Raw genomic sequence first — 144,179 nt, 5'->3', positions numbered from 1 at the left:
ACTGTAACTCTGACCATGTAACTGTAGCCTAACTGTGACTGACCATGTAACTGTAACTGACCATGTAACTGTAACCTAACTGTAACTGACCATGTAACTGTAACCTAACTGTGACTGACCATGTAACTGTAACCTAACTGTGACTGACCATGTAACTGTAACCTAACTGTAACTAACCATGTAACTGTAACCTAACTGTAACTGACCATGTAACTGTAACTGACCATGTAACTGTAACCTAACTGTAACTGACCATGTAACTGTAACCTAACTGTGACTGACCATGTAACTGTAACTGACCTTGTAACTGGAACCTAACTGTAACTGACCATGTAACTGTAACCTAACTGTAACTGACCATGTAACTGTAACTGACCATGTAACTGTAACCTAACTGTGACTGACCATGTAACTGTAACCTAACTGTAACTGACCATGTAACTGTAACCTAACTGTGACTGACCATGTAACTGTAACTGACCATGTAACTGTAACCTAACTGTAACTGACCATGTAACTGTAACCTAACTGTGTCTGACCATGTAACTGTAACTGACCTTGTAACTGGAACCTAACTGTAACTGACTATGTAACTGGAACCTAACTGTAACTGACCATGTAACTGTAACCTAACTGTGACTGACCATGTAACTGTAACCTAACTGTAACTGACCATGTAACTGTAACCTAACTGTGTCTGACCATGTAACTGTAACTGACCTTGTAACTGGAACCTAACTGTAACTGACTATGTAACTGTAACCTAACTGTAACTGACCATGTAACTGTAACTGACCATGTAACTGTAACCTAACTGAGACTGACCATGTAACTGTAACCTAACTGTAACTGACCATGTAACTGTAACCTAACTGTAACTTACCATGTAACTGTAACCTAACTGTAACTGACCATGTAACTGTAACCTAACTGTAACTGACCATGTAACTGTAACTGACCTTGTAACTGTAACCTAACTGTAACTGACCATGTAACTGTAACTGACCATGTAACTGTAACCTAACTGTGACTGACCATGTAACTGTAACTGACCTTGTAACTGTAACCTAACTGTAACTGACCATGTAACTGTAACCTAACTGTAACTGACCATGTAACTGTAACTGACCATGTAACTGTAACCTAACTGTAACTGGCCATGTAACTGTAACCTAACTGTGACTGACCATGTAACTGTAACTGACCTTGTAACTGTAACCTAACTGTAACTGACCATGTAACTGTAACTGACCATGTAACTGTAACCTAACTGTGACTGACCATGTAACTGTAACTGACCATGTAACTGTAACCTAACTGTGACTGACCATGTAACTGTAACCTAACTGTGACTGACCATGTAACTGTAACCTAACTGTAACTAACCATGTAACTGTAACCTAACTGTGACTGACCTTGTAACTGTAACCTAACTGTAACTGACCATGTAACTGTAACCTAACTGTAACTGACCATGTAACTGTAACCTAACTGTAACTGTAACCTAACTGTAACTGACTATGTAACTGTAACCTAACTGTAACTGACCATGTAACTGTAACCTAACTGAAACTGTAACATAACTGTAACTGACCATGTAACTGTAACCTAACTGTGACTGAACATGTAACAGTAACTGACCATGTAACTGTAACTTAAATGTAACTGACCATGTAACTGTAACCTAACTGTGACTGACCATGTAACTGTAACCTAACTGTGACTGACCATGTAACTGTAACCTAACTGTAACTGACCTTGTAACTGTAACCTAACTGTAACTGACCATGTAACTGTAACTGACCATGTAACTGTAACCTAACTGTAACTGACCATGTAACTGTAACCTAACTGTGTCTGACCATGTAACTGTAACTGACCTTGTAACTGGAACCTAACTGTAACTGACTATGTAACTGTAACCTAACTGTAACTGACCATGTAACTGTAACTGACCATGTAACTGTAACCTAACTGTGACTGACCATGTAACTGTAACCTAACTGTAACTGACCATGTAACTGTAACCTAACTGTGACTGACCATGTAACTGTAACTGACCATGTAACTGTAACCTAACTGTAACTGACCATGTAACTGTAACCTAACTGTGTCTGACCATGTAACTGTAACTGACCTTGTAACTGGAACCTAACTGTAACTGACTATGTAACTGTAACCTAACTGTAACTGACCATGTAACTGTAACCTAACTGTGACTGACCATGTAACTGTAACCTAACTGTAACTGACCATGTAACTGTAACCTAACTGTGTCTGACCATGTAACTGTAACTGACCTTGTAACTGGAACCTAACTGTAACTGACTATGTAACTGTAACCTAACTGTAACTGACCATGTAACTGTAACTGACCATGTAACTGTAACCTAACTGTGACTGACCATGTAACTGTAACCTAACTGTAACTGACCATGTAACTGTAACCTAACTGTGACTGACCATGTAACTGTAACTGACCATGTAACTGTAACCTATCTGTAACTGACCATGTAACTGTAACCTAACTGTAACCTAACTGTAACTGACCATGTAACTGTAACCTAACTGACCTCGTAACTGTAACCTAACTGTAACTGACCATGTAACTATAACCTAACTGTAACTGACCATGTAACTGTAACCTAATTGTAACTGACCATGTAACTGTAACTGACCTTGTAACTGTAACCTATCTGTAACTGACCATGTAACTGTAACCTAACTGTAACCTAACTGTAACTGACCATGTAACTGTAACCTAACTGACCTCGTAACTGTAACCTAACTGTAACTGACCATGTAACTGTAACCTAACTGTAACTGACCATGTAACTGTAACCTAATAGTAACTGACCATGTAACAGTAACTGACCTTGTAACTGTAACCTAACTGTGACTGACCATGTAACTGTAACTGACCATGTAACTGTAACCTAACTGTAACTGACCATGTAACTGTAACCTAACTGTGACTGACCATATAACTGTAACTGACCATGTAACTGTAACCTAACTGTAACTGACCATGTAACTGTAACCTAACTGTAACTGACCTTGTAACTGTAACCAAACTGTAACTGACCATGTAACTGTAACCTAACTGTGACTGACCTTGTAACTGTAACCTAACTGTAACTGACCTTGTAACTGTAACCTAACTGTAACTGACCATGTAACTGTAACTGACCATGTAACTGTAACCTAACTGTGACTGACCATGTAACTGTAACTGACCATGTAACTGTAACCTAACTGTAACTGACCATGTAACTGTAACCTAACTGTGACTGACCATATAACTGTAACTGACCATGTAACTGTAACCTAACTGTAACTGATCATGTAACTGTAACCCTAACTGTAACTGACCTTGTAACTGTAACCAAACTGTAACTGACCATGTAACTGTAACCTAACTGTGACTGACCTTGTAACTGTAACCTAACTGTAACTGACCATGTAACTGTAACCTAACTGTAACTGACCATGTAACTGTAACTGACCTTGTAACTGTAACCTAACTGTAACTGACCATGTAACTGTAACTGACCATGTAACTGTAACCTAACTGTAACTGACCATGTAACTGTAACCTAACTGTAACTGACCATGTAACTGTAACCTAACTGTGACTGACCATGTAACTGTAACCTAACTGTAACTGACCTTGTAACTGTAACCTAACTGTAACTGACCATGTAACTGTAACTGACCATGTAACTGTAACCTAACTGTAACTGACCATGTAACTGTAACCTAACTGTGTCTGACCATGTAACTGTAACTGACCTTCGAACTGGAACCTAACTGTAACTGACTATGTAACTGTAACCTAACTGTAACTGACCATGTAACTGTAACTGACCATGTAACTGTAACCTAACTGTGACTGACCATGTAACTGTAACCTAACTGTAACTGACCATGTAACTGTAACCTAACTGTGACTGACCATGTAACTGTAACTGACCATGTAACTGTAACCTAACTGTAACTGACCATGTAACTGTAACCTAACTGTGTCTGACCATGTAACTGTAACTGACCTTGTAACTGGAACCTAACTGTAACTGACTATGTAACTGTAACCTAACTGTAACTGACCATGTAACTGTAACCTAACTGTGACTGACCATGTAACTGTAACCTAACTGTAACTGACCATGTAACTGTAACCTAACTGTGTCTGACCATGTAACTGCAACTGACCTTGTAACTGGAACCTAACTGTAACTGACTATGTAACTGTAACCTAACTGTAACTGACCATGTAACTGTAACTGACCATGTAACTGTAACCTAACTGTGACTGACCATGTAACTGTAACCTAACTGTAACTGACCATGTAACTGTAACCTAACTGTGACTGACCATGTAACTGTAACTGACCATGTAACTGTAACCTATCTGTAACTGACCATGTAACTGTAACCTAACTGTAACCTAACTGTAACTGACCATGTAACTGTAACCTAACTGACCTCGTAACTGTAACCTAACTGTAACTGACCATGTAACTATAACCTAACTGTAACTGACCATGTAACTGTAACCTAATTGTAACTGACCATGTAACTGTAACTGACCTTGTAACTGTAACCTATCTGTAACTGACCATGTAACTGTAACCTAACTGTAACCTAACTGTAACTGACCATGTAACTGTAACCTAACTGACCTCGTAACTGTAACCTAACTGTAACTGACCATGTAACTGTAACCTAACTGTAACTGACCATGTAACTGTAACCTAATAGTAACTGACCATGTAACTGTAACTGACCTTGTAACTGTAACCTAACTGTGACTGACCATGTAACTGTAACTGACCATGTAACTGTAACCTAACTGTAACTGACCATGTAACTGTAACCTAACTGTGACTGACCATATAACTGTAACTGACCATGTAACTGTAACCTAACTGTAACTGACCATGTAACTGTAACCTAACTGTAACTGACCTTGTAACTGTAACCAAACTGTAACTGACCATGTAACTGTAACCTAAATGTGACTGACCTTGTAACTGTAACCTAACTGTAACTGACCTTGTAACTGTAACCTAACTGTAACTGACCATGTAACTGTAACTGACCATGTAACTGTAACCTAACTGTGACTGACCATGTAACTGTAACTGACCATGTAACTGTAACCTAACTGTAACTGACCATGTAACTGTAACCTAACTGTGACTGACCATATAACTGTAACTGACCATGTAACTGTAACCTAACTGTAACTGATCATGTAACTGTAACCTAACTGTAACTGACCTTGTAACTGTAACCAAACTGTAACTGACCATGTAACTGTAACCTAACTGTGACTGACCTTGTAACTGTAACCTAACTGTAACTGACCATGTAACTGTAACCTAACTGTAACTGACCATGTAACTGTAACTGACCTTGTAACTGTAACCTAACTGTAACTGACCATGTAACTGTAACTGACCATGTAACTGTAACCTAACTGTAACTGACCATGTAACTGTAACCTAACTGTAACTGACCATGTAACTGTAACCTAACTGTAACTGACCTTGTAACTGTAACCAAACTGTAACTGACCATGTAACTGTAACCTAACTGTGACTGACCTTGTAACTGTAACCTAACTGTAACTGGCCATGTAACTGTAACCTAACTGTAACTGACCATGTAACTGTAAACTAACTGTAAATGTATCTGTAACCTAACTGTGACTGACCATGTAACTGTAACTGACCGTGTAACTGTAACCTAACTGTAACTGACTATGTAACTGTAACCTAACTATAACTGACCATGTAACTGTAACCTAACTGTGACTGAACATGTAACTGTAACTGACCATGTAACTGTAACCTAAATGTAACTGACCATGTAACTGTAACCTAACTGTGACTGACCATGTAACTGTAACCTAACTGTAACTGACCTTGTAACTGTAACCTAACTGTAACTGACCATGTAACTGTAATCTAACTGTAACTGACCATGTAACTGTAACTGACCATGTAACTGTAACCTAACTGTGACTGACCATGTAACTGTAACTGACCTTGTAACTGTAACCTAACTGTAACTGACCATGTAACTGTAACTGACCATGTAACTGTAACCTAACTGTGACTGACCATGTAACTGTAACCTAACTGTAACTGACCTTGTCACTGTAACATAACTGTAACTGACCTTGTAACTGTAACCTAACTGTGACTGACCATGTAACTGTAACCTAACTCTGACTGACCATGTAACTGTAACCTAAATGTGACTGACCATGTAACTGTAACTGACCATGTAACTGTAACCTAACTGTAACTGACCATGTAACTGTAACCTAACTGTAACTGACCATGTAACTGTAACCTAACTGTGACTGAACATGTAACAGTAACTGACCATGTAACTGTAACTTAAATGTAACTGACCATGTAACTGTAACCTAACTGTGACTGACCATGTAACTGTAACTGACCGTGTAACTGTAACCTAACTGTAACTGACCATGTAACTGTAACCTAACTGTGACTGAACATGTAACAGTAACTGACCATGTAACTGTAACTTAAATGTAACTGACCATGTAACTGTAACCTAACTGTGACTGACCATGTAACTGTAACTGACCGTGTAACTGTAACCTAACTGTAACTGACTATGTAACTGTAACCTAACTATAACTGACCATGTAACTGTAACCTAACTGTAACTGTAACCTAACTGTAACTGAACATGTAACTGTAACCTAACTGTGACTGAACATGTAACTGTAACTGACCATGTAACTGTAACCTAAATGTAACTGACCATGTAACTGTAACCTAACTGTAACTGACCATGTAACTGTAACCTAACTGTAACTGACCATGTAACTGTAACCTAACTGTAACTGACCATGTAACTGTAACTGACCTTGTAACTGTAACCTAACTATAACTGACCATGTAACTGTAACTGACCATGTAACTGTAACCTAACTGTGACTGACCATGTAACTGTAACTGACCATGTAACTGTAACCTAACTGTAACTGACCATGTAACTGTAACCTAACTGTGACTGACCATATAACTGTAACTGACCATGTAACTGTAACCTAACTGTAACTGACCATGTAACTGTAACCTAACTGTGACTGACCATGTAACTGTAACCTAACTGTAACTGACCTTGTAACTGTAACCAAACTGTAACTGACCATGTAACTGTAACCTAACTGTGACTGACCTTGTAACTGTAACCTAACTGTAACTGACCATGTAACTGTAACCTAACTGTAACTGACCATGTAACTGTAACCTAACTGTAAATGACCATGTAACTGTAACCTAACTGTGACTGACCATGTAACTGTAACTGACCGTGTAACTGTAACCTAACTGTAACTGACTATGTAACTGTAACCTAACTATAACTGACCATGTAACTGTAACCTAACTGTAACTGTAACCTAACTGTAACTGAACATGTAACTGTAACCTAACTGTGACTGAACATGTAACTGTAACTGACCATGTAACTGTAACCTAAATGTAACTGACCATGTAACTGTAACCTAACTGTGACTGACCTTGTAACTGTAACCTAACTGTAACTGACCATGTAACTGTAACCTAACTGTAACTGACCATGTAACTGTAACCTAACTGTAACTGACCATGTAACTGTAACCTAACTGTGACTGACCATGTCACTGTAACTGACCTTGTAACTGTAACCTAACTGTAACTGACCATGTAACTGTAACTGACCATGTAACTGTAACCTAACTGTGACTGACCATGTAACTGTAACCTTGCTGTGACTGACCATGTAACTGTAACCTAACTGTGACTGACCATGTAACTGTAACCTAACTGTGACTGACCATGTAACTGTAACTGACCATGTAACTGTAACCTAACTGTGACTGACCATGTAACTGTAACCTAACTGTAACTGACCATGTAACTGTAACCTAACTGTGACTGACCATGTAACTGTAATCTAACTGTGACTGACCATGTAACTGTAACCTAACAGTAACTGACCATGTAACTGTAACCTAACTGTGACTGACCATTTATCAGTTATGTAGAAGTGTTTAGATTGCCTAATATTGTTCCATGTCATTTTCTAGCATAGATGACCCCTCGCCTTAGTTGACCTGACACAGTCACGTAAGTGTTAATAGATAGTCTGACAGTGTTCCATGATATATCATAGCATTTACAATGCTAGCCTGTCCTTGAATAACCCCACACAGTCACAGTCATCCTTGTTCTTGGTATACTGTACATCAGGGGTGGATATCATAGGGCCCCCCAGGTCAGATCCTTCCCGCAAGTCCATGCATTTTTTTTTTTACCTCCAGGCCACTCTTGAACGTCTAAAACTAGATAGAAAGTATGTAGAAATTATAATTGACCTATACGTTTTCTAATAACTGCCCTTTTTCTGGCCCGCTAATTGCTTTAGACAAACAAATCGCTCTGGAAAACAATATGTGCAGCCCTCCGCTGAAAATCCAGATAAAAAATTATTGCCCACCCCTGCTGTACATAGTATACAGCACATGTTTAGATTGTCTAACACTGTTCCAAGGCATTCCATTCCTAGAACCTGACCCCATACAGTCATTCAGGCAGGCAGTCACTGACACACTCAGTTAGTGAGACTGAATGTGCCAGTGAAGCACAGTCAAGCAATCAGTCAATGAGTGGAAAACAGTCAGTCAGTGAGACTAACTGGGACACAGTCAGGTAGACACTCAGTGAGGGAAAAATAGTCAGTAAGTAACTGGACCAGTGATTGGTAAACAGTCAGTAAATGAGCCAGTCTGTAGTAAACAGTCAGTAAATGGGCCAGTTAGTAAATAAGCCAGTCAGTAGTAAACAGTCAGTAAATAAGCCAGTCAGTGTTGGATATAGCTACTGACCTTTTTAATCTGGCTTTTGGCAGGAGCGAATTCGGCCTGTAGTTTAAGACAGCGGTGGAACTGGATCAGGGCTTCAGACTGACGGCCCATCTCCATTAACACATTACCTTTACGGAAGAAACCCTGGAGAGAAGAGACAAGAGAAGGAGAATAAATAAAGCGAGAGATAGAGAGAGAGAGAGAGAGAGGTAGAGAGAAAGAGAGAAAGAAGTAGAGAAAGAGAGATAGAGGCAGAGAGAGGTAGAGAGAGAGCGTTAGAGAGAGAGAGAGAGGTAGAGAGAGAGAGGTAGAGAGAGAGGTAGAGAGCGAGAGAGAGGTGGAGAGAGAGAGCGGTAGAGAGAGAGAGGTAGAGAGAGAGAGAAAGGTAGAGAGCGAGAGAGAGGTAGAGAGAGAAAGAGAGAGAGAGAGAGAGAGAGAGAGAGCGCTCACAGTCAGACCACAGACACCCCTATGAAACCACAGCAAAATCACAGTCTACTTGAACAGAGCAATACTCAATCATGAGGCATCAAAGCCAAAGGAACTGCATAATATTAAGAAATGCTATAGATGGAAGGAAAGTAATGTCGAAACCTACCAAAAAACAATTAGGCAACAACAAATTAAATCCCTTTTAGACAACTTAACGGACAAAACGTTCCACTGTAATAGTGAAGGTGTAAACTTGGCAGTAGAAAACCTAAACAGTATATTTGACCTCTCAGCTTCCCTATCAAATCTATAACCGAAAACCGAAGAAAAGTAGCAACAATTACAAAATGGTTTGATGAAAAATGCAAAAACGTAAGAAGGAAATTGAGAAACCTATCCAACCCAAAACATAGAGACCCAGAAAACCTGAGCCTACACCTTCACTATGGTGAATCACTAACACAATACAGAAATATACTACGGAAAAAGAAGGAACAGCATGTCAGAAATCAGCTCAATGTAATTGAAGAATCCATAGACTCTAACCACTTCTGGGAAAATCGGAAAACACTAAACAAACAACAACACGAAGAGCTATCTATCCAAAACGGAGATGCATGGGTAAACCACTTCTCCAATAATTTTGGCTCTGTAACATTGAACAAACAGCAAAAAAATATACGATCAAATGCAAATATTAGAATCAACTATTAAAGTCTACCAGAACCCACTGGATTCTCCAATTACTGTCACGATCGTTAGAGAGAGTAGACCAAGGTGCAGCGTGAGATTTGTACATCTTATTTAATTAAGTGCACACACAATAAACAAAACAACAAACGATACGTGAAGTCCACGGTACAAACACAAAACCAACAGGAACAAGATCCCACAACTATTGTGGGAAAACAGCCTCTATAAATATGGCTCCCAATCAGAGACAACCAGCAACAGCTGACACTCGTTGCCTCTGATTGGGAACCACTCTGGCCAACACAGAAATACAATACATAGAATCCCGACATAGACCAACAACACATAGAATATACACACCCTGGCTCAACATATAGAGTCCCAGAGCCAGGGTGTGACAATTACATTGAATGAACTACAGGACAAAATACAAACCCTCCAACCCAAAAAGGCCTGTGGTGTTGATGGTATCCTCAATGAAATGATAAAATATACAGACCACAAATTCCAATTGGCTATATTTAAACTCTTTAACATCATCCTTAGCTCTGGCATCTTCCCCAATATTTGGAACCTAGGACTGATCACCCCAATCCACAAAAGTGGAGACAAATTTGACCCCAATAACTACCGTGGGATATGCGTCAACAGCAACCTTGGGAAAATCCTCTGCATTATCATTAACAGCAGACTAGTTCATTTCCTCAGTGAAAACAATGTACTGAGCAAATTTCAAATTGGCTTTTTACCAAATTACCATACGACAGACCATGTATTCACCCTGCACACCCTAATTGACAAACAAACAAACCAAAACAAAGGCAAAGTCTTCTCATGCTTTGTTGATTTCAAAAAAGCTTTTGACTCAATTTGGCATGAGGGTCTGCTATACAAATTGATGGAAAGTGGTGTTTGGGGAAAACATAGAACATTATAAAATCCATGTACACAAACAACAAGTGTATAGTTAAAATTGGCAAAAACACACACATTTCTTTCCACAGGGCCGTGGGGTGAGACAGGGATGCAGTTTAAGCCCCACCCTCTTCAACATATATATCAACGAATTGGCTAGGGCACTAGAACAGTCTGCAGCACCTGGCCTCACCCTACTAGAATCTGAAGTCAATTGTCTACTGTTTGCTGACGATCTGGTGCTTCTGTCACCAACCAAGGAGGGCCTATAGCAGTACCTAGATCTTCTGCACAGATTCTGTCAGACCTGGGCCCTGACAATAAATCTCAGTAAGACGAAAATAATGGTGTTCCAAAAAAAGGTCCAGTTGCCAGTACCACAAATACAAATTACATCTAGACACCGTTGCCCTAGAGCTCACAAAAGGCCTAAACATCAGCGCCACAGGTAAATTCCACAAAGCTGTGAACCATCTGAGAGACAAGGCAAGAAGGGCCTTCTATGCCATCAAAAGGAACATAAAATTCGACATACCAATTAGGATCTGGCTTAAAATACTTGAATCAGTTACAGTGAGGGAAAAAAGTATTTGATCCCCTGCTGATTTTGTACGTTTACCCACTGACAAAGAAATGATCAATCTATAATTTTAATGGTAGGTTTATTTGAACAGTGAGAGACAGAATAACAGCAAAAAAATCCAGAAAAACTCATGTCAAAAATGTTAGAAATTGATTTGCATTTTAATGAGGGAAATAAGTATTTGACCCCTCTGCAAAACATGACTTAGTACTTGGTGGCAAAACCCTTGTTGACAATCACAGAGGTCAGACGTTTCTTGTAGTTGGCCACCAGGTTTGCACACATCTCAGGAGGAATTTTGTCCCACTCCTCTTTGCAGATCTTCTCCAAGTCATTAAGGTTTTGAGGCTGACGTTTGGCAACTCGAACCTTCAGCTCCCTCCACAGATTTTCTGTGGGATTAAGGTCTGGAGACTGGAGCCACTCCTTTGTTGCCTTGGCCGTGTGTTTTGGGTCATTGTCATGCTGGAATACCCATCCACGACCCATTTTCAATGCCCTGGCTGAGGGAAGGAGGTTCTCACCCAAGATTTGACGGTACATGGCCCTGTCCATCGTCCCTTTGATGCGGTGAAATTGTCCTGTCCCCTTAGCAGAAAAAACCAAAGCATAATGTTTCCACCTCCATGTTTGACGGTGGGGATGGTGTTCTTGGGGTCATAGGCAGCATTCCTCCTCCTCCAAACACGGCGAGTTGAGTTGATGCCAAAGAGCTCAATTTTGGTCTCATCTGACCACAACACTTTCACCCAGTTCTCCTCTGAATCATTCAGATGTTCATTGGCAAACTTCAGACGGGCATGTATATGTGCTTTCTTGAGCAGGGGGACCTTGCGGGCGCTGCAGGATTTCAGTCCTTCACAGCGTAGTGTGTTACCAATTGTTTTCTTGGTGACTATGGTCCCAGCTGCCTTGAGATCATTGACAAGATCTTCCCGTGTAGTTCTGGGCTGATTCCTCACCGTTCCCATGATCATTGTAACTCCACGAGGTGAGATCTTGCATGGAGCCCCAGGCCGAGGGAGATTGACAGTTATTTTTTGTTTCTTCCATTTGCGAATAATCGCACCAACTGTTGTCACCTCCTCACCAAGCTGCTTGGTGATGGTCTTGTAGCCCATTCCAGCCTTGTGTAGATCTACAATCTTGTCCCTGACATCCTTGGATAGCTCTTTGGTCTTGGCCATGGTGGAGAGTTTGGAATCTGATTGATTGCTTCTGTGGACAGGTGTCTTTTATACAGGTAACAAGCTGAGATTAGGAGCACTCCCTTTAAGTTTGTGCTCCTAATCTCAGCTCGTTACCTGTATAAAAGACACCTGGGAGCCAGAAATCTTTCTGATTGAGAGGGGGTCAAATACTTATTTCCCTCATTAAAATGCAAATCAATTTATAACATTTTTGACATGCGTTTTTCTGGATTTTTTTTTTGTTATTCTGTCTCACACTGTTCAAATAAACCTACCATTAAAATTATAGACTGATCATTTCTTTGTCAGTGGGCAAACGTACAAAATCAGCAGGGGATCAAATACTTTTTTCCCTCACTGTATAGAACCCATTGACCTTTATGGTTGTGAGGTCTGGGGTCCGCTCACCAACCAATAATTCACAAAATGGGACAAACACCAAATTGAGACTCTGCATGCAGAACTCTTCAAAAATATCCTCAGTGTACAACGAAAAACACCAAATAATATATGCAGAGCAGAATTAGGCCGATGCCCGCAAATAATCAAAATCCAGAAAAGAGCCGTTAAATTCTATAACCACTTAAAAGGAAGTGATTCCCAAACATTCCATAACAAAACCATCACCTACAGAGAGATGAACTTGGAGAAGAGTCCCCTAAGTAAGCTGGTCCTGGGGCTCTGTTCACAAACACAAACAGACCCCACAGTGCCCCAGGACAACAACACAATTAGACCCAAGCAAATCATGAGAAAAGAAAAACAGAATTACTTGACACATTGGAAAGAATTAACAAAAAAACAGAGCAAACTAGAATGCTATCTGGCCCAGACAGAGAGTACACAGTGGCAGAATACCTGACCACTGTGACTGACCCAAGCTTAAGGAAAGTTTTGAATATGTACAGACTCTAGAATATGCCGTAGGCAGACCTGGCTCTCAAGAGAAGACAGGCTATGTGCACACTGCCCACAAAATGAGGTGGAAACTGAGCTGCACTTCCTAACCTCCTGCCAAATGTATGACCATATTAGAGACACATATTTCCCTCAGATTACAGAGATCCACAAAGAATTTGAAAACAAACCCAATTTTGATAAACTCCCTTATCTACTGGGTGAAATACCACAGTGTGCCATCACAGCAGCAAGATTTGTGACCTGTTGCCACAAGAAAAGGGCAACCAGTGAAGAACAAACACCATTGTAAATACAACCCATATTTATGTTTATTTATTTTCCCATTTGGACTTTAACTATTTGCACATTGTTACAACACTGTATATATACATAATATGACATTTGAAATGTCTTTATTCTTGTGGAACTTCTGAGTGTAATGTTTACTGTTAACATTTATTGTTTATTTCACTTTGGTTTACTATCTACTTCCTTGGTTTGGCAATGGTAACATATGTTTCCCATGCCAATAAAGCCCTTAAATTGAATTGAATTGAGAGAGGTAGAGAGAGGTAGAGAGAGAGAGAGAGAGAGAGAGAGAGAGAGAGAGAGAGAGAGAGAGAGAGAGAGAGAGAGAGAGAGAGCGGTAGAGAGAGAGAGGTAGAGAGAGAGGTAGAGAGGTAGAGAGAGAAAGAGAGAGGTAGAGAGGTTAGAGAGAGGTAGAGAGAGAAAGAGAGAGAGAGGTAGAGAGAGAAAGAGAGAGAGAGCACCTACCTGGAGGTGACAGCATTCCCTCCCCCATATGCCCCCCTAGGCACAACTACGACAACATAACCAACAAAAACGGGTCACGACTCCTGCAGCTCTGTCGCACACTGGGTATGTACATAGTCAATGGTAGGCTTCGAGGGGACTCCTATGGTAGGTACACCTATAGCTCATCTCTTGGCAGTAGTACTGTAGACTACTTTATCACTGACCTCAACCCAGAGTCTCTCAGAGCGTTCACAGTCAGCCCACTGACACCCCTATCAGACCACAGCAAAATCACAGTCTACTTGAACAGAGCAATACTCAATCATGAGGCATCAAAGCCAAAGGAACTGAATAATATTAAGAAATGCTATAGATGGAAGGAAAGTAGTGTTGAAACCTACCAAAAAACAATTAAGAAACAACAAATTCAATCCATTCTAGACAACTTCCTGGACAAAACGTTCCACTGTAATAGTGAAGGTGTAAACTTGGCAGTAGAAAACCTAAACAGTATATTTGACCTCTCAGCTTCCCTATCAAATCTAAAAATCTCTAACAGAAAACCAAAGAAAAGTAATAACAGTGATAAATGGTTTGATGAAGAATGCAAAAACCGAAGAAAGAAATTGAGAAACCTATCCAATCAAAAACATAGAGACCCAGAAAACCTGAGCCTACGCCTTCACTATGGTGAATCACTAAAACAATACAGAAATACACTACGGAAAAAGAAGGAACAGCATGTCAGAAATCAGCTCAATGTAATTGAAGAATCCATAGACTCTAACCACTTCTGGGAAAATTGGAAAACACTAAACAAACAACAACACGAAGAGCTATCTATCCAAAACGGAGATGTATGGGTAAACCACTTCTCCAATCTTTTTGGCCCTATAACAGAGAATAAACAGCAAAAAAATATACATGATCAAATGCAAATCTTAGAATCAACTATTAAAGACTACCAGAACCCACTGGATTCTCCAATTACATTGAATGAACTACAGGACAAAATACAAACCCTCCAACCCAAAAAGTCCTGTGGTGTTGATGGTATCCTCAATGAAATGATAAAATATACAGACCACAAATTTCAATTAGCTATACTTAAACTCTTTAACATCATCCTTAGCTCTGGCATCTTCCCCAATATTTGGAACCAAGGACTGATCACCCCAATCCACAAAAAGTGGAGACAAATTTGACCCCAATAACTACCGTGGGATATGCGTCAACAGCAACCTTGGGAAAATCCTCTGCATTATCATTAACAGCAGACTAGTTCATTTCCTCAGTGAAAACAATGTACTGAGCAAATGTCAAATTGGCTTTTTACCAAATTACCGCATCGACAGACCACGTATTCACCCTGCACACCCTAATTGACAAACAAACAAACCAAAACAAAGGCAAAGTCTTCTCATGCTTTGTTGATTTCAAAAAAGCTTTTGACTCAATTTGGCATGAGGGTCTGCTATACAAATTGATGGAAAGTGGGGTTGGGGGAAAAACATACGACATTCTAAAATCCATGTACACAAACAACAAGTGTGCGGTTAAAATTGGCAAAAAAACACACACATTTCTTTCCACAGGGCCGTGGGGTGAGACAGGGATGCAGTTTAAGCCCCACCCTCTTCAACATATATCAACGAATTGGCGAGGGCACTAGAACAGTCTGCAGCACCCGGCCTCACCCTACTAGAATCTGAAGTCAAATGTCTTCTGTTTGCTGATGATCTGGTGCTTCTGTCACCAACCAAGGAGGGCCTTCAGCAGCACCTAGATCTTCTGCACAGATTCTGTCAGACCTGGGCCCTGACAGTAAATCTCAGTAAGACAAAAATAATTGTGTTCCAAAAAAGGTCCAGTTGCCAGGACCACAAATACAAATTCCATCTAGACACCGTTGCCCTAGAGCACACAAAAAACTATACATACCTCGGCCTAAACATCAGCGCCACAGGTAACTTCCACAAAGCTGTGAAAGATCTGAGAGAAAAGGCAAGGGCCTTCTATGCCATCAAAAGGAACATACAATTTGACATACCAATTAGGATCTGGCTAAAAATACTTGAATCAGTTATATAACCCATTGCCCTTTATGGTTCTGAGGTCTGGGGTCCGCTCACCAACCAAGAATTCACAAAATGGGACAAACACCAAATTGAGACTGCATGCAGAATTCTGCAAAAACATCCTCCGTGTACAACGTAAAACACCAAATAATGCATGCAGAGCAGAATTAGGCCAATACCCGCTAATTATCAAAATCCAGAAAAGAGCCGTTAAATTCTATAACCACTTAAAAGGAAGCGATTCCCAAACCTTCCATAACAAAGCCATCACCTACAGAGAGATGAACTTGGAGAAGAGTCCCCTAAGTAAGCTTGTCCTGGGCCTCTGTTCACAAACACAAACAGACCCCACACAGCCCCAGGACAACAACAACAACAAAAACAACACAATTAGACCCAACCAAATCATGAGAAAACAAAAAGAGAATTACTTGACACATTTGAAAGAACAAACAAAAAAACAGAGCAAACTAGAATGCTATTTGGCCCTAAACAGAGAGTACACAGTGGCAGAATACCTGACCACTGTGACTGACCCAAACTTAAGGAAAGCTTTGACTATGTACAGACTCAGTGAGCATAGCCTTGCTATTGAGAAAGGCCGCCGTAGGCAGACCTGGCTCTCAAGAGAAGACAGGCTATGTGCACACTGCCCACAAAATGAGGTGGAAACTGAGCTGCACTTCCTAACCTCCTGCCAAATGTATGACCATATTAGAGACACATATTTCCCTCAGATTACAGCGATCCACAAAGAATTCGAAAACAAACCCAATTTTGATAAACTCCCTTATCTACTGGGTGAAAAACCACAGTGTGCCATCACAGCTGCAAGATTTGTGACCTGTTGCCACAAGAAAAGGGCAACCAGTGAAGAACAAACACCATTGTAAATACAACCCATATTTATGTTTATTTATTTTCCCATTTGTACTTTAACTATTTGCACATTGTTACAACACTGTATATATACATAATATGACATTTGAAATGTCTTTATTCTTTTGAAACTTCTGAGTGTAATGTTTACTGTTAATATTTATTGTTTATTTCACTTTTGTTTACTATCTACTTCACTTGCTTTGGCAATGTTAACACACGTTTCCCATGCCAATAAAGCCCTTAAATTGAATTGAAATTGAAATTGAGAGAGAGTTAGGTAGAGAGAGGTAGAGAGAGAGAGAGAGAGAGAGTTAGAAGAGAGAGGTAGAGAGAGAGGTAGAGAGAGAGAGAGAGAGGTAGAGCTAGAGAGAGAGAGGCAGAGAGAGAGGAAGAGAGAGAGAGGCAGAGAGAGGAAGAGAGCGAGAGGTAGAGAGAGAGGTAGAGAGAGAGAGCGAGAGAGAGAGAAAGAGAGAGAGAGAGGTAGAGAGAGAGAGAGATAGGTAGAGAGAGAGAAAGATAGGTAGAGAGAGAAAGAGAGAGGTAGAGAAAGAGAGAGGTAGAGTTAGAGAGAGGTAGAGAGAGAAAGAGAGAGAGAGAGAGAGAGAGATGGGGTAGATAGAGAGAGTTAGGTAGAGAGGTAGAGAGAGAGAGGGAGAGAGAGAGAGAAAGAGTTAGAAGAGAGAGGAAGAGAGAGAGGTAGAGAGAGAGAGAGAGAGAGAGGTAGAGAGAAAGAGAGAGGTAGAGAGGTAGAGAGAGAGAGAGAGGTAGAGAGAGAGCGAGAGAGAGAGGCAGAGAGAGAGGAAGAGAGAGAGAGGCAGAGAGAGAGAGAGAGGCAGAGAGAGGAAGAGAGCGAGAGGTAGAGAGAGAGAGAGAGAGAGAGAGAGAGAGGTAGAGAGAGAGTGAGAGAGAGAGAGAGAGGTAGAGAGAGAGAGAAAGAAAGTGAAAACAATGTACTGAGCAAATGTCAAATTGGCTTTTTACCAAATTACCGTACGACAGACCACGTATTCACCCTGCACACCCTAATTGACAAACAAACAAACCAAAACAAAGGCAAAGTCTTCTCATGCTTTGTTGATTTCAAAAAAGCTTTTGACTCAATTTGGCATGAGGGTCTGCTATACAAATTGATGGAAAGTGGGGTTGGGGGAAAAACATACGACATTATAAAATCCATGTACACAAACAACAAGTGTGCGGTTAAAATTGGCAAAAAACACACACATTTCTTTCCACAGGGCCATGGGGTGAGACAGGGATGCAGTTTAAGCCCCACCCTCTTCAACATATATATCAATGAATTGGCGAGGGCACTAGAACAGTCTGCAGCACCCGGCCTCACCCTACTAGAATCTGAAGTCAAATGTCTTCTGTTTGCTGATGATCTGGTGCTTCTTTCACCAACCAAGGAGGGCCTACAGCAGCACCTAGATCTTCTGCACAGATTCTGTCAGACCTGGGCCCTGACAGTAAATCTCAGTAAGACAAAAATAATGGTGTTCCAAAAAAGGTCCAGTTGCCAGGACCACAAATACAAATTCCATCTAGACACCGTTGCCCTAGAGCACACAAAAAACTATACATACCTCGGCCTAAACATCAGCGCCACAGGTAACCACAAAGCTGTGAACGATCTGAGAGACAAGGCAAGAAGGGCCTTCTATGCCATCAAAAGGAACATAAAATTTGACATACCAATTAGGATCTGGCTAAAAATACTTGAATCAGTTATAGAACCCATTGCCCTTTATGGTTCTGAGGTCTGGGGTCCGCTCACCAACCAAGAATTCACAAAATGGGACAAACACCAAATTGAGACTCTGCATGCAGAATTCTGCAAAAACATCCTCCGTGTACAACGTAAAACACCAAATAATGCATGCAGAGCAGAATTAGGCCAATACCCGCTAATTATCAAAATCCAGAAAAGAGCCGTTAAATTCTATAACCACTTAAAAGGAAGCGATTCCCAAACCTTCCATAACAAAGCCATCACCTACAGAGAGATGAACTTGGAGAAGAGTCCCCTAAGTAAGCTTGTCCTGGGCCTATGTTCACAAACACAAACAGACCCCACACAGCCCCAGGACAACAACAACAACAACAGCAACACAATTAGACCCAACCAAATCATGAGAAAACAAAAAGAGAATTACTTGACACATTGGAAAGAACAAACAAAAAAACAGAGCAAACTAGAATGCTATTTGGCCCTAAACAGAGAGTACACAGTGGCAGAATACCTGACCACCGTGACTGACCCAAACTTAAGGAAAGCTTTGACTATGTACAGACTCAGTGAGCATAGCCTTGCTATTGAGAAAGGCCGCCGTAGGCAGACCTGGCTCTCAAGAGAAGACAGGCTATGTGCACACTGCCCACAAAATGAGGTGGAAACTGAGCTGCACTTCCTAACCTCCTGCCAAATGTATGACCATATTAGAGACACATATTTCCCTCAGATTACAGCGATCCACAAAGAATTTGAAAACAAACCCAATTTTGATAAACTCCCTTATCTACTGGGTGAAAAACCACAGTGTGCCATCACAGCTGCAAGATTTGTGACCTGTTGCCACAAGAAAAGGGCAACCAGTGAAGAACAAACACCATTGTAAATACAACCCATATATATGTTTATTTATTTTCCCATTTGTACTTTAACTATTTGCACATTGTTACAACACTGTATATATACATAATATGACATTTGAAATGTCTTTATTCTTTTAAAACTTCTGAGTGTAATGTTTACTGTTAATATTTATTGTTTATTTCACTTTTGTTTACTATCTACTTCCCTTGCTTTGGCAATGTTAACACACGTTTCCCATGCCAATAAAGCCCTTAAATTCAATTGAAATTGAATTGAAAGAGAGAGAGAGAGAAGTTTGGGAAACCCTGGATTAGCGGATTTAGGTGAGAGTGCAGGGCTGGAACAAAAACCTGAAAACAAAGCAGACCTCCAGCACCAGAAGTGAATAGCACTGACCTATATTTGGGCTTGTTTCTACACATAGATGTTATGGTCAAAAGGGGTAATCCTACACAACAGTCTTACTTCCATGACATAACAACAATGTGTAGCTGTTATAGTACTCACCCACTAGTGTCCATGATTCAGTTACGTTATGCCATAAGTATCCGTTTGCATAATGTGCCCCAAATCACATAACATACTGTACATTTTTACAGACACACTCCATCAGCAGCAGCCACAGAGAAAACAACCATGACACACAAAACTAGAATGGTGTCCAAAATGCCTAATTAGTGCAGTATTTTCAATTAGGGCCCATAGAGTGAACTATAAAGACAATATTAGGGTACCATTTGGGATGCACTCTAGGAAACTGAAAATCTGCCATCAAATCTAATCAATCTGATTTGATACAACTCGTTATAAGTTTACGTGGTGGTGACTTATTACGACAGCAACTGATCTGACAACACAGTAGACTATTGAGATGCACCCATAGATGACGGATCAGTAAAGGGGAATAAACAGTGATAGTGTTATAGGAAAACAAAGAGGATGCAGCACACGTATAGACAACTAGGCAGGCCCCGATTCAGTTCCACCAGGCGATACTCCTCTCTCCTGGTATGGTCTGACATAGCAATTAGTCTCTCTCTCTAATAACATGGTGTTTCTTACCTCTGTCCAGTTGGGGCGAAAGCAGCAGAGCTCTTCCAGGTCCTTCAGGGCATCAGGGAATAGTCTCAGTCCCATATTGGCTTCCGCTCTCCACACCTTCAGACTTACATCACCAGGAGCTGGGAGGGGGGTGTAATTAGATATAATTAACATTGATCACTATCAGTGATCGTAGTATGACAGCTTCCCAGTCAGAATTGGGTTAGTTCGATTTGCCCTTGCACCTGCAGTGCATAGGGAATATTAGACAACACTGGACATCTCCCAAAAGCCTGAAGGGACAATATGAACTCAACCCATCTCCATTCTTGCTAGAAGTTGCACAATCATCTGATCTCACACCCTCACCTTCACTCCTCCCCCAAGACCAGGATGCTCCGGGTGTGGCTACCTACTAGTTTTACAGCAAAGCCTGCAGAGTATTAATAGAATATGATTATGTGTATCAAAACAATGACACAGCAGGGTTGCATTAAAACCAGAACTGCTATGCATAGTCCTGTGTGGTGCATAGAAACAGTTATTTATGCCAAGTGTTTGGTGCACTGACACCCTCAGTATGACAACCTAGACAGAAAAGCAGTTAAACTACTGGTGGGTGGAGGAGAAAGATTCAGTCAGAGTCATCACAGACTTACTTTCATAGGAAGTTGTTTTATTCTCTGTTGCTCTACACTGAGTGTAACGAGAAAGACAAGGAAACTGTGAATATCACCTTACACTCCTCAGCTCAACAACTCAGAAGTAACCCAGGTCACTTCCCTAAACACTGCTGTGCTTCTCTGGGGGAGTGGCACGTGTGAGGACTACTGGCATTACTGTCTAGCCATAGCAAAGAGGAACAGTAACGAAGACTCACTAACACAGCCATTTTGTCATTGTTGTTACTTTTCTTCGGTTTTCGGTTATAGATTTTTAGATTTGATAGGGATGCTGAGAGGTCAAATATACTGTTTAGGTTTTCTACTGCCAAGTTTACACCTTCACTATTACAGTGGAACTTTTTGTCCGTTAAGTTGTCTAAAAGGGATTTAATTTGTTGTTGCCTAATTGTTTTTTGGTAGGTTTCGACATTACTTTCCTTCCATCTATAGCATTTCTTAATATTATGCAGTTCCTTTGGCTTTGATGCCTCATGATTGAGTATTGCTCTGTTCAAGTAGACTGTGATTTTGCTGTGGTTTCATAGGGGTGTCAGTGGTCTGACTGTGAGCTCGCTCTCTCTCTCTCTCTCTCTCTCTCTCTCTCTCTCTCTCTCTCTCTCTCTCTCTCTCTCTCTCTCCCTCTCCCTCCTCTCTCTCTCTCTCTCTCTCTCTCTCTCTCTCTCTCTCTCTCTCTCTCTCTCTCTCTCTCTCTCTCTCTCTCTCTCATATACTGAGTGTACAAAACATTAGGAACAGCATCAAGGGATGCTGGTCCATGTTGACTCCAATGCTTCCCACAGTTGTGTCAAGTTAGCTGGATGTCCTTTGGGTGGTGGACCATTCTTGATACACACAGGAAACTGTTGAGTGTGAAAAACCCAGCAGCGTTGCGGTTCTTGAAACACTAAAACCGGTGCGCCTGGCACCTACTACCATACCCCGTTCAAAGGCACTTACATCTTTTGTCTTGCCCATTCACCCTCTGAATGGCATACATACACAATCCATGTCTCAATTGTCTCAAGGCTTAAAAATCCTTCTTTAACCTGTCTCCTCCCCTTTATCTACACTGATTAAAGTGGATTTAACAAGTGACATTAATAAGGGATCATAGCTTTCACCTGGTCAGTCTACAGTATGTCATGGAAAGAGAAGGTGTTCTTAATGTTTTAAATACTCAGTGTATATCAATGAATTGGCGAGGGCACTAGAACTGTATGCAGCACCCGGCCTCACCCTACTGGACTAGGAAATTAAATGTCTACTGTTTGTAGATGATCTAGTGCTTCTGTCCACAACCAAGGAGGGCCTAAAGCAGCACCTAGATCTTCTGCACAGCTTCTGTCAGGCTTGGGCCCTGAAAGGTAACCCATAAGAGTCTAAGCCCTATCTTAGGGGGGGTTCTACTAAGCTATATGGAATTGTTTTAAGAAGGTCATACCAAGGATATTTTAGCTATTTGATTTGGAATTTTAAGACCCCTTGAAGTATAAAAAAATATATAAAAACATTACTTGATGAAGAAAAAAAATCTGGCCTTACTGCTATTAGCCGATACAAACGCATTGAATAACAGATTCACTACATGGAACAAGAGATAGTCCCCAAAAAAATATCAAAAGGAAGTTTGTTCTGAAGTGTCTGTCCTACAGTGAGGGAAAAAAGTATTTCATCCCCTGCTGATTTTGTAAGTTTGCCCACTGACAAAGAAATGATCAGTCTATAAATTTAATGGTAGGTTTATTTGAACAGTGAGAGACAGAATAACAACAACAAAATCCAGAAAAACACATGTCAAAAATGTTATAAATTGATTTGCATTTTAATGAGGGAAATAAGTATTTGACTCCCTCTCAATCAAAAAGATTTCTGGCTCCCAGGTGTCTTTTATACAGGTAACGAGCTGAGATTAGGAGCACACTCTTAAAGGGAGTGCTCCTAATCTCAGCTTGTTACCTGTATAAAAGACACCTGTCCACAGAAGCAATCAATCAGATTCCAAACTCTCCACCATGGCCAAGACCAAAGAGCTCTCCAAGGATGTCAGGGACAAGATTGTAGACCTACACAAGGCTGGTATAGGCTACAAGACCATCGCCAAGCAGCTTGGTGAGAAGGTGACAACAGTTGGTGCGATTATTCGCAAATGGAAGAAACACAAAATAACTGTCAATCTGCCTCGGTCTGGGGCTCCATGCAAGATCTCACCTCGTGGAGTTGCAATGATCATGAGAACGGTGAGGAATTAGCCCAGAACTACACGGGAGGATCTTGTCAATGATCTCAAGGCAGCTGGGACCATAGTCACCAAGAAAACAATTGGTAACACACTACGCCGTGAAGGACTGAAATCCTGCAGCGCCCGCAAGGTCCCCCTGCTCAAGATAGCACATATACAGGCCCGTCTGAAGTTTGCCAATGAACATCTGAATGATTCAGAGGAGAACTGGGTGAAAGTGTTGTGGTCAGATGAGACCAAAATCGAGCTCTTTGGCATCAACTCAACTCGCCGTGTTTGGAGGAGGAGGAATGCTGCCTATGACCCCAAGAACACCATCCCCACCGTCAAACATGGAGGTGGGAACATGCTTTGGGGGTGTTTTTCTGCTAAGGGGACAGGACAACTTCACTGCATCAAAGGGACGATGGATGGGGCCATGTACCGTCAAATCTTGGGTGAGAACCTCCTTCCCTCAGCCAGGGCATTGAAAATGGGTCGTGGATGGGTATTCCGGCATTACAATGACCCAAAACACACGGCCAAGGCAACAAAGGAGTGGCTCAAGAAGAAGCACATTAAGGTCCTGGAGTGGCCTAGCCAGTCTCCAGACCTTAATCCCATAGAAAATCTGAGGAGGGAGCTGAAGGTTTGAGTTGCCAAACGTCAGCCTCGAAACCTTAATGACTTGGAGAAGATCTGCAAAGAGGAGTGGGACAAATTCCCTCCTGAGATGTGTGCAAACCTGGTGGCCAACTACAAGAAACGTCTGACCTCTGTGATTGCCAACAAGGGTTTTGCCACCAAGTACTACAGTGGGGAAAAAAAGTATTTAGTCAGCCACCAATTGTGCAAGTTCTCCCACTTAAAAAGATGAGAGAGGCCTGTAATTTTCATCATAGGTACACGTCAACTATGACAGACAAAATTAGGAAAAAAATCCAGAAAATCACATTGTAGGATTTTTAAGGAATTTATTTGCAAATTATGGTGGAAAATAAGTATTTGGTCAATAACAAAAGTTTCTCAATACTTTGTTATATACCCTTTGTTGGCAATGACACAGGTCAAACGTTTTCTGTAAGTCTTCACAAGGTTTTCACACACTGTTGCTGGTATTTTGGCCCATTCCACCATGCAGATCTTCTCTAGAGCAGTGATGTTTTGGGGCTGTCGCTGGGCAACACAGACTTTCAACTCCCTCCAAAGATGTTCTATGGGGTTGAGATCTGGAGACTGGTTAGGCCACTCCAGGACCTTGAAATGCTTCTTACGAAGCCACTCCTTCGTTGCCTGGGCGGTGTGTTTGGGATCATTGTCATGCTGAAAGACCCAGCCATGTTTCATCTTCAATCCCCTTGCTGATGGAAGGAGGTTTTCACTCAAAATCTCACGATACATGGCCCCATTCATTCTTTCCTTTACATGGATCAGTCGTCCTGGTCCCTTTGCAGAAAAACAGCCCCAAAGCATGATGTTTCCACCCCCATGCTTCACATTAGGTATGGTGTTCTTTGGATGCAACTCAGCATTCTTTGTCCTCCAAACACGACGAGTTGAGTTTTTACCAAAAAGTTCTATTTTGGTTTCATCTTCAGACGGGCCTGGACATGTACTGGCTTAAGCAGGGGGACACGTCTGGCACTGCAGGATTTGAGTCCCTGGCGGCGTAGTGTGTTACTGATGGTAGGCTTTGTTACTTTGGTCCCAGCTCTCTGCAGGTCATTCACTAGGTCCCCCTGTGTGGTTCTGGGATTTTTGCTCACCGTTTTTGTGATCATTTTGACCCCACGGGGTGAGATCTTGCGTGGAGCCCCAGATCGAGGGAGATTATCAGTGGTCTTGTATGTCTTCCATTTCCTAATAATTGCTCCCACAGTTGATTTCTTCAAACCAAGCTGCTTACCTATTGCAGATTCAGTCTTCCCAGCCTGGTGCAGGTCTACAATTTTGTTTCTGGTGTCCTTTGACAGCTCTTTGGTCTTGGCCATAGTGGAGTTTGGAGTGTGACTGTTTGAGGTTGTGGACAGGTGTCTTTTATACTGATAACAAGTTCAAACAGGTGCCATTAATACAGGTAACGAGTGGAGGACAGAGGAGCCTCTTAAAGAAGAAGTTACACGTCTGTGAGAGCCAGAAATCTTGCTTGTTTGTAGGTGACCAAATACTTATTTTCCACCATAATTTTTTTCTCAATTTGTCTGTCATAGTTGACGTGTACCTATGATGAAAATTACAGGCCTCTCTCATCTTTTTAAGTGGGAGAACTTGCACAATTGGTGGCTGACTAAATACTTTTTTTCCCCACTGTAAGTCATGTTTTGCAGAGGGGTCAAATACTTATTTCCCTCATTAAAATTCAAATCAATTTATAACATTTTTGACATGCGTTTTTCTGGATTTTTTTTGTTGTTATTCTGTCTCTCACTGTTCAAATAAACCTACCATTAAAATTACAGACTGATCATTTCTTTGTCAGTGGGCAAACGTATCAAATACTTTTTTCCCTCACTGTATATCTGAGAGATATAAGAAAGATCAGGATTTAACCCCTTAGTTTTGGCACTAAACAGTCTCCATATATACTTCCATAAATTTTTTCAACTGGTACCGGGGGCCTATAGACGAATCTTGTGAGGCCTGTGGGCGTCCTAGAGCAAAACAACCATGTACGTGTTCGTGAGAGTCTCATCTTTCCATAGAGGGGTGGAAATAGTTTCTAGGTCAAACAGTTTGGATGCTACAGATGACTTTGTGAGAAGACCGATTTTCGAGATGTCTCATGGTCTGACAAACACCGCTCTAGCTCTATCACCTTTCACCGCAGATGTGGAAGTGTTAAATCGGTGGATGCAGTGGATTGAGATGCATCCAATGCAAACAAAAGATATCTCTAGCTTAAACTGACAGATATTTATGGGGATTTTTAAAATATGCTCATTACATTTCCACGGGGGCACGTACATCAACTCTAGGGGGTTAATCTAAGACAAAAATAATGGTGCTCCAAAAAAGATCCAGTAGCCAGGACAAGAAATACAAATTCTATCTAGACACTGTTGCCATAGAGCACACAAAGAACTATACCTACCTTGGCCTAAACATCAATACCACAGGTAACTTCCACAAAGCTGTGAACGATCTACGAGACAAGGCAAGAAGAGCCTTCTACGCCATCAAAAGGAACATAAAATTGGACATCCCACTTAGGATCTGGCTAAAAATACTTCATTCAGTTATAAAACCCATTGCCCTCTAAGGTTGCGACTGAGGTCTGGGGTCCACTCACCAACCAATAATTCACAAAATGGGACAAACAGCCCAATTGACTCTGCATGCAGAATTCTGCACAAATATACTTTGTGTACAACGCAAAACCCCAAACAATTAATGCAGAGCAGAATTAGGACTATACCCGCTAGTTATCAAAATCCAGAAAAGGGAGGATCACGTGACCCTTGAACGAGATGAACTAGGAGCTCCGCACAAGTAGTTTCCAATTCCTAATCTTACCTCCACTTCAAGTTTAAACTCATTTAGCTTTAGTCAAAAAGTCATGGCGGCTTCAAAAGGCAACACTACAGGTGACATTTTTACCCGGACTCGAGTACTAGCGACGGAAAAAGCCTCCAAGAAGCAGCTAGCTTCAGAAAAAGCTAGCGCCATTAGCCAGGAGAAAGAGGACCCGTCCCCCCGAGGCCCAACGAATGCCAACCTCGCACTCTGTCGAAGACATCTTTTCTGAGCTGAGATCCCAACGTACAGAACTCAACACTAAACTAGATGCCATTAACGCTCAGCTCAGTGCGATAGGGGGCAAGGTGACAATCCTGGAAAATGCCTTGCCTGACATAAACAACAAGATAACCATAAACGCGGGGCGCCTGGACGAGGCAGAGGGGCGAATCCTATCCACGGAAAACTTATTGACAGACGCCATGGAAACAATAGCATATGCTAAAAAAAAATAGAGCAGCTGGAAGAGAAAACAGAGGACCTGGAAAACAGGGGGCGAAGGAATAATTGTGTTCTATTAAATCTGGGCGAAAAAGAAGAGGGAAACATGCCACTGATCCGCTACCTGCAAGACAAACTTCCCGAGTGGCTCCACCTGTCCACCGACAGGCCCATAGAACTCGAGAGAGCTCACCGAGCACTGAGGCCCCCACCAGCAGCCAGACAACCACCGCGCCCAATCACCATACGTTTCCTGAGATTCACCGACAAGGAACGAGTCCTACAGGCGGCGAAAACCAACACCATTACAGTGGGAAACGCCAAACTCACCTTACTCCAGGACCTGTCAGCTGGAATACGCCGAAAGCGCCGAGAGTTTGACGAGGTGAAGAAATGCTCCATTGACCGAGGCATCTTTAGGGGATTCAAATACCCAAACGAGCTCAGGATTCTTCACCAAGGAGCCCTGCGACACTTCAAAACTCCCGAAGAGGCAAAACGCTTTTTTGAAAGACAACCCCGGTCAATGAGAAATGGACCATTGACTAAATGCGATTAATGCGATTACTGTTATTACTAAAGGAGGTAAGACAACATATAGCCGATATCCAAAGACCCACCGCCCTGCTAAATTTCATTATAGCCGTCCAATCTATATTTATGTTCCTTTAGCTGAGAGGGATAGGCCCCATATTATAACTTAGGCCTACTGTATGTAGGCTGGGCTATTGATTTTATTTTCTCCCTTTCTTAATGTGGTCTGGACGGGGCTACGTTGTCAGTTACTCAATGCGGGCGGAGAGGATGAGGCATTTCTTTGGTGGGGAGGGGGAGACGTTGTGCGTTGCTAACTGTTCCCGGTCTTTTTTTTTGTTGGAACACAGAATTGTGACTGAGCGGGGAGGTAATAGATCCAACGGGATATGTCGAGTTGTTTGGGAACTCGGCTGGGGTGTTCAGAGATTGTTATTTTATGTAAACCATTTATTTTCCTTTTATGTGAACGCAGCTGTAACTACGATCCACCTTTACCCAGAGATGACTTGCACTAAAGTTCGATTACTGTTCGATGACGATGACTAGTACCTTAAATCTATTGACATGGAACTGCCACGGTCTAGGCCATGCAATAAAACGGAAAAAGATACTATGTGCTCTAAAAAAGGAAAAAGCAGACATCGCGCTATTGCAAGAGACACACCTCTGTGATGCTGAACATGCCAAACTCCGCAGAGCTTGGGTGGGACAGGTGTATTTCTCATCTTTCAAATCCAACAGTAGAGGTACAGCAATACTTATCCATAAGAATGTTCCATTCATAATTGACAAAAACATATCTGATCCGGAGGGGAGATTTATCTTGATAACTGGGTCACTGTATGGGCAACCAATTACTATCTTAAACATATACGCCCTAACACAGATACTCCTGCTTTTATGTCGAAAATGATAACTCTGTTCAATGAGCATTGTGTTTCCTTTGGAGTGTTGGCCGGAGATTTTAATTGTACCCTGAACCCAACCCTAGACAAATCATCTCAAATCACCACCACAAATCCTAGATCTGCAAAGATGTTGAACTCTCTTACTAAAGAGATGGGACTGATAGATATCTGGAGAGAGACTAATAGCTCAGCTATGGACTATACATACTACTCTAATGTCCATAACACCTACTCCCGTATAGATTACATTTTTATCCCAAAGAGTTTCATAAATTCAGCCACGTGTACAATCGGACCCATAGCGCTTTCGGATCACGCCTTTGTCCACCTCCGCTTTGACCTCTGCAAAAACATCCCGAGATCAAAGAGCTGGAAATTCAACACCTCCATGCTATCAAACGAAGCATTCCATACATTGGTAACCACATGGATAGACAACTACACACAAGACAACAAAGATTCTCCTGTTTCTCCGGCCACAATGTGGGACGCTGCTAAAGCCACACTAAGAGGTCATCTAATTGCATATGCTTCCTCTAAGAAAAAAGCAATGGAAGCACACAGGCTAGATCTGGAGAGGGAGCTGGAACGCTGTGAAAAAGTACATAAACAATCCCCAGACAGCACTTCCTGGAGTCAACTTAAAGCAGCCAAAGCCAAACTGAATTTGGACTATACTCGGGAGATTAAAAAAAAGTTTTCTTTACTAAACAGAAATACCATGAGTATAGCAATAGGCCTAGTAGATTGCTTGCTTATCAATTAAAAAAAGAGCAGTCAGAGCGTACAATTATGGCTATCCGAACAGCAGAGGATGAGGTCACATATGATCCAAAAAGATCAATTTAACTTTTCATGATTTTTACTGCAAACTATATACCTCTGAGAGAAAACACACGGAGGCAGAACTCCACTCCTTCCTAGAGGGAATCTCGCTACCTAAACTATCAGAGACCGACCAAGAAGATCTCAACTCCCCCTTCACTCCTGAGGAGATCCTGGAGGCAATTACCTCCATGCCACCTAACAAGTCCCCAGGCCCAGATGGATTCCCCAGAGAGTTCTACAAAGCTTTTTGGCCCCAGCTTAGCCCTATTTTCATGCCAATGCTGGAGGATTTTTGCAAAAACTGAGTTCTCCCAGACTCAATGCACACAGCTCGCATTACAGTGTTGCTCAAAAAAGACAAGGATCCCCTATCCTGCTCCTCCTTCCGGCCCATAAGCTTGTTGGATTTCGACTACAAAATAATCACCAAATTGCTCGCCAAAAGACTAAACACTCTTCTTCCCAAAATAATAAAAGCGGACCAGACGGGATTTATTAGAGACAGATACTCTTCTGATAACATTCGCCGTCTTTTTGATATTATTGATCAAGTAAACGCACAGAAGACCCCTGTCCTGCTGGCTTCACTGGATGCTGAGAAGGCGTTCGACAGGATGGAGTGGAGCTTTCTGTTCTCAGTCTTAGAGAAGTTCAACATGGGCCCAAACTTTATTAAATGGATCAAATCACTATACTCTCATCCAAATGCCATGGTGACTACTAACGGACTGAACTCTGACAGATTCCCTTTGGGACGGGGCACAAGACAAGGGTGCTCGCTGTCCCCCTGCTCTACTTGTTGGGGCGGAGCCTCTGGCAGAGTTGATAAGGAGCAATCCAAGTATTATGGGTGTTCCTGCAGGCGGCCTGCAGCACAAGATTTCGCTTTACGCGGATGATGTCTTGCTCTACATATCCAACCCTGAGAAATCCCTTCCTCCCATCTTAGATACAATTGCTCAGTATGGCACGTTTTCAGGTTATAAGATTAATTTTAACAAATCCACTGTCTGCCCTCTCAATATTATACTCACCAGTTCTACGAAGACACTATGCCCATTCCAATGGAAGACACAGGGGTTTCAATACCTTGGGATATTCATAACACCAGATCTGAATAGGCTTTTCAAAGAGAATTATCTTCCACTCCTGGATCAAATCAAGAACAACCTCCAAACCTGGATCTCCCTCCCAATTAGCTTAGTAGGAAGAATTAATGTAATCCGTATGAACATCCTCCCTAGACTGAACTATTTATTTCAGATGCTCCCATGCTATCTCCCAGCTTCCTTTTTCAAAACAATTAACCAAAGCATCACCAAATTTATATGGGGCAATAAAAAACCTAGGATCAAGCTTTCCACTCTATCGAAACCTGAATCTAAGGGTGGTCTTGCCCTTCCCTCCCTTCAATTGTACTACTGGTCTGCCCAAATCCGCAACATGCTAACATGGATCACAAACAGACAAGAGTCAACGTGGAGCCAGATAGAAGCCCAATCTTGTGGTTCATTGCCACTAAGCTCAACTATATTCATTGATAACTTTAGTGAAGTGGGCAACATAGCCAAAACATTTGTGATTTACAGTACCCTACGAGCGTGGAGGGACTGTAAGAAATACTCTGGGCATCTCCTCCCAAATATGTTCTCACTCGCCTATAGTAGGCAACCCAGACTTGCCAAAAGCCCTGAGAGATGCCAACTTTAATCTTTGGCATACTCTAGGAATCAGGACCTTTTCAGACCTATTTCATCAGAAGACCACTACACTGAAATCCTTTCAAGAGCTCTGCAATGAATTCAATGTGCCAAGATCCCATTTTTTTAAATATCTACAAATTAGACATGTCATCTCCTCATTTACTTCCAAGAGGAGGTTTAGAACTCAGTTGAATGAAGTTGAAACCCTTCTTGTCACAGCACAATCCATTAAAGGCAAAATATCCTATATCTATAGACTCCTTTCTGAGAAAGGAGGATCCTCCTTTACTCCTTTGAAAATAATATGGGAAAAGGACCTTGGTCTGACTATCAGTGATGAGTTATGGGCGGAGGTTTGCGACAGGGTATACTGCTCCTCTACTAATGTAAAAATGAAAGAATCTAATTACAAATTTTTGTACAAATTTTATTACACTCCCCTGAGACTCCATAAAATGAAAACAGACATTTCTCCTAATTGTAATAGATGTACCTCTGAAAGTGGAACCTATATGCATGTATTTTGGAGCTGCAGAGAGATTGCCAGATTTTGGCAATCTATACATACTGCTGCACAGAAAATACTAGATGTACAGTTTGATATGACCCCGTGTCTCTATCTTCTTAATGCCCAGCAGGACTTTGTTCTTGATCCTGACAGAGAAAATTTGCTCATGACCATTACATACTTTGCTAAGAAATGTATTCTTCTATTGTGGGCCTCTAATACTTCTCCTACATTTAAAATGTGGATTGACCAGATTGTTGACTTTCTCCCTCTTGAAAAGCTCACTTATGACCTCCACAAGAGACAGCCCAAGTTTGATAGACTCTGGTCTCCACTACTCAACTATATTTCAAATTGGACAGAGTGAATGGGGGAATCAGGGAGATGGGCAGATGCGTGTTGTGTAAGGTGCTGTAAAACCTAAAAACTAATTATTGGCTCGTCATCTCAGCTAAGGCTGGAAATAGCTAATAAGAACCTTGATAGTGCTGCTGCAAGTTCTATAATTTAAATTTTGTTATAATTATTATTTGTGTGTGTATGTATGTATGTATGTATGTATGTATGTATGTATATATATATACATATATAAAACAATTTTTTATTATTATTATTATTTTTATTTTTATTATTTTTTTTTATTCACATCTGTGAATGTGGAATGTGTTTGGTTGGTTGATTGAAAACTTAATAAAACTTTAAATTGAAGAAAAAAAAAATCCAGAAAAGAGCTGTTAAATTCTACAACCACCTAAAAGGAAGTGATGCCCACACATTCCACCACAAAGCCCTCACCTACAGAGATTAACCTAGAGAAGAGTCCCTTCAGCAAGCTGGTTCTCTGTTCACAAACACAAACAGAAAGGGTTGGTTGCCCCTTGCCAGTCCCCTCAGCCTGAAGCAATCCTAGAAGTCCAGTCTTCAAAACAATGACCTCACAGCTGGTGTCACTGTCTGATGACCTAGTGACAGCAGCATCTGTGTGTGTTGCCGCTTTACGTGCTAGTCGGAATTAGGAAACTCAGAAATGTCGGACTTGCTAACTGGTTGAACGCAGCACGTGTGTATGTGTGTGTATCACCCCATGGTACACATTTAGAGCCTCAGTGGTAACCAATGATGTATAGAAACTCTGGATTTCTGATGCTATGTAGTGGCCAATGAGAGGCTTTGAAGCCACCGGACAGCCATATTGGCACTCCTCAGAAAAGTAGTCCTCCAAAAGGAATTATTGGAATTCTATGGTGTTTCATTGCAAATGTTTCAAGGACAAAATTACATGCATTTAAGTATTGTTGTAGCGGGGACAGTAACATTAGTACTTTAAAAATGTTTGTATATTATTATATATATATTTTTTTATGTTTAGCTCACATAATATAATTTAAAAGTATGCATGAAGGTGTCTGTAATAGAATAACCGGGGCAAAAACAAATGTAGACATTTCTAAATGCATTTCTATACCTTCCAAAATATTTTTTTTTTTTTACAATGGTGGGGGATTGCCAAGATGAAGGCGCGGTGGCTTCAAAACAGCGCCACCTGTCAGTCATCTAGTGTGTATATATATATATATATATATATATATATATATAAATTAAATACAGTGTAGATAACAAGCATGTGAATGTGTAAAAGGTTATTTATTGCCATGTTATATGCCGTGCACAAACACAATAAATGTTATCGATTATTTTTTTTATTTTTTTTATTTCACCTTTATTTAACCAGGTAAGCCAGTTGAGAACAGGTTCTCATTTACAACTGCGACCTGGCCGATAATAACATGTAATATTTGATCTGTCCACGACCATGTAACTTGTTGCCTATGAACATGTGTAGAACTGCATTCTATCACAGCCTTATAAAGAGAACTGCATTCAATAAGGCCAATTCTTAAAACTGTGATATCTGGTGTATGTTATTACCCATCTTAAGATTAGTTCAGTGGCCGTGTGTGTACTCATCACTGACCCATATCTTCACACACTTCCAATAATCATCAGGCTTATACAGTGAATACTAGGAACACGGTAGTTCCGGATATAACTTAATATAGACCTCCAGCTAAGATACACTATATATACAAAAGTATGCGGACACCCCTTCAAATTAGTGGATTCGGCTATTTCTGCCACACCCGTTGCTGACAGGTGGCCCCGTGTAGCTCAGTTGGTAGAGCATGGCGTTTGCAACGCCAGGGTTGTGGGTTCGATTCCCACGGGGGGCCAGTATGAAAATGTATGCACTCACTAACTGTAAGTCGCTCTGGATAAGAGCGTCTGCTAAATGACTAAAATGTAAAATACGAGCACACAGCCATGCAATCTCCGTAGACAAACATTGGCAGTAGAATGGTCTTCCTGAAGAGCTCAGTGACTTTCAACGTGGCACCATCATAGGATGCCACCTTGCCAACAAGTCAGCTCATCAACTTTCTGCCCTGCTAGAGCTGTCCCGGTCAACTGTAAGTGCTGTTATTGTGAATTGGAAACGTCTAGTAGGCCACACAAGCTGACAGAACGGGACCGCCGAGTGCTGAAGCGCGTAAAAACAGTCTGTCCTCAGTTGCAACGTCAGCACAAGAACTGTTCGTCGGGAGCTTCATCAAATGGGTTTCCATGTCCGAGCAGCCACCCACAAGCATAAGATCACCATGCGCAATGCCAAGCGATGGCTGGAGTGGTATAAAGCTTGCCGCCATTGGACTCTGGAGCAGTGGAAACGCGTTCTCTGGAGTGCTTCCAACTTTGTGGCAACAGTTTGGGGAAGGCCCTTTCCTGTTTCAGCATGACAATGCCCCCGTGCACAAAGCGACGTCCATACAGAAGTGGTGTGATCGGTATGGAAGAACTTGACTGGCCTGCACAGAGCCCTGACCTCAACCCCATCTAACACCTTTGGGATGAATTAGAACGCCGACTGCGAGCCAGGCCTAATCGCCCAACATCAGTGCCCGATGTCACTAATGCTCTTGTGGCTGAATGGAAGCAAGTCCCCGCAGAAATGTTCCAACATCTAGTGGAAAGCCTTCCCAGAAGAGTGGAGGCTGTTATAGCAGCAAAGGGGGGACCAACTCCATATTAGCACCCATGATTTTGGAATGAGATGTTCGACGAGCAGGTGTCCACATACTTTTGGTCATGTAGTGTATCTAAGCTCAGGGGGACAACCTCAGTTTCTTTCTTTAGGTTATATGTTGTACCACTGTGACTGCAGTACTGCCTCCCACCATGTGGCTCTTATGTGACCAGGCTACTGGCTACAAGAGGGAGTGAATGCCAGGCAGTGAAGATTTTAGCATGTAAATCTTGGTGGGGCAAACTCAACAACAACAAAAATGTTGATGCATGCCAGCAAAGCCACTACACAACACAACACTAAACAATACATTAATTGCACTAGAACGGTGACAAACGGTGCCAACAAACTGTTAGGGCCTACATAACGCTGTCTCAATGTAACAGTGTTGCTTCCGTCCCTCTCCTCGCACTGCTAACTAGCTAGCCATTTCACACCGGTTACACTCACCCCCCTTTTGACCTCCTGCTTTTCCGCAGCAACCAGTGATCCGGGTCAACAGCATCAATGTAACAGTTTTGCTTCCGTCCCTCTCCTCGCCCCTACCTGGGCTCGAACCAGGGACCCTCTGCACACATTGACAACAGTCACCCTCGAAGCACCGTTACCCGTCGCTCCACAAAAGCCGCGGCCCTTGCAGAGCAAGGGAAACAACTACTTCAAGGTCTCAGAGCGAGTGACGTCACCAATTGAAATGCTACTAGCGCGCACCGCTAACTTGCTAGCCATTTCACACCGGTTACATCAACAGCAGATCTTTCTTTTCAGCACCACGGAGTGAATCCTTACCACTGCTACACCTGGCTATCAGCGGAGCCTTCTCTGGCAGCGAAACAGTTCATTCAGAATATTTTACTGCCTTTTAAAAAAAACATAGCTGATATGGCTGAGTTGCTTAAACAAATGTGGTTTCTACTGACAATTGAGATGTACAAACTATGGCATAAGGGGACGACGAGCGAATAAGAGGCAATCCGTCATTTCGATTAAGACATTAATGAGCGAGCTAGGACGGACGTAGTCAATATAACTATTTGTTCAGCACTTTTGAAATGTACAGCCACAGAATTCAGAACATGGGCCGTTCTTACAGTATTCTCCCTATACACCAAGTCAGAACCGTAGGATAAATAAAGGGGGCATATAAGCAGCCAATGAAAGTTCTTACAATATTCAATGATTACATTTCTCTAAAACAGGCTATAGGCTACATGTGCACAACCAATTCAGAACAGTAGGCTAAGTTATGAGGTTGAAAGGGACCAAATGATTAGGGTGAGGCACATGGGCTACTAACAGCTTACTACACAACATACACTTAGTATCACTTTCTTAGCTACAGTATACATACAGTATCTCCCTGGCATATTACATAATTTATGCAGTATTCAACCTTTTCTAGCCCATGGTGTTGAATGTTAATCTTTTTAAGCTTGGAAAAGAGACCCTTAAACCCAGACTTGGACCACACACCCACTCCACTGAATAGCAGGCTAGTGATTGCTTTGCAACACTTGCAATTAGCCAGATTCCTTCCAAACCACTCATTGTTGAATTTGCGATTTCCAACTTGTTGTATAATGTTTATGTCCAATGGCCGATGAGCACCGATACGTTTTATCTATAATTTCTCTTCATACGACAAGGATTTAAAAGGATTTGCCAGTAGATTGTCAACGTGATTCATGATGATGACTGCTTGTCTAGCTTGCTAGCTAAGATTTTGAAAGTATTATGTTGACATGATCAGTCCAATCAAAGCTACTCTAGATATAAAGTGATTTGACGTCATTTTATCTATGGCCAATGACCTTGAGCCTTCTTGGATGGGCACTTCTAATGTAACTCTATGGCAGCACCCAGGGGACCTGAATTTCCCGAGCTCTCCCCATAGATTTTGTGGCGATGTAGTGTCCCCATGAGTGACAGAACACTGAGCCAATCACGGCGCAACTAGAGAACATTACCAACCCATATGCTCTGTATTTTCCACTTGCTGCCCCACCACCACCACAGAAAGCACTGAACTAGGCTGAAACACCTGCATTTTGGAGCTGCCTTACTCAAGAAAGCAAAAAAAGAGACCATGTTTGTATGCGGCTTTATTAACTCAATGATTTTTTAAATTTATTTTTTACATTGTTTGCAAACTGATATTTGACAGGTATTGATGCCAAAATAACATGCAAAAAACGTTGTGTAAAATAAACATTTTGACTCTCGGTGCTGGTGATCAATAAAGGTAGGTCACAGGCAGACAAATAAGACCTCCTCATGATCTGTGGAGTCCCGGCTTTCGGTGTGTATCGATATATTCCGTGTTTACTTCGTTTATGCTTCACAACGCTAACCGGAATGTAGGTAGCAGCCATCTTCAAATTAGGTCATTGGCTGGGCCTGCCCTTATACATTCGTATGCAAATATATGGTAGTAAGTCACACCAAAGATTTTAAGGCACAGATCAATAGCCAAGATACTCAGCTTTCCGCAAATATGGGGACTTTACATTTAAGAGGTTAACACTATGACTTATTTGTTGTTGTTTTTTACATTGTTTGCAAACTGATTTTTTTAAATGTTTATGTATAGCTAAACAGGTGGGGCTCAATGCCCTGAATAACGGGTCGCCACTGATGCCAGGTCACTACACCACTATTATATTATAGCAGTTTCAACAGTATTTTATTTAACCTGTATTAACCAGGAAAAGACCGTTGAGGTTTGAAGCCTCTTTTGCAAGGGGGGCCAGATTGTGTAGGCTATATTGCACTTAAGACAAAATAATTTAAACTAAGCACATTAATCTATAGGAATGAACTTCAAGTGTGTGTGTTTTTATGTGTCAGCATTTTATTTCCTACGTCTTAGCTGGAGTTTTTTCGGGCAAACAACTGTTGGATGTACATTTACGTAATTAGGGTCGTGTGGGGCTTTTATAAGTGGCTTGATTCCATTTTACACAACGTATATACACATTTTATCATAGGCCTGTCCTGCAGCCTACTCGAGGGTTGCATAAGGAAATGTATTCCCCAAACGTACTCAAGTTCACACATTCTTTTTAGGAACCTACCTAGTCGGATTCCTTCATCCGCGATGCGTAAAGCTTCTGTGTACTCGCTGGTTTTGAGTTTCTCCAGAATATGGCACTTCATCCTCGTCTCTTCTGGGCAGCACTTCTCAATGACACTGAAGAGCAGGATGTTGTTCTTGATGTTTTTGCCGTCTCTCTGTTTAAATCTTTCCTTGCAGGCTGGGCACCTGGATGGCAAGTAGTTTCCCAGGCAGCTCCGGCAGAACGAGTGACCACAGGACATGGTGGCTGGTTCACACATGAGGAACAGGCAGATTGGGCACTCAAGTAGATCCATGGTGGCACCGTTGCGGGGTGATGTCACCACAGCCGGTCCGTACACCCTCCGGCCAGGGGCGAGTTGAGAGGCCCCGCTCCCTAGATGCTTTCTCTCTCAGGTTAAATTATTATCGACGCGGACGCTTCTGTCACACGCGACATGGTTTCAGTGGTTGGGTTAAGTAACATGCGCAGCTTATGAGTCCCTATCTAATCACCATCTAAACAAGGACACACACTCCTCTCCGATTCACATGACCTGACTGCTGGACTCTTTCTGATCTAGTAAACAAAGGCTCTCTGAACCCAAGATCCAACCGTAAACCCCTTATAGTGTAATTACAACTGACAAAACCCTTCCGAATCATTCACAGCCGTGTTCCATTGTCAAGCATAAAGTATTTGGTTTGGAACAACACCACGTAACGTCTTCTCTTTCCTGGCATCATGATGAATAGAAAGTCCGATCGCCTCTGTCCTTCTCGTCTGGTTGTCTTCAACTCCAAACTCCATCAACACTAGACCAATATTGGGTCAGAATTTTAACAACGATTCATCGAATGTTTCGGCCCCAGGCTTACTGTAAAAACACAGCCGGGAGTAGTCAGCTTGTCCCTCTGTTACGCATAGTACGGATGGAGCTCGAAAAAGCCGAAGTGACACCATTACCTTACATAAATAAAGATCACGTGACGGGAAAGCTGGGTATGCTATTGGTCGAAAGACCGGCGTCCCACCCTGTTGTGAAACCGATTTATGCAGAGTTTCATAACACGCTTTTTCTCGGACTGGAGGAGAACTGGGAGGACCCGACAGACAGTGGCTTTTTATATTGTTCAAAATCATAAGAAGCGCACCGACAAGCACCGACAAGTTAACAAGTTACTAATCTCCACACTCTATTATAATGACCTGGGCTGTTCTAGTCATCTAAATACAGAGAATCCGCCGCCTGCAGAAACATGATGTGACAGAAAAACGTGAACGTTTTTTGTTCTGCAAATAGACACTTTTCTAACAGATGCGAAGCTATACTGTGCAACGCAATATGCTACTTTCTTTGTCTAATGATCAGTGGCGATTTTAACATGTCAATCTTGGTGAGGCAAACTCCCCAAAAATGTTTTAGATGCATGCCAGCAAAGCCACTACACAACACAAAACAATACATGAATTGCACTATAACGGTGACAAGCGGTGCCCACAAACTGTTAGGGCCTACATAAAGCTGTCCCAACAGCAGAGCTTTCTTTTCACCACCATGGAGTGAATCCTTACCACTGCTATACCTGGCTATCAGCGGAGCCTTCTTTGGCAGCGAAACAATTCATTCAGACTCATTTACTGCCTTTAAAAAAAACATAGCTGATATGGCTGACTTGCTTAAACAAATTTGGTTTCTACTGACAATTGAGATGTACAAACTATGGCATAAGGGGATGATGAGCGAATAAGAGGCAATCCGTAATTTCGATTAAGACTAATGAGCGAGCTAGGACGGATGTAGTCAATATTACTATTTGTTCAGCACTTTTGAAATGTACAGCGACAGAATACAGAACATGGGCCGTTCTTACAGTATTCTCCCTGTACACCAAGTCAGAACCGTAGGATAAATAAAGGGGGCAGATAAGCAGACAATGAAACCTACAGTATACATATCTCCTTGGCATATTACATCATTTATGCAGCAGCCTACAATACATTTTTGGACTCGCCTTGCTGTGCTGTGCTCACTTGAACAGGAAGGTGACGCGGTGGTCCTTCTTGTTATCAAAGTCTGGCATTCTCTGGATTTATGGTGCTTTCATGATGGATTGACATTATGGCCAACGTATTCAACCTTTTCTGGCCCATGGTGTTAAATATTTATCCTTTTAAGATTGGAAAAGAGACCCTTAAACCCAGACTTGGACCACACACCCACTCCACTGAATAGCAGGCTATTAATTGCTTTCCAATGCTTGCAGTTAGCCACTGATTCCTTCCAAACCACTCATTATTGAATTTGCGATTTCCAACTTGTTGTGTAGTGTTTATGTCCAATGGACGATGAGCACACGTTTTATCTATAATTTTTCTTCATATGACAAGGATTGAAAATGATTTGCAAGTAGATTGTTGACTTGATTCATGATGATGACTGCTTGACTAGCTTGCTTTCTAAAATTTTGAAAGTATGATGTTGACATGATCAGTCCAATCAAAGCTACGGTAGGTATAACGGGATTTTACGTCATTTTATCTATGGCCAATGACCTTGAGCCTTCTTGGATGGGCACTTCTAATGTAACTCTATGGCAGCACCCAAGGGGCTTGAATTTTCTAGCTTTCACCGTAGATTTTGTGGCGATGTGGTGTCCCCATGAGTGACAGAACACTAAGCCAATCACGGCGCAACTAGAGAACATTACCAACCCCCATGCTCCGTATTCTCCCCTGGCTGCCCCACCACCAGAGAAAGCACTGAACTAGGCTGAAACACCTGCATTTTGGAGCTGCCTTACTCAAGAAAGCAAAAAAGAGACCATGTTTGTATGCGGCTTTATTAACTCCATTCTAATTTTTTTTTACATTGTTTGAAAACTGATATTTGACAGGTGTTAATGCCAAAATAACATGCAAAACAGGGAAAACAAATATAATAATAATAAAAAAGACATATACATACAGTTGAAGTCGGAGGTTTACAGACACCTTAGCCAAATACATTTAAACTCAGTTTTTCACAATTCTTGCCATTTAATCCTCGTAAAAAATTCCCTGTCTTAGGTCAGTTATGATCACCACTTTATTTTAAGAATGTGTAATATCAGAATACAGTGGGGGAAAAAAGTATTTAGTCAGCCACCAATTGTGCAAGTTCTCCTACTTAAAAAGATGAGAGAGGCCTGTAATTTTCATCATAGGTACACGTCAACTATGACAGACAAAATGAGGAAAAAAAATCCAGAAAATCACATTGTAAGATTTTTAATGAATTTATTTGCAAATTATGGTGGAAAATAAGTATTTGGTCAATAACAAAAGTTTCTCAATACTTTGTTATATACCCTTTGTTGGCAATTACACAGGTCAAACGTTTTCTGTAATTCTTCACAATGTTTTCACACACTGTTGCTGGTATTTTGGCCCATTCCTCCATGCAGATCTCCTCTAGAGCAGTGATGTTTTGGGGCTGTCGCTGGGCAACACGGACTTTCAACTCCCCTCCAAAGATTTTCTATGGGGTTGAGATCTGGAGACTGGCTAGGCCACTCCAGGACCTTGAAATGCTTCTTACGAAGCCACTCCTTCGTTGCCCGGGCGGTGTGTTTGGGATCATTGTCATGCTGAAAGACCCAGCCACGTTTCATCTTCAATGCCCTTGCTGATGGAAGGAGGTTTTCACTCAAAATCTCACGATACATGGCCCCATTCATTCTTTCCTTTACACGGATCAGTCGTCCTGGTCCCTTTGCAGAAAAACAGCCCCAAAGCATGATGTTTCCACCCCCATGCTTCACAGTAGGTATGGTGTTCTTTGGATGCAACTCAGCATTCTTTGTCCTCCAAACACGACGAGTTGAGTTTTTACCAAAAAGTTCTATTTTGGTTTCATCTGACCATATGACATTCTCCCAATCCTCTTCTGGATCATCCAAATGCACTCTAGCAAACTTCAGATGGGCCTGGACATGTACTGGCTTAAGCAGGGGGACACGTCTTGCACTGCAGGATTTGAGTCCCTGGCGGCGTAGTGTGTTACTGATGGTAGGCTTTGTTACTTTGGTCCCAGCTCTCTGCAGGTCATTCACTAGGTCCCCCTGTGTGGTTCTGGGATTTTTGCTCACTGAGCCCCAGATCGAGGGAGATTATCAGTGGTCTTGTATGTCTTCCATTTCCTAATAATTGCTCCCACAGTTGATTCCTTCAAACCAAGCTGCTTACCTATTGCAGATTCAGTCTTCCCAGCCTGGTGCAGGTCTACAATTTTGTTTCTGGTGTCCTTTGACAGCTCTTTGGTCTTGGCCATAGTGGAGTTTGGAGTGTGACTGTTTGAGGTTGTGGACAGGTGTCTTTTATACTGATAACAAGTTCAAACAGGTGCCATTAATACAGGTAACGAGTGGAGGACAGAGGAGCATCTTAAAGAAGAAGTTACAGGTCTGTGAGAGCCAAAAATCTTGCTTGTTTGTAGGTGACCAAATACTTATTTTCCACCATAATTTGCAAATAAATTCATTAAAAATCCTACAATGTGATTTTCTGGAGAAAAAACATCTCAATTTGTCTGTCATAGTTGACGTGTACCTATGATGAAAATCAGGCCTCTCTCATCTTTTTAAGTGGGAGAACTTGCACAATTGGTGGCTGACTAAATACTTTTTTTCCCCACTGTATCTCAAGGTCATCAGACTGTTAAATAGCCATCACTCGGCGGCTTCCACTCGGTTACGTAACCCTGCACCTTAGAGGCTGCTGCCCTATATACATAGACTTGGAATCACTGGCCACTTTAATAATGGAACACTAGTCACTTTAATAATGTTTACATATTTTTGCTTTACTCCTCTCATATGTATATACTGTATTCTATTCTATTCTACTGTATTTTAGTCTATGTCACTCCGACATTGCTCGTCCTAATATTTATACAGTTCTTAATTCCACTCTTTTACTTTTAGATTTGTGTGTATTGTGTGTATTGTTGTGAATTGTTAGATATTACTGCACTGTTGGAGATAGAAACACAAGCATTTCACTACACCTGCAATAACATCTGCTAAATATGTGTATGTGACCAATAAAACTTTATTTGATTTATGTTATACTCCATCCATTGCCCAATTGGATTCCTATCGCCTCCTTTCTCCAATATCTATGAGCTTGTCGGTATGTGCTATCTGGGATCCGTAGGATGTAAGGGTTAAGGTTAGGATTAAGGTAAGGGTAGGTGTTAGGGTTACCCACTGGGCACACACTGGTTGAATCAACGTTGTTTCCATGTCTTTTCAATGATATTATGTTGAATAAACGTGGAATAGACATTGAATTGACATCTGTGCCCAGTAGGTAGGGTAGGGACGTCCCAAAGCTCATTTTAGTTTTCATGAATTTTTACGATATAGCCCATTTTGACTTTTGGCTGTGGTAACTAGTGGAAATTCCCATCTTCTTCCACTGCCGGCCACTGGGCTTCCTCTCATCACCATATTTGGTGGTGAGTGGAAATGCCAACCCGATGCTTCAGATTTATACATCTGGTGGATCATATGGCTCATTGTTCTATCTGTGTTAACAAGGTAACACTCCATCTTAACTCCTCCACATTTGCTGGATTGGTTGAACAGTGCAGAAGAGAACCTCCCCTGAGAGGTTTTTTTCTTCTCTTCAAGACCTCTGTGCCAGGGTTTGTCACTAGTTACCACATCCACAAAGTCAAAATTGGGCTATTGTAAAAAGTAATGAAAACAAAAATTACATTTTGGTCTTAATTTAAGGTTACGGTTAGTAATAAGGTTAGCAGTGTGGTTAAGGTTAGGGTTAAGGTTAGGTTGAAAACAATAGATGCTGCTGAGGGGAGGACTGCTCATACTAATGGCCATGTTTGATGTATTTGATACCAATCCACTGATATCCTCCCCAATTAAGGTGTCACCAACCTCCTGTGGTTTAAAATCACATTTAAGAAGATCAATTGTAGAAATAGGCAGGGTTTATAACTTTGCGGGTGTGATAACTAGTGACAACCCGATGGCCTGTGCGGTTGCCAGGGAATCTTTTGTTTCTTTCACGCCTGCTACGTTAGGTTAGTTCAAGCACCGCCTTCACCCAATCTTGAGTCGTCCAAATAATGAATGATGAAAATCCAAAACCAGGAACTACTGCTGCTTGTAATCACATAATTCTACGTGAGCCTTGACATATTCTCACCGTTTCATCTGTCCATGACAGATTGCGCAACAGAAAATGTATTAGATGATTATTACAGCCTACTTGGCATTCCTTTAATCACAACAAAGAGAAGTGTTTTCTAACAGCAGGACAGGCTAAATTGGCACTCATCCCCATATAACCATGTAAACAGTTCTTCAGCCAGCTCCCCCTCCCTGTCCAACAGTAGTCTAAATAAAGCTGTAAACGCTCTGACCTTTCCCCCTTTGCTCTCTATGGCACAGGTAACACACAGTATGTATGTCAGGGTTAGTCTAATTAGGGTTTAATCCCTGGTCCATCACAACACCTTTTCAGTTTTTGGGTCAATCACTGTGCATGTGTCTCTGGTCAAGATAAGGGTTGTGTTTTAAATGGCACCCTATTCCCTATATAGTGCACTACTTTTGACCAGGGCTCTGCACTATGTAGGGAATATGGGCTCTGGTCAAAAGTAGTGCACTATGCCATTTGGGATACAGAAAAGGGATTGGAGCCATCCCTACAACATACAGTGAGCCAGTCCTTCTATAGCTCCCCCCACCAGCCTCCTCTGACTCAACCCTTCTCTTACACAACCCAGGCCTGCCTGCAGTATTAGCTCATCCCATGTTGTATAAGGCTTCAATTTCCCTGTCTGTCACCAACTATCTTGCTTCTAATTGGAGCTAAACACAGCCAATGAGCAATCCCACGTTACTGCACGTTTTAGTAGTTACATAGTACAGACCACACCCATACAACACTGATTACACTGTCAGTATGTTGGTAATTGTGAGAGAGAGCAGACCGAACCAAGCTGTCTGTCCGGGTGTAGGGTGAAGTCACCCCGGCCATTTCCCCCACTAGTGGTTAAGGTTAGGATTGGGGAAGCTGATACTACATCTGTTGCTAGGGGAAACTTCAGAAAAATAAATAGTTGCACACTGTGTAAATGCTCCAAACAATTGAATGGGTAAATCACAATTTCGGCAACCGTGCCTTCTTCAGGGTACAGGGCATTGTGTTGCCGAAAAGTTGGTGATTTCCCCATTAAATTGTTGGGAGCATTTACATAGTGTGCGACAATTTTTATACAGTTTACTCTGCGTTAGTCAGCTCCTTTACTAAATGTTTTGGGTGTGTGCCAGCTCATGCTTTTTACTAGCTAGGGGAAACTCCCTCCCCCCCCCCAGAATGTGTCTGTATGTAACTACACACTGACCTTTCCAGCCAAACAGTGACAGACAGAGACTGAGGCAGTGTAGGGCGTCTCTGACTGGGACATTAGCTCACATTGCTACCAGTATATAAGCATAACATAGCATTACATAAGCTCACATTGCTACCAGTATATAAGCATAACATAGCATTACATAAGCTCACATTGCTACCAGTATATAAGCATAACATAGCATTACATAAGCTGCTGCACAAGAAGCTTCACGGACTAAGCCCCTCCCCCAACAACAACAGACTGTTGCAGTGGCTGTGTCACTGTGACACTGACATTCAATCACATATTAGGTTATGACGTGTGAATAGGGTTCAGGTTTGATCATAGGATGTGCAAGATCTTTTGAGCATTCTTGGACTACATAGTATAATGCAGTGGTTCAGCTCCTAAAAATCTATATTTTGTTTGTTCGTTCACACAGGGACTCATCTAAGGTATGAAATACAACGTTAAGTAGAAAACAGTGGTTTTTAGCCAGGACCCAGTTTTAAGTGGCATAATACAACCATTCTTAGATTAAAACAGAAAAAAGGTGGTAGGCCTAATTGTTTCTCAAGTTCAACAGTCAACCCCAACCATGATAGTGAAAATGAATCCTAATATAACAAATTCTCAATAATATAATCAATTATGTTACAGGACTTGGAAATTGCTTTATTAACTTCTTTATCAAATTATGAATGTTAGGAGCATCCAAACCTCAATGATATTCCAAATGTCTCAAGTCAAGGAAGGTGTGTGTCTTCATAGTCCATGACATATCATTTCAGTAAAGCTTTGACTTAAGAAAAATACTATACAACTGCAGACAGCGTATGTGATCATAACTACATTAAGCATACAAAACCGAGACCAATAACACCAATGAAACAAACAGGAGAAACCTATATTCAGCAAGGTGAATCGTTTTGAATCTGAACGTTGCATATAGAAATATAATGAATAGAGTGGACTCGATTCACAACAGACAATCATATGTTCTACAGAACACATTCCTATCTGAACATTCATCATTGCACCCTGCTGTAGAGACCCCAGCCCTAAATACAAAACTCATGCAATCTCGTCGATAATACTACACATGGCTGCATCCTTGTCCCACACTCTGTCCTTCTTAGCAGCACCACCTGTGCTTTTGTCCTGTTGTGGCCCAACAGCCATACAGCTAGCCCCAGCCTCCTCCACATCCATAGGTTCAGTCTTTAGCCTGGCGGCCAACCCCAACGCCCCTCCAGCCCCAGCTCCACCACCTCTCGCCCCATCCCCAGCCCCACTCGAGCCCTCAGTCTGGGGAAGGTCATCGGGCAGGGAGGCCAGGCACCCCTGGATCATCTCCATCACCCTCTCCAGATGTTTCTGGAACCTCTCTGCCGTCTCCAGGCGCTGTCTCTTCTGCACTTCCATCATCACCCTCAGGGTCTCTCTGGCCTGGTGCGGACGGTACTCATTGATCAGATGGTGCATGTGGACAAACAACAGCTTGAGGTCCTCCAGCTTCTCCTCTCTCTTTATACTGCCAGGGCTCTTGATCAGGATGTCCAGGAGATCCAGGAAATTCACCAGGATGGACATGTTGAGCTTCTTGAGCTCCCGTTTGTGGTGGAACTGCATGGGGTGGAGCCGCTCGATGCCCTGGCTCTCCAGTGGTCGGATGATCAGGTCGTCACACTGGAACTGGTTGCCGAACATCATGTAGGTGTCTCGGATGGGAGGAGGGGGTTTGGGGGCGAGCCCCTTGCGGATGTTCTCGTCCGTGTACTCCTTGATGTACTGCATGGGAGGGGGAGGCAGGGCACTCACCTGCTGTGGTTCACCCATGGTGGAGGCCTGGATAGAGGAAGATGAGATGACATTTATTATAGCCTACCACATTACTTCATCATCCCACTTTGCCTTTTCAGCTGTAGTGTCATTGATAAAAAATAAGCTGGGGAAAGAACCTGATGGCTATTATTCTGCTGATTTACAAAGAGGATGGCTGACCTCTATATAGTCTGTATAATCAAATATACTTATTACTAGGATAATTTATAGGGTTTCCCCTATTAATCTGGTAATAGTAGCTAGCTATGTGAGATTCTTACCTAGCAGTCACGCATGCGCGTCTGGCTGGCTAGCTAATTAGCGTAGCTAGAAGTGTGTAACGTTATGTTGTCTAAAGCTAACCTGCTGGGCAAGTGGCACTAATGCGCTAGCTAGAAGCCTACAAATGGTTTTTGTTTGAAACATAAGCGAACAATCTAGCTAGCTACACTCAATGACGATGTTTTATATTTTCAGTTGATTCAGTATCTAGCGAGCGCGAGAACTTGGAAGTCATTTCACGACAAGGAATGAGACAAAGGAAAAACATACCTTTCTATCGAGTCATCAAGGACTGTATTTAAAATAGACTGAATTTGCCACCACAATTATTGCTTTTCACAAGAAATGCGTTTGCGCGACTTCTCTTCTCGTTTCCCATTCAGCCCCTGTCATCCCATCCTATTGGTTGGATTTTTGTTTGACATGAATTGTTGGCAGTGCGGATTGGTCAGTTTTTCGTCAGTAATGCACGATTTAATTGGTTATCACAGACTGGGGTTGATGTATGTTTTCATCCAACACACTAGTACAATGTAACATTTTGTAACAGAGTGGCGTAAGAGAGGTCAAAAGTGCGACATTTAATCTAACATAAATTAATGTCTCATTGTGATGGTCAACATACAGGTAACTGCCATAATAAAGGAAACACCAGCATAAAGTGTCTTAATGGTCCAATGCAGCTGTTTATTTAAGTGATAACATTTTACATTTTAGTCATTTAGCAGACGCTCTTATCCAGAGCGACTTACAGGAGCAATTAGGGTTAAGTGCCTTGCTCAAGGGCACATTAACGTCATTTAGCAGACGCTCTTAGCCAGAGCGACTCACAAATTGGTGCGTTCACCCTATAGCCAGTGGGATAACCACTTTACAATTGGGGGGGGGGTAGAAGGATTCCTTTATCCTATCCCAGGTATTCCTTAAAGAGGTGGGGGTTTCAAATGTCTCCGGAAGGTGGTGAGTGACTCCGCTGTCCTGGCGTCGTGAGGGAGCTTGTTCCACCATTGGGGTGCCAGAGCAGCGAACAGTTTTGACTGGGCTGAGCGGGAACTATGCTTCCGCAGAGGAAGGGGAGCCAGCAGGCCAGAGGTGGATGAGCGCAATGCCCTCGTTTGGGTGTAGGGACTGATCAGAGCCTGAAGGTACAGAGGTGCCGTTCCCCTCACTGCTCCATAGGCAAGCACCATGGTCTTGTAGCGGATGCGAGCTTCAACTGGAAGCCAGTGGAGTGTGCGGAGGAGGGGGGGTGACGTGAGAGAACTTGGGAAGGTTGAACACCAGACGGGCTGCGGCATTCTGGATGAGTTGTAGGGGTTTAATGGCACAGGCAGGGAGGCCAGCCAACAGCGAGTTGCAGTAGTCCAGACGGGAGATGACAAGTGCCTGGATTAGGACCTGTGCCGCTTCCTGTGTAAGGCAGGGTCGTACTCTCCGAATGTTGTAGAGCATGAACCTGCAGGAGCGGGTCACCGCCTTGATGTTGGCGGAGAACGACAGGGTGTTGTCCAGGGTCACGCCTAGGCTCTTCGCACTCTGGGAGGAGGACACAGCGGAGTTGTCAACCGTGATGGCGAGATCATGGAACGGGCAGTCCTTCCCCGGGAGGAAGAGCAGCTCCGTCTTGCCAGGGTGCCCGAGAAGCCGGTGTTTGGACGATATATTTGTCGAGGGCCGGAAAACCGTGCCAATATATCCCCGGAACACCGGCTTGGAGGGCATTATCACTTTTATACAACGGCTTACCAACATATTCAACTAATGATTTACATATTTTCAATGAAAACGTTATTTTGATGAATTTATTCATACTATTTCATCCTTCCACAAATCTAGGGTTGCTACCCAAGCCGGCTGGTCTTTCGTTCTATCGGTTCGGTTGCCAGAGATGCAACCCAGTCGTTCCGTCTTTTTGTTCGGTATATGGATGCGACCCAGTCATTCGGTCTAAATGTTCTATTGCTATAACAATGAGCTAATGATGGGCGATTTCACCTGGCCAGGGTTGCCAGGTGTAGCTCAAATATCTAGCCCAATGACCACTCAAAACCTGCAGAAAAGGCCTGAAAACTAGCTCTTTTTTTTCACAGCAAGAGAGGAGTTGCCATATCTATACAATAAACGTATTTTCTGTAACCTTATCGAGCCAATCTAGAAGGAATATCATAGTAACTTGTAACAATGTTAGAAGCAAAATTCGGTTTTCTTCAAAAGACTAATTATTGCAAGCTATGACATGACCTAATAAAGGAATTGGAATATATCCTAAGAGAAAATATAATTTGCCTTTATTAAACTCGCCAGATCATTTTCTATCAATGGATGTTGATTTAACTCATTTGACTGCTATGATTAAGCAATAAGGCACAAGGGAGTATGGTATATGGCCAATATACCACGGCTAAGGGCTGTTCTTAAACATGACCCAACATGGAGTGCCTGGATACAGCCGTTAGCCGTGGTATATTGGTCATATACCACAAACCCCCGGGGTGCCTTATTGCTATTATAAACTGGTTACCAACGTAATTAGAACAGTAAAAAAACTGGGTGTCTCGAGCCCTGAATGCTGATTGGCTATAGCCGCTGATAGGCCTATATCTCTTTTTAGATAGTCTACAGTAGCCTAGACAAGATGTAGGCAAGATGTAAACTGAACGATTTAGCAGCTTGCATAGTTCAAATTAACATACAAATTTATTCAACATGAATAGCGAGGCGATTTCGAGGGAAGAAGTGCTTGTGTTTCCCAATAGCCTGCTGGAATAGGCTACTGAGGATGGGGTCATATTTTCAATCACTGAATTAAATATTTATATTTATATGTACTGAATACAGCCAGTGTTTATTTTTTTAGATGTTTTTTTTAGATGTTTAGATGTATCATCACAACTTCCATTTCAAATTTCCACTCGGGCAGCCCCCGAGACCCAAGAACTGAGCATGCATAAAACATTTAGCTTGATACTGTTTTCGTTAAGTAAAGTCAATATTAGAATGCAGTTTAAACCACCTCCGAGCTAATTTATGTAATGTGCTCTAGTGCGCCCAAAGTTGTTTTCCAGTGCTTTGTCTCCATTATTTCTTGAAGGGTGGGAAATAGGTTGGTGTCTCCATAATGACGATCTAAATAGCCTACCTACAACTGGTAAAAATGTGTCACTAGCTGCCAATAACTGGAGTGCTCTCTCAACACAAACACACAAACACACACACACACACACCCCTCTGGCCCTCCCCACCACTCACTCACTCAGCAACAGCCAGCCTCACTGCCTGACAGTCAGCAGCATGTCACAGTGAAGTATATATATTTTAAGAGAAATCCCATGGCGGCCACGGTGCAACTTAAAAATAGCCCAAAAACCCGCAACCCACGAACAATACATTTTCACCAGCGACATCGTTTTAAAAGTAGCCACATTTTGCTAGAAAATCGCGAACATGGCAACACTACACCTGGCATACAAAATGTGCTCTCTTGTCAGGACACTGTTGTTCAGAGGAGCAGTACAACACAGCAAACAGGATCAGTTCAAACTGATGCTGGGAAGACTGCAGACCAGTGGCGATTTTAGAATGTAAATCTTGGTGGGGCAAACTCCCCCCAAATTTGTTTTATGCATGCCAGCAATGCCACTACACAACACAACACAACACTACACTACAGTAAACAATAGATTCATTGCACTATAGCAGTGACAAATGGTGCCCACAAACTGTTAGGGCCCACATTAAGCTGTCCCAACAGCAGCGCATTCTTTCAGCACCATGGAGTGAATCATTACCCAGTGGTGGAAAAAGTACTCAATTGTCATACTTGAGTAAAAGTAAAGATACCTTAATAGAAAATAACAAGTAAAAGTGAAAGTCACCCAGTAAAATAGTGTTTGAGTAAAAGTCTAAAAGTATTTGGTTACAAATATACTTACAGTGCCTTATAAAAGTATTCATCCCCCTTGGCGTTTTTCTTATTTTGTTGCATTACAACCTGTAATTTAAATGGATTTTTATTTGGATTTCATGTAATGGACATACACAAAATAGTCAAAATTGGTGCAGTGAAATGAAAAAATAAAATAAATAACGGAAATGTGGTGTGTGCATATGTATTCACCCCCTTTGCTATGAAGCCCCTAAATAAGATCTGGTGCAACCAATTACCTTCAGATGTCACATAATTAGTTAAATAAAGTCCACCTGTGTGCAATCTAAATGTCACATGATCTGTCACATGATCTCAGTATATGTACACCTGTTCTGAAAGGCCCCAGATTCTGCGACAACACTAAGCAAGAGGCACTACCAAGCAAGTGGCACCATGAAGACCAAGGAGCTCTCCAAACAGGTCAGGGACAAAGTTGTGGAGAAGTACAGATCAGGGTTGGGTTATAAAAACATATCTGAAACTTTGAACATCCCACGGAGCACCATTAAATCCTTATTAAAAAATGGAAAGAATATGGCACCACAACAAACCTGCCAAGAGAGGGCCGCCCACCAAAACTCACAGACCAGGCAAGGAGGGCATTAATCAGAGAGGCAACAAAGAGACCAAAGATAACCCTGAAGGAGATGCAAAGCTCCACAGCGTAGATTGGAGTATCTGTCCATAGGACCACTTTAAGCCGTACACTCAACAGAGCTTGGCTTTACAGAAGAGTGGCCAGAAAAAAGCCATTGCTTAAAGAAAAAAATTAGCAAACATGTTTGGTGTTTACCAAAAGGCATGTGGGAGACGGTACTCTGGTCAGATGAGACTAAAATTTAGCTTTTTGGCCATCAAGGAAAAGGCTATGTCTGGCGCAAACCCAACACCTCTCATCACCCCGAGAACACCATCCCCACAGTGAAGCATGGTGGTGGCAGCATCATGCTGTGGGGATGTTTTTCATCGGCAGGGACTGGGAAACTGGTCAGAATTGAAGGAATGATGGATGGCGCTAAATACAGGGAAATTCTTGAGGAAAACCTGTTTCAGTCTTCCAGAGATTTGAGACTGGGATGGAGGTTCACCTTCTAGCAGGACAATGACCCTAAGCATACTGCTAAAGCAACACTTGAGTGGTTTAAGGGGAAACATTTAAATGTCTTGGAATGGCCTAGTCAAAGCCCAGACCTCAATCCAATTGAGAATCTGTGGTATGACTTAAAGATTGCTGTACACCAGCAGAACCCATCTAACTTGAAGGAGCTGGAGCTGTTTTGCCTTGAAGAATGGGCAAAAATCCCAGTGGCTAGATGTGTCAAGCTTATAGAGACATACCCCAATAGACTTGCAGCTGTAATTGCTGCAAAAGGTGGCTCTACAAAGTATTGACTTTGGTTATGTTATGCACGCTCAAGTTTTCAGTTTTTTTGTCTTATTTCTTGTTTGTCTCACAAAAAAAAATATTTTGCATCTTCAAAATGGTAGGCATGTTGTGTAAATCAAATGATACATCCCCCCCAAAAATCCATTTTAATTCCAGGTTGTAAGGCAACAAAATAGGAAAAATGCCAAGGGTGGTGAATACTTTCGCAATCCACTGTAAGTATCAAAGGTAAATGGAATTGCTCAAATATACGTTAGTATCAAAAGTAAAAGTATAAATCATCTCAAATTCCTTATATTAAGTGAACCAGATGGCACAATATTCTTGTGTTTTCTTTATTTACCTCCAACATTCAGACATAATTTACAAATAAAGCATTTGTGTTTAGTGAGTCCGCCAGATCAGAGGCAGTAGGGATGACCAGGGATGTTCTCTTGATAAGTGCGTCAATTGGACCATTTTCATGTCAAAATGTAACGTGTACTTTTGGGTGTCAGGGAAAATGGATGGAGTAAAAAGTACATTATTTTCTTTAGGAATGTAGTGAAGTAAAAGCAAAACTTGGCAAAAATATAAATAGTAAAGTAAAGTACAGATACCCTAAAAAAACTACTTAAGTAGTACTTTAAAGTATTTTTACTTCGGTACTTTACACCACTGTCCTTACCACTGCTACACTTGGCTATCAGCAGAGCCTTGTCTGGCAGCAAAACAGTTAATTCAACCTTATTTACTGCCTTTAAAAAACATAGCTTAGGTTTCTGCTGACAATTGAGATATACAAACTATGGTATAAGGGGACGACGAGCGGATAAGGGGCAATCCGTAATTTCGATTAAGACATTAATGAGCGAGCTAGGATGGACGTAGTCAATATAACTATTTGTTCAGTACTTTTGAAATGTACAGCGACAGAATTCAGAACATGGGCCGTTCTTACAGTATTCTCCCTGTACACCAAGTCAGAAACTTAGGACAAATAAAGGGGGCATATAAGCAGACAATGAAAGCTCTTACAATATTCAATGATTACATTTCTCTAAAACAGGCTATAGGCTACATGTGCACCACCAAGTCAGAACAGTAGGCTAAGTTATGGGTGAAAGGGACCAAATTATTAGGGTGAGGCACATGGGCTACTAACGGTTACTACACAAAATACACTTAGTATCACTTTCTTAGCTACAGTATACATATCTCCCTGGCATATTACATCATTTATGCAGCAGCATACAATACATTTTCCGAGTTGGATGACCGTTCAAAATGTATTTTCCCAGTCGTAGCTTATTTTTTTCTGATATCCCAGTTGTCTTGAACTCACTGAGGTCTGAGATTTTCCAGTTGTTTTGAACGTGGCAGAAGTCATGCTGGATTGACAGCATGGCCAATGTATTCAACCTTTTCTGGCCCATGGTGTTGAATGTTTATCCTTTTAAGCTTGAAAAAGAGACCCGTAAACCTAGACTTGGACCACACACTCACTACACTGAATAGCAGGCTAGTGATTGCTTTGCAACACTTGCAGTTAGCCACTGATTCCTTCCAAACCATTAATTGTTGAATTTGCGATTTCCAACTTGTTGTGCAATGTTTATGTCCAATGGCCGATGAGCACCGATACGTTTTATCTATAATTTCTCTTCATATGACAAGAATTGAAAAGGATTTGCCAGTAGATTGTCGACTTGATTCATGATGATGACTGCTTGACTAGCTTTCTAGCTAAGATTTTGAAAGTATGATATTGACATGATCATTCCAGTCAAAGCTACAGTAGATAAGACATGATTTAACATAATTGTATCTGTGGCCAATGACCTTGAGCCTTCTTGGATGGGCACTTCTAATGTAACTATGGCAGCACCCAAGGGGCTTGAATTTTCGAGCTCTCCCCGTAGATTTTGCGATGACATAATGTCCCTGTGAGTGACAGAACACTGAGCCAATCACGGCGAACATTACCAACCTACGCTCCGTATTTTCAGCTGCCTGCCCCACCACCACAGAAAGCACTGAGCTAGGCTGAAACACCTGCATTTTGGAGCTGCCTTACTCAAGAAAGCAAAAATGAGACCATGTTTGTATGCAGCTTTATTAACTCAATGATTATTATTTTTTACATTATATGCAAACTGATATGTGACAGGTATTAATGCCAAAATACCATGCAAAACAGGCAACCCCACGCCCCCCTAAAAAAAAGCTGGGGCTCTGATAGATAGATGGATGATATTCATATGCTCCGAGCTCCAACAGTGCAGGTAAAAAAATAAGTGAATGAGACAATAATAAACAAAAAAAATATATATACACATTTACAACCGTAGGCTGTCTCGTCGTTGTTGGTAATCAGGCCTACTACTGTCGTGTCGTCAGCAAACTTTTGCAAAATGAATGTGAAATGTCAGAATAATAGTAGAGAGAATGATTTATTTCAGCTTACAAGTTTACATACACTCAATTAGTATTTGGTAGCATTGCCTTTAAATTGTTTAACTTGGGTCAAACGTTTCGGGTAACCTTACACAAGCTTCCCACAATAAGTTGGGTGAATTTTGGCCCATTCCTCCTGACAGAGCTGGTGTAACTGAGTCAGGTTTATAGGCCTCCTTGCTCGCACACGCTTTTTCAGTTCTGCCCACAAATGTTCTATAGGATTGAGGTCAGGGATTTGTGATGGCCACTCCAATACCTTGACTTTGTTGTCCTTAAGCCATTTTGCCACAACTTTGGAAGACCCATTTGCGACCAAGCTTTAACTTCCTGACTGATGTCTTGAGATGTTGCTTCAATATATCCACATAATTTTCCTTCCTCACGATGCCATCTATTTTGTGAAGTGCACCAGTCCCTCCTGCAGCAAAGCACCCCCACAGCATGATGTGCCACCCCCGTGCTTCACGGTTGGGATGGTGTTCTTCGGCTTGCAAGGCGCCCCCTTTTTTTCCAAACATAACGATGGTCATTATAGCCAAACAGTTCTATTTTTGTTTCATCAGACCAGAGGACATTTCTCCAAAAACGATATTTGTCCCCATGTGCAGTTGCAAACCGTAGTCTGGCTTTTTTTATGGCGGCTTTGGAGCAGTGGCTTCTTCCTTGTTGAGCGGCTTTTCAAGTTATGTCGATGGATATAGTTTTACTGTGGATATAGATAGTTTTGTACCTGTTTCTTCCAGCATCTTCACAAGGTCCTTTGCTGTTGTTCTGGGATTGATTTGCACTTTTCGCACCAAAGTACGTTCATCTCTAGGAGACAGAACGCGTCTCCTTCCTGAGCGGTATGACGGCTGTGTGGTCCCATGGTGTTTATACTTGTGTACTATTGTTTGTACAGATGAACGTGGTACCTTCAGGCGTTTGGAAATTGCTCCCAAGGATGAACCAGACTTGTGGAGGTCTAAAAAAATTTTTTCTGAGGTCTTGGCTGATTTCTTTTGATTTTCCCATGATGTCAAGCAAAGAGGCACTGAGTTTGAATGTAGGTCTTGATATACATCCACAGGTACACCTCCAATTGACTCAAATGATGTCAGTTAGCCTTTCGGAAGCTTCTAAATATTTTTCTGGAATTTTCCAAGCTGTTTAAAGGCACAGTCAACTTAGTGTATGTAAACTTCTGACCCACTGGAATTGTGATATAGTGAATTATAAGTGAAATAATCTGTATATGAGTGACAGCTAGCAAGAGGCACATCATGTACACACAGCAGAGCAAGAGAGAGCGCAATGCCTTGGTGCACAAAACTGCACATGTGACATAGTACAACATTTTCCTGGACCACTTTTGGCTCGTGAGTGCTACTTGCAGAACTACTGGCAAAAAAAAATATTTAAAAAATGTAATGGTCAGAAATAAACAAAAATAGCTACTTAGCAAAGAGCAATTTCTCAAGCAATAATTTTGCTAGGACTGTCTGGGAGTGGTCTGAGTGGGGAGGGGAAAACTAGCTGTTATTGCCAGAGAGGTTTGGGTTCTCTTTCTTATTGGTCTATTAACTAATTTACCACCTGGTGATGTCAGCAGGCAGGCCAAAACTCCATCCCACCAAAACAGGCTGAAATTTCAGGTGGTCTCTTCAAACAGCTCTTACACTAAAAGGGCATTATCAAAATGTTCACAATTTCACAGTATTATTCCAACCCCATAGTGTGGAAATATATATAAAACAAGAAAAATAGCGTTTTTTACTTCACTGGTCCTTTAATAAGGCATTTCCTTTATTCTGGCAGTTACCTGTATATTGTGTGTATATGGACTGCCAAAATTATGGAAACACCAAGATAAAGTGTCTTAATTGGTTGTTGGGCCACCACGAGCCAGAACAGCTTCAATGCACCTTGGCGTATATTCTACTAGTGTCTGGAACTCTATTCCATCATTTGGTGTTTTGTTGATGGTGGTGGAAAACGCTGTCTCAGGCGCCTCTCCAGAATCTCCCATAAGTGTTCAATTGGGTTGAGATCTGGTGACTGAGATGGCCATGGCATATGGTTTACATTGTTTTAATGCTCATCAAACCATATAGTGACCACTCGTGCCCTGAGGATGGGGGCATTGTCATCCTATGGGGGCATAGCCATGGTATCCAAAATAATGGCCTGCCCAGCATTTTTATACATGACCCTAAGCGTGATAGGATGCTAATCGTTTAATTAACTCAAGAACCACACCGTTGTGGAAGCAATTTGTATCCCTCATTTACTCAAGTGTTTTCATTAGTTTGGCAATTACCTGCATAATAGCATTTGTTCAACTACAAATGTGTTTTAAGTGTGTGTTTAGCCTGATTTCTGGGGGAGAGAGCTGCTCATGCAGCCTGTGATGTTTTGACTTGTGTGTTTTGGGCGTGTGTGTGTGCATCTTAGTCTGTGTGTGTATCTTTGCAGCATGAGTGTGTGTCTGAGTTGGTCTCTCTCTTTCAGCCGTGCCCAAGGAAGTGGTTTACCTACTGTATCTACACCGGAAACTCACACGACACTAACTCCCATCACTCTTTTTCTTCTCTCCACTCCTCTATAGGTGTTCAGTCTATCTCTACAGCCCACCTCTCTGTCTGTCTCTCCCTCTGTCTCTCAATGTTAGCCAGGTGTCTGTGTTCACTATGCTCCCCAGGGTAATCTTGAAGGGGAGTCTCATCAAGATATCTCAACAGAAGCGAAGGACGTCGCCCTGTAATTACAAGGAAAGGTTCTTTGTCTTGGACATCCCAGGACCTGATGTATTCTAAACAGCGCCCTGGGGTATGTAACATTTTTATTGTTAAATTGTGTGGTTTGTTTGTTTATTTATCAATTGCTGGCAAGAATGACATTTTGTTGAAATACGTTTACATTTTACACCTCAGCAGTGTCATTTTAAAAATCATATGTTGAGTTATGAAGACATCTTGCTTTTACATGACAGTTACTGTATGGGTGTTGTATTGTTTGATGTGCAAATATAAATGTATTTCCTTCTTAATGCGTTTGAGCCAATCTGTTGTGTTGTGACAAGGTGTGTGTGGGGGGGTATACAGAAGATAGCCCTATATTGGATGATCTCTGCATATATATTTCCCACCGTAAAGCATGGAGGAGGTGGTGTTAAGGTGTGGGGGTGCTTTTCTGGTGACACTGTCTGTGATTTATTTAAGGCACACTTAACCAGCATGGCTACCACAGCATTCTGCAGCGATACGCCATCCCATCTGGTTTGGGCTTAGTGGGACAATCATTTGTTTTTCAACAGGACAATGACCCAACACACCTCCAGTCTGTGTAAGGGTTATTTTACCAAGAAGGAGAATGATGGAGTGCTGCATCAGATGACCTGGCCTCCACAATCCCCCGACCTCAACCCAAATTGAGATGGTTTGGGATGAGTCGGACCGCAGAGTGAAGGAAAAGCAGCCAACAAGTACTCAGCATATGTGGGAACTCCTTCCTGTTTGGTTACTACATGATTCCATATGTGTTATTTCATAGTTTTGATGTCTTCACTATTATTCTACAATGTAAAAAATAGTGTTTCCAAACTTTTGACTGGTAGTGTATATATATATATACAGTGGGGAGAACAAGTATTTGATACACTGCCGATTTTGCAGGTTTTCCTACTTACAAAGCATGTAGAGGTCTGTAATTTTTATCATAGGTACACCAACTGTGAGAGACGGAATCTAAAACAAAAATCCAGAAAATCACATTGTATGATTTTTAAGTAAATAATTTGCATGACATAAGTATTTGATCACCTACCAACCAGTAATAATTCCAGCTCTCACAGACCTGTTAGTTTTTCTTTAAGAAGCCTTCCTGTTCTCCACTCATTACCTGTATTAACTGCACCTGTTTGAACTCGTTACCTGTATAAAAGACACCTGTCCACACACTCAATCAAACAGACTCCAACCTCTCCACAATGACCAAGACCAGAGAGCTGTGTAAGGACATCAGGGATAAAATTGTAGACCTGCACAAGGCTGGGATGGGCTACAGGACAATAGGCAAGTAGCTTGGTGAGAAGGCAACAACTGTTGGCGCAATTATTAGAAAATGGAAGAAGTTCAAGATGACGGTCAATCACCCTCGGTCTGGGGCTCCATGCAAGTTCTCACCTCGTGGGGCATCAATGATCATGAGGAAGGTGAGGGATCAGCCCAGAACTACACGGCAGGACCTGGTCAATGACCTGAAGAGAGCTGGGACCACAGTCTCTAAGAAAACCATTAGTAACACACTACGCCATCATGGATTAAAATCCTGCAGCGCACGCAAGGTCCCCCTGCTCAAGCCAGCGCATGTCCAGGCTCGTCTGAAGTTTGCCAATGACCATCTGGATGATCCAGAGGAGGAATGGGAGAAGGTAATGTGGTCTGATGAGACAAAAATATAGCTTTTTGGTCAAAACTCCACTCGCCGTGTTTGGAGGAAGAAGAAGGATGAGTACAACCCCAAGAACACCATCCCAACCGTGAAGCATGGAGGTGGAAACATCATTCTTTGGGGATGCTTTTCTGCAAAGGGGACAGGACGACTGCACCGTATTGAGGGGAGGATGGATGGGGCCATGTATCGCGAGATCTTGGCCAACAACCTCCTTCCCTCAGTAAGAGCATTGAAGATGGGTCGTGGCTGGGTCTTCCAGCATGACAACGACCCGAAACACACAGCCAGGGCAACTAAAGAGTGGCTCCGTAAGAAGCATCTCAAGGTCCTGGAGTGGCCTAGCCAGTCTCCAGACCTGAACCCAATAGAACATCTTTGGAGGGAGCTGAAAGTCTGTATTGCCCAGCGACAGCCCCGAAACCTGAAGGATCTGGAGAAGGTCTGTGGAGGAGTGGGCCAAAATCCCTGCTGCAGTGTGTGCAAACCTGGTCAAGACCTACAGGAAACGTATGATCTCTGTAATTGCAAACAAATGTTTCTGTACCAAATATTACGTTCTGCTTTTCTGATGTATCAAATACTTATGTCATGCAATACAATGCAAATTAATTACTTAAAAATCATACAATGTGATTTTCTGGATTTTTGTTTTAGATTCCGTCTCTCACAGTTGAAGTGTACCTATGATAAAAATTACAGACCACTACATGCTTTGTAAGTAGGAAAACCTGCAAAATCGGCAGTGTATCAAATACTTGTTCTCCCCACTGTATATACACTACTATATATATATATATATATATATATATATATATATATATATATATATATATATATATATATATATATATATATATATATATATATATTATTTTTGTATACCTAAAGGTGTCCTAAAATTCTAAATCAAATAGCTAAATGATCCATGATATCACCTTCTTAAAACAATTATATACAGTGGGGGAAAAAAGTATTTAGTCAGCCACCAATTGTGCAAGTTCTCCCACTTAAAAAGATGAGAGAGGTCTGTAATTTTCATCATAGGTACAGGTCAACTATGACAGACAAATTGAGAATTTTTTTTCCAAAAAATCACATTGTAGGATTTTTTATGAATTTATTTGCAAATTATGGTGGAAAATAAGTATTTGGTCACCTACAAACAAGCAAGATTTCTGGCTCTCACAGACCTGTAACTTCTTTTTTAAGAGGCTCCTCTGTCCTCCACTCGTTACCTGTATTAATGGCACCTGTTTGAACTTGTTATCAGTATAAAAGACACCTGTCCACAACCTCAAACAGTCACACTCCAAACTCCACTATGGCCAAGACCAAAGAGCTGTCAAAGGACACCAGAAACAAAATTGTAGACCTGCACCAGGCTGGGAAGACTGAATCTGCAATAGGTAAGCAGCTTGGTTTGAAGAAATCCACTGTGGGAGCAATTATTAGGAAATGGAAGACATACAAGACCACTGATAATCTCCCTCGATCTGGGGCTCCACACAAGATCTCACCCCGTGGGGTCAAAATGATCACAAGAACGGTGAGCAAAAATCCCAGAACCACACGGGGGGACCTAGTGAATGACCTGCAGAGAGCTGGGACCAAAGTAACAAAGTCTACCATCAGTAACACATTTTACATTTACATTTTAGTCATTTAGCAGACGCTCTTATCCAGAGCGACTTACAGGAGCAATTAGGGTTAAGTGCCTTGCTCAAGGGCACATTTACGTCATTTAGCAGACGCTCTTATCCAGAGCGACTACAAATTGGTGCATTCACCCTATAGCCAGTGGGATAACCACTTAACAATTATACTATTTTTTTTATTTTTTATTTTTATATATATTTTTTTATTTTTTTTTGGGGGGGAGAGGGGTAGAAGGATTACTTTATCCTATCCCAGGTGTTCCTTAAAGAGGTGGGGTTTCAAATGTCTCCGGAAGGTGGTGAGTGACTCCGCTGTCCTGGCGTCGTGAGGGAGCTTGTTCCACCATAGGGGTACCAGTGCAGCGAACAGCTTTGACTGGGCTGAGCGGGAACTATGCTTCCGCAGAGGAAGGGGAGCCAGCAGGCCAGAGGTGGATGAACGCAATGCCCTCGCCTGGGTGTAGGGACTGATCAGAGCCTGAAGGTACGGAGGTGCCGTTCCCCTCACTGCTCCATAGGCAAGCACCATGGTCTTGTAACGGATGCGAGCTTCAACTGGAAGCCAGTGGAGTGTGCGGAGGAGGGGGGTGACGTGAGAGAACTTGGGAAGGTTGAACACCAGACGGGCTGCGGCATTCTGGATGAGTTGTAGGGGTTTAATGGCACAGGCAGGGAGCCCAGCCAACAGCGAGTTGCAGTAATCCAGACGGGAGATGACAAGTGCCTGGATTAGGACCTGTGCCGCTTCCTGTGTGAGGCAGGGTCGTACTCTCCGAATGTTGTAGAGCATGAACCTGCAGGATCGGGTCACCGCCTTGATGTTAGCGGAGAACGACAGGGTGTTGTCCAGGGTCACGCCAAGGCTCTTCGCACTCTGGGAGGAGGACACAACGGAGTTGTCAACCGTAACACACTACGCCGCCAGGGACTCAAATCCTGCAGTGCCAGACGTGTCCCCCTGCTTAAGCCAGTACATGTCCAGGCCCGTCTGAAGTTTGCTAGAGTGCATTTGGATGATCCAGAAGAGGATTGGGAGAATGTCATATGGTCAGATGAAACCAAAATAGAACTTTTTGGTAAAAACTCAGCTCGTCGTGTTTGGAGGACAAAGAATGCTGAGTTGCATCCAAAGAACACCATACCTACTGTGAAGCATGGGGGTGGAAACATCATGCTTTGGGGCTGTTTTTCTGCAAAGGGACCAGGACGACTGATCTGTGTAAAGGAAAGAATGAATGGGGCCATGTATCGTGAGATTTTGAGTGAAAACCTCCTTCCATCAGCAAGGGCATTGAAGATGAAACGTGGCTGGGTCTTTCAGCATGACAATGATCCCAAACACACCGCCCAGGCAACGAAGGAGTGGCTTCGTAAGAAGCATTTCAAGGTCCTGGAGTGGCCTAGCCAGTCTCCAGATCTCAACCCCATAGAAAATCTTTGGAGGGAGTTGAAAGTCCGTGTTGCTCAGCGACAGCCCCAAAACATCACTGCTCTAGAGGAGATCTGCATGGAGGAATGGGCCAAAATACCAGCAACAGTGTGTGAAAACCTTGTGAAGACTTACAGAAAACGTTTGACCTGTGTCATTGCCAACAAAGGGTATATAACAAAGTATTGAGAAACTTTTGTTATTGACCAAATACTTATTTTCCACCATAATTTGCAAATACATTCATTAAAAATCCTACAATGTGATTTTCTGGATTTTTTTTCCTAATTTTGTCTGTCATAGTTGATGTGTACCTATGATGAAAATTACAGGCCTCTCCCATCTTTTTAAGTGGGAGAACTTGCACAATTGGTGGCTGACTAAATACTTATTTTCCCCACTGTATGTCAGTTTAGAACCCCCCCCCCCCACCCCCCACAACAGCTTAGAATTTTAAGAATGAACCACAAAATGCTCTTCTGTAGTGTCCAAGAAGCCCCTCCCTCCAACCCCGGACCCACAGGTAAACATGCATGACAAGTCGTCTCTATTTACTTCACTGTGCCTGTAAACGTACAGTATGTTGCTCTGAGTCATATTAATGCTAATGATCAGTGTTTCCCTTACATCGTGCCCATAGCGGCGGCTCTCTGACCCGGGCCAGAGGGTGGTGGTTGTGCTACAGAACTACAGTCCCCATGGAGACACAGAGCTGCCCCTTCACAAAGACCAGGAGTACATCCTGACTGACAGCTCCCACCATGACTGGTGGACCATACAGGACCTCAGAGGGTAAGGAGAGACAGCATAATAACAATATGACAACCCTATGTCAACCCTATGAAAACCCTATGATAACTCTGTGACAACCCCATGACAACCTTATGACAACCCTATGATAACTCTATGAGCCTCTCTGTAATATGTATTAATGGCTGTGTAGTTGTACACAGTAGTCATCCCATTTTGTCCTTTCCTTCAATAGAAACTCAGGTTTTGTACCTTGCGTGTATATAACGGAAAAATCCTGCAACAACTTCAACAGATTTGAGTGAGTCTGATTTATATCAAATACAATTTTCCTGACTATTTATATAGTGTAAGATAACAATTGTTGTTTATAATTCCCGTTCTTTTTTTCCCAGATGGTAAAACAAAGACATAGTAAGAGGGAGAGCTGAGGGACTGCTGATGACCAAGGTAAAACAACGCTGACCGTCTTCGGTTTGGTGTTAAACTGTACTACAGAAGCGAGAGGAAAGACACTGTGGGCCTGATTCAATCAAAAAGCAAGGTTATCAGAATTAGAACCAGACAAAACTAAAACTAGAGAGAAAGCATGTTTTTGTTATCCCTAAAAAAAGAATATGTGTAAAAATTATGTTTTATTTAATTGATCATGTTTGAGAATGAGATGATCATGTTTTGAATTTATCCTGAAAATCTGGTTACCTGATTTGATTGAATACAATCCTGTATCTTGCCCCAGCAGCACGGATGTAAAAGCTGCATTTTGCAAGATGCATGCACATACACACACACACACACACACAGAGAGAGAGTGAAACATGACATTTGAAACGGCGGTGCAGTTTGCTCAGGTCCAGGATTTCCTGTGTAAAGGTGTCATGCTGGGTTTTACAGACAGATGAGACAGCGCATGGTGACAGTGGGAGGGTAGGGTTAGGGTTGTGTAGTGTGACGGTGGGAGGGTAGGGTTGTGAAGTGTGACGGTGGGGGGGTAGGATTAGGGTTGTGTAGTGTGATGGTGGGAGGGTAGGGTTGTGAAGTGTGACCGTGGGAGGGTAGGGTTAGGGTTGTGTAGTGTGACAGTGGGTGGGAGGGTAGAATGGGTGTTGTGCATTTCAAGCTCCTGTCCTGGGGTGAGTCTCACTGTGTCAAGTCTCATGTCAAGCCTTATTCCCATAATATTCAATATTTCATATTGATTGAAAATGCAACATCCACGTAACTAAAGTATGATATGACATACAACAAATTCAACGTAATGAACTCAACAGATGCAATTGGCATGAATTATACAGAATTGTGACTGATGATTATGATTTATCCTACTCAAATGAAATGTTGTGTTGGTTTGTGCAGGGAAAGGAAGGAGCCTTTATGGTGCGAGACTCAGGCATACAGGCGTCTACACTGTGTCTGTCTTCAATAAAGCCCCAGGGTAACTACTGCCTGTTTCAGCCATGTCACTCAGAGACTCCAGGCATGCAGGCGTCTACACTGTGTCTGTCTTCACTAAAGCCCCAGGGTAACTACTGCCTGTTTCAGCCATGTCACTCAGCTTCAATGACAGTCAGTTAAAGGGGCAATCTGTGATTGGTATTTGGACATCCCTAGCTCTGTCTATGAATTTGAAAGTGGTTATATGTCTCCAGCCCCATCCCTCAGCTTTTTACCAAAACAGTGGTGGGTTGGCTGCAAATAATTAAAGCTTTGTTATTGTTTGAACTGCATATTGCCCTTTAAAGATTTTGCTATGACATACAGTAGTTACGTGATGATGAACCACATTCAGGTCCAACGGGCAGAAGAACCCGTGGGTGAAGCACTACCAGATCAGAGAGTCAGAGACAGAGGAGACGTCCAAGTTTTACCTGGCAGAGAAATACCTGTTCAGCACCATCCCTGAGCTCATCCAGTACCACCGACACTACGCTGCAGGTAATTAGTTTATCAGCACCATCCCTGAGCTACCTTATACACATGTTTACAGCCAGGCCAGTGTGACCTATTTTGATGTGTACCCAGGTCGTCTGTGTACCACAAAACTGTGTTTGTTAGTCCGTTGAGATAAAGCCTAGGCATCTTCAGGTGTCATGTAAGGTTCAACCAGCACATGTGAATCTCCCACAGTAGAGAGGGAAATGGGAGATGAGCATTAATGTAGTGTGAAATGGTTTTATATATTCTATGGTCCCGATGTTCTTCCCTTAGTATAGGGTGCAATCGTTTCCCTGCATCAACATTCTACAGAGGAAACTGCCTGTAAAATAAGAGTTAATGTATTCTATTGTTGAGGCTGAATAGCCTAAAGCCTCTACATTATCTAACTACCGGTATATGCAAATGTAGTTTTGTTGTTTCATCTTGACATTCACCCTGTGTGTGTGTGTGTGTGTGTGTGTCTTGCACTCGTGCGAGTGTGTGTTCTCTGCAGGTCTGATCATGCGATTGACACATCCTTTCTCTCAGGGTAGAGAGAGCTCTCAGAGCCCTACGGAACTCTCAGAAGGTCAGAGGTCGATCTGCTGCTCCTGCCTCCATGCAGCCAGCAGCCATTTTGTTTGGTTATTGATTATGGAAGTTACCATAGAGATAGTTAGAGGACTCATGTTTGTATCTGTGCCATTATAGCGTCTGTTACAGTATGGGCAGATGAGTCCTCTAAATATCTCTATGGAAGTGATCTAACCCTGAATTTACAAGCGTTTCACTACACCCGCAATAACATCTGCTAAATATGTGTATGTGACCAATAAAATGTGATTTGATGACAATTATAAAGATCGAACACAAAGCAGATAACACACCAAACGCTTATATGTTACAGATACGTTTCTGTGTAATGAAGATACGCTTAAACAAAACATATGCATGATAGTGCGAATTGGCATGTGTTTTGCTATTCTAAAAGCATTAGGACTGGGATGATATAAGTGGTAATGTAAGGTAGACACCTGCGTAATGAGGTAACCAGGTGTAGCAGCCCCAGGTGTTACCAATAGGCAGGCAGCTCCACCCTGAAAACCTTTCAGACAGGAGGGACCACCTGGAGGAGAATGTGGCAGGCAACCACAGTGTACCATGTTGTGTTCAGGCTTGATGTATTTTCCAATAATTGCATTAGTATGTCATTATTACCTATGCACTCTCTCTCCGCCTCCCCCCTCCCTCTCCCTACCTCACCCTCCAGATCAGTGGGAGGTGGACCCGGCAGAGCTGACCCTGGGTGAGGAAGTGGCCAGCGGTCAGTTTGGCCTGGTACTCCAGGGGCGGTGGAGGGAGCGCAGGGTAGCTGTGAAGATGGTCAGGGAGGGAGCTATGTCTGAGGAGGACTTCAAAGAGGAGGCCAGGGTCATGATGTGAGTGGACCTTATAGTGGAGGGAACATCTTAGAAGACACCCTATTCCCTACATAGTGGACTAATTTAACCAGTCTACTCACGTGAAATGCAGGGCTGAGCCTCAAATGACACCCCGGTCCTATACTATGTAATGAACTACTTTTGATCAGAGCGTGTGTGTGGGTGTGTGTGCATACGTGTGCCTGTGTGTGTGTGTCCGTGTTGCAGGATGCGGTCCCACTGTAAGCTGGTGCAGCTGTATGGTGTGTGTACCCAGCATTCTCCCATGTGTCTGGTGTTTGAGTTGATGGAGCAGGGCTGCCTGTCGGACTACCTCCGAGCCAGGAGGGGGCGTATGTCCCAGGACACCCTACGGGGGATGTGTCTAGACATCAGTGAAGGGATGGCATACCTGGAGAGCAACAACTTCATCCACAGAGACCTGGTAACCCACCCAAAGACACTTTCAGACCTGAACATGTGTGTTTGTGTGAGTGTGTGTGCATGTGCGTGCGTACGTTCTTGCTTGCGTGCGAGCTTGTTTAGTCAAGTCAAGTCACAATTTATTTTAAGTGCATGTCACAAGTCTCAACACACTTTACAGATACAATTTTAATTTATTTATATAAACAAAACACAGAACAACTTAGCATCAAGGAACTGTAAGATATCTCAGCTTGGTGAAGGCCTAGATGTATATTCAGTGATAATGGAGTGTATACTATATAAGTATATAAGTGTGTGTTCTGAACCCAACCCTCACAGACAGCCAGAAACTGTCTGGTCTCCTACAACAACGTGGTGAAGGTGTCTGATTTTGGCATGACCAGGTGAGTTTGTGACAGACAGGTTTATGACCATTGAGGTTGTGTGTTTTCAATAAAGGCCAGAATATATGGTGATTCAGGATGAAGAGCAGTTGAAGACTTGAACCAGTGACCCACCCTGAGATAACAGGGGAACTACCACCTGTGCATTAAATGGTCAGACTCGGTAGGGGGCTAAGTGCATCTATACATGGAAGCTGCAGAGATGCACATAGATAACCGTGTGTGTCCTCTCCTCTCCTACCAGGTTTGTTCTAGACGACCAGGACACCAGCTCTCAGGGCTCTAAGTTCCCCAGCAAGTGGTCTTCTCCTGAGGTCATCAAGTACTGCAAGTTCAGCAGCAAGTCTGACGTCTGGTCATTTGGTAGGTTTAGTAGTTTCTCTCTGAGACTGTTGTGCATTGTCAGACACTGAGCTTCTTCAACTTAGAAACCATTATCATACTAGAGGTATGATGAATGAATGTTGAATCTCCCCTCTCCTACCCTCTTCCTCCCCACTCCTCTCCTCGCCTCCCCTCCCCTTCTCCCCACTCTTCCCCTCTCCTTCTCCCCTCTCCTCCCCACTCCTCTCCTCTCCTGCCCTCCCCTCCTCTCCAGCCCTCCTCTCCTCTCCTGCCCTCCCCTCCTCCCCACTCCTCCCCTCTCCTCCCCCACTCCTCTCCTCTCCTGCCCTCCCCTCCTCTCCTGCCCTCCCCTCCTCCCCACTCCTCCCCTCCCCTCCTCTCCTCCAGGTGTGTTTATGTGGGAGGTGTATACGGAGGGGCGTCTGCCCTATGAGAACCGGCCTAATGGTGAGGTGGTGGATGCCCTGAATGCAGGCCTGAGGCTGCTGAAACCCAGACAGGCCCCAGAGGCTGTGCACCTCCTCATGGAGTGGTGCTGGAAGGTGGTAGGTGGGAAGGATCTACCTGTTTCACACCTGTAGCTTACTGACTCACCTGGACTGTTAGTGTAGTGTGGGTGGGTGTGTGTGGTTGTAGTGTGGGTGGGTGGGTGTGTGTGGGTGGGTGGGTGTGGTTGTAGTGTGGGGGGGGGGTGTAATGTGGGTGGTTGTAGTTGGGTGGGTGTGTGTGTGTGGATGGGTGTAGTGTGGGTGGGTGTGTGTGGATGGGTGTAGTGTGGGTGGGTGGGTATTTGTGGGTGGGTGTAGTGTGGGTGGGTGTGTTTGGGTGGGTGTAGTGTGGGTGGGTGTAGTGTGGGTGGGTGGGTATTTGTGGGTGGGTGTAATGTGGGTGGGTGTTTGTGTTTGGGTGGGTGTAGTGTGGGTGGGTATTTGTGGGTGGGTGTAGTGTGGGTGGGTGTGTTTGGGTGGGTGTAGTTGGGTGTGTGGGTGTGTGTGTGTGTGTATTTATGGGTGGGTGTAGTGTGGGTGGGTGGGTATTTGTGGGTGGGTGTAGTGTGGGTGGGTGTAGTTGGGTGGGTGTGTGTAGTGTGGGTGTGTGGGTGTGTGTGTGTATTTATGGGTGGGTGTAGTGTGGGTGTGTGTGTGTGTGTGTATTTATGGTTGGGTGTAGTGTGGGTGTGTGTGTGTATTTATGGTTGGGTGTAGTGTGGGTGTGTGTGTGTATTTATGGTTGGGTGTAGTGTGGGTGGGTATTTGTGGGTGGGTGTAGTGTGGGTGGGTGTGATACAGTAGACCCAAACTCAGTCCTGGGGACCCCAAGGGATGCACATTTAGTTTTTTCTCTAGAACTACACAGCTGATTCAAATAATCAAAGCTTGATGATGAGTTGATTATTGGAATCAGTGCTAGGGTAAAAAAAACGAAAGGTGCATCCCTTGGGGTCCCCAGGACCGAGTTTGGGAAGCGTTGCAGTAGACAGACTCACCTTTATCTTACTGATTCAGCTTGGTAGGTTGGTTCACCTGTGCACTTAGTGTAGCATGTGTTTTAAGGATAATGTTCTGGGATTTATGTCTCTTCCTGTGTAGAAACCAGACGACCGTCCATCCTTTGCTCTCCTGCTGCACGAGCTGGCCTCGCTCTCAGACCTCTGAGCCTGAACGGACAAGCTATTCAACCAAACCTGGTCTGCTAACCAGCTATCCGGGGTAAATCATGCAAGAATCATTTTGCTCAACCAAACTGAAGATACTGTACAAAATATACTGTACAAAATATACTGTAGAAAATATACTGTACAAAATATACTGTAGAAAATATACTTAGTGAGCTGTGTTTATGTTATTTATTAATTTCCTTCAAGTTTCTATTTACTTTGTAGCAAACCATATTTTTTATAAAATGTAGTTGTCTATTTCTCTTTTGTCTTGATTTCTTGTTTCTGTCTATTGTGTTTCATAAAGCTTACTGTTGTTTGATTTCACTCTCTGTCGCTCAAAGTCTGACTGTCCATCAGGGGGCACACACAACCCATTTACTCACAACCCATTTACCCACGATGTCATAATGTAGGCTATTCCCATCACCTCTCTACAGACTTCCTTATGTACTAGGATCTCTGTATAGCATGCTACTGCAGTCCTAAAACGAAATAAACACAATGCATAATACTCATTATAGTTAACTTGTCTATACAGTAACTGTAGTGGACTAACTGTAGGTGGTTTTAATGTATTCAGGGTCCTCACGCAGACACACACACTGAGCCCTGATAAAGTATGAACTTATTCTGCTAAATGGCATATTATTATATTATTATTATTATTCTGAGTCTGTGGTTCCAGACAGTCCTACATGCCTGCTCTGGTTGCTGTGACAACAAGGTCTGACTGGGTACAAGTACTGGCATAGTAATACCCTGTCAGGCAGAGAGTACACATAGAATTACATATAGGATCTCTGTGGGAGTATGGATATATATACAGTGGGGGAAAAAAGTATTTAGTCAGCCACCAATTGTGCAAGTTCTCCCACTTAAAAAGATGAGAGAGGCCTGTAATTTTCATCATAGGTACACGTCAACTATGACAGACAAATTGAGAAAAAAAAATCCAGAAAATCACATTGTAGGATTTTTTATGAATTTATTTGCAAATTATGGTGGAAAATAAGTATTTGGTCACCTACAAACAAGCAAGATTTCTGGCTCTCACAGACCTGTAACTTCTTCTTTAAGAGGCTCCTCTGTCCTCCACTCCTTACCTGTATTAATGGCACCTGTTTGAACTTGTTATCAGTATAAAAGACACCTGTCCACAACCTCAAACAGTCACACTCCAAACTCCACTATGGCCAAGACCAAAGAGCTGTCAAAGGACACCAGAAACAAAATTGTAGACCTGCACCAGGCTGGGAAGACTTAATCTGCAATAGGTAAGCAGCTTGGTTTGAAGAAATCAACTGTGGGAGCAATTATTAGGAAATGGAAGACATACAAGACCACTGATAATCTCCCTCGATCTGGGGCTCCACGCAAGATCTCACCCCGTGGGGTCAAAATGATCACAAGAACGGTGAGCAAAAATCCCAGAACCACACGGGGGGACCTAGTGAATGACCTGCAGAGAGCTGGGACCAAAGTAACAAAGCCTACCATCAGTAACACACTACGCCGCCAGGGACTCAAATCCTGCAGTGCGAGACGTGTCCCCCTGCTTAAGCCAGTACATGTCCAGGCCCATCTGAAGTTTGCTAGAGTGCATTTGAATGATCCAGAAGAGGATTGGGAGAATGTCATATGGTCAGATGAAACCAAAATATAACTTTTGGTAAAAACTCAACTCGTCGTGTTTGGAGGACAAAGAATGCTGAGTTGCATCCAAAGAACACCATACCTACTGTGAAGCATGGGGGTGGAAACATCATGCTTTGGGGCTGTTTTTCTGCAAAGGGACCAGGACGACTGATCCGTGTAAAGGAAAGATGAATGGGGCCATGTATCGTGAGATTTTGAGTGAAAACCTCCTTCCATCAGCAAGGGCATTGAAGATGAAACGTGGCTGGGTCTTTCAGCATGACAATGATCCCAAACACACCGCCCGGGCAACGAAGGAGTGGCTTCGTAAGAAGCATTTCAAGGTCCTGGAGTGGCCTAGCCAGTCTCCAGATCTCAACCTTATAGAACATCTTTGGAGGGAGTTGAAAGTCCGTGTTGCCCAGCGACAGCCCCAAAACATCACTGCTCTAGAGGAGATCTGCATGGAGGAATGGGCCAAAATACCAGCAACAGTGTGTGAAAACCTTGTGAAGACTTACAGAAAACGTTTGACCTGTGTCATTGCCAACAAAGGGTATATAACAAAGTATTGAGAAACTTTTGTTATTGACCAAATACTTATTTTCCACCATAATTTGCAAATAAATTCATTAAAAATCCTACAATGTGATTTTCTGGATTTTTTTTTCTCATTTTGTCTGTCATAGTTGACGTGTACCTATGATGAAAATTACAGGCCTCTCTCATCTTTTTAAGTGGGAGAACATGCACAATTGGTGGCTGACTAAATACTTTTTTCCCCCACTGTATGTAGATAGATAGATAGAATAGATAGAGATAGATCGACATAAACAGTAGATAGATATAGTAGGGTACCTATGCAGTTATAACTTATTCTATTACATTTCTATACAATCCATTGTATGGTGACTGAATTAAATACTCCAAATATTAGGCCTATACAGTTACGTCATGGACTGGACGCTGTATTCTGTGCAGTTGATGTGATCAAAGTTCAGTTTGACACCATCTGTCCTGGTCACTGGGTCAATGTGGTGCCTGTGCTGTGCATGGTAAGTAAGTAATATCCTGCAATATCCAATCAAATGGACCTGGGGAAGAATGTGAAGCACGCTTCGATGTTGGCCTAACCGCTATGATATCATTTCAAGGGGAATAGTTTGTAGCGATTAGTGATAGATAGGCGACATTGCAAATACATTGTTTCATTTTGACGATACAAAAGCCTCATCGCAAGGCGTTAGAGTGTCGGTCTGTGCAACAACGTTGACCATATTCAGCACCACAGTTCCATCCTCCCGCCTGTGTGAGTAACTGTCTCTTTAAGGAAATGCACTTGCAGCCATTTTCTGCTCTTTGTGTGGGGTAGATTATAGCGGATAGGCGCTGAGAGAAACGAGATCATCAATCGGGGGAAAGGCCAGAAAAAACGTCAGTAAAACATTGGATTTTCGTCGCGGAGTTCGACATTGTCCGCCCAAATTTTCCTGGACGGACATGCAAATTGCAGGTATGTGCAAAATGTAGCGGAATATGCTGCCAGCGCACGGCAAATATGTGCGGGTAGCCTACGCTCGCTTCTCGACGGTGAGGCTGCGATGGATGTAGAGAACCTGCCGTGTTTCCCATCTCTTGCATGGTGCACCATCATTGTACCATTCGAAGTAATTAACCCGTCCCAGTTTATTTTAAATGTTTACATTGAAAACAAATAAACGCATCGGATTCGATCATTCATTCGTTTTTGCGGCCGTTTGCCTCTTCACTTATTCCGTGATGTGAATGAACCGCCCCGTTATTTCAGGCAGTGTACTGATAGCATCATACTACGAGAGATGGGTGGGGTGGCAGTGGCTATAGGAAAATATGCGTTTTCTTCATTTTTACATGAAAATAGGCTACGGGTGATATGAATAGAAAACAATACATTTTATTGTCTTATAATAAAACATACAACATTTATACAATTATGTTCTGTTATAGTGAAATGTTCCGAGAGATATATTGGCTACAGCTAGTGGAGGTTAGCTCTCTGACATGCTGACTAGACCGGGCGCGCGCCATCGCGCGCATGTTGATTTTGTTCACCCACACCAGACGTGATCAGGACACGCAGGTTGAAATATCAAAACGAACTCTGAACCAACTATATTAATTTGGGAACAGGTCGAAAAGCATTAAGCATTTATGTCAATTTAGCTACTAGCTTGCTGTTGCTAGCTAATTTGTCCTGGGATATAAACATTGGGTTGTTATTTTACCTGAAATGCACAAGGTCCTCTACTCTGACAATTAATCCACAGATAAAAGGGTAAACAGAGTTCGTTTCTAGTAATCTCTCCTCCTTCAGGCTTCTTCTTCTTTGGACTTTATATGGGGATTGGCAACCAACTTTAAGGTGCATTACCCCCACTAACTGGACTGGAGTGTGGACCTCAGTTCATCTTTCAATCACCCACGTGGGAATATGCTCCTAAAAACCAATGAGGAGATGGGAGATGCGGGACTTGCAGCGGGTCACAAATAGAACCAAGTTCTATTTTAGTGCCTGGCTACGCAGACGTTCGTTGACGCATGCGAGCAGTGTGGACGCAATGATTGAATAACATGTATGTGTACATTTAGGTACAAAAGGCAGGTTTACAAATATCAATGTAGCCAAATGTTAATTGTAAGATGCGTCCTTCCAACTCAGGCTCATGACGCTGTTCTAGCCTGATGCACGGATGACAGGTTCACCCTCTTCCATTATGTAGCCTATCGATTCTCTAACCTCAAATTAATACATATTTTTTCCCCACCTCTCAAATAATTAATAACCATTTTACGTTGTTTGACTGTAACATTTGAAAGGTTTGTTTATTTGGATCCCCATTAGCTTTTGCAGAAGCAGCAGCTAAGTAACAAAACACTGATACACTGATAGACAAGGACAGTCACACTCATTTGAAATGCAATGACAAACAAGACAACAACAAAAATAATACAAACAATAGAACAACAAAAATAATGTGTGTGTTAGTGTGTCTGCGTGTGTTTGTGTCCCCTCATAGTCCCGCCGTTCCATGAGTTGTGGTTTAATCCATTTTGTTAAGGTAATTTTTGCTGTTTGCTTGAGTAATTGGAGATGGAAGGGAGTTCCATGCGATCATAGTTCTGTATAAAACTGTGCGTTGCCTCATTCGTTTTGGACTTGGGGACTGTGGAGAGACCTCTGGTGGCATATCTTGTGGGGTATGTATGGATGTTTGAGCTGAATGTTATTTGATTATGTAGACAATATGGAATTTTCGTCACAGTAATATTTCTCATAAAAACTAGAAGAGAAGAAGTTAATCTCTTGTCAACCATCAACCAGGAAAGACTGGCATGCATGTTGTTGATGTTAGTTCTGTATGTGCAGTTAAGGGCAAGGCGTGCTGCTCTGTTTTGAGCAAGCTGCAGCTTTGATAGGTCTTTCTTTGCTGCACTTGACAATATTACCAGACATTAAACAAGATGGGGCAAGACCAGAGCCTTAACAACTAGTACAGTTGATCTTTGTGTCAAAAATACAGGACTTATATTTTACAACAGACATACCTCTCCCCATCTTCACAACAACTTTGTCAATATGACTTGACCATGATAACTGACCATCCAATGTTACTCCTAGGAGTTCAGCTTCCTCAACTTTAACAATGTTCACAACCTTTATGTACAACTCCAGTTGAGGTTTAGGTCTTAGAGAATGTTTTGAACCAAATACAATGCATTTAGTTTTAGATGTATTTAATACCAGTTTATTATTAATCACCCATTCTGATACTGACTGTAACTCCTTATTTAGAATTTCAGTGAGCTCACTGGCTTTGGGTGCTGGCATGTAGAATGTGGAATGATCCGCATACATAGTCATTCTAGTTTTGTGTAAGACCAGTAGCAAATCAAATAGCGAAGAGTAATGGCCCAAGGCAACTGCCCTGAGGGACACCGCACAATACATATCAGATGTTAAAGAAGCTTCCATTGAAGAACACTCTCTGGGTTCTATTGGATAAATGGCTCTCCAACCATGTGATGGCAGGTGATTTACAGCCATAGGAAGTTTGTTTTTACAATAACAATTTATGATCAATAACATCAAAGGCTGCACTGAAATCTAACAATACAGCTCCAACTGTCATCTTATTATCTATTTATTTTAACCAATCATCAGTCATCTGAGTCAGTACAGTACAAGTTGAGTGCCCTTCTCTATACTGTATGCATGCTGAAAGTCTGTAGTTCATTTGTACTCTGAAAAATAGCATTGTATTTGGTCAAACACGATCCTCTCCATCAGTTTACTAAGAACAAGCAGCAAACTGATTGGGCGGCTGTTAGAGCAAGAAAGGGTACTTTACTATTTTTAGGTAGTGGAATTACTTTAGATTCCTTCCACACCTGTGGACACACACCTTTAGAAAACATTTTGTATTACTTTAGGCCCAACCTTTGTCACTTTGGGTTTCCTTGTTATTTCCACAATGTTGTTATCTTCGCAGTTTAGATTATAAATAGTGTTAACACTCAGTTGTTAATTATGCTCTGGTAATGTAAACATTCAGTTACATTGTCATTGTCTGTCCATAAAATAACATCCTTATTGCCGAGAGCCAAATTCTTCACCCACAGTCTACTCTAGTAATCCTCAAATACTTTAAGTACTTGATAGTTAAATGCTTTGTCCGGCACACTGAGAAGATCCTACATTAGTCCTAATTTCTCTTAACTGTTAGGCTAGAAATTAGGACTAATGTAGGATCTTCTCAGTGTGCCAGACAAAGCATTTAACCATCAAGTACTTAAAGTATTTGCGGATTACTAGAGTAGACTGTGGGTGAATAATTTGGCTCCTGGCAATAAGGGGCGGCGGGTAGGTGGTTCGAATCCCCAAGCCGGCAAGGTGGAAACATCTGCCGTTCTGCCCTTGAGCAAGGCAGTTCACACCCAACAACAACTGTTCCCCGGGTGCCGATGATGTGTACGTCGATTAAGGCAGCCCCCCGCACCTCGCTGATTCAGAGGGGTTGGGTTAAATGCGGAAGACACATTTCAGTTGAATGCATTCAGTTGTGCAACTGACTAGGTATCCCCTTTCCCCTTATGGTCACTACAGCCAATGGAAATTGATATTGCTTTGGAGCAAAGCAATGCAGCGTTAGTGAAAATATGATCAATGCAAGTGGATGTCACAGATCCAACACTATTGGTAGAAAATATACCCCTCTGTTAACATCACACACATTAACAAGCATTGCACACTTCTTATCCAAATATTGACTGTTAGCACTTAGCAGCACTGTTAGCACTTAGCAGCACTGTTAGCACTTAGCAGCACTGTTAGCACTTAGCAGCACTGTTAGCACTTAGCAGCACTGTTAGCACTTAGCAGCACTGTTAGCACTTAGCAGCACTGTTAGCACTTAGCAGCACTGTTAGCACTTGGTGGCCTATAGCAGCACCCCAAAGAAGAGGCTTTAGATGAGGCAGGTGAACTTGCAACCACAACACTTCAACAGCATTTGACATGAGATCCTCTCTAAGCTTTACAGGAATATGACTCTGAACATATACAGCAACACCTCCCCCATAGGCATTCCTGTCTTTTCTGTAGATATTATCCCTGTATTGGTATTGCTATATCAAAGGAATTATCTAAGTGAGTTTCAGAGATGGCCAGTATATGAATGTTATCCGATGTTAGCAAGTTATTGATTTCATGAACCTTATTTCTAAGGCTACATACAGTGCATTCGGAAAGTATTCAGACCCCTTGTCTTTTTCCACATATTGTTACATTACAACTTTATTCTAAAATTGATTTTAAGTGAAGGGGTCGGAATACTTTCCGAATGCACTGTATATTAATATGGGCTAGCCCTTTCCTTGGTAGCTTATTGGAGATGGACTGAATAAATATATGTGTGTGTGATGTTGGGCTGAAGCTACTGAAAGATGAAGGATTAATTTATATTTGATCAACCAATTCCTAAACCAATTGTGTGGGTAGCCACTACACTTGCTGAAGGCTGACATCATCACTGTGTTCATATAGACATTCTCAGATGCTATCTGACCCCCTGTCTCCAGTCCTATTGGTTTATTCCCTCTCAGTTCTTGAACAATTATGTGATAAACTGAGCACTGATTCATTGGTGATAGCATGGCCAATTATCAATAACCACCACCTTGAATCCCAACCATAGAACTAGTAATCTACGCACTACACTACCACTACCTTGAGTTTATTTAAACCCGAGGAAAGGGGCCTACTAGGCAACAACATTCCATCTCTATTCTCTGAACCTGTCACTAGGCTGGGTCATGTGACCTTCCAAATGTATTTTGCTCGTGAATATTCATGAGGTATGTATTGTTGTTAGTTGGTTGGAATGGAGATTCATGACATGATGAGGGAGTTACTGTTGTAGTGGGAGGGTAGTTGTGTGCCCCCCCCACAGTCCAAACCATAATCTCTCCCTGAATATGAATTCCTCTGTCTGTGTTCCACCATGTCACTCATAAACAGACCCTATATTCTCCATTTGTGTGTGTGTGTGTGCGCACGTACCTCGTGCGCTCAGTGTGAGACGAGGATGGTAGCACATTTTGCCCAGAGGGGAACCCATTGAGTGATGTTACCCGGATGTGACACACTCTCTCTCTCTCTCTCTCTCTCTCTCTCTCTCTCTCTCTCTCTCTCTCTCTCTCTCTCTCTCTCTCTCTCTCTCTCTCTCTCTCTCTCTCTCTCTCTCTCTCTCTCTCTCTCTCTCTCTCTCTCTCTCTCTCTCTCTCTCTCTCTCTCTCTCTCTCTCTCTCTCTCTCTCTCTCTCTCTCTCCCTGCCTTAGATTAGCTTCTCCTTCTGTACAGGGCTGGAAGTGATAAAGGATGGCTTAGATAGAGATATCTATTTCACCACTCCCCCTCCTCCAACACTCACTCCCCCTCCTCTTACATTCACTCCTCCTACACTCAGTCCCCCTCCTCCTACACTCAATCCCCCTCCTCCCACACCCCCTCCTCCTACACTCACTCCTCCTCCACTCCTCCACATCCTCCTCTTCCTACACTCACTCCCCCTCCTCCTACACTCACTCACTCCTCCTCCACCTACTCTCACTCCTCCTCCGTCTACAGTCAGTTGTCCTCCTCCCACACTCACTCCTCCTTCTTCCATCCACTCCTCCTCCTCCTACTCTCACTCCTCCTCTGCCTACACCCACTCCTCCTCCTCCTACACTCCTCCTCCGCCTCCTCCGCCTCCTCCTACTCTCACTCCTCCTCTGCCTACACCCACTCCTCCTCCTCCTACACTCCTCCTCCGCCTCCTCCGCCTCCTCCTACTCTCACTCCTCCTCTGCCTACACCCACTCCTCCTCCTCCTATACTCCTCATCCGCCTCCTCCTCCTCCTCCTCCTCTCACTCCTCCTCTGCCTACACTCACTCCTCCTCCTCCTACACTCAGTCCCCCTCCGCCCCCTCCCACTCCTACTCTTCTTTTTTCAGATTTCCACATAATCTATCAATTAGGGCTGACCCCAATTATTCGACTGGTCGATTGTTTGGTTGATAGGCTGCTGTTCGACCGAGATTTTTTAGTTGAGCAGTATCATATATATATATATATATATATATATATTATATACTACCAGTCATAGTTTGGACACACCTACTCATTCAAGGGTTTTTCTTTATTTATTTTTTACAATTCTTTACATTGTAGAATAATAGTGAATACATCAAAACTATGAAATAACACATATGGAATCATGTAGTAACCAAAAAAGTATTAAACAAATCCAAATATCTTATATTTGAGATTCTTCAAATAGCCACCCTTTGCCTTGATGACAGCTTTGCACACTTGACATTCTCTCAACCAGCTTCACCTGGAATGCTTTTCCAACAGTCTTGAAGGAGTTCCCACATATGCTGAGCATTTGTTGGCTGCTTTTCCTTCACTCTGCCGTCCGACTCATCCCAAATCATCAGGTCATCTGATTCAGCACTCCCTCACTCTCCTTCTTGGCTAAATAGCCCTTACACATCCTGGAGGTGTGTTGGGTCATTGTCCTGTTAAAAAACAAATGATTGTCCCACTAATCCGAAACCAGATGAGATGGCGTATCGCTGTAGAATGCTGTGGTAGCCATGCTGCTTAAGTGTGCCTTGAATTCTAAATAAATCACAGACAGTGTCATCAGCAAAGCACCCCCACACCATAACACCTCCTCCTCCATGCTTTACGGTGGGAAATACACATGCAGAGATCATCCGTTCACCCACTCCGCGTCTCACAAAGACACAGCGGTTGGAACCAAACATCTCCAATTTGGACTCCATACCAAAGGACACATTTCCACCGGTCTAATGTCCATTGCTCGTGTTTCTTGGCCCAAGCAGGTCTCTTCTTCTTATTGGTGTTCTTTAGTAGTGGTTTATTTGCAGCAATTCCACCATGAATATGAAAAATGTATGCACTCACTAACTGTAAGTCGCTCTGGATATGAGCGTCTGCTAAATGACTAAAATGTAAATGTAAATGAAAGCCTGATTCACACAGTCTCCTCTGGACAGTTGATGTTGAGATGTGTCTGTTACTTGAACTCTGTGAAACATTTATTTGGGCTGCAATTTCTGAGGCTGTTAACTCTAATGAACTTATGCTCTGCAGCAGAGGTAACTCTGGGTCTTCCATTCCTGTGGTGGTCCTCATGAGAGCCAGTTTCATCATAGTGCTTGATGGTTTTTGCGGCTGCACTTGAAGAAACCTTTGAAGTTCTTGAAATGTTCCGTATTGACTGACCTTCATGTCTTATAGTAATGATGGACTGTAATTTCTCTTTGCTTATTTGAGCTGTTCTTGCCATAATATGGACTTGGTCTTTTACCAAATATCTTCTGTGTACCCCCCTACCTTGTCACAACACAACTGATTGGCTCAAACGCGTTAACTTTTAAGAAGGCACACTTGTTATTTGAAATGCATTCCAGGTGACTGCCTCATGAAGCTGGTTCAGAGAATGCCAAGTGTGTGCAAAGCTGTCATAAAGGCAAAGGGTGCCTATTTGAAGAATCTAAAATCTAAAATTATTCTACAATGTAGAAAATAGTAAAAATAAAGAAAAACCTTTGAATGAGTAGGTGTGTCCAAACCTTTGACTGGTACTGTATATATAAGTTTGGACACACCTACTCATTCAATGATTGTTCTACATTGTAATAATAGTGAAGACATCAAAACTATGAAATAGCACATATGGAATCTTGTAGTAACCAAAAAAGTGTTAAACACATAAAAATACAGTGGGGAAAAAAAGTATTTAGTCAACCACCAATTGTGCAAGTTCTCCCACTTAAAAAGATGAGAGAGGCCTGTAATTTTCATCATAGGTACACGTCAACTATGACAGACAAAATGAGGGAAAAAAATCCAGAAAATCACATTGTAGGATTTTTTATGAATTTATTAGCAAATTATGGTGGAAAATAAGTATTTGGTCACCTACAAACAAGCAAGATTTCTGGCTCTCACAGACCTGTAACTTCTTCTTTAAGAGGCTCCTCTGTCCTCCACTCGTTACCTGTATTAATGGCACCTGTTTGAGCTTGTTATCAGTATAAAAGACACCTGTCCACAACCTCAAACAGTCACACTCCAAACTCCACTATGGCCAAGACCAAAGAGCTGTCAAAGGACACCAGAAACAAAATTGTAGACATGCACCAGGCTGGAAAGACTGAATCTGCAATAGGTAAGCAGCTTGGTTTGAAGAAATCAACTGTGGGAGCAATTATTAGGAAATGGAAGACATACAAGACCACTGATAATCTCCCTCGATCTGGGGCTCCACGCAAGATCTCACCCCGTGGGGTCAAAATTATCACAAGAACGGTGAGCAAAAATCCCAGAACCACACGGGGGAACCTAGTGAATGACCTGCAGAGAGCTGGGACCAAAGTAACAAAGCCTACCATCAGTAACACACTACGCCGCCAGGGACTTAAATCCTGCAGTGCCAGACGTGTCCCCTTGCTTAAGCCAGTACATGTCCAGGCCCGTCTGAAGTTTGCTAGAGTGCATTTGGATGATCCAGAAGAGGATTGGGAGAATGTCATATGGTCAGATGAAACCAAAATATAACTTTTTGGTAAAAACTCAACTCGTCGTGTTTGGAGGACAAAGAATGCTGAGTTGCATCCAAAGAACACCATACCTACTGTGAAGCATGGGGGTGGAAACATCATGTTTTGGGGCTGTTTTTCTGCAAAAGGGACCAGGACGACTGATCCGTGTAAAGGAAAGAATGAATGGGGCCATGTATCGTGAGATTTTGAGTGAAAACCTCCTTCCATCAGCAAGGGCATTGAAGATGAAACGTGGCTGGGTCTTTCAGCATGACAATGATCCCAAACACACCGCCCGGGCAACGAAGGAGTGGCTTCGTAAGAAGCATTTCAAGGTCCTGGAGTGGCCTAGCCAGTCTCCAGATCTTAACCCCATAGAAAATCTTTGGAGGGGAGTTGAAAGTCTGTGTTGCCCAGCGACAGCCCCAAAACATCACTGCTCTAGAGGAGATCTGCATGGAGGAATGGGCCAAAATACCAGCAACAGTGTGTGAAAACCTTGTGAAGACTTACAGAAAACGTTTGACCTGTGTCATTGCCAACAAAGGGTATATAACAAAGTATTGAGAAACTTTTGTTATTGACCAAATACTTATTTTCCACCATAATTTGCAAATAAATTCATTAAAAATCCTACAATGTGATTTTCTGGATTTTTTTCCCTCATTTTGTCTGTCATAGTTGACGTGTACCTATGATGAAAATTACAGGCCTCACTCATCTTTTTAAGTGGGAGAACTTGCACAATTGGTGGCTGACTAAATACTTTTTTTCCCCACTGTATATGTTATATTCTTAAAAGTAATCACCCTTTGCCTTGATGACAGCTTTGCACACGCTTGGCATTCTCTCAACCACCTTCATGAGGTAGTCACCTGGAATGCTTTTCCAACAGTCTTGAATGAGTTCCAATATATGGTGAGCACGTAATGGCTGCTTTTCCTTCACTCTGCGGTTCAACTCATCCCAAACCAAATCTGATGCAGCACTCCATTAAAAAAACAAAACAATTATTATTATTATTATTATATAGTATTATTTAACCTTCATTTAACTAGGCAAGTCAGTTAAGAACAAATTCTTATTTACAATGACGGTTACAACCCCGGCCAAACCCTCCCCTAACCCGGACGATGCTGGGCCAATTGTGCGCCGTCCTACGGGACTCCCGGCCACAGCCGGTTGTGGCACAGCCCGGGAATGAACCCGGGTCTGTAACGCCTCTAGCACTGCGAGAACCATGGTTTGGTGGAACGTTGATGGAATATTTTCCCTCAGAAAATTCTGAGAACATTGTAACCACGTTCTAGAGAAGTTTGGTGTGACATTAAGGGAATGTTCTCCTAACTTTAACACCAAAACATGCAAAAAGGTTTTAGCTAACATAGATAGAATGTTCCCCTAACTAACGTAAAACGGGACACTCAAACATTACGGGAACATTACGGGTAACATTACAAAAATGTTCTCTCCCTAGAATTGTTAGCTGGGCTCTCCCCTCGTCACCCTCTCCCCTCGTCACCATCTCCCCTCGTCACCATCTCCCCTCCTCACCATCTCCCCTCCTCACCATCTCCCCTCCTCACCCTCTCCCCTCGTCACCCACTGCCCTCCTCACCCTCTCCCCTCCTCACCCACTGCCCTCCTCACCCACTCCCCTCGTCACCATATCCCCTCCTCACCCACTGCCCTCCTCACCCTCTCCCCTCGTCACCCTCTCCCCTCCTCACCCACTCCCCTCGTCACCCTCTCCCCTCGTCACCATCTCCCCTCGTCACCATCTCCCCTCGTCACCCTCTCCCCTCGTCACCCTCTCGCCTCGTCACCCTCTCCCCTCGTCACCCACTCCCCTCGTCACCCTCTCCCCTCGTCACCCTCTCCCCTCGTCACCCTCTCCCCTCTTCACCCTCTCCCCTCCTCACCCTCTCCCCTCGTCACCCACTGCCCTCGTCACCATCTCCCCTCCTCACCCTCCTTCGTCTCCCTTACTGTTCCTTCTTCTAGCTGGAGGAAATTAAGCCGATTATCAGGCATGTCAACCCCTGTCTGTCAGAATAGAGTTAAAAACACACTCCTGAGAGGCACATGATGTAGAGGCCAGGCGCTAGGCCCCGTGCCAGACACAGTGTGTTGTACTAAATGTCACCCTATTTCCTATATAGTGCACTATGTAGGGGATAGGGTGCCATTTGGGACACCATACTGTGTCTGGTTCCTACTCAGACCCAGACCAGACTGGCTGTAAGGGTATATAGTCTTCTAAACAGTGTGATATACAAGGCTGCAATACTGTAATCGATTGATTGATTAGCCTTTTTGCAACTAGGAACACCTTTCAGCAGTGCTGTTTGGGTTAGCTATTGATGTGCCTTTCCGCCTGATTTTTGTCAATCTTCAATCAAGTGTTAATTACCTACCTGTCTGCATGTGAATTAGCCTACTCAGCTGTTTGATTCCAGTGCAGAGCAGACAGAACCCAATGCTGTCATGTATACCAGTGTGCTACGCACATTCAGCAGTCTCATGTCTGACCGACAGTTAAACACAGGCAATTTACTGCTGTTCTCTTCTGTCTCTGGGAAGAATGACAGCGTTGTCTAGCATTAGAACATGTCTTCTTCTCACTATTGTCTTTTCATGGTGTCACAAAGGTTGTTTGTCTGATGACATTTATCTGGCAGTTGTAATAGGGAAACATGCCATGCCCAGTGCCCACACTCTCCCACACTGTGTTGAGATAGACAGGGAAGCAGACAGACAAACGTACAGGTATAGACACGCGGGTGCACAGACAGACAGACAGATGTACAGGTTACAGGTGCACATACCTACAGATATTTGCTGTAGCAAGTGGTTCCTAAAGAGGAAATGAGAGTGAATACCAGACAATGTATGACAGTTCTCATGGTGGAAGGAATCTATACTGGTTTATAGATAGTATTTGTCCTCTTTTTTTTACTGAGAGGTTGTGGTTTGCCTCTCTCTCTCTCTCTCTCTCTCTCTCTCTCTCTCTCTCTCCCTCTCTCTGTATATCTCTCCCTCTCTCTCTCTCCCTCTCTCTCTCTCCCTCTCTCTGTATATCTCTCTCTCTCTCTCTGTATATCTCTCGCTCTCTCTCCCTCTCTCTGTATCTCTCTCTCTCTCTCCCCCTCTCTCTGTGTATCTCTCTCTCTCTCTCCCTCTCTCTGTATATCTCTCCCTCTCTCTCTCCCTCTCTCTCTCTCCCTCTCTCTCCCTCTCTCTGTATATATATATATCTCTCTCTCTGTCTCTGTCTCTCTCTCTCCCTCTTTCTCTCTCTCTCTCTCTCCCTCTCTCTGTCTCTCTCTTTCTCTCCCTCTTTCTGTCTCTCTCTCTCTCTCTCCCTCTCTCTTGTCTCTCCCTCTCTCTCTCTCTCTCTCTCTCTCTGTCTCTCTCTGTCAGACTGGCCGGTTGTGTGAGTGACCTCTTGTAGCCATGACGACCCACGTGACCCTGGAGGATGCTCTGTCTAACGTGGATCTGTTGGAGGAGCTGCCCCTCCCTGACCAGCAGCCCTGCATCGAACCTCCGCCCTCATCCATCATGTACCAGGTACACACACACACACACACACACATCTGAGTTTTCTAATTCATTGCAAGAGTACTAAACTCCTCTTTCTCTCTCTCTTTCTTGTTCTTTCTAGGCTAACTTTGACACAAACTTTGAGGACAGGAATGCGTTTGTGACGGGGATAGCTCGCTACATCGAGCAGGCTACTGTCCACTCTAGCATGGTGAGGAAGCAACAGGGAGGGATTGGTTTGGAACGGGGCCGAGGGAGAGGACTGAGGGAGCGGTTTGGAATTGGGCCTCTGTGCTTTGTGGACACAGGGATACTTTTGTTTTTCAATGGGAACAGTTAGGGAATGGTTCTCAGACCCCTAGCATCCTTATTCTCTCTTGGCTAACACACACACACACACACACACACACATTCACACACACACACCCGCCACAACAGAGCCTTGTGTTTTTGGTGTTTGGGTGTTTTATCGTCGTTTTCGCACTGAGGCTTTGGCCTTGTTAGCAGTTTCAGTTGACACAAACACACACACACACACACACACACACACACACACACTCTAAGGGAGACAATAGGCTAGACTTCCTCTTCCTGAATGTAATGAATACGGAGTGTGATTTGACTGACAGAGGAGGAAACTCTCTTAAATAAACTTGATTTTAAATCAGGAAGTTCCATTCAGATAAATGATCTTTTTTGATTTTATCATACTATTTTAATAACCATTTTATGTTTGAAACATACCTGTGAAGATGAATTAAGATAATATGCATACATTTTGTGTTGTATGTCTAATGCATATTAACCCCTTTGTCTGTTCTCTCTCCCCAGAATGAGATGCTGGAGGAGGGCCATGAGTACGCTGTCATGCTCTACACCTGGAGAAGCTGCTCAAGAGCTATACCACAGGTAACTCACTTTCTCTCTCTCTCTCTCTTTCTCTCTCTCCCTCTCTCTTTCTCACTCTCTCTCTCTCACTCGCTCTCTCTCTTTCTCTCTCTCTCTCAATGTCGCTCTCTCCTCACTTTCAAACAATCACAAGATAGTGAAAGCATTAACAAAGAAATAGACTTGGGCTGGATCCAGATTGCCATACCTTCATACCGATCTTGTGACATCCCGGGATATTCGGTAATACCGGCACTGAACATAAGGGGTGCTGTTTTTAAACCCCACTGAGCCTCTGTAATCTGCATTTTAGACAGTCTCTGACCTAAACTATTTGCAAGACAGACATCCCAGCTCATAAAGTTAGACAAATAACAAAAAAATGCTACTCACAGTTTGCTGAACGTACAAAGCAAATATTAGACAGCAAGGCCCTTGATCCAGGAGGGGATTCTCTGCTGTTACCAAGCGATGCTTGATTTTGGAAGAAGCTAACCACTTAGCTAGATAGCTAACTAGCTACTAAATTAGCAAACCAAATGCACAACTGCAGAGCATTTAGCACATTTTAGACAGTTAACTTAATAGTTATAAGATATCTAGCTGGCAAACATTTAGTTGTGAATTCCATACTGTAACTAGATCACCTGGCGTGTGCTGCTCAACAGTGAGTGACTCAAAAGGCTCCGGTCTCTCTTCGTTTTGTGCTTGTTAACAAACCCCACGTGACTGGGGACTACCGGTAAACTTCATAATGAAAAATGATGTGACAGGTGAAATGAAGAACGCGATCTTCTTTATCTTTTAACGTATTGCACATGTTGACTGAAGGCATTTACATAAAAAGCACTTACAAATATTCAAATGTATTAACAAACTTCAAAGAAATAGCTTCAATGGTATTGAAAAACAATCCATTGGCTATTTCCAAATACTCCGGTATACGGTAAATCCCGTATACTGCCCAAGCCTACTCTGCAATGAGAAGGGTGAAGGGTGTTCTCTCAATAACCCTCGACTTCACCACACGTTCCTCATCTGTCTTGTTCTCACTTCAACAGTTCAACCCTAAACATGCAAATTAGTCTATTTTCACCACATCACTACCCACTCTACAACCACAGTCTACTTTACATGTAACTGCCAAAATAAAGGAAACACGTGAGTAAATGAGTGATACAAAGTATTTTGAAAGCATGTGCTTCCACACAGATGCGGTTCCTGAGTTAATTAAGCAATTAACATCCCATCATGCTTAGGGTTATGTATACAAACTCTGGGCAGGTCATTATTTTGGCCATTATTTTGGCAGTTGTAGAATCTACGCCAAGGTGCATTGAAGCTGTTCTGGCTCATGGTGGCCCAACGCCCCATTAAGACACTTTATGTTGCTGTTTCCTTTATTTTGGCAGTTACCTGTATATCAGCCAGAAAGGGAACCAATCATGGGAAATGCAAATAAAACATCACAAATCACCCAGAGAAACAGTTACATTTCATTTCACATTTCTCTAGTATAGGCTACTTATCGTATTGAACGTGATAAGTGATCGGTGTGGTTGGTGTTGATCATTTTCGGTTTATCATCCCAGCTCTAGTTAGGGGGATCTGCTCCTAGATCTGTGATACTGGCTAGGGACACTGATGTGGGTTGTTCCAGTGAGCAGGCTGTGTGACGCCGCCCCCTGTGTTCTCCAGGTGAAGTGTAACGAGCAGCCCAACAGGGTGGAGATCTATGAGAAGACAGTGGAGGTGCTGGAACCAGAGGTCACCAAGCTCATGAAGTTCATGTACTTCCAGGTGAGAGACCATTGATGGATTGATAAATAAATAAATAAATTAATTAATTAATAAAATGAATGAACAACCTAATGTATCATATTTGAATTGGAACTCTGTCAGTCAATCATATCCTTGTCCCTTGAATGACGTAATGAAACAAATGCACGAATAAACAAATAAATGAGTCCTAGTACCAGTCAAAAGTTTTAGAACACCTACTCATTCTTTATTTTTACTATTTTCTACATTGTAGAATAATACTGAAGATGTCAAAACTATGAAATAACGCATATGGAATCATGTAGTGACCAAAGAAGTGTTAAACAAATCAAAATATAATTTATATTTGAGATTCTTCAAATAGCCACCCTTTGCCTTGATGACAGCTTTGCACATTCTTGGCATTCTCTCAACCAGCTTCATGAGGTATTCACCTGGAATGCGTTTCAATTAACAGGTGTGCCTTGTTAAAGTTAATTTGTGGAATTTCTTTCCTTCTTAATGGATTTGAGCCAATCAGTTGTGTTGTGACAAGGTAGGGGTGGTATACAGAAGATAGCCCTATTTGGTAGAAGACCAAGTCCATATTATGGCAAGAACAGCTCAAATAAGCAAAAATAAATGACAGTCCATCATTGCGTTAAGACATGAAGGTCAGTCAATCCGAAAAATTTCAAGAACTTCAAAGGTTTCTTCAAGTGTAGTCGGAAAACCATCAAGAGCTATGATGAAACTGGCTCTCATGAGGACCGCCACAGGAAAGGAAGACCCAGAGTTACCTCTGCTGCAGAGGATAAGTTCATTAGAGTTAACTGCACCTCAGATTGCAGCCCAAATAAATGCTTCACAGAGTAACAGACACATCTCAACATCAACTGTTCAGAGGAGACTGCGTGAATCAGGCCTTCATGGTTGAATTGCTGCAAAGAAACCACTACTAAAGGACACCAATAAGAAGAAGAGACCTGCTTGGGCCAAGAAACACGAGCAATGGACGTTAGACCGGTGGAAATCTGTCCTTTGGTCTGATGAGTCCAAATTTGAGATTTTTGGTTCCAAACGCTGTGTCTTTGTGAGACGCAGAGTAGGTGAACGGATGATCTCTGCATGTGTGGTTCCCACCGTGAAGCATGGAGGAGGAGGTGTGATGGCTTGGGGGTGCTTTTCTGGTGACACTGTCAATGATTGATTTAGAATTCAAGGCACACTTAACCAGCATGGCTACCACAGCATTCTGCAGCGATACGCCATCCCATCTGGTTTGCGCTTAGTGGGACTATCATTTGTTTTTCAACAGGACAATGACCCAAAACACACCTCCAGGTTTTGTAAGGGCTATTTGACCAAGGAGAGTGATGGAGTGCTGCATCAGATGACCTGGCTCCACAATCACCCGACCTCAACCCAATTGAGATGGTTTAGGATGAGTTGGACCGCAGAATGAAGGAAAAGCAGCCAACAAGTGCTCAGCATACAGTGGGGAGAACTGCCAGTTTTGCAGGTTTTCCTACTTACAAAGCATGTAGAGGTCTGTAATTTTTATCACAGGTACACTTCAACTGTGAGACGGAATCTAAAACAAAAATCCAGAAAATCACATTGTATGATTTTTAAGTGATTAATTTGCATTTTATTGCATGACATAAGTATTTGATCACCTACCAACCAGTAAGAATTCCGGCTCTCACAGACCTGTTAGTTTTTCTTTAAGAAGCCCTCCTGTTCTCCACTCATTACCTGTATTAACTGCACCTGTTTGAACTCGTTACCTGTATAAAAGACACCTGTCCACACACTCAATCAAACAGACTCCAACCTCTCCACAATGGCCAAGACCAGAGAGCTGTGTAAGGACATCAGGGATAAAATGGTATACCTGCACAAGGCTGGGATGGGCTACAGGACAATAGGCAAGCAGCCTGGTGAGAAGGCAACAACTGTTGGCGCAATTATTAGAAAATGGAAGAAGTTCACGATGACGGACAATCAACCTTGGTCTGGGGCTCCATGCAAGATCTCACCTTGTGGGGCATCAATGATCATGAGGAAGGTGAGGGATCAGCCCAGAACTACACGGCAGGACCTGGTCAATGACCTGAAGAGAGCTGGGACCACAGTCTCAAAGAAAACCATTAGTAACACACTACGCCGTCATGGATTAAAATCCTGCAGCGCACGCAAGGTCCCCCTGCTCAAGCCAGCGCATGTCCAGGCCCATCTGAAGTTTGCCAATGACCATCTGGATGATCCAGAGGAGGAATGGGAGAAGGTCATGTGGTCTGATGAGACAAAAATAGAGCTTTTTGGTCTAAACTCCACTCGCCGTGTTTGGAGGAATAAGAAGGATGAGTACAACCCCAAGAACACCATCCCAACCGTGAAGCATGGAGGTGGAAACATCATTCTTTGGGGATGCTTTTCTGCAAAGGGGACAGGACGACTGCACCGTATTGAGGGGAGGATGGATGGGGCCATGTATCGCGAGATCTTGGCCAACAACCTCCTTCCCTCAGTAAGAGCATTGAAGATGGGTCGTGGCTGGGTCTTCCAGCATGACAATGACCCGAATCACACAGCCAGGGCAACTAAGGAGTGGCTCCGTAAGAAGCATCTCAAGGTCCTGGAGTGGCCTAGCCAGTCTCCAGACCTGAACCCAATAGAAAATCTTTGGAGGGAGCTGAAAGTCCGTATTGCCCAGCGACAGCCCCGAAACCTGAAGGATTTGGAGAAGGTCTGTATGGAGGAGTGGGCCAAAATCCCTGCTGCAGTGTGTGCGAACCAGGTCAAGACCTACAGGAAACGTATGATCTCTGTAATTGCAAACAAAGGTTTCTGTACCAAATATTAAGTTCTGCTTTTCTGATGTATCAAATACTTATGTCATGCAATAAAATGCAAATTAATTACTTTAAAATCATACAATGTGATTTTCTGGATTTTTTTTACCTATGATAAAAATTACAGACCTCTACATGCTTTGTAAGTAGGAAAACCTGCAAAATCAGCAGTGTATCAAATACTTGTTCTCCCCACTGTATGTGGGAACTTCTTCAAGACTGTTGGAAAACCATTCCACATGAAGCTGGTTGAGAGAATGCCAAGAGTGTGCAAAGCTGTCATCAAGGCAAAGGGTGGCTACTTTGAAGAATCTCAAATATAAAATATATTTGTTTAACACTTCTTTGGTTACTACATGATTCCATATGTGTTATCAATGTAGAAAATAGTACAAATAAAGAAAAACCCTGGAATGAGTAGCTGTGTCCAAACTTTTGACTGGTACTGTATCTGAGACCTCTTCTCTCTCTGTTTTCGCCTTTTCCCCTGTCCTCTCCTGCAGCGTAAGGCCATCGAGCGTTTCTGCGGGGAGGTGAAGCGTCTGTGCCACGCTGAGCGGAGGAAAGATTTTGTTTCTGAAGCCTACCTCCTCACCCTGGGCAAGTTCATCAACATGTTCGCTGTGCTCGATGAACTCAAGAACATGAAGTGCAGCGTCAAGAACGACCACTCTGCCTATAAAAGGTACAGAGGGAAGACAGACACAATATCAAATCAAATCAAATGAAATTGTATTTGCCTCATGCGCCGAATACAACAGGTGTAGACATTACAGTGAAATGCTTACTTACAAGCCCTTAACCAACAATGCAGTTTTTTAAAGAAACATTTAAAATTTAAAAAAGTGTTAATTATAGAAAAATAAAAAATAAAAGCAAATAACTAAAGAGCAGCAGTCAAAATAAATTATCAGTAGGTAGGCTATATACAGTGGGGTACCAGTACAGAGTCAATGTGCGGGGGCACTGGCTTGTCGAGGTAATTGAGGTCATATGTACATGTGGGTAGAGTTAAAGTGACTATGCATAATTAATAAACAGAGTAGCAGCAGCGTAAAAGAGGGGGATGGGGTGGGGTGGGGGGGCAGTGCAAATAGTCCGGGTAGCCATGATTAGCTGTTCAGGAGTCTTATGGCTTGGGGGTAGAAGCTGTTGAGCAGCCTTTTGGACCTAGACTTGGCGCTCCGGTACCGCTTGCCGTGCGGTAGGAGAGAGAACAGTCTATGACGAGGGTGGCTTGAGTCTTTGAAAATGTTTAGGGCCTTCCTCTGACACCGCCTGGTATAGAGGTCCTGGAAGGCAGGAAGCTTGGCCCCAGTGATGTACTGGGCCGTACGCACTACCCTCTGTAGTACCTTGCGGTCGGAGGCGGAGCAGTTGCCATACCAGGCGGTGATGCAACCAGTCAGGATGCTCTCGATGGTGCAGCTGTAGAACTTTTTGAGGATCTGAGGACCCATGCCAAATCTTTTCAGTCTCCTGAGGGGGAATAGGTTTTGTTGTGCCCTCTTCATGACTGTCTTGGTGTGTTTGGACCATGATAGTTGGTTGGTGATGTGGACACTAAGGAACTTGAAGCTCTCAACCTGTTCCACTACAGCCCTATCGATGAGAATGGGGGCGTGCTCAGTCCTCTTTTTTTTCCACAATCATCTCCTTTGTCTTGATCATGTTGAGGGAGAGGTTGTTATCCTGGCACCACACGGCCAGGTCTCTGACCTCCTCCCTATAGGCTGTCTCATCGTTGTCGGTGATCAGGCCTACCACTGTTGTGTTGTCGGCAAACTTAATGATGGTGCTGGAGTCGTGCCTGGCCATGCAGTCATGGGTGAACAGGGAGTACAGGAGGGGACTGAGCACGCACCCCTGAGGGGCCCCAATATGGGGGTGTGTCTCAATAGCCTGCAGTGGCTTCCTCTCCCTATCACCTCTCCTTCACCTGCACTGATCCTGAAAACACAGGATAGGGGAAAGCAGTGTAGTAGAGGCTAAGGGGAATTTGCTTTCACCTTGTTCCTTCACATTAGCTCAAATGATGGAAAAGTGACAGAGTGAAGGGCCAATTAAAGCACTATTGAGATGCACCCAATTGACTCATGTAAAACCGAAGCTGTGAGGTGCTGCTACAGAATTAGTTCTGTGGTATTATTTGTGTTTGTCAACTATTGAGGAAGTTGATTAAACCGTTCCAACGTTTCTGCAACTTCCTCCCCCTAACAAGCAACGTTTCAAATGGTCTACCTCTTGTGGCTTTGAGTCAGTGACTCTTATCACAGAGACATTTTAAACCAGAAGCTGTGTGGTGTGGCTACAGCATTAGATCTGTGGGATTATTTGTGTCTTCAGGGCAGCTCAGTTCCTGAGGAAGATGGCCGACCCTCAGTCCATCCAGGAGTCACAGAACCTCTCCATGTTCCTAGCCAATCACAACCGGATCACTCAGGTGTGTGTTGTGTGTGTGTGTGTTGTGTGTGTGTGTTGTGTTGTGTGTGTGTGTTTTGTGTGTGTGTGCAGTAGCATAAATGGTGTGTATATTTCCCTCTGTAGTGTCTGCAGCAGCAGTTGGAGGTGATTCCTGGCTATGAGGAGTTGTTAGCAGACATCGTCAACATCAGTGTTGATTACTATGAGAACAAGATGTACCTGACGCCCAGCGAGAAACACATGCTGCTCAAGGTAATCGCCTCGTCTAGCTCTCTCTTACCTGCCTTTCTCTAGATACCTGTCTCTGTCTGGATCTTAACTCCTTCTTTCTCTAGATACCTGTCTCTGTCTGGATCTCAACTCTTTCTGTCTCTAGATACCTGTCTCTGTCTGGATCTTAACTCCTTCTTTCTCTAGATATCTGTCTCTGTCTGGATCTTAACTACCTTCTTTCTCTAGATACCTGTCTCTGTCTGGATCTCAACTACCTTCATTCTCTAGATACCTGTCTCTGTCTGGATCTCAACTACCTTCATTCTCTAGATACCTGTCTCTGTCTGGATCTTAACTACCTTCTTTCTCTAGATACCTGTCTCTGTCTGGATCTTAACTACCTTCTTTCTCTAGATACCTGTCTCTGTCTGGATCTTAACTCCTTATTTCTCTAGATACCTGTCTCTATCTGGATCTTAACTACCTTCTTTCTCTAGATACCTGTCTCTGTCTGGATCTCAACTACCTTCATTCTCTAGATACCTGTCTCTGTCTGGATCTCAACTACCTTCATTCTCTAGATACCTGTCTCTGTCTGGATCTCAACTACCTTCATTCTCTAGATACCTGTCTCTGTCTGGATCTCAACTACCTTCATTCTCTAGATACCTGTCTCTGTCTGGATCTCAACTACCTTCATTCTCTAGATACCTGTCTCTGTCTGGATCTCAACTACCTTCTTTCTCTAGATACCTGTCTCTGTCTGGATCTTAACTCCTTCTTTCTCTAGATACCTGTCTCTGTCTGGATCTTAACTACCTTCTTTCTCTAGATACCTGTCTCTGTCTGGATCTTAACTACCTTCTTTCTCTAGATACCTGTCTCTGTCTGGAACTTAAAATGCTAATAGCCTCCTTACTCCTGCTAACTAGTCCTCAACTGTAGCTTCCAGTAGTGTTCAGAATATGTAGAGTTATTTCTGAATGTCCATCAAATATCATTGATCCAGCTTTGTGTAATATCACCCTGTGTGTGTGTCAGGTGATGGGTTTCGGTCTCTATCTGATGGACGGTAACGTCAGTAACATCTACAAACTAGACGCCAAGAAGAGGATCAACCTGGGAAAGATCGACAAGTTCTTCAAGGTCAGTGTGTTTGTGTGTGTGTGTGTGTATGTGTGTGTGTGTGTGTGTGTGTGTGTGTGTGTGTGTGTGTGTGTGTGTGTTTTGTGCTCCACACCAAAACAGCCATCTAACTTTTCCTTGTGGCCCCGTCTGTACTTCCACACCAATATGATATTCTTCGATCACACTCCTATCCTGACTGAAGCCCTTTCTCTGTGTGTGTGTCTTGTTTGACCCATTCAGCTCCAGGTGGTGCCTCTGTTTGGAGACATGCAGATAGAACTGTCACGCTACATAGAGACCAGTGCTCACTATGAGGAAAACAAGTCTAAGTAAGAACATCATCCATCTTTAAACTCACAAACTCTGAAAACTCATAAACTCAGACCTCTAACAAGTCCTGAACCCCAGCCCCTAACCCACAGGTGTAAAACTCAACCCCCTTCACCTAACCCACAGGTGTCAAACTCAATCCCAGCCCCTAACCCACAGGTGTCAAACTCATTCCACAGAGGGCCGAGTGTCTGCGGGTTTTCACTCCTCCCTTGTACTTGATTGATGAATTAAGGTCACTGATTAGTAAGGAACTTAAGGTCTTAATTGGACACAAATTTAAAGGAAATAGCAAAAACCAGCATACACTCGGCCCTCCATGGAATGAGTTTGACACCCCTCCCCTAACCCCTGACTGTCCTATAGGTGGACGTGTACCCGGAGCTCCATCTCTGCCCAGTACAACCTGTGTGAACCCTGACCTCTAACCTCTGACCTCTCTCCTACAGGTGGACGTGTACCCAGAGCTCCATCTCTCCCCAGTACAACCTGTGTGAGCAGATGGTTCAGATTCGTGACGACCACATCCGGTTCATCTCTGAGCTGGCTCGCTACAGTAACAGTGAGGTAGTGACCGGGTCAGGCCTGGACAGTCAGAAGTCAGACGAGGAGTACAGGGAACTGTTTGACCTGGCACTCAGAGGGTTACAGCTGCTGTCCAAGTGGAGCACACACGTCATGGAAGTGGTGAGTAGGGAAACGGGTGTGTGTGTGTGTGTGTGTGTGTGTGTGTGTGTGTGTGTGTGTGTGTGTGTGTGTGTGTGTGTGTGTGTGTGTGTGTGTGTGTGCGTGTTTATGTCAAAGAAGGGGCAGTGTGTAGTCCGTGCTTGGTCCCATACATTTTCTTTTGTAATCAGTTATTTTAATTAATTAAGTGATTCTATTTCTACCTGGTCCTGTGATTTTCAGTTTCCTCTGACACCATATTCTCTCCCTCAGTACTCATGGAAGTTGGTCCACCCGACAGATAAGTTCTGTAACAAGGACTGTCCCGGCACAGCGGAGGAGTATGAGAGAGCTACACGTTACAACTACACCTCAGAGGAGAAGTTTGCCCTGGTCGAGGTCATCGCCATGATCAAGGGGCTGCAGGTCAGAAACACATACTGTACTTACACAGAGCTTTGTCATGACATCGTTGGGAAGCTTACAGAATAGTAACATACAGTGGTTTGCGAAGGTATTCACCCCTCTTGGCATTTTTCCTATTTTGTTGCCTTACAACCTGGAATTAAAATGGATTTTTTTTGGGTTTGTATCATTTGATTTACACAACATGCCTACCACTTTGAAGATGCAAAATATGTTTTATTGTGAAACAAACAAGAAATAAGACAAAAAACTGAAAAGTTGAGCGTGCATAACTATTCACCCCAGCAATCTTTAAGTCATACCACAGATTCTCAATTGGATTGAGGTCTGGGCTTTGACTAGGCCATTCCAAGACATTTAAATGTAATCCCCTTAAACCACTCGAGTGTTGCTTTAGCAGCATGCTTAGGGTCATTGTCCTGCTGGAAGGTGAACCTCCGTCCCAGACTCAAATCCCTGGAAGACTGAAACAGGTTTCCCTCAAGAATTTCCCTGTATTTAGCGCCATTCATCATTCCTTCAATTCTGACCAGTTTCCCAGTCCCTGCCGATGAAAAACATCCCCACAGCATGATGCTGCCACCACCATGCTTCACTGTGGGGATGGTGTTCTCGGGGTGATTAGAGGTGTTGGGTTTGCGCCAGACATAGCGTTTTCCTTGATGGCCCAAAAGGTCAATTTTAGTCTCATCTGACCAGAGTACCTTCTTCCATATGTTTGGGGAGTCTCCCACATGCCTTTTGGCGAACACCAAACGTGTTTGCTTATTTTTTTCTTAAAGCAATGGCATCCGTGGGATGTTCAAAGTTTCAGATATTTTTTTATAACCCAACCCTGATCTGTACTTCTCCACAACTTTGTCCTTGACCTGTTTGGAGAGCTCCTTTGTCTTCATGGTGCCGCTTGTTTGGTGGTGCCCCTTGCTTAGTGGTGTTGCAGACTCTGGAGCCATTCAGAACAGGTGTATATATACTGAGATCATGTGACAGATCATGTTACACTTAGATTGCACACAGGTGGACTTTATTTAACTAATTCTGTGACTTCTGAAGGTAATTGGTTGCACCAGATCTTATTTAGGGGCTTCATAGCAAAGGGGGTGAATACATATGCACGCACCACTTTTCCGTTATTTATTTTTTGATTTTTTGGAAATAAGTTATTTTTATAATTTCACTTCACCAATTTGGACTATTTTGTGTATGTCCATTGCATGAAATCCAAATAAAGATAAATTTAAATTACAGGTTGTAATGCAACAAAATAGGAGAAACGCCAAGGGGGATGAATACTTTGGCAAGGCACTGTCGCATAATTTCACCACTGTGGGTCTTGATTGAAATGTGGCAACATTGGTGGTGGTGATGATGGTGGTATCTGTCACGATCGTCATAATGAGTGGACCAAGGCGCAGCGTGATATGCGTACATCTTTTTAATAGTGTACTGGCAACACGATACAAAATACAAAACAACCAAACGAAACGTGAAGTCCTCGGTTAACAACACAAACCAACACGGAACACGATCCCACAAAACACAAGTGCACAACAGGCTGCCTAAGTATGGTTCCCAATCAGAGACAACAAGCAACAGCTGATTCTCGTTGCCTCTGATTGAGAACCACCCCGGCCAACCTAGAAAACACATGAACTAGAAACTGAACATAGAACACAAAACATAGACCCTACACACCCTGGCTCAACATATAAGAGTCCCCAGAGCCAGGGCGTGACAGTATCTGTGTTGTAGGTGTTGATGTTGATGATGATGATGATGATGGTATCTGTGTTGTAGGTGTTGATGTTGATGATGATGATGATGATGATGGTATCTGTGTTGTAGGTGTTGATGGGTCGTATGGAGAGCGTATTCAACCAGGCCATAAGGAACACCATCTATGCAGCCCTGCAGGACTTTGCCCAGATGACCCTCAGAGAGCCTCTACGTCAGGCCGTACGCAAGAAGAAGAACGTTCTCATCAGGTAACAAACTGATGCCTGCACTCATTCTTGTTTAACTATTAACACATTTCAGGCAAGAGAACCTCCTAAGATGTACTGTAACATCTTATTTTCTAGGTGGTCTTGATAAAAAACACCTTGAAAAAAAGGCTAAAGTCCCCTCAAAGGCTCATGTGTGCATACGGCACAATTCTCACTGTTTGCTAGACAGAAGAACCATGGACCTTTCATAGTCAGCTAGATGGCGTCCTAAATGGCACCATATCCCCCATAGGCCCTGGTCTAAAGTAGTGCACTATATAGGGAATAGTGTACCATTTGTGACACACGGATAGTCATTCCCTATGATGCTGATTATCTGATAACCCTCTGTCTCTCTCTAGTGTCCTGCAGGCAATCCGTAAGACCATCTGTGACTGGGAGGGGGCTCGGGAGCCTCCCAATGACCCCTGTCTCAGGGGGGAGAAGGACCCCAAAGGAGGGTTCGACATCAAGGTGCCCCGCAGAGCTGTGGGACCCTCAAGCACACAGGTACACCAGGAGAGAGAGAGAGCGGCAGGGAGAGAGGGGTAACAGAGGGCTAGGGGAATTAGGAAGAGGGGATGGAATAGACTGATGTTGCTCAGGGATAGAGGCAGGCTGTAGGGACAGGATCAAGTACAGGGACTTTGTAGGGGAATGGAAAGAATATCAAGTATTATTTTGTCGTTTCTCTCTCTCTCCCTCCCTAGCTGTACATGGTTCGTACCATGCTGGAGTCGTTGATAGCCGATAAGAGTGGTTCTAAGAAGACTCTACGCAGCAGTCTGGACGGACCAATAGTACTGGCTATAGAAGACTTCCACAAACACTCCTTCTTCTTCACACACCTGCTCAACTTCAGCGGTATGTACACTCACACACACACACAGTCTTGTACAGCTAACCTTGTGGGGACACACAATTCAGTCCCATTCAAAATCCTATTTTCCTAAACCCCTAACCCTAAACCTAATCCTAACCTGTACTCTTACCTTAACCCAAAAACCTAACCTTAACCCTAAACCTAACCCTAACCTGTACTCTTACCTTAACCCAAAAACCTAACCTTAACCCTAACCCTAACCTTAACCCTAAACCTAACCCTAGCTCTTAGCTGTAACCCTTAACGTAATTGTAACCCTAACCTTAACCCTAAACCCCCTAGAAATAGCATTTCACCTGGTGTTTGTTTACTATTCTTGTGGGGACTTCTGGTACACACACACACACACACACACACACACACACACACACACACACACGGTCATGCTTCCTTACAATACCACCCTCAATCATTTGATCACCATCAATCCTCACCTTCTTCATCTTTTTTGCTTTCCTTCCCCTCCCATCCTGTAATGATATCATGTTATTAACCTCCTGTAATGATATCATGTTATTGACCTGTAATAATATCATGTTATTGACCTCCTGTAATAATATCATGTTATTAACCTCCTGTAATGATATCATGTTATTGACCTCCTGTAATAATATCATGTTATTGACCTCCTGTAATAATGTTATTCACCTCCCGTCCTGTAATAATATCATGTTATTGACCTCCTGTAATAATATCATGTTATTCACCTCCCATCCTGTAATAATATCATGTTATTCACCTCCCGTCCCGTAGAGGTGCTGCATCACTGCTGTTACTACCTGTTTAACACCCTAAAGTCTGTCTAATTAGCATAATAAAAAAATCCCCATAAAAATCTTTCAGTTTAAGTTAGAGATATTTTTTTGCATTGGATGCGTCTCAATCCACCACATCTGCCTATGTCGCAATTCCGCATCTGCGGTGAAAGGTAACAGAGCCAGAGCGGTGTTTGTTAGACCATGAGACATCCCCAAAATCTGTCTTCTCACAAAACCATCTGTAGCGCCCGAACGGTTTTGGCCTACGACCTCCACAAGTTTCAGGAGACTCGTCTGAAGTCAGTAGAGCCGATCTGCCAACTTCTGTCTGTAGCGTCTGAACCGTTTGGGCTATACACTAATATGGCGAGACTCTCACGAACATGTACATATCGGTTGTTTTGCTCGAGGACGCCCACAGTCCTCACAAGACTCGTCTGAAGGTCTGAAGGTCTCCCGGTTCCAGTTGAGAAAATGAATGGAACTATATATGGAGACTGTTTTAATGCCCAAAATATGAGGTTAAACACATGTAAAATATATACAGTGAGGGAAAAAAGTATTTGATCCCCTGCTGATTTTGTACGTTTACCCACTGACAAAGACATGATCAATCTATAATTTTAATGGTAGGTTTATTTGAACAGTGAGAGACAGAATAACAACAAAACAATCCAGAAAAACGTTTGCATTTTAATGAGGGAAATAAGTATTTGACCCCTCTGCAAAACATGACTTAGTACTTGGTGGCAAAACCCTTGTTGGCAATCACAGAGGTCAGACGTTTCTTGTAGTTGGCCACCAGGTTTGCACACATCTCAGGAGGGATTTTGTCCCACTCCTCTTTGCAGATCTTCTCCAAGTCATTAAGGTTTCGAGGCTGACGTTTGGCAACTCTAACCTTCAGCACCCTCCACTGATTTTCTATGGGATTAAGGTCTGGAGACTGACTAGGCCACTCCAGGACCTTAATGTGCTTCTTCTTGAGCCACTCCTTTGTTGCCTTGGCCGTGTGTTTTGGGTCATTGTCATGCTGGAATACCCATCCACTACCCATTTTCAATGCCCTGGCTGAGGGAAGGAGGTTCTCACCCAAGATTTGACGGTACATGGCCCCGTCCATCGTCCCTTTGATGCAGTGAAGTTGTCCACCCCCAAAGCATAATGTTTCCACCTCCATGTTTGACAGTGGGGATGGTGTTCTTGGGGTCATAGGCAGCATTCTTCCTCCTCCAAACACGGCGACTTGAGTTGATGCCAAAGAGCTCCATTTTGATCTCATCTGACCACAACACTTTCACCCAGTTCTCCTCTGAATCATTCAGATGTTCATTGGCAAACTTCAGACGGGCACGTATATGTGCTTTCTTGAGCAGGGGGACCTTGCGGGTGCTGCAGGATTTCAGTCCTTCACGGCGTAGTGTGTTACCAATTGTTTTCTTGGTGACTATGGTCCCAGCTGCCTTGAGATCATTGACAAGATCCTCCCGTGTAGTTCTGGGCTGATTCCTCACCTTTCTCATGATCATTGCAACTCCACGAGGTGAGATCTTGCATGGAGCCCCAGGCAGAGGGAGATTGACAGTTATTTTGTGTTTCTTCCATTTGCGAATAATCACACCAACCGTTGTCACCTTCTCACCAAGCTGCTTGGCGATGGTCTTGTAGCCCATTCCAGCCTTGTGTAGGTCTACAATCTTGTCCCTGACATCCTTGGAGAGCTCTTTGGTCTTGGCCATGGTGGAGAGTTTGGAATCTGATTGATTGATTGCTTCTGTGGACAGGTGTCTTTTATACAGGTAACAAGCTGAGATTAGGAGCACTCCCTTTAAGAGTGTGCTCCTAATCTCAGCTCGTTACCTGTATAAAAGACACCTGGGAGCCAGAAATCTTTTTGATTGAGAGGGGGTCAAATACTTATTTCCCTCATTAAAATGCAAATCAATTTATAACATTTTTGACATGCGTTTTTCTGGATTTTTTGTTGTTATTCTGTCTCTCACTGTTCAAATAAACCTACCATTAAAATTATAGACTGATCATTTATTTGTCAGTGGGCAAACATACAAAATCAGCAGGGGATCAAATACTTTTTTCCTTCACTGTATTTATATATATATATTGTGATGTCACGAGAGGCTGTGTCCTGGAGGGACGTTACATCCCCCTGAGGTGGCTGCAAACCCAGACAGCTATGGCTCCATCTGCTGGTATGGTCGGGAACTCCACCCCTCTATGGCCAATCTTCCCACGCAGCTGAAACAAATGAGGGGCTGATGAGCGGAAGGTTTGGGAAGGGAAGAGACACAGTCTCCAACCTGGGCTCTCTGGAGAACAAGAGTGCTGCACGTCCACTTCCATGAGGAATATAAGGATTTGGAGATACTTACCTTTGGGAAATACTCACCGTTGGATATATGCACCTGTGGAAATACGTGAGAGACATTTGGAAGGACTTTTTTGCTGGGTTGGCCACTAGCTGCAACGTGGACTACAGTAAGGCTGGGGAAAAGTTATCTGAGCGAGTGAGAATTATGATTTTGGATGTGGAAGAGACATCCCTGAACTGTTAACCCTTAAAGAGCCACAAGAGAACAGAATTTTGTTATATTTTCGTTAATTTCCCAAGACCTATAATAAAATCCTTGTTTTGTTTGAACCTTGTCTCCTTGCACTACTTGAGCAATCCCGCTGAAAGCTGTGTAGCCTCTCGTGACGTCACAGATGGTGGAGAATACGGGCACGCTCAAGCGTTAATAGTGCATGTCAGAGGAGGATACCGAAGGTTTGATCACCCAGTTTTCCAGGTTGGCCGTAGGCTCCCCGCCGACTGAAATGGAGGACATATTGAAAGCCCTTGTTGCTGGCCAGCAAGCCCAGATGCAAGCAAACGTGGCTCTCTTGGAGGAGCAAAAGAAAGCCAACCTTCTGAAGGCAGAGGAATTGCAGTTGCAGAGACAGAGGGTGGTCCAAAATACCCGCCCAATAAAGGCAAGTGACTTTATATCTAAGATGGGAGCTACCGATGACATTGAGGCATACCTGCATGCATTTGAGGCCACGGCCACTAGGGAAGCCTGGCCCAAGCAACAGTGGGTTGGTCTGTTAGCCCCCTTTCTAACCGGGGAATCGCTGAATGCTGTCCGGGACCTGGGCCCTGACCAGGTTACTGACTATGATGCCCTGAAGTCTGAGATCCTCAGCAGATATGGACTCACAAAGTTTGGTATGGCCCAGCGCTTTCACGGCTGGACCTTCCAACCAGACCAACCTCCTCGGGCGCAGATGCATGAACTTGTCCGAATCGCAAGGAAATGGCTGGATCCGCAGAGGAATACAGCAGCGGCGGTGGTGGAGGCCGTTGTGGTGGATCGTTACCTACGCGCCCTGCCTTATGAGGCAAAACGGTTCATCAGTCAACAGGACTTGACCACGGCTGATCTGACCGTGGAAGCTGTGGAAAAGTACCAGGCCACAGCGGAGATGCTGAATGCTTCCCGAAAAGACCCCAGGAGTGCGGCCCCACCACAAATGGGAAGAACCCGTCCAAAGGACCCCCAAGGTCTCGAACCCAGCCACGTCAGGACTTATCCCGGCTCCAGGGGGAGCCAGAAACCAGGCGGGTCCAAGAAGAGTACACCAGGAGGGGGAAACTCGACAGTGTTACCGGTGTGGGGAGATGGGACATATCTCCTGGCAGTGTGGGAAACCAGCCGATGAACCTATGCCCACTGCGGAGTCCTCCAGCTCAGCACCCACACACCGTTTTGCCTCGCTCTTGGGAGTCGTAGATGGCGGCCCAGATCGACCCCCCACCTGCCCGGTAACTGTGAATCACCATGATGTGGAGGCCTTACTGGATTCTGGTAGCCGGGCCACCCTGGTGCGTAAGGGATTTGGTGGGCCCAACGTGTCTGACCCCGGGGAAAGTCCTCCCAGTTTCCTGTGTCCATGGGGACACCAGAGAATACCCCATTACTGAACTTACAATGACCAGCACACGGGGAACCATACACACGACGGCGGGGGTGGTTGATTCCCTCCCCGTCCCTGTCCTAATTGGACGAGACTGCCCAGCCTTTTACCCACTCTGGAGAGAGTCTCAGGAGAGGATAACCCGAGTACCTCGGAAACGGAGAGGCAAGACTCATCCTGGGAAGGCTCCGGTGCAATCCTCCGAGTTACTCACTCCCGCCCGGGCTCTGATAGGGATGGCAGGTGCCCAGACCAACACAGAGACGGAGCTACAGAATCTGGACAAAGAACTGTCTGGTCTGAAGGGGACCGCTGAGAGGTATCGTTTGTTAAAGCAACAGTTAGACATGAAGACAGAAGAGTTAGATATCCTCCAGGCTAAACTCCAACAGAGCTCCTTCCATAAGCAACAGGAGGAGCTGGAGAGGCTGCGCAGGACCATCGAGGAGTGTGAGGAGACCCTGCGCAGTAGTAAGGAGGTCCAGAAGAAGGCAGAGGAGAAGTACAAGGTGTTGGAGAACAAGATGAAGAATGCGGAGGCAGAGAGAGAGAAGGAACTGAAAGCTGCTCAACAGAAGCTAAACTCTGCTAAAACCAAGGCTGATGCGTTCAGTAAGAAACTCAAGGAGAGACAACAGGAGGCTGAGTCCCTGGTCCTAGAGTTGGAGGAGTTGAAGAGAGAGCAGTCTGGCAAGCACCACGGCAATGCGGACGCCCTCTCCCGGCGTGATGCCTTCTTCGCTGCCTTTACCCCGACGAGGACGTCGGTCCCGAGGAGGGGGATGTGTGATGTCACGAGAGGCTGTGTCCTGGAGGGACGTTACATCCCCCTGAGGTGGCTGCAAACCCAGACAGCTATGGCTCCATCTGCTGGTATGGTCGGGAACTCCACCCCTCTATGGCCAATCTTCCCACGCAGCTGAAACAAATGAGGGGCTGATGAGCGGAAGGTTTGGGAAGGGAAGAGACACAGTCTCCAACCTGGGCTCTCTGGAGAACAAGAGTGCTGCACGTCCACTTCCATGAGGAATATAAGGATTTGGAGATACTTACCTTTGGGAAATACTCACCGTTGGATATATGCACCTGTGGAAATACGTGAGAGACATTTGGAAGGACTTTTTGCTGGGTTGGCCACTAGCTGCAACGTGGACTACAGTAAGGCTGGGGAAAAGTTATCTGAGCGAGTGAGAATTATGATTTTGGATGTGGAAGAGACATCCCTGAACTGTTAACCCTTAAAGAGCCACAAGAGAACAGAATTTTGTTATATTTTCGTTAATTTCCCAAGACCTATAATAAAATCCTTGTTTTGTTTGAACCTTGTCTCCTTGCACTACTTGAGCAATCCCGCTGAAAGCTGTGTAGCCTCTCGTGACGTCACAATATATATATATATATATATATATATATGATGTTATTGACCTATATATACACAAGGCTGGGATGGGCTACAGGACAACAGGCAAGCAGCTTGGTGAGAAGGCAACAACTGTTGGCGCAATTATTAGAAAATGGAAGAAGTTCAAGAAGACGGTCAATCACCCTCGGTCTGGGGCTCCATGCAAGATCTCACTTCATGGGGGATCAATGATCATGAGGAAGGTGAGGGATCAGCCCAGAACTACACGGCAGGATCTTGTCAATGATCTCAAGGCAGCTGGGACCATAGTCACCAAGAAAACAATTGGTAATATGTATCAATTGGTAACACACTACGCTGTGAAGGACTGAAATCCTGCAGCACCCGCAAGGTCCCCCTGCTCAAGAAAGCACATATACAGGCCCGTCTGAAGTTTGCCAATGAACATCTGAATGATTCAGAGGAGAACTGGGCGAAAGTGTTGTGGTCAGATGAGACCAAAATCGAGCTCTTTGGCATCAACTCAACTCGCCGTGTTTGGAGGAGGAGGAATGCTGCCTATGACCCCAAGAACACCATCCCCACCGTCAAACATGGAGGTGGAAACATTATGCTTTGGGGGTGTTTTTCTGCTAAGGGGACAGGACAACTTCACTGCATCAAAGGGACGATGGACGGGGCCATGTACCGTCAGATCTTGGGTGAGAACCTCCTTCCCTCAGCCAGGGCATTGAAAATGGGTCGTGGATGGGTATTCCAGCATGACAATGACCCAAAACACACGGCCAAGGCAACAAAGGAGTGGCTCAAGAAGAAGCACATTAAGGTCCTTGAGTGGCCTAGCCAGTCTCCAGACCTTAATCCCATAGAAAATCTGTGGAGGGAGCTGAAGGTTCGAGTTGCCAAACGTCAGGCTCGAAACCTTAATGACTTTGAGAAGATCTGCAAAGAGGAGTGGGACAAAATCCCTCCTGAGATGTGTGCAAACCTGGTGGCCAACTACAAGAAATGTCTGACCTCTGTGATTGCCAACAAGGGTTTTGCCACCAAGTACTAAGTAATGTTTTGCAGAGGGGTCAAATACTTATTTCCCTCATTAAAATGCAAATCAATTCATAACATTTTTGACATGCGTTTTTCTGGATTTCTTTGTTGTTATTCTGTCTCTCACTGTTCAAATAAACCTACCATTAAAATTATAGACTGATCATGTCTTTGTCAGTGGGCAAACGTACAAAATCAGCAGGGGATCAAATACTTTTTTCCCTCACTAATATATATATATATATATATATATATATATATATATATATATATATATATGTATGTGTATATATATATGTATGTATATGTGTTTCCTGATCATTCTTATATCTCTCAGATATAGGAGATACACTTCAGAACAAACTTCCTTTTGATATGTAGTGAATCTGTATGGGCTAATAGCAGTAAGACCAAAGAGATTTTAATAAAACAAATATTTCTATATATTTTGGGGATACTTCAAGGAGTCTTAAAATTCAAAATCAAATAGCTTAATGATCCTTGGTATGACCTTCTTAAAACATCAATAGATATTGTTGGAATTTTTTTGTCACTCAAATATCACATTAGACATGACAAAATGTGTAGAATTGCAGGAAATAAGCTTTAAACCTGCAAAATTCTCTCCACCAACAAGAGGGGTGTGAACAGATTGTGTCATGAACAGTGCTTGTGCCCATAGAAATAGACGTGTCCCGCGCACGCAGGGGATGTTCCCCAATGCTGGAAGGGGAGCCCTGAGTGAAAAAGTTTAGGAACCCCTGCTGTAGAGGCGCTGCAGCACTGTTGTGTCCTGTCTCAGCTGTGGTTCAGAGAGTTCTTCCTCTAATAATATCATGTTATTCCCTTCCTGTCCTCCAGAGGCACTGCAGCACTGCTGTGACCTGTCTCAGCTGTGGTTCAGAGAGTTCTTCCTGGAGCTGACCATGGGTCGCAGGATCCAGTTCCCCATCGAGATGTCCATGCCCTGGATCCTCACAGACCACATACTGGAGACCAAGGAGCCATCCATGATGGAGTGAGACACTGTTTAGACCACTGTGTGTGTGTGTGTGTGTGTGTGTGTGTGTGTGTGTGTGTGTGTGTGTGTGTGTGTGTGTGTGTGTGTGTGTACACACGCGTGCAGGTGAGAGAGAGGAAGTGATGGAGAGGGAGAAGGAAAGTGATGGACAGATAGTGTTTGTTTGTCTCTCTGTTGTCATTGTGTCCATACTGAGTCTGTCTGTGTTTAATGTGCCTGCTGATGCCGTCCTGCATGTTTCTCCCAGGTATGTGTTGTACCCTCTGGACCTCTACAATGACAGTGGCTACTACGCTCTGACCAAGTTCAAGAAACAGTTCCTCTACGATGAGATAGAGGCTGAGGTAAACTAGCACGAAACAAAGATGGCCGCCTCAGAAATCAAGTAATGACAAGTCATTTATCACCGATCACTACAAGAATAGTGTGAGTTACGGATGCTGCTTTTCCTACAGGTGAACCTGTGCTTCGATCAGTTTGTCTACAAACTGGCAGACCAGATATTTGCCTACTACAAAGCCATGTCTGGAAGGTAAGAGACGGATGGAGACACCATAGAAAACAGATACAAGACTGAATCATGTTGATGGGGGGGAATTAAATCAAGCAGTGAATGATGTTGTTGTGTGTTTTGCTCCACAGTGTCCTCCTGGACAAGCGTTTCAGGGCGGAGTGTAAAAACTATGGTGTGATCATCCCCTACCCCCCCTCCAACCGTTATGAGACCCTGCTCAAACAGAGACACGTACAGGTAGGTCTGTCATACACCTCCCTGTCATACACCGCCCTGTCATACACCGCCCTGTCATACACCTCCCTGTCATACACCTCCCTGTCATACACCGCCCTGTCATACACCTCCCTGTCATACACCTCCCTGTCATACACCGCCCTGTCATACACCGCCCTGTCATACACCGCCCTGTCATACACCGCCCTGTCATACACCTCCCTGTCATACACCTCCCTGTCATACACCGCCCTGTCATACACCGCCCTGTCATACACCTCCCTGTCATACACCTCCCTGTCATACACCGCCCTGTCATACACCGCCCTGTCATACACCGCCCTGTCATACACCGCCCTGTCATACACCGCCCTGTCATACACCGCCCTGTCATACACCTCCCTGTCTTACACCTCCCTGTCATACACCGCCCTGTCATACACCGCCCTGTCATACACCGCCCTGTCATACACCGCCCTGTCATACACCTCCCTGTCATACACCGCCCTGTCATACACCGCCCTGTCATACACCGCCCTGTCATACACCTCCATGTCATACACCTCCCTGTCATACACCGCCCTGTCATACACCGCCCTGTCATACACCTCCCTGTCATACACCGCCCTGTCATACACCGCCCTGTCATACACCGCCCTGTCATACACCGATAATTTTTAGTGGGACTGATTTTAATTTTTAACATAAAATCACACAACCTCTCTCTTCCTCTCTTTACCTCTCCTCTCGCTCCTCCTCTCTTTTCTCTCCTCATCTCTTCCCCCTCTCTCTCCCTTCCTCTCTCCTCCTCTCTTCTCTCTCCCCCTCTTTCTCTCCTCTCTCCCTTCCTCTCTCCTCCCTCTCTCCTCCCTCCCTCTCTCTCTCATCCTGTCCTCTCTCTCCAGCTCCTGGGTCGCTCCATCGATCTGAACCGTCTGATCACCCAGAGGATCTCAGCAGCCATGTACAAGTCTCTGGACCAGGCCATCAGCCGCTTTGAGAGTGAAGACCTCACCTCCATAGTGGTGAGAACACCAGGGCAGGGGCATACTGTATACTGTGGTCTCAACCTTCCAACACACACACACACACACAACCAACCCTCCTTCACACTCCCAGCCCTGGGTCAAATGTACTCTCTCAGATAGCATACTGTCAGTCCTTGGTCACATTTCACACACCAGGCTCATTTTCATGGGCCCTGTCCTGACCTCTTGGCTCTATGCTCCACTGGCCACATTATATTACCAACTTTTATTCTATCTTTTCATAATCTCTCTCTCTCTCTCTCTCTCTCTCTCTCTCTCTCTCTCTCTCACCGCTCTCTCTCTCGCTCTCTCTCTCTCGCTCTTTCTCTCACCTCTCTCCCGCTCTCGCTCTCTCTCTCTCTCACCCACTTCTCTCTCTCTCTCTCACCTCTCTCTCACACCTCTCTCTCTCTCTCTCTCTCACATTTCTCTCTCTCACCTCTCTCTCTCTCGCTCTCTCTCACCCACTTCTCTCTCTCTCATCCACTTCTCTCTCTCTCTCTCTCTCACACCTCTCGCTCTCTCTCTCTCTCTCTCTCACCTCTCTCTCTCTCACCCCCCTCTCTCTCTCTCTCTCGCGCTCTCTCACCCACTTCTCTCTCGCTCTCTCTCTCTCTCTCGCTCTCTCTCTCTCTCACCCACCTCTCTCTCTCTCTCTCTCCCTCTCTCTCTCACCTCGCTCTCTCACCGCTCTCTCTCTCGCTCTTTATCTCTCGCTCTTTCTCTCACCTCTCTCTTGCTCTCGCTCTCGCTCTCTCTCTCTCTCTCTCTCTCTCTCTCTCTCTCTCTCTCACCCACTTCTCTCTCTCTCACCCCTCTCTCTCACCCCTCTCTCTCACCCACTTCTCTCTCTCTCTCTCACACCTCTCTCTCTCTCTCACCCACTTCTCTCTCTCTCTCACCCCTCTCTCTCACCCACTTCTCTCTCTCTCTCTCTCACACCTCTCTCTCTCTCTCTCTCTCTCTCTCTCTCACATTTCTCTCTCACCTCTCTCTCTCTCGCTCTCTCTCACCCACTGCTCTCTCTCTCATCCACTTCTCTCTCTCTCTCACACCTCTCTCTCTCTCTCACCTCTCTCTCTCTCACCCCCCTCTCTCTCTCTCTCTTTCTTGCGCTCTCTCACCCACTTCTCTCTCGCTCTCTCTTGCTCTCTCTCTCTCACCCACCTCTCTCTCTCTCACCTCTCTCTCTCACCGCTCTCTCTCTCGCTCTTTCTCTCACCTCTCTCTTGCTCTCGCTCTCGCTCTCTCTCGCTCTCTCTCTCTCTCACCCACTTCTCTCTCTCACCTCTCTCTCTCACCCACTTCTCTCTCTCTCTCTCTCAAAACTCTCTCTCACACCTCTCTCTCTCTCTCTCTCTCTCTCTCTCTCTCTCTCTCTCACATTTCTCTCTCTCTTTCTCTCTCTCGCTCTCTCTCACCCACTTCTCTCTCTCTCATCCACTTCTCTCTTTCTCTCTCTCTCTCTCACCTCTCTCACACCTCTCTCTCTCTCTCAACTCTCTCCCTAACCCTAACCCTAACCCCTTGCTCTCGCTCTCGCTCTCGCTCTCTCTCTCTCTCTCTCTCTCTCTCTCTCTCTCTCTCTCTCTCTCTCTCTCTCTCTCTCTCTCACCCACTTCTCTCTCTCTCACCTCTCTCTCTCACCCACTTCTCTCTCTCTCTCTCTCTCTCTTGCTCTCGCTCTCTCTCTCTCTCTCTCTCACCCACTTCTCTCTCTCTCTCATCCCTCTCTCTCGCTCTCTCTCTCTCTCGCTCTTTCTCTCACCTCTCTCTTGCTCTCGCTCTCTCTCTCACCCACTTCTCTCTCTCTCTCACCCCTCTCTCACCTCTCTCTCTCACCCACTTCTCTCTCTCTCTCTCTCACCTCTCTCTCACACCTCTCTCTCTCTCACATTTCTCTCTCTCTCTCACCTCTCTCGCTCTCTCTCACCCACTTCTCTCTCTCTCTCTCACCTCTCTCTCACACCTCTCTCTCTCTCACCTCTCTCTCTCACCCCTCTCTCTCTCTCTCTCTCTCTTGCGCTCTCTGTTAGATTAATTTGTATTTTAAGAATAATGACTAAAGGATTTCACCCCAAATACAGTATAAATGTGTGAACTGTGTTAGAATTATAATGTATTGTCAACCTACTAACAGAGGGGGGTGGGAATAAACATTCCAGGGTGAAGGGGACTGAGAAAACGGGTTACAGGGGGCCTCCTAGAGGTGGGCGGAGCAGGGTGCCTTTGTGTGTCGAGGTATAAAACAGGAGTGTATGTGTTTTGGGCGCCAGAGCTCTCCATGAATAAAAATACAGATAATCCTTGTTGGTTGTGGACCTTGAATCATTTATGATTAAAACCAGAGCCTTACAACCTCTGGTAATGATTCAAGCTTAGGTTGAATTAGAGATAGAAATTCTCTTAACACTCTCTCACCCACTTCTCTCTCGCTCTCTCTCTCTCTCACCCACTTCTCTCTCGCTCTCTCTCTCTCACCCACTTCTCTCTCTCTCTCTCTCTCTCTCTCTCTCTCTCTCTCTCTCACCCACTTCTCTCTCGCTCTCTCTCTCTCACCCACTTCTCTCTCTCTCTCTCTCTCTCTCTCTCTGTCTCTCTCTCCCTGTCTCTCTCACTCTCTCTCTCTCTCTCTCTCTCTCTCTCTCTCTCTCTCTCTCTCTCTCTCCTCTCTCTCTCTCTCTCTCTCTCTCTCTCTCTCTCTCTCTCTCTCTCTCTCTCTCTCTCTCTCTCTCTCTCTCTCTCTCTCACACCATTCCCCCCATCAGGAGTTGGAGTGGCTGATGGACATCAACAGACTGACTCATCGTCTGCTCTCGAAGCACATGACCCTGGACAGCTTTGACGCCATGTTCCGCGAGGCCAACCACAATGTGTCCGCCCCCTACGGACGCATCACGCTCCATGTCTTCTGGGAACTAAACTTTGACTTCCTCCCTAACTACTGCTACAACGGCTCCACCAACCGGTCAGTGGGGGGTGGGATCATTTTTGGTAGTCTTGGAAATGTTCACAAGCTTACAGTTATTTGCAGGTCTACCAAAACATCGCTCAGGTTCAGCGGTTGGTTATCTATATTCCATTTAGTCATTACCTAAGTGGACTCATGACCCCTGACCTCTAGCTCATTCTCTGTGTCCTCAGCTTCGTGCGGACTGCCATCCCCTTTACCCAGGAGCCTCAGCGAGACAAGCCGGCCAACGTGCAGCCGTACTACCTGTATGGGTCTAAGGTATGTACTGTATGCTATTTGGATACAATTATATAAATGAGAAGATTTTGTACCTATTTTGAGAGCATGTTTCTGATGTAGTTTTCTCTCCCCCCCCAGCCTCTGAACATTGCCTACTCCCACATCTATAGCTCTTACAGGAACTTCGTAGGCCCGCCCCACTTCAAGACCATCTGCCGTCTCCTTGGTTACCAGGGCATCGCCGTGGTGATGGAGGAACTGCTCAAGATAGTCAAGAGCCTGGTATTATGGGCTATTTGTCTCTTTTACTGAATGTACTCATACATAGCAGTCTCTGTTAAAAACAGTATATCTGACTAATCGCCTCTCCTCTCCTCTTTTTACCCTCTCCCTCTCCCTCCCCTCCCCCCCCTCCCTCCCTCCCCTCTCCTCTCCCTCTCTCTCCCCTATTCCCCCTCCCCTCTACCTCCCCTCCCCTCTCCCTCTCCCCTCCTCTCCTCTTTTTACCCTCTCCCTCTACCCTCTCCCTCTTCTGTTCCCCCTCTAGTTGCAGGGCACTATCCTGCAGTATGTGAAGACTCTGATTGAGGTAATGCCCAAGATCTGTCGCCTGCCGCGCCACGAGTACGGATCCCCAGGTCGGTTGATGGTAGTGGAGGTAGTTTAGTGAACCTACAGCAAATGTATAGGCTTTAGCTCAGAGAGCTAACACAGCCATGACTCATACAGACAACCCAGGTTCGAAACCCGGTCAGTCCCAGACAGTAACACTTCCTGTTGTTGTCCCATCAGATTATAGTCCTCTGACAGATCAGATGAGATATGATGGATTAGCATTTCTCTCTATGAGCAGGGATAATATGCTATTTAGATTAGTGGTGTTCTGTACCGTAACAGACTACTGGACTTCCTGTATGCCTGATCTCTGTCAGCACTTCCTGATCCTCCTAGAACTATAGCTCCTGTTTCAGCTGCTGCACATTCCAGACAGGCAGGATGGGGGTCATAGAGACCACAGTGATGGTCACCATGACGCAGTTCATAATCCTACCATACCTGGATGTTCAGGGATCCCATCAGTGAAGAACAGTCCCTTTCATAGTATTTAACTCCATGTGATCGGATCTGGATCTGTTGTTTTAACATTCAACTATTTAAACTTTGAACATGTAACTTTTAACTGTGTTCTGGCCTCTTATAATCTCCACCCAACACAGCCAGAAGAGGACTGGCCACCCCTCAGAGCCTGGTTCCTTTCTAGGTTTCTTCCTATGTTCCTACCTTCTAGGGAGTTTTTCTTAGCCACTGTGCTTCTGCATCTGCATTGCTTGCTCTTTGGGGTATTAGGCTGGGTATCTGTAAAGCACTTTGTTTTCTGTTTTCACTGCTGATGTAAAAAGGGCTTTATAAAATACATTTGATTGATTCTCCTTCCCTGCCAGGTATCCTGGAGTTCTTCCACCACCAGCTGAAGGACATTATAGAGTACGCTGAGCTGAAGACTGATGTCTTCCAGAGTCTCAGGGAGGTGGGGAACGCCATCCTCTTCTGTCTGCTCATCGAACAAGCTCTGGTGAGTCCCTCCTTCTCTTCTCCTCTTTCACTTCTATTCCTTCCTCTCCTCTGTTCTGTCCTTCCCTCCTTTCCCCACCCTCTTCTGCTTCACCTGTATCCCTCCTTTCCTCTCCCCTCTTCCTCCCATTTCTGCTTTCTCTTCTCGTATTCTCTCTCTCTCTCTCTCTCTCTCTCTCTCTCTCTCTCTCTCTCTCTCTCTCTCTCTCTCTCTCTCTCTCTCAGGGTCACCTTTGCATGCTCAGAAAGAGGGACTGCTACTTGTCAGGCTATTTCTCCACCTTTGGTTTTCTGTCTGGTTGAATATATCTGTTTATCTCCGTCTCAATAAAGTTTCACCCTCCAGAAATGTTGATATTGACTGTATCTGAATTGCAACTCTATTCTTTATTACACGCTGGCAAACTTCCACAGGTGGTAAGAATCTAGGTCTTGTCTTTGGTAACAAACACACACCCTGACTGATCTCCATCTCTCTCTCTCTCTCTCTCTGTTGGTTTGGGCTGCCACACACCCTGACTGATCTCCATCTCTCTCTCTCTCTCTCTCTGTTGGTTTGGGCTGCCACACACTGACTGATCTCCATCTATCTCTCTCTCTCTCTGTTGGTTTGGGCTGCCACACACCCTGACTGATCTCCATCTATATCTCTCTCTCTCTCTGTTGGTTTGGGCTGCCACACACCCTGACTGAACTCCATCTCTCTCTCTCTCTCTCTCTCTCTCTCTCTCTCTCTTTCTCTCTCTGTTGGTTTGGGCTGCCACATACCCTGACTGATCTCCATCTCTCTCTCTCTCTCTGTTGGTTTGGGCTGCCACACACCCTGACTGATCTCTCTCTCTCTCTCTCTCTCTCTCTCTCTCTCTCTCTCTCTCTCTCTCTCTCTCTCTCTCTCTCTCTCTCTCTCTCTCTCTCTCTCTCTCTCTCTCTCTCTCTCTCTCTCTCTCTCTCTCTCTCTCTGTTGGTTTGGGCTGCCACATTCCCTGACTGATCTCCTCTCTCTCTCTCTCTCTCTCTCTCTCTCTCTCTCTCTCTCTCTCTCTCTCTCTCTCTCTCTCTCTCTCTCTCTCTCTCTCTCTCTCTCTCTCTCTCTCTCTCTTTCTTTCTCTCTCTTTTGGTTTGGGCTGCCACACACCCTGACTGATCTCCATCTCTCTCTCTCTCTCTGTTGGTTTGGGCTGCTGTGTTTCTCTGCTTTTGTATTCACCATCTTACTTTGACACACAAAGTTTTACCTCCGGAGGACCATGAAAGCCAAGGATTGAAACTAAAAATAATTTAAAGAAATAAAGAACATCCAAGATTGCAATCATTATTCTATGATTGGAAATAAATGGATAATAAAAAGTGATTATCTTAAAGTATCTCTCCATGTCCTTGGCTCCCATGGTAGAGGTGACCTGTGTGTTTCTGGGTGGCTGTCTGTAAAGTATGTGCTCAACTCCACTTCTGCCTCCATACTCTCTGCCAACACTGGGTTCTCTGCCAACGCCTGACTGTCCCTCTTTATACCCTCTGGTCTGTCTGTCTGTCTGTCTGTTTCACCCTCTGACTGCGTCGGTGTGTGTGGGTGTGTGTATAGTGTGTGTTTGTACTGGCTGATCATTGCATGCAGATTATTCTGTCTTCCATAGTCTTTTAGGCGAGGTTTCCTGATCTGGATCTCTTGTAGTTTGCAGATTTTCTTTGTTCTGTTTGTTCTAACACCACCAGTTTAACCATGAGTTTAGTTCCATATTCCAGCCATTCCTATTGGTTAGCCAGACCTGAGTGACAGTAGCCTGTAATGTGACCAGAGGTTAGGCCAGACCTATGACACGTCAGACCAGTGTGATGTACTGTACATAGTGCACGAGTCATACACACTGGGTTATCTCATCATAACTGTAGTAGCCTACTACTCACTTATCTTATCTACCTCTAACTCCCCCTCTTACTAATGAGTTTAACACCTCCCTCCCTTCCGTCACCACTAACCACCCCATGTAGTGTAGATGTGTCCAGGAGAGATGTTGGCTGTTGTTCAATATCACCTCTCTCTGCCTCTCTCTCTGCCTCTCTCTCTGTCTGTGTGTGTTAACCACAGTCCCAGGAGGAGGTGTGTGACCTGCTTCATGCAGCCCCCTTCCAGAACATCCTCCCCAGGGTCTACATCAAAGGTATGTGATCCAGGTCCAGGTGTGTGGATCCAGATGTAGATCAAGGTGGATGGGTGGGAAAGGCAGTCAATATTGTAATGCATATCTGACTGATGTGGTTGGTGTAGTAACGTGTGTGTGTGTGTGTGTGTGTGTGTGTGTGTGTGTGTGTAGAGGGGGAGCGTCTGGAAGTCAGGATGAAGAGGCTGGAGGCTAAATATGCTCCTCTCCACCTGGTGCCCCTCATCGAGAGGCTGGGGACCCCTCAGGTCAGCTCTACCTTCTTGCCATTGCCATCCATACCTTATCACCTGGCTCTCTGTCCTGACCCACAGCCAGTAGACAGTTTCAGCAATCTTGGTTTGAAATGTAGAATTTGAAAGGGCAGCCATATTGGCACCAAAGTTCCAAGACAAGTACATTTTCCCTATTTTATCTTCTCCTCCTTACTTCATGTTCTCCTTCCTTACTTCCTTCCTTCCTTCCTCTTCTATTTCCATCTCCTAATGTGTCCTTTCCTCCTCTTTTTCAGCAAATAGCCATAGCCCGTGAGGGGGATCTGTTGACCAAGGAGCGTCTTTGCTGTGGCTTGTCCATGTTCGAGGTGATCCTTACAAGGATCCGTAGTTTCCTGCAGGACGCTGTGTGGCGAGGCCCGCCCCCCACCAACGGCGTGATGCACGTTGACGAGTGTATGGAGTTCCACCGCCTCTGGAGCGCCATGCAGTTTGTTTACTGCATCCCCGTCGGCACTCACGAGTTCACCGCAGAGTGAGTTACTGTAGGGGGCATGGCAACGTACACACACAGTAAGGAGTGAGTTACTGTAGGGGGCATGGCAACGTACACTCACAGTAAGGAGTGAGTTACTGTAGGGGGCATGGCAACGTACACACACAGTAAGGAGTGAGTTACTGTAGGGGGCATGGCAACGTACACACACAGTAAGGAGTGAGTTACTGTAGGGGGGCATGGCAACGTACACACACAGTAAGGAGTGAGTTACTGTAGGGGGCATGGCAACGTACACACACAGTAAGGAGTGAGTTACTGTAGGGGGCATGGCAACGTACACACACAGTAAGGAGTGAGTTACTGTAGGGGGCATGGCAACGTACACACACAGTAAGGAGTGAGTTACTGTAGGGGGCATGGCAACGTACACACACAGTAAGGAGTGAGTTACTGTAGGGGGCATGGCAACGTACACACACAGTAAGGAGTGAGTTACTGTAGGGGGCATGGCAACGTACACACACAGTAAGGAGTGAGTTACTGTAGGGGGGCATGGCAACGTACACACACAGTAAGGAGTGAGTTACTGTAGGGGGCATGGCAACGTACACACACAGTAAGGAGTGAGTTACTGTAGGGGGGCATGGCAACGTACACACACAGTAAGGAGTGAGTTACTGTAGGGGGCATGGCAACGTACACACACAGTAAGGAGTGAGTTACTGTAGGGGGGCATGGCAACGTACACACACAGTAAGGAGTGAGTTACTGTAGGGGGCATGGCAACGTACACACACAGTAAGGAGTGAGTTACTGTAGGGGGCATGGCAACGTACACACACAGTAAGGAGTGAGTTACTGTAGGGGGCATGGCAACGTACACACACAGTAAGGAGTGAGTTACTGTAGGGGGCATGGCAACGTACACACACAGTAAGGAGTGAGTTACTGTAGCGGGCATGGCAACGTACACACACAGTAAGGAGTGAGTTACTGTAGGGGGCATGGCAACGTACACACACAGTAAGGAGTGAGTTACTGTAGGGGGCATGGCAACGTACACACACAGTAAGGAGTGAGTTACTGTAGTCCTCTCAGGGCACCAAAGAGTTTACTGCAGATATACAGTAGTAGATAAACCAATCAATATTCAATCAATCAATCAAGCTTGATTTGTAAAGCGTTTTCTACAAATACAGAGTACTGACTAAGTTAGTAACCGTAACCCGTCCCTGTGTGTGTCCTCTGCAGGCAGTGTTTTGGTGACGGGCTGAACTGGGCAGGCTGCTCCATCATCGTGCTGTTGGGTCAGCAGCGCCGCTTCGACCTGTTTGACTTCTGCTACCACCTGCTCAAGGTGCAGAGGCAGGACGGCAAGGACGAGATCATCAAGAACGTGGTGGGTACACACCGTCGCTACGCTCAGATCTACACCGTTTTAACCAGCATGCTAACACAGAAATAAGATGCCAGAATGGATTTAGGGCACAGGAGGTATTAGCACCTTAATTGGGGAGGACGGGCTCGTGGTAATGACTGGAGCGGAATAAGTGGAATGGTATCAAATACATCAAACACATGGATTCCAGGTGTTTGATGCCATTCCATTGGCGCCGTTCCAGCCATTATTATGAGCTGTCCTCCCCTCAGCAGGCTCCACTGATTTAGGGATATGTCAACTGCTGGATTGATATGAGGAGAGGAAGCTCACTATCTTTATTGTGCCAAGTCCTTGGTTACTACAATCCTGGTCAGTGGTTTTAATTCTATCATGCAATTCAAACCCTCACCCTCGCTCTCTCTCTCTCTCTCTCTCTCTCTCTCTCTCTCTCTGTCTCACTGTCTCTCTCTCTCTCACACTCTCTCTCTCTCACACTCTCTCTCTCTCACACTCTCTCTCTGTCTCACTGTCTCTCTCTCTCTGACACTCTCTCTCTCTCTCACACTCTCTCTCTCTGTCTCTCTCTCTCTCTGTCTCTCTCTCGCTCTCCCTCCCTCCACAGCCGCTGAAGAAGATGGCTGATCGCATCAGGAAATACCAGATCCTGAACAACGAGATCTTTGCCATCCTCAACAAGTACATGAAAGCTGTGGAGAGCGATAGTTCCACCGTGGAGCATGTCCGCTGCTTCCAGCCACCTATACACCAGTCCCTGGCCACAACATGCTGAGAAGAACACACACGCTACACACACACATACGCTACACACACACTCACACACACACACACACACAAGCCATACATGTCCCACCCACGCACACACACACAAACCCAAATCATCACCACACACTCTGCCTTTCTTTGGCCTTGTACTCAGACTCTCAGAGCCTTAGGATTCCAGAGTTCTATCTGACTGTACACCATTTTGGCACCAAATATTCCATACCAATGACATTCCAATTTGCATTCTAGAATGCAACTGTATTGGAACTTTTGGTGGCAACATGGCACCCATTAAAACGTTTTCTGAACTCTGAATATCTTAGGCCCATAACCACAGGCTAGTTTTAGAGGTGTGGGTGTTTCAGACGTTTGTTTTCTGTTCTCAACCCATGTGACTCTCACACCCAGACTCTGCATGCCTTCTCCTGTCCCTAGGGCTATATGTCAAATGGAGGGATTCAGTAATACACAACTACCAATCCTGAGGGGTTGCGATCTGCAGTAATACTCTGCATCCCCTCTAGTCACATTCAACAGTCTATCAGATATCTCTGAGAAACCATTTAGCGAGCAACAACAATTAACCTATATAAAAGATGATAGATATGCTGGAATAATCTCCAAAACCTCAATGCATACAAATAATCTGATTCTGAAATGACCTTTGACCTGAGATTATTATTTTGTAGATTACATACGAAAGCAAACCTAACGGACATTTATTGAATTGCTTATTGAAGTCCACATGGTTGCTAATATTACGATGATACTTAATAACACCAATGTCATCAGTGTCTTTTCCCCCATAACATCCATGATATGATCATCACACAAGTCAATTAATTCATTAATGAATCCCAGAAGCTAACACAGGTGTTTTCCAAATGGCACCCTATTCCCTATATAGTGCACTACAGCGCCTACAGGGCTCTGGTCAAAGGTAATGCACTATATAGGGAATAGGGTGCCATTTGGATGCAGGCCACATCTCCCTGGACATACCCATGCTTAGTAAACCAGCATCATAGGAGTACATAGCCACACCTCATCTCTCCTGCCCTCACACAACCCTACTGTTTCACATAGCATAACAAGGACACTTGACTGCTTTTCTTAGTTGCTTTTATTTATTTTTACCCTTATTTTGGGGGGGGGGGGGTTAGCCTCTGAGTATATTTTTATTCAGTTCCATTCTCCATTGTAAATTTCACTGTTGAGCTAAAAAGAGAAGTGTAGAGTGTTGTAATTATTGTTTTTAATTAATTATTAATAATTCAATTTTTCATCCTTGGTATAACTTGCCTCTACTAATGAGAAACCGCACCTACTTTTTGATTTTTCTCTGTCTTGTCAGTTTATTGAAATGTTTTTATATTCTGTATGTGCGCTTAATACAGTGATATTGTTTATCATTTTTGAAATTATTGACATCTTTGTCTGCGCTAGTGTTTCTTTTTGTGTTTTGTAAAAAAAAATTGAAATACTTATTGGTTGTAAAATAAAAAAAGAGGCCAGGATGACATTACTGTATTAGATTTGTTCAGAGAGTGAATGGAAGATGTGAGTAGGATCACAAGACCAAGCTAACTCCTGTAGAGCTCATTCCCTCTATAGAAGAATAATTAAAAGAATGAAGAAGTTGCATTTTCCCTGTTTTGGTACGAATTACACACCAGAGATGGAGAGAGGGAAATGTCCTAAATATATTCAGTATTCACTATTGTTGGACTTTCCCCCCTTTAGATTAAGCAGTGTTATCAAAATATTTTGTCCCAGTTTTTTATTCTTATGAAGGAAAATGATCGTTACCCCAATGAAGGAGCAAACACATTTTCTGTTGACTATTTTTGTTTAGTTTTTTGTTATTGTTCCAATGGTCCTTTTATTTTATTTATTCACACAACTACACCGTATTGTTCATTGAATGGGTGAATGTGTTGATAAGTAAAAGTTATAAATGCATCATTTTCGAACCTTTTAGCATGACAAGAAAAGCGATATATTGTCATTAAGGATACATTTGTGACATGAGGTTTTTGTTCATGATATTGTTGTACATGTGATCATGTTTTGAAATACAAAAAATGAGAAAATAAGAATATAAAGATGTACAACGAATGGTCATGCAAAAGGAAATTAAATTGTTGTATTTCCATGAAATAAAAAATGTCTAACTGAAAATGTATTAAGAATCCTGTATGACCGTGTACATGGTAATTTAGAAATACTGTAAATGTATTTGAATATAGCGACAGTGATCATGAGGAGAAGGAGGGGCCAGTGGGCGCTGGCGGAAGTCTCGTTTCCTCTGCCCTGATTGGTTAAATTTGTGCTGTCTCTTTTCCGATTGGTTATGACGTAACTAGTTTTGACATTTCAGCGGGGGCACGGTTTGTGTTGTTGCTGTTGTTTTGAATTTGAAGCAGTTCTTTGGCACTCATCGTGGCTAGCTATAACGTTTAAACTGTAGCTGCTGATTTTCTATTGAACTATTTCGTTCAAACGTATGCTATGTCTTTTTCAAGAGCTCCAGTGAAACGATTTAATGAAAATATCGGTACATGAAAGCATTGATAATGATTTAACTGAGCGAACTAACGAGTTGCTTTGGCCTAGCTAGCCAGCTAATATAACGTTGTAGCTAGCTAACGTAGCTATCCAAAGTATTTTCTACAACATTGTTTACTAGCTAGCTAACGTTAACTTTGTGTTGGTTTGGTAACTAGCTAGTGCAGGACTGTCTATGAATGCCTAACGTTACTCAGATCCAAGCAAAGGGCAAAACAAGTTCACGTATTTTACGGTAGCTACATGCCATGACATGTTAGCTAGCTAATTAGATACTTATTTTGATAGCCAGCCCAATTCTAATATTTTTTTCTCACTAATTTATCTTTTAACCAATCAGTTATTTTGACAATAATTGAGCTAAATATGAGAATTGGGCTACGCGTGTAAACGCAGGCTAAGTCTTGATTTTCAACTCAATGGGCCGCTTTTCCTGACACCAATTTGGCCTAGTCCTGGAATAAAAAGCTATTTCAACAGAGAATCTCCATTAAGAATGCTTTTTAGTCTTGGACTAGGCTTAATCTGTGTTTGGGAAACCGGCCCAATAGTCTTAAAGCAAAAGTCTTTAGCTGCACGGTTAAAAAGGTATAAACTGGTTGTTATGGGTTATCTGGATCTAGTTGACAAAACAATACTGCTATCGGGTACTACCCTAACTTATCCAATAACAAATAATCACATTTTTTGTTTGTACCTTGTTTTGTAAATGTCTGACTGTGTTGTCATCCTGTCTCAAATACAACACTGCCCCTTTATGGCTCTCCTGGAGGATGGTTGGCCACCCTTCATAGCCTATAAAATATCGCAACATTTAAAATTACAACCAAATACTTTTTGTGTCTTTATAAAATAATTGCCTCATTCAATTAATCAGGGATCAAATTGCTAAGGTAGGCTACTTCTAAGCAAGGTAACTAATGAAGACATGCTTATCTATAACCTTATCTATAACTGTTCATAAATTAAAGCAATAGCTGCGTGTGGAATATATGATAATTTCAGCACTGTATTGATTGGGACAGATTTAGGTTTTCATTGAATCTCCGTTTGGATATTTGGTTACAATTAGGTTGGGAAAATGTTAGCTGAGGTGAGTGCTCATGATCATCTTTAGTCTAGTTTGCTCATCTCAAGTGGATTATTTTTCTCTTCACTCACATAGTAGCCTACTCTCAACCAAACACCCATGACTTGTGTGATAGATTTATCAATCCATGTGATTTTGTTTCACTGAATCGCCGTCTGTATATTTGGTTAATTCTCTGGCTGGGCTAATAAGTGTAGGTGGTATAGCCCATCTATTAGTTGGTTCATCTATCACTGATCAGAAACATTTAGCTTGCTAATGTAGTCTAAATCAAGTGGAGGCTATTTGTTATTCACTCGCTCATATGCAACTCCAAAAGCCCACAGAGGTTGTGAAATATGAACCCAAGACTCGCATGTTTTTGAAAATATAGATTGCTATTCTTTTCTATGCATATTTTTTATTTATTTAATTTTTTATATTTATTTTAACAGGGAAAAACAGACTGAGACCTGGATCTCTTTTACGGCTGTGCCCTGTGTAAACATGTTGACATGTACAGTTTTAGACATACAGACAAGAACATTTCAAACATACAAAACAAAAACACATGATGATGGTCCCAATGTAACACCCTACGCCTGCCCCCTACTAGGCATATAATTTACACCTAGGCGTAGCTCATAGAAGGGCTTATGCCCAGCTGGTGCAACCGGCCCCTGGTGATTTGAAAAATATACATTACAATTCTACTCTGATGCGGTCTACAGAAATTGGGAGAACAGTGCTTAAAACATTGCATCCAGAGGACAATCTGATCCTATTTCTGATCGGAGTAAAAGTTTGATATTGTGTATTTTTTTTGTTTTCTTGTCCATTCGGACAACTTAAATCTATATTCTGCTTGCCCAACAATTTTTATTTACAATGGTTAATGTCGAGCCCTGTTATGTGATCAAGATTAGGGATTCTGCACCTCACCTTTGCTCAAACTGTTCCTTTCAACGATGTGTGTTGCATCTCCTTCCAGGAGGAGCAGTGACGTGGAGGTGCACTGTACTGCAATGAGGATGCTGCAGGAGGAACACACCACCTCCCTCAGCAAGATAGGAGACATGGCCACTGAACTGGAGAGGTAAGGAGTTGACCCTGCCCTGTTGTCCAATACGAATGTGCTTAAAGGGACAGTTTCACACTCTCACTCTCCTTTCACAAGGAAAAAACTAGTTTCACTCTTGTTTCACTAAAGTTAACTTTTGACAGATGAAAACATCTCAAACTGCATTTTAAGTGAACTGCCCCTTTAACTTTGGGGTAAAGTATTAGCAGTCATGGCTCTGTAAAAGCCAATTTTATGGTCAGTACTGAATCTGCAGTGTCAGTGCAGCATTTACGGACCGTTCAGGACATTCATACTTCATTCAGGCTCTTCGTGGAGCAGAGCTGTTGTGAACGAAGTTGTCAAGGAGAGGGGTAGAGAGCAGAGGAGAGGGGTAGAGAGCAGAGGAGAGAGGTAGAGAGGGGTAGAGAGCAGAGGAGAGGGGTAGAGAGCAGAGGAGAGGGGTAGAGAGCAGAGGAGAGGGGTAGAGAGCAGAGGAGAGGGGTAGAGAGGGGTAGAGAGCAGAGGAGAGGGGTAGAGAGCAGAGGAGAGGGGTAGAGAGCAGAGGAGAGGGGTAGAGAGCAGAGGAGAGGGGTAGAGAGCAGAGGAGAGGGGTAGAGAGCAGAGGAGAGGGGTAGAGAGCAGAGGAGAGGGGTAGAGCGCTGGAGGAGGAGGTGGAGAGGGTGACTAAGCAGATGAAAGAAGAGATGGAGAGCGTGAATCAACAGATTGAGGAGGAGGTGAAGAAGGTGAGGGAGGAGGTGGAGGAACTACAGGAGAAACATCTAGCTGACCAGCAGGCTCAGGAGAAAGCCAAAAAGGAGTATGCAAGGTGAGCTCATCATAAGGCTTCTTCTCAATATCTGGTGATTGAATGTGCAGGTTGATGGGATTTTGACTGACTCTCTCTCTCCCCTCTCTCTGACGCTTTCGCTCTATCTCCCCCCCCCATCTCTAGAATGCTGTTTGAGGTACAGACTCATCTAGCTCAGAGAGATGAGGAGATGAAGAGGGCTGAGGAGGAGGTGCAGGAGGAGAGGATGGAGAAAGAGGAGGTGCAAAGGCTACTGGAGCAGGAGAAAGGAGAGGAGGAGGTGCAGAGGAGAGACTTGAAGCAATGGATGTCAGAGGAGGTGGGGAGGCTAGAGAGACGGTGGAGGTGGTAGAGGAGGAGAAGCTAGCTCTTCAGTGCTTGGTAGGGGAGGTGGAGTAGGAGAAACGGAGCCTTCACAACCAGTTGGAGAAGATGGAGGACCAGGTAAAGAAATATCTGCCCTGTCTAGAGAACCACATGAAGGACGTAGAGAAAGAGAGGGATGATCTGAAAACAATAGTGGAGATGTTTGAAATAGACAAACGGAGCCTTCAGCACCAGGTACAACCTAATACACAACCGACTGGAGAAGGCCGGGGAACAGCGACCGAGTCTCCAGAGCCAGGTAGAACTGATGGAAGAGAAGGTTTCTCTCCAGAGCCAGGTGGATGTGGTGGTCCAGGAGGTTTCTCTCCAGAGCCAGGTGGATGTGGTGGTACAGGAGGTTTCTCTCCAGAGCCAGGTGGATGTGGTGGTCCATGAGGTTTCTCTCCAGAGCCAGGTGGATGTGGTGGTCCAGGAGGTTTCTCTCCAGAGCCAGGTGGATGTGGTGGTCCAGGAGGTTTCTCTCCAGAGCCAGGTGGATGTGGTGGTCCAGGAGAAGGTGACTCTCCAGTGGGAGATGGAGGAACAGAGAAGAGACTTCCAGAGAGCTGGTGGAGACTCAAGACAAGAGGTGAGGAGGACCAGGAATCACTGACTGACTGGGCTGTGACGTGCAGGGCCTGTATTCATTAACTGTCTGAAGGCTGATCTGGGATCAGTTTCCCTTTTTAGATGAATTAATAAATACAATGCATGGACAGTGGGGGAAGTGATCCTGGATCAGCACCTTACTCTGAGACTATGAATAAGGGCCCAGATCATCAAGTAGAAGAAAATGATATTATAAGACAGTAGGATAGGCTCTAAATACACTATTCTAACTCTGGACTTTCCCCTCTCAGTGATGCAGAGACAGAACACTGGAGCAAACGGTACGAGGAGCTCTACGCCAAGGTCAAGCCCTTCTAGGTCAGTCCACTGCTGCATTGTGGGAAATGTAGTTCCTATGAGTGTTACGTTTTCTTATTTGTTGTCAATGTTCATGTACAGTTGAAGTCGGAAGTTTACATACACTTAGGTTGGCGTCATTAAAACTTGTTTTTCAACCACTCCACACATTTCTTGTTAACAAACTATAGTTTTGGCAAGTCGGTTAGGACATCTACTTTGAGCATGACACAAGCAATTTTTCCAACAATTGTTTACAGACAGATTATTTCACTTATAATTCACACTATCACAATTCTAGTGGGTCAGAAGTTTACATACACTAAGTTGACTGTGCCTTTAAACAGCTTGGAAAATTCCAGAAAATGATAGGCTAATTTACATCATTTGAGTCAATTGGAGGTGTACCTGTAGATGTATCTCAAGGCCTACCTTCAAACTCATTGCCTCTTTGCTTGACATCATGGGAAAATGAAAAGAAATCAGCCAAGACCTCAGAAAAAAAATGATAGACCTCCACAAGTCTGGTTCATCCTTGGGTGCAATTACCAAACGCCTGAAGATACCACGTTCGTCTGTACAAACAATAGTACGCAAGTATAAACACCATGGGACCATGCAGCCGTCATACCGCTCAGGAAGGAGACGCGTTCTGTCTCCTAGAGAAGAACCTACTTTGATGCGAAAAGTGCAAATCAATCCCAGAACAACAGCAAAGGACCTTGTGAAGATGCTGGAGGAAATGGGTACAAAATTATCTATATCCACAGTAAAACGAGTCCTATATCGACATAACCTGAATGGCTGCTCAGCAAGGAAAAAGCCACTGCTCCAAGACCGCCATAGAAAAGCCAGACTACGGTTTGCAACTGCACATGGGGACAAAGATTGTACTTTTTGGAGAAATGTCCTCTGGTCTGATGAAACAAAAATAGAACTGTTTGGCCATAATGACCATCGTTATGTTTAGAGGAAAAAAGGGGTCGCTTTCAAGCTGAAGAACACCATCCCAACCGTGAAGCACGAGGGTGGCAGCATCATGCGGTGGGATTTTAATCCTAGTAAAAATGCCCTGTCTTAGGTCAGTTAGGATCACCACTTTATTTTAAGAATGTGAAATGTCAGAACAATAGTAGAGAGAATGATTTATTTCAGCTTTAATTTCTTTCATCACATTCCCAGTGGGTCAGAAGTTTACATACACTCAATTAGTATGTGGTAGCATTGCCTTTAAATTGTTTAACTTGGGTCAAACGTTTCGGGTAGCCTTCCACAAGCTTCCCACAATAAGTTGGGTGAATTTTGGCCCATTCCTCCTGACAGAGCTGGTGTAACTGAGTCAGGTTTGTAGGCCTCCTTGCTCGCACACGCTTTTTCAGTTCTGCCCACAAATGTTCTATAGGATTGAGTTCAGGGCTTTGTGATGGCCACTCCATTGTCCATTTGGAAGACCCATTTCCGACCAAGCTTTAACTTCCTGACTGATGTCTGACTAATTTTCCTTCCTCATGATGCCATCTATTTTGTGAAGTGCACCATCCCCTCCTGCAGCAAAGCACCCCCACAGCATGATGCTGCCACCCCCGTGCTTCACGGTTGGGATGGTGTTCTTCGGCTTGCAAGAACCCCCTTTTTCCTCCAAACATAACGATGGTCATTATGGCCAAACAGTTCTATTTTTGTTTAATCAGACCAGAGGACATTTCTCAAAGTACGATCTTTGTCCCCATTTGCAGTTGCAAACAGTAGTCTGACTTTTTTATGGCGGTTTTGGAGCAGTGGCTTCTTCCTTGCTGAGCGGGCTTTCAGGTTATGTCGATATAGGACTCATTTTACTGTGGATATAGATACTTTTGTACCTGTTTCCTCCAGCATCTTCACAAGGTCCTTTGCTGTTTGGGATTGATTTGGACTTTTCACACAAAAGTACGTTCATCTCTAGGAGACGAACGCGTCTCCTTCTTGAGCGGTATGACAGCTGCGTGGTCCCATGGTGTTTATACTTGCGTACTATTGTTTGTACAGATGAACGTGGTACCTTCCGGCGTTTGGAAATTGCTCCCAAGGATGAACCAGACTTGTGGAGGTCAAAATTTTTTTTTCTGAGGTCTTGGCTGATTTCTTTTGATTTTCCCATGATGTCAAGCAAAGAGGCACTGTTTGAAGGTAGGCCTTGAGATACATCCACAGGTACACCTCCAATTGACTCAAATGATGTCAATTAGCCTATCAGAAGCTTCTAAAGCCATGACATCATTTTCTGGAATTTTCCAAGCTGTTTAAAGGCACAGTCAACTTAGTGTATGTAAACTTCTGACCCACTGGAATTGTGATACAGTGAAATAATCTGTCTGTAAACAATTGTTGGAAAAATTACTTGTGTCATGCACAAAGTAGATGTCCTAACCAACTTGCCAAAACTATAGTTTGTTAACAAGAAATGTGTGGAGTGGTTGAAAAACGAGTTTTAATGACTCCAACTTAAGTGTATGTAAACTTCCGACTTCTTCAACTCTACACTTTAGTTACCATCAAATTGTGGAGTAGGAGTTTCACCATTATTGTTTTCATATATCCACTACTTTTAAATCCACGAAGGGAATGGGTGTTGGTAAAAGCTTTTTGGGTGTACTGCAGTGAGACATGATTGTAAACTGTGTGTGTGTTTGTAGGAGCTGTCTAAGCTGCGTGCCCAGGTGTCCTGTCAGAAGAAGGGAGGCCAGCCCCAACGCAGGGTTGACCCCAGCAAAACCTTCAACCACCAGGATTGCAAGGAGAACCAGCAGCCTGCTGCCACACCTCTCAGACACACACACACAAGCGTTTCTTTTAGCGGGTAATTTACAGCTTTTGGCCGAAAAAGACATAACAACCGGCACACAAACATTGTTGGACACATTGTCCGGCAGAAGATATCCTGATGAAAATAAATATCCTCTATCAATCACATTGGTTGCATAAATATGTTTTTCAATGGCATCACCTCTACTCTGCCTGTCTGTCTTGAGCTTGTGCTCCCATAGTGAACTTATATAATATGCCATTTAGCAGACGCTTTTATCCAAAGCGACTTACAGTCATGCGTGCATACATTTTTTTTTTTTGTGTATGGGTGGTCCCGGGGATCGAACCCACTACCTTGGCGTTACAAGCGCCGTGCTCTACCAGCTGAGCTACTTGGCCCCACCTGTGACACACAGCTGTATTTTATGAATGCTTTTTCTAGATTAACCTCCCAAGAACTGACAAATGTCCACTAATGCCTGTTTGAGTAGGGTAGCTTAAACATTGTAAATCAAGCTAGCTACTAGCTACAGATGTAGGGTCTTAATTTGAGCTAGGTTGCTATTGCAGGAAAATAATCCTGCAGCAACAGGTAATGTGGATTATAATTAATGGACATTCTAGTTGGGGCTGATACATTTTTCGGGAGGGAAAATCAAGTCTGAAATTTGAAAGTGGAAATTTCAAACTTTAGAAGCCTTTTTAAACCTTAAATATACTATCACACGCCAAGCCCCCCCTCATCGGAGAACAAATAACTTTTTTTTGTTACATGTACAGTGAGGGAAAAAAGTATTTGATCCCCTGCTGATTTTGTACGTTTGCCCACTGACAAAGACATGATCAGTCTATAATTTTTATGGTAGGTTTATTTGAACATTGAGAGACAGAATAACAACAACAAAATCCAGAAAAACGCATGTCAAAAATGTTATAAACTGATTTGCATTTTAATGAGGGAAATAAGTATTTGACCCCTCTGCAAAACATGACTTAGTACTTGGTGGCAAAACCCTTGTTGGCAATCACAGAGGTCAGACGTTTCTTGTAGTTGGCCACCAGGTTTACACACATCTCAGGAGGGATTTTGTCCCATTCCTCTTTGCTGATCTTCTCAAAGTCATTAAGGTTTCGAGCCTGACGTTTGGCAACTCGAACCTTCAGCTCCCTCCACAGATTTTCTATGAGATTAGGGTCTGGAGACTGGCTAGGCCACTCCAGGACCTTAATGTGCTTCTTCTTGAGCCACTCCTTTGTTGCCTTGGCAGTGTGTTTTGGGTCATTGTCATACTGGAATACCCATCCACAACCCATTTTCAATGCCCTGGCTGAGGGAAGGAGGTTCTCACCCAAGATTTGACGGTACATGGCCCCGTCCATCGTCCCTTTGATGCGTTGAAGTTGTCCTGTCCCCTTAGCAGAAAAACACCCCCAAAGCATAATGTTTCCACCTCCATGTTTGACGGTGGGGATGGTGTTCTTGGGGTCATAGGCAGCATTCCTCCTCCTCCAAACACGGTGAGTTGAGTTGATACCAAAGAGCTCCATTTTGGTCTCATCTGACCACAACACTTTCACCCAGTTCTCCTTCAGATGTTCATTGGCAAACTTCAGACGGGCCTGTATATGTGCTTTCTTGAGCAGGGGGATCTTGCGGGCGCTGCAGGATTTCAGTCCTTCAAGGCGTAGTGTGTTACCAATTGTTTTCTTGGTGACTATGGTCCCAGCGGCCTTGAGATCATTGACAAGATCCTACCGTGTAGTTCTGGGCTGATTCCTCACCGTTCTCATGATCATTGCAACTCCACGAGGTGAGATCTTGCATGGAGCCCCAGGACGAGGGAGATTGACAGTTCTTTTGTGTTTCTTCCATTTGTGAATAATCGCACCAACTGTTGTCACCTTCTCACCAAGCTGCGTGGCGATGGTCTTGTAGCCCATTCCAGCCTTGTGTAGGTCTACAATCTTGTCCCTGACATCCTTGGAGAGCTCTTTGGTGTTGGCCATGGTGGAGAGTTTGGAATCTGATTGATTGCTTCTGTGGACAGGTGTCTTTTATACAGGTAACAAGCTGAGATTAGGAGCACTCCCTTTAAGAGTGTGCTCCTAATCTCAGCTCGTTACCTGTATAAAAGAGACCTGGGAGCCAGAAATCTTTCTGATTGAGAGGGGGTCAAATACTTATTTCCCTAATTAAAATGCAAATCAATTTATAACATTTTTGACATGTGTTTTTCTGGATTTTGTTGTTGTTATTCTTTCTCTCACTGTTCAATATATACTGATCATTTATTTGTCAGTGTGCAAACGTACAAAATCAGCAGGGGATCAAATACTTTTTTCCCTCACTACATACATTTGACGGACATGGTGCCTTTTTTACATTAGTTACTTATTACCAATGTTTCCTCATTCTTTGGGGCACAGAGCCCCTTTTGAGTGGAAACTTGAAGTTTGTGAGAATTTTGTGCAACTTCCGGCATGCGTTTACAGTGAACACTGAAGCTGTACCCTTACAGTTTTAGACAGTAGCCAATAGGCCTACCAACGAAACCAATGGAGCAAATCCCATAACATTTTCACATGGAAATAGTTTTTTATTTCTATGATATAGACTATTGTAGCCTATGTCTTGTTCAATGCAGGCCTGCATTGCATTAGACTTTTAAAAACGTTTTTACATTATGAAGGGCTTGACATTTAATTAATTATTTTGTACTTGGTCTGTAACACCATGGGTGAAATAGGTGACTGTAAATCGTATTGTGTTGTATGATGCAAGAAACCACTTTACAAAATTAAAATGATTTATTATTACTATCCCATCTGCATATAGGCTTATTTGCATACTCAAGCCTGTCTCAAAATACAACACTGCCCCTTTTTTATTTAGACATAAGCTTTTTACCTGACTGTCTTTTCAAAGATGGCTTGAAATGTAGCCTACACGTTTTGTGGAAGCAGTAACTCCCCATTGCTAATAACTTGCTAACTAGCAAAGAATATCAACAACAAAATCAGACTAAATCTTGCAAGGTTAGATTTGTTTTGGTTTGTTGCATTGAAAAGGGGCTAATATGATGTTGATTCGATCACAGAAAAAACGATAAATAGTGATAACAAATGGGGCGAACTCAGTGAAGTTCAATCTCTTGTGTCTTTGTGCAGCCTGGCATTTCTTCTGAGCGGCAGTCCTGGAGGAGGTGCACGGCCACGCATGTGTGCAACTTATGTATGGATACTGTAGATAAATACCATATTTGGGTAAAACTGTAGGACATTTGACCATCCAACATTTTCCCAAAGGAAAATGCTGCAACTAACCCTAATCCTGTCTCTTTCAGGAAACCGCTGTTGAAAGTTAGACAATGGACAGAGACACTAGTAGAAGGCACCAACTGCCCTGAGTGAACAGGACAAATCATATCGAGTCATGAGGATGTCATGGTCTTGCGTATATTTATTTCTCAATTTAAATAAAATGCTCTGAAAAGCAACTAGATGGGTCTATAATGGGCATGGGGGTGGTGGTGTTTGTAACCCTGTATATGTTTTAGGAGAAACAAAGGCCTTTATTTTTTCCATCCTACAGAGCCATCAGAACCAACGTGTGAATTATGTCAGTTTAAGCAGTTCAGCAGTAAAAAAATAAATAATCTACACACAACCCACAATGACAAAGCAAAAACAGGTTTAGTTATTTATGCTAATTTATTTAAAATACTGATAATACATTTACATAAGTATTCAGACCTTTTACTCAGTACTTAGTCGAAGCAGCTTTGGCAGTGATTACAGCCTCAAGTCTTCTTGGGTATGACGCTACAAGCTTGGAACACCTGTGTTTGGGGAGTTTCTCCCATTCTTCTCTGCAGATCCTCTCAAGCTCTGTCAGGTTGGATGGGAAGGGTCGCTGGACAGCTATTTTCAGGTCTCTCCAGAGATGTTTGATCGGGTTCAAGTCCGGGCTCTAGCTGGGCCACTCAAGGACATTCAGAGACTTGTCCTGAAGCCACTCCTCCGTTGTCCTGGCTGTGTGCTTAGGGTCGTTGAACCTTCGCCCCAGTCTGAGGTCCTGAGCTCTCTGGAGCAGGTTTTCATCAAGGATCTCTCTGTACTTTGCTCCGTTCATCTTTCCCTTGATCCTGACTAGTCTGTCAGTCCCTGCCGCTGAAAAACATCCACACAGCATGATGATGCTGCCACCACCATGATTCACCGTAGGGATGGTGCCAGGTTTCCTCCAGACGTGACGCTTGGCATTCAGGCCAAAAAGTTACATCTTGGTTTCATCAGACCAGAGAATCTTGTTTCTCATGGTCTGAGAGTCTTTAGGTGGCTTAAGGCAAACTCCAAGTGGGCTGTCATGTGCCTTTTACTGAGGAGTGGCTTCCGTCTGGCCACTTTCCCAAAAAGGCCTGATTGGTGGAGTGCTGCAGAGATGGATGTCCTTCTGGAAGGTTCTCCCATCTTCACAGAGGAACTCTAGAGCTCTGTCAGAGTGACCATCGGGTTCTTGGTCACCTCCCTGACCCGGGCCCTTCTCCCCCAATTGCTCAGTTTGGCCGGGTGTCCAGCTCTAGGAAGAGTCTTGGTGGTTCCAAACTTCTTACATTTAAGAATGATTGATGCTACTGTGTTCTTGGGGACCTTCAATGCTGTAGATTTTTTTTGGTACCCTTCCCCAGATCTGTGCCTCGACACAATCCTTTCTCGGATCTTTACGAACAATTCCTTCGACCTCATGGCTTGGTTTTTGCTCTAACATGCACTGTCAAGTTTTTTTTTAAATCTTGAATACATTTGAAAAACAAAATAGCCTGCTTTTTCTCATTATGGGGTATTGTGTGTAGATTGAGGAAGAACATTTAATCAATTTTAGAATAAGGCTGTCACGTAACAAAATGTGAAAAAGGGAAGGGGTCTGAATACTTTCCGAATGCACTGTACATGTTTTAGCTCTATTCATTTTAGCATTACTTTTTTTGTGTGTAATCAACATTTTTGGAAATCTTCTTTCCAGAGGATGGGAATGTAACTTCTCTCTTTTTGACAGTTAAAACATTTTTTACATTCTTCCAAAATACTGACTCTCTTGTAAATAAAGCTCCAAATGTTGTCTCTTTTCCTTCACACTTAGAGAAGCAGGAAGATTGTTTGAAATGTTTTCAATGAATTGATGTACAGAGTGTGTTCTATTCGATAAGGGATCCCAGTGGGGATCATCCCATACAAGCCTGTTGAAATTACTTTGTTATACCTTACCCTTGCCTGCCAGGTTCCTGTTTATTCAGCCAAAAAATTTGACACTTTTTGAAATGAAGAAAATAAACGTATTGAAATGTCCCAGGCTTTTAGACTCCTATACTGGTTTGATCAGACACTACTGCGAGCTGGCGTACCTGGTAGTAAGCGCATGTACACAACATTAGGAACACCTTCGCAATATTGAGTTGCATCCACGTTTGCGCTCAGAACAGCCTCAATTCTTCGGGGCATAGCAAGGTGTCAAAAGCGGTCCACAGGGATGCTGGCCCATGTTGACTCCAGTGCTTCCCATAGTTGTCAAGTTAGCTGGATGTCCTTTGGGTGGTGGACCATACTTGATGCACACTGGAAACTGTTGAGTGTGAAAAACCCAGCAGCGTTGCAGTTCTTAACTCACTCAAACTGATGCGCCTGGCACCTACTACCATACCCCGTTCAAAAGCACTTAAATATTTTGTCTTGCCTATTCACCCTCTGAATGGCACACATACACAATCCATGTCTCAAGGCTTAAAAATCCTTCTTTAACCTGTCTCCTCCCCCTCATCTACACTGATTTTGAAGTGGATTTAACAAGTGACATCAATAAGGGATCATAGCTTTCATCTGGTCAGCCTGTCATGGAAAGAGTTCCTAATGTTTTGTACACTCAGTGAATTGCAATTTTTTTTAATAATTCTAGACATTCAGTTACATGTCGTTATTTATATTCCCCATGTTTAATTGTGTGCTTACGTAAATTCACACTGGCTGAAACCTCAATGTAATACGTGGCTCTGCTGCTTATCTCCTGACGTCAACAGCCATACCTCTCTGTAGCCAGTAGAGGGCACTCTAGGACTGCAATCTCCTCCCACTCTGGAGACATTGTCTGGCCTGAAGGTTTTTTGCACCCCGATTCTTATCTCCTTCCTTTTCCTTTTTGTAACACTGGAACTAAGACCCACTGTCTTCAACAGTCCAACTCACAGTCTAAGGTTACTGGTCATACAAATGTTCAAAAAATGCCCTCCCCAAATTGATTTATACAAGATTGACATTAACCTACCTTCCACCAGTAGCACTTGAGGCTAGTCTGCACTCCTGTCAATAGTGTAGGATATAAAAAAATCTAATTGTATTTATAAAGCCCTTTTTATATCAGCAGATGTCACAAAGTGCTATACAGAAACCCATCTTAAAACCCCAAACAGCAAGCAATGCAGATGGAGTAATATGATCACATGTTTTGGTTCTAGTCAAGATACTAGCAGCCGTGTTTAGCACTAACTGAAGTTTATTTAGTGCTTTATCCGGGTAGCTGGAGAGTAGCACATTGCAGTAGTCTAATCTAGAAGTGACAAAAGTATGAATTAGCTTTTCTGCATCATTTTTGGACAAAAAGGTTAAGATTTTTCCAATGTTACAAAGATGGAAAAAAGCTGTCCTTGAAATATTATTGATATGTTCGTCAAAAGAGAGATCAGGGTCAAGAGTAACGCTGAGGTCCTTCACAGTTTTAACAAGATTAATTGTCAGATCCAACAGAAGATCTCTTATTTTCTTGGGACCTAGAACTAACATCTGTTTTGTCCGAGTTTAAAAGTAAAACATTTGCCGCCATCCACTTTCTTATGTCTGAAACACATGCTTCCAGGGTAGGCAATTTTGGGGCTTCACCATGTTTCATCGAAATGTAGAGCTGTGTGTCGTCCACATAGCAATGAAAGTTAACATTGTGTTTCCGAATGACATCACCAAGACCAATTTAAGGTTTCCAATCTCTCCAAAAGAATGTGGCGATCGACAGTGTCAAAAGCAGCACTAAGGTCTAGGAGCACGAGGACAGATGCAGAGCCTTGGTCTGATGCCATTAAATGGTCATTTACCACCTTCACGAGTGCGGTCTCAGTACTATGATGGGGTCTAAAACCAGAATGAATCATTTCGTATACATTATTTGTCTTCAGGAAGGCAGTGAGTTGCTGCACAACAGCTTTTTCTAAAAACGTTGAGAGGAATGGGGGATTCGATAAAGGCCGATATAGTTTTTTACATTTTCTGAGTGAGGCTTTATTACAGCCACTTTTAGTGAGTTTGGTTCACATCCAGTGGATAGGGAGCCATTTATTATGTTCAACATAGGAGGGCCAAGCACAGGAAGTAGCTCTTTCAGTAGTTTAGTTGGAATAGGGTCCAGTATGCAGCTTGAAGGTTTAGAGGCCATGACTATTTTCATGAATGTGTCAAGAGATATAGGATTAAAAAACTTGAGTGTCTCCATTGATCCTAGGTCCTGGCAGTTTTGTGCAGACTCAGGACAGCTGAGCTTTGGAGAAATACGCAGATTCAAAGAGGAGTCCATCATTTGCTTTCTAATGATCATGATCTTTTCATCGAAAAAGTTCATGAATTCATCACTGCTGAAGTGAAAGGCATCCTCTCTTGGGGAACGCTGCTTTGCGACAGTATCAATTAGGTTGGAAAAATAGGATGATCGAGCAGCAGTGAGGGCTCTTCGATATTGCTCTGTACATTCTTTCCAAGCCAGTAGGAAGACTTCCAGTTTGGTGGAGCACCATTTCCGTTCCAGGGCTCAGGTATTTTCTGTATACCAGGGAGCTAGTTTCTTGTGACAAATGTTTTTTGTTTTTAGGGGTGTGACTGTATCTAGGGTATTACACAAGGTTCAATTTAGATCCTCAGTTAGGTCGTTAACTGATTTTTGTACTCCAACGTCCTTGAGTAGGTGGAGGGAGTCTGGAAGGGCCTCTAGGAGTCTTTGGGTTGTCCGAGAATTTATAGCACAGCTTTTGATGGTCCCTTTTTAAGCAGGTAGCTTAGTGGTTAAGAGCGTTGTGCCAGTAACCGAAAGGTCGCTGGTTCTAATCCCTGTTGTAGAAACATTTGACTAGATAATTAACTCAAAAATATCTCTCAAGACATCAGGCTTTGTTCTTTAATAAAGTCTAAATTCTTAAATTCACAGGCTCTGATGTCTTGAGAGATATTTTTGAGTTAATTATCTAGTCAAATGTTTCTACAACATAATTGGCGACCACGAAGGGACTTGATAGGGATCAGTGACGGTATGTATTTGCAGTTGTGAAACGGCTTGGGACGGACCATACAAACAAAAGCGGCCGCTTTTAAAAAGGTAAGAAGTTCTTACTAAAATAGTATAACGTTTGTGTGGTCCGATCCGGGGCTCGGCAACATCTAAAGAAATACCAAGTAGGTCTCTCCAAATTTAAGAACCAGAAAGTTAGACACTAGGAGCTTTTGAATTTAAGAATACATGTCGCTGTTGTTTGTCTGAACCGTCTGTTCAATTGATTTGATTCATTTGATTCAGTTGATTCATCTTGCTGATTGCTCTGTCTGGGTCATTTGGACATGGGTGGTTGTACGGCTGGTTGAGCGATCAGACAATAACATGTTAAGTCCTGCAGATACCGCTTTAGACGTTAATCGTCTTGAGGACTGCATAGGTAGGCAGAAATCCTGGGTAATACCGCTTCTTTTTCTGTGTTGAGGAAGTGTAACAGAAAAATTAGGGCAGAATTGACAGGTCACTTAGGAAAGTGTAGTATAAATAGAAATCTTGTGGATACCGCTTTGGGGGCTATAAATTAGCATTCCATTGGCCTGAACAGACAAGATTACTTACGGATACCGCTCTGATGATAAATTCTTTGTTAGAGGTCTGTACGGGTAAGTAGTGAATCATCCTGTGTTGTGATGATGATAATATTATGTAGGGTCTATCAGGTAAAAAAGTTAGGTCATCCTGAGTAGGTGAACGGGTTAAATAGCTACAAGGGCTTCCAAATTTTGATAAAGTGTTATATATAGAGTAGGTCTGCTCATCTGTGTGAGTGAGAATATAATATTAAATCCTGTAAGTAGATAGTCTTTCTGTAAGGAAGGGAAATCTATTTGAGGTTGGTTGAAGCTTCTGTCTGATGGAGAAAGGGTGTGCCCAATCACTTAGGAAAGAGAAGAATAAATGGTGCGTGGATATTCATTGACCAACTGAGTGTAGAAAATTCACGTTACCAGGAGGGGTAGAATAAATCCTGTTGGAGGAACAGGTCACGTTTATTGGTATGGTCATATGACGTCTATGCATTGTATTTTGATACATCTGTTAGGGTATGTTTCGGACGATATATTTAGAAACTTTAGAGGTAATGCAGTATTATGATAAATTGACTACGTAAAATAATAAAATTATAGGTGTTGACTTGTTCAAACACGTAGGTGGATGTGGAAATGGGAGAGAGTACATAGGACATGTGGTAGAATTAAGCATAATAATAAACGATCTATTATTTCAGAAGCAGATATATAATTCATTTGGTTAGGTTGTTAGATCTGTTTTCAAATCAATGAATGTGGGGTTTGACTTGTTGACTGCTAAGTTGATTACGTTGAGCGTGTGAGAACTGTGTCCTTCAGAACTATTTTCTGATAAAGTGTGGTATGTTCCAGATACTAATACTACTGACTATTATCATTGGAATAAAAGAGGATTAACTTGTCATTTCGATAAAGCATGGATTCTGCATCGCTGAACAGAGTCTAGGTTTTCTAAGTATAGTTTAGCTATTGTTGGGATGTGAATAGATTTTACTAAAAGCATGAATTAGTTTCCGGTAAAAAGAGAGTCATACTTGTTTGACTGTATCGAGCTGAAATAGTTATTTAAAGAAATTTTGAATAGTTGGATGGAAAACATCTATTTGACAAAATTCTAATTGTTATTATTTTATTCTATGGTTTGCGTCACCAGTGGTGTATGCGAATAGTTGGTGAATTGTAGAATGATAATGTATTTTCATTACGTGAACTAGGGGATGCAAGGAGCTTTGGCTTTTATGCTGAGGGAATAGCATCAAGTTATAGTGGGTTGTGGATTTGTTGAATAAACAAACGTATATTTTAAACAAAAGTAATGCAATAGGCTACAATTATAACATTATCAGAAAAGGGCGCTATACGCTTATCTGTGGCTGTAGCTCAGTTGGTAGAGCACGGTGCTTAAAACGCCAGGGTTGGGTGTTCGATTCCCAAGGGGGGCGAGTATAAGTAAAGGAATGTATGAGCTCACGAATTGAGTGTTGTTTGGAAAAAGAGCATCTGCTAAAATGTTAACGGGTATGGAGAGGAGACTACGTGGTAGTAATTTTTAGTCATTGAATGAGGTTTTGCTAGATTAAACAAATGACAATAGTGGAATATGTCTATAAATAAATCGGATTGTGATAAATGGATGATTTCAATATATGAGGTGAACTACAGCAAGTGTTTGGTGTTACTTGTAGCTTACATAGCAAGGATAGTTAATTCATTCTGTAATGGCGGAGTGATGGTTTAATTATGTGGCTATGATTTTAGTTGATTACAGGAGAAATAGGATATAGTTTACGACGCATGGAGAAGTGAATGTCTTATATGGTAATAGATCAACCGAACCAAACATGACGTTACTACGGCAATTTAGGATGGTTAATGTTGTTAAGTGGGGTTTTTAAACCCTATGATAGAGGTAAATGCAGAACGCTGTTTGAAAGTGGTTTTATTTCGTCTGCTAGGAAAAATTGAAGAATTTCCAATTTTTCTCTGTGGATGTTAAACTTGCTGAAATGTGAGAGCGCTATAATGGACGTTATGGGTACGTTAGGTGTACGGGGATCGCGTGGTGTGGGAGGTCGTTGAATGTTATTGGCAGGAGATTGCTAGCTGGTTAGCGGTGAAAGCTAGTGTGGTTTTCGTTGGGTGACGTCATTTGCTCTATGAACTGGAAGTAGATGCTTTGTGTGGCACTGGTGGAGCGACGGGTAATGGTACTTTGATGGTGAAAGTTGTCAATGTGTGCAGAGGGTCCCTGGTTCGAATCCAGTGAGGGACAGAAAGCAAATCTTTTACATTGATGTTATTGATGTGAATTACTGGTTTCGTTGATAACATTATAGGGAAGATGTCCTACCAATCTATGTTGGATAGGATAACATAGTAATTGAAATAGCATATTGGTGAATTGGATGTTTTATTGATTTATATTTAGGAGAATGAGAATATGTTATTAGGTAGTATTGCTTTGTGGAGACGATTAACTAATGAAGAACATGTCTCGATAGTTGAATAAGGAACGATATTTGATAATTGATCATTTTATTATGACATTATATAGTTGTTTAAACAGCAGTGAGTTATGATGGTGTTTTATTACTTCAGATAACGATGAATTGTTTATAGTACGTTGAAACCTTGGGAGGTAGTTGTTGCTGTTGACTTGATGAATTAAGTAGACATCTTTTTATGGGTTTTGGATTATGAAACAATAAGTTTATATTTGGGGAAAAAAAGAAAACATCGATGCAACAGTTTGCGACGTTTAAATTATTAAAAAGGGGTTATAGGTTTATAGTAAAAGGTGGAGTTAACTTAATAAAATGGGTTATTATATAGTGTCTTCTAAATGGGAGTTTTCTTTTAAGAATTGATGAGAGTCTCCTATAATATTAGGTTAAAGGTAAAGTAGGACACGACGTATCAAACAATTTTAAATTGATGCTGGGGTTAATGATTGTTGATGAGATAGGACTGGGGATATATGTATGATGTTTTGTGTGTAATTGCTATCTTTGGATTGATGATTATATGTTAACGACATGTATACTTTCTCTTCCAGGAACATGGGGATTTCTTTATTGGGAGGTGAAAAAAAGTCTGTAGGCTAGGGTGGAACTAGTTAGTAAAATAAAGTAGTTTTATTTTTTAGGTTGTCATAGGGAGCTACAAAAATAAATAAGGCCTGGCCATTTTTGTTTGTTTATTGTTTTACTATATGGTGTTCAAATAACCACAAACAAACTACTTAGTATGAAATGTTAGTTGTATAGGATTTTTATTTCTATTTGGTTTTTTTTTGATGGGATGGAAGTGAAATATCTTAAAGGGGCATATACATGTAATGTGGGGGTTATTTGCTGAGGGATAAGTAAATATGTATGATTTATTTTGAAAAGAGCTGTACTAAGGAATTACAACATTTATGAAAGGTTTTAATGGTTTATTATGGTTTTGTGGGGAAATATGCAAGGTGTATTAAGGATGTGAAAGTAGTAATAATGTGTTATGGGTTAGGTTAAATCATTTTTGTTTTTGTGATAGGTTAAATCATTTTTGTTTTTGTGATAGGAGGCATGGTGTAGAGGTGGACTACAACAAGCTGGAAGCAGGTGTGCTTCATAATCTCAAGGCTTCTCTTGACGGATGAGAGGACATGAGTAGCATACTGTGTCTCACCTAACCTAACAATGTTCTTAAGATTTTATTTTCATGGGTGAAGATAGCTATGTCCAACTGAGTAGGATAATCTGAGTATTTTCTGTGCCCTGGAGACTATGTGATGACAAAAGACTACAGAAGAAAGAGCTGGAAAGATTCTATGTGGAGGGGCCTGTACCAGGTGTTGTTGGCTACCTTAATGATGGTAAAACTGGTGGAGACAGATACTAAGATTAATGTTTTCCACTATAGGAGTGTTCCAACCTCAGCCATTGGGTAGTATTGTTGTTTTTTGTGTGTGTCTGTGCTTGTGTTTTTGCAGCAGAAACTCTGAGCTTCCTTATGAGAAGGCTGATAGAAGGACACTTTTCACAGACCGATGTCGATAGATTGAGAGGGACTTTGGCTGATCCGGAGATCTTAGTGATGGGGGAAGGTTAACAACAGAAGTGACCTACATATTGTTGTCCAGGTTATACTGACGATGGTACTGATAGAGGGGAGTATTGGGTATCATTTTAACCATTGTACCAGAGTGAGGGAACTGATGATTGAGAGATTCCAGATCTCCAAGATGCACCAGATATCCTTATCATTGATTTCTATGTATTTGACTAGTTACCTGAGAATAAGGGGAATGGAGTACTGATAATAATAATAATAAAGAGCAGAAGAACAAGACATAGAAGGGATATAGACAGGAGTAGAATGTAGATTCTTGCACAGGCAGGAACCATAACTAAAAATACAGGAAGGGATCACTATTAAAATACAAGGGTTAAAATATTATTGGTGTGTGAGAAACCAGCACAAAGAGTATGGGGAAGTCACATGGGGTAGTGTGACCTTAAGATAATGAAAGAAAGAGACAGGTGAATCATAGACATAAGGAGAACAGTCCAAGATTTAGATAAACAATTTGATGTAGTATTGGTGTTAGATTTCCAGGGAAAGTGTTATTAGAAGAGAGAAGTATAAGCAAGTGTTAGAATAGGAACAAGGAAAGGGAAACACTAGATTAATGTCAAATAGAGTATGAGAAAAATATAGGAATGTTACAATAAAACAATTGGGTTATATAATTTGGGAAGAATTCAAGGGAGAATGTGAAACATAATGATTTGTCATGTAGATGATGTTACTAGGGATGTTTTGAATTGGAAATTAACTCAACTGAACTGTTATGATCTGTCCTTTCCTGAGGTTACAACGGATGGTGTCGTAATGCATTGCAGAGATCAATTGGCTCAGAACGGTGTAAACCTCAATAAAAACCAAAAATCCTCTACTTGGCTGAAGAGGAAACAACAAAGGCGTTGAAGATGTTCCTGTCTGACCCACTTCTGAATCAATATACTGGGTTGCACATGGACAAAACAGGATGATGGTGGAGGTGTGGTGGTTCAGGTGTGACATTGGAATTGGGACATTGTTATGGGTAACCCAAGATGAACTTTGAACAACATAATGAAGAATAATGAAGACGCCAGAAGATTGAGTGCCGGTAGAGGAAGGGAGTGTTAGTTGAGGTAGTATGTTGATTAAGGAGGTATTATACACTACTAAATTTATAGTAATTTGGACAATGCATTAGGGTACTGATCTGATGTAATTCTTGTTATGAGGAAGTTAATGCTAGAATTATTATAATATAAATATACATTCAGCCAGTATCGATATGTGCCAAGGTGAGAGTTTTAACTTTGAATGATGGAACAAAGGTGACTAATTAAGAATTGTCATTTTAAAGTGTTTTGGGTAATTCATTTGATTATGATTATAAATTATAAGTGGACTGACTGATCTGAATAACTTATTAATATTAATGCTTAGTGATGTTGACATGGCAATTACTTGATTAGATATGGATATTGATTATTTTGATTGTTATAATACTTGTGATATGAGTGATTAATTTTTGTATTGATGGGACAATATTATAATGTCCCAAAGGGGGGATATGTGGTATTATTTTATGTATCATGAAGGCAAGTGTAGGGAAAGGTCAAAGGTAAAATAATAATATTAGTAATAAGCATGGATATGTTGTAAAATTGAAAATCTATATGCCTTGGAGTGTTTATGGATTGAGAGCCAGTTGAATATAGAGCAGAGATAATTATGTGTTTTTCATGAAAACTCCTGCAGCTGGTTTAGGAATGTCAATGACGTGATGGCTGTGGAGATAGAAGTAACAATGGAGCTAGTGTTTGCATTTCTTTATGTTTATGACCTTATGACCTGACACATGGCCACATGCATATCATCTCAGGGGCTGAGAGGATGATGAATGATAAATGTTTTATAATGTATTATGAAATGATAATGGTGAAACAGAATGAACATGTTTGATATTTTATAATCCAGATATATGTTTAAATAATGAATATAGACATTAAGAATATGATGTGTTATTTTACAGGGGTTTTTAAACTGAGGCCATGGGGTTCTAGACATCTGGTTTGCATTTACATTAGTTTTTTTAAGAAGGGGCTTTTGAGAAGGGGTCTAGGCACGCAGCCAATAGAATGATCGAATGAGAGGGGTGGTGCAGAGTGCAGAACTAAAAAAAAAGATGGGACTGTATGCATGTTTTTCCATATGTGTCTATATAAAGAGACATCTTAGCCAGAGGGAGTCAGTCTTTTTCCTTCACGGAGAAAGGCTCAGGCTTTGTTCTTTAATAAAGTCTAAATTCTTAAATTCACAGGCTCTGATGTCTTGAGAGATATTTTTGAGTTGATTATCTAGTCAAATGTTTCTACAACATCCCCAGAGCCGACTAGGTGAAGAATCTGTCGATGTGCCCTTGAGCAAGGCACTTAACCCTAATTGCTCATGTAAGTCGCTCTGGATAAGAGCGTCTGCTAAATGACTAAAATGTAAATGTAATGTAAAATGTCTGAGCAGATTATTTGTTGCGATTGCAAATGTAATACGATGGTGGTCCGATAGTCCAGGGTTATGAGGAAAAACATTTAGATCCACAATATTTATTCCACAGGACAAAACTAGATCCAGGGTATGACTGTGGCAATGAGTAGGTCCGGAGACATGTTGGACAAAACCCACTGAGTCGATGATGGCTCCGAAAGCCTTTTGGAGTGGGTCTGTGGACTTTTCCATGTGAATATTAAAGTCACCAAAAATTTGAATATTATCTGCCATGACTACAAGGTCTGATAGGAATTCAGGGAACTCAGTGAGGAACTCTGTAAACGGCCCAGGGGGCCTGTAAACAGTAGCTATAAAAAGTGATTGAGTAGGCTGCATAGATTTCATGACTAGAAGCTCAAAAGATGAAAACGCAGTCATTTG

The 144,179-nt window shown here is 43.2% G+C and overlaps 4 protein-coding genes across 9 annotated transcripts; 2 read left to right on the top strand and 2 right to left on the bottom strand.

Annotated features, from left to right (window-relative positions):
- Window positions 1-8,914: 8,914 nt before the first annotated feature.
- Window positions 8,915-39,369, bottom strand: LOC123483097 (LON peptidase N-terminal domain and RING finger protein 1-like; the record flags this gene model as incomplete). The annotated part of the gene is made up of 3 exons (XM_045212573.1): window positions 38,440-39,369; window positions 20,981-21,099; window positions 8,915-9,037 (listed from the first exon to the last, which is right to left on the bottom strand). Coding segments are annotated over exons 1-3 (540 nt in total), but the record flags the coding sequence as incomplete, so codon positions are not given.
- A 7,122-nt stretch (window positions 39,370-46,491) lies between these two features.
- On the bottom strand, window positions 46,492-48,344 carry LOC121555528 (mediator of RNA polymerase II transcription subunit 7). Its single transcript, XM_041869352.2, has 2 exons — window positions 48,206-48,344; window positions 46,492-47,677 (listed from the first exon to the last, which is right to left on the bottom strand). Exon 2 carries the CDS (start codon window positions 47,666-47,668, stop codon window positions 46,904-46,906), a length of 765 nt encoding a protein of 254 aa, XP_041725286.2. The 5' UTR covers window positions 47,669-47,677; window positions 48,206-48,344; the 3' UTR covers window positions 46,492-46,903.
- A 10,784-nt stretch (window positions 48,345-59,128) lies between these two features.
- On the top strand, window positions 59,129-70,645 carry LOC121555530 (tyrosine-protein kinase ITK/TSK). 5 transcript variants are annotated; one of them, XM_041869355.2, is made up of 14 exons: window positions 59,129-59,165; window positions 63,693-63,730; window positions 63,848-63,999; window positions 64,193-64,258; window positions 64,353-64,407; window positions 65,314-65,479; window positions 65,747-65,892; window positions 66,389-66,463; window positions 67,145-67,313; window positions 67,524-67,740; window positions 68,061-68,125; window positions 68,370-68,488; window positions 68,858-69,015; window positions 70,060-70,645. In XM_041869355.2, exons 6-14 carry the CDS (start codon window positions 65,415-65,417, stop codon window positions 70,123-70,125), a joined length of 1,080 nt encoding a protein of 359 aa, XP_041725289.1. In that variant the 5' UTR covers window positions 59,129-59,165; window positions 63,693-63,730; window positions 63,848-63,999; window positions 64,193-64,258; window positions 64,353-64,407; window positions 65,314-65,414; the 3' UTR covers window positions 70,126-70,645. The 5 variants fall into 5 exon arrangements, with proteins under 5 accessions (XP_041725289.1, XP_041725287.1, XP_041725293.1 ...); XM_041869353.2 differs by having other exon boundaries at window positions 68,858-69,019; XM_041869359.2 differs by having other exon boundaries at window positions 65,314-65,392; window positions 65,747-66,463; window positions 68,858-69,019.
- Window positions 70,646-72,890: 2,245 nt separating this feature from the next.
- Window positions 72,891-120,932, top strand: LOC121555526 (cytoplasmic FMR1-interacting protein 2). Of its 2 annotated transcripts, XM_041869349.2 has the most exons (30): window positions 72,898-73,278; window positions 85,346-85,495; window positions 85,590-85,679; window positions 86,300-86,377; window positions 88,055-88,156; window positions 91,479-91,660; window positions 93,322-93,418; window positions 93,523-93,651; window positions 94,654-94,758; window positions 94,981-95,069; window positions 95,520-95,757; window positions 96,010-96,162; window positions 98,008-98,147; window positions 98,510-98,657; window positions 98,858-99,011; window positions 107,032-107,188; window positions 107,439-107,535; window positions 107,647-107,723; window positions 107,834-107,942; window positions 108,827-108,946; window positions 111,718-111,917; window positions 112,094-112,181; window positions 112,281-112,424; window positions 112,690-112,780; window positions 113,585-113,715; window positions 115,801-115,873; window positions 116,027-116,121; window positions 116,385-116,623; window positions 117,839-117,986; window positions 118,591-120,932. In XM_041869349.2, exons 2-30 carry the CDS (start codon window positions 85,379-85,381, stop codon window positions 118,756-118,758), a joined length of 3,759 nt encoding a protein of 1,252 aa, XP_041725283.2. In that variant the 5' UTR covers window positions 72,898-73,278; window positions 85,346-85,378; the 3' UTR covers window positions 118,759-120,932. The 2 variants fall into 2 exon arrangements, with proteins under 2 accessions (XP_041725284.2, XP_041725283.2); XM_041869350.2 differs by lacking the exons at window positions 115,801-115,873; window positions 116,027-116,121; window positions 116,385-116,623; window positions 117,839-117,986; window positions 118,591-120,932 and adding an exon at window positions 114,129-114,541 and having other exon boundaries at window positions 72,891-73,278.
- Window positions 120,933-144,179: the final 23,247 nt, after the last annotated feature.

The sequence above is a fragment of the Coregonus clupeaformis genome, unplaced genomic scaffold (genome assembly GCF_020615455.1).
Source record: "Coregonus clupeaformis isolate EN_2021a unplaced genomic scaffold, ASM2061545v1 scaf0026, whole genome shotgun sequence".
In the NCBI taxonomy this organism is placed as follows: Eukaryota; Metazoa; Chordata; class Actinopteri; order Salmoniformes; family Salmonidae; genus Coregonus; species Coregonus clupeaformis.
The sequence above is the reverse complement of the archived record's forward strand: the minus strand, read 5'-3'. Positions and strand labels throughout refer to the sequence as shown.

Bases quoted from the DNA above. Each gene is read 5' to 3' on its own strand.
- LOC121555528 (XM_041869352.2), bottom strand. From the start codon at position 47,668: ATGGGTGAACCACAGCAGGTGAGTGCCCTGCCTCCCCCTCCCATGCAG.
- LOC121555530 (XM_041869353.2), top strand. From the start codon at position 65,415: ATGTCACTCAGAGACTCCAGGCATGCAGGCGTCTACACTGTGTCTGTC. The intron at 67,314-67,523 runs GTGAGTGGACCT...TCCGTGTTGCAG, and splicing joins GAGGAGGCCAGGGTCATGAT to GATGCGGTCCCACTGTAAGC. The intron at 68,126-68,369 runs GTGAGTTTGTGA...CTCTCCTACCAG, and splicing joins TCTGATTTTGGCATGACCAG to GTTTGTTCTAGACGACCAGG.
- LOC121555526 (XM_041869349.2), top strand. From the start codon at position 85,379: ATGACGACCCACGTGACCCTGGAGGATGCTCTGTCTAACGTGGATCTG. The intron at 98,658-98,857 runs GTACACCAGGAG...CTCCCTCCCTAG, and splicing joins TGGGACCCTCAAGCACACAG to CTGTACATGGTTCGTACCAT. The intron at 112,182-112,280 runs GTATGTACTGTA...CTCCCCCCCCAG, and splicing joins ACTACCTGTATGGGTCTAAG to CCTCTGAACATTGCCTACTC.